The following is a 118,648-nucleotide window of genomic DNA, read 5'->3' as shown; positions in this document are numbered from 1 at the left end:
CACATTACAACATGGTATCCCAGCCTGGTGGGGTATGTGCTCCGCAGAGCAGCCCTTCATGGTGTTTGCGGTTTGTGGTTTGCAGGAAGACTTGCTGCCACCTGACTGGAATTTTAATAAACTTGAACTTTAGCTACAACAGCCCGTTATGAGCGGTGCCTCCGCTCCATTACGCAGCTATGTATGTGCATGTGTGTGTGTGTGTGTGTGTGTGTGTGTGTGTGTCTGCCCAGTCTGCCCTGTAGCCCAAATGACTGGTTATCAAAGTAAAATGAGCAGTTGCTTGCTTTGCTGTTATTAATATTAAGGATCGCATAATCGCATTCCTGTCAGTCAAAAAGTTTGTGTGGTCGAAAATTACCTACTGTATGAAAAACCCAGAGCAGGTCGCGAGAGAGAGAGAGAGAGAGAGAGAGAGAGAGAGAGAGAGAGGTGACACTTACACATGACGATGAATGAATCTCATGTGCGGCGGTACCACACACCCAAAATAGCCTCTCTACAAGTCTCAGGTTCAGAGCCTCAGAACGGAGAGGGCACTTTTCTCCAATGGTCAAAAAGGCAGGGGCTAAAGCGCCCTTTCATAAGCAACACATTGATGAACAATCTGATGGTTTCAGCAGGAGGAGTAGACAGTAGACACATGGAGAGCAGGTACCGGAATGCTTTTTTGGGAGGCCCCGCCGGCGAACGATAATTGCGCTGAAAACCGTCTGCCCCGTCCGCCCGCCCCAGCAGCCCCACGGGTCAACCCGCGGGACCTGCGGGCATCACTAGTATGCATGCATGTGTATGTAGTGTACGCGTCCCAGCACGGAAAGCTGCAACACGGTAACTCTGTAATTTCTCAAACATTAAGGACGCGGGCGGCTCACCGGAACAGGGCCCGCCCCCTGGGCGTGTTCCTGGGGGTCTGGGATGTTCTGGGGACCCACCGCGGACCCCACCGCGGTAACTATGTCATTTTTCAACCCTTTCGGATGCGGGAAGGCTCACCGGAATCGGGCCGGCCCCCTGGGCGAGTTCCCGGGGGTCTGGATGTTCCGGGGACCCCCTGGGGACCCCCACACTGTAACTCTGTCATTTCTCAAAGATTTCTTCCAAAAATAATCACAGTACAGTACAGAGCGCAGTACACTACGGTACAGCACAGTACAGTACTAACTATAACAATAAATGTATAGTTGCACCGCTGAGTTCACACAGGTGTCATTCTTATTTTTTTGTGGTGCTGTGGTGGTTTGGATTTGGATATCAATGCAGGCATTACATTACCTTGTTAAAGTGGTTGTGGTGGTGTGTGTGAGGAGCAAGAGGAGGATTATCATGACCACTTGTGTTCAAATGATGTTGAAAGAACATGAGTTATCTTATAAACACAAATACTCAAATGACACGTGGTAACTGACGTCTTGTTGTTCATAGTCCTAACTTAATTTTGTAGTATTGAAAAAAATGTCTGCAGAAGATGCAATTACAAACTAAATACCACAAAGTTGAATCTGTACACCCCTCCTCCAGTAGCCTACGGTGTGTTTGCTGTGATGCTGCAAGGCGTGCCGAGGCGCACTAGCTGGCGGTCTGTGTGTGATATTGTACAGAGTGAGAGGAGGGGGTCCTGAAAGACTTTGCCAGCAAGCAATCGCGGTTTATCACTTCGGACAGAGCCACCCTAACCCGGAGCGGCCATTGGGTGCATTTTCGACGCTGGGATAGTTGCCGTTTTTGAACGACTTCACACTTGTTCACAGTTATTTACCTCGGGTGTATTTTTGCCTTGTTGTTCCCCCCCTCCCTCCCGTCCTTAAGATAAGGAGCCCTGGCCCTGCCAAAGAGAAGATTTTTCGCAATGGGAGCAGAGACCTCTACGCAGCTAGACGAGAAGAGCCAGGGGGATGCCTCGTCCAAAGAGCTGAGTGCGGAGGTGAATGCGACGGAGGGAGGCAACGTTGACCCAGTCAAGGTAACGCTAATGGATGCCCTTTAATGTCTCCGTTTTTACCGGAATCTTTTTTTTTCTTCCCACACCGGCCAGTGGACATTAAGTCATTCAGTCTTTAATGTGTTGTGCACTTCACCTGTATGCAGCTTTGCATTCATATAAACAGCGAGGTAAAGGTTCCCTCTGTTTCGTCCACATCTGACATAGATCTAGGTTTCTCTCTTTTATTAATGTTATTTTTTCTTCCGCTCGACTCAACTATTATTTTGACGCGGGACCGTGCGCATTGCCGATGGGATGTGCGGTTTCTGTACGTCACTTTCGGTGTTATTTTTGCTGACTAATAACAGGACGTTGGTCGGTTGGTGCATGTCTGCACTCTGCAGCCATGCAGGCTGCAGCCAAGCTGCTCCAATCAGTCCCGCAGTCATAAAACGCTTACACCAGCTGTCCACTTTGGTCCAGATTGTTCCTAATAGTTTACCTCGACTGTGTGATTCAGCAGTGTGTCAGACTCAGACAGGTTTTGTGTTTAATAATGTGCCCCATTGTGTTAGGAAGAAAAAAAAATGTTTCACAAGGGCAGGAGGAACCTGAACCTAGACCAACAATTATTTTCAAATTGATTGTTTTTGTCATGGTGTGAAATTAATGCACATGAAGCAGAATTATTTTTGTATGCAATTTGGATGCTGTGTTTTGATAATGTGTGCGTTGTATTTATTTGTGACAGACACTTGCATATGGGATCGAATTAAGATATCTTACTGCCATTTAAATTAACCCAAACACATTGTTTATGTCCACATCACATTCACCTGCTGTGGTGGTGAAGGTTTTCACAAGTAAAGAAGCCTGCTGAGTGCCAATGTTTGCCCATACATAGCCTACAATACCACAAACATTGTCCACACAATCTCACCTTCAACTAAAATTATTATACAATGTATATTTCTGACTTCATACTCATATTGCTTTAGACAGGGGTTACATCAGCTACCTTGAGCTTATGCTTTGGATGTTTGAGAGAGGAATGGATAGGCTACCAGCTAGTGTACATCCTCGCTAGATGCACTTATTCTACATTTTACACAGTTTCAAATGGGAAATACAGTATATGAAACCTCTTGAATGTGGAACAGTTTAAAAGCCTTTATCATCGATATGGCTAGCCTGTTTTCTAGGCAAAGCTGCCTTTGTCAGAGCAGTGTCAGACTTTGGATCATTATTGCCTCTGTTGAATAGCTTGGAAGTGTGAATGAATATTTGCTCTAATGAGCATGTGCAGCCACTGCAAAATCCAATTTAACTCTGAGAGTGTAATATGGAACATTGAGAGGGTCCATGATCTCACCACATGCTGTTTTCATCCTTACGGATTGGATTTATTGATGTTTTTTTATTGGTTGATTGATGTTCAAGAGGTCAAATTTTGTGGGCCTTTGCACTTTTTGAAAGGTCATCAGAGAGGTCACATGAAATTAGTCTTTCACTGCAGTAGCATAGCAAACAGCATTATAATAATATATATAATATATAATATATATTATTATATATATATATATATATAATTATAACAAAACAACAAGAATTAACGAATGCTCTTTTGACCAAATGTTAATTAACATTTGCTCAAAAGCGCATTTGTTAATAAGTAGACGAATAACAGTTTATGTCCAAATGTTATTCTGACCCCTCCATGAAAAGGCCTAGTTGTCCTGACCCCATATCCATCATTTATACATTATTGATAATTAGTGTGGACTTAAACTGTTATTCGTCTATAGTACTATTCTTGTTTTGTTTTTCTCAGTACGTTGTTTGCTCATGTCGTCACCTGCTGGCTTGGCATGAGTGTAGTTGTTTTCATGTGGGCTGACACCCTCAGGGCTTTAGGATGTTTTTGTAGGCCATGCATGCTTAAGCTGCATGTATTACTGTAGCAACACTTTCTGACAGAGTTTGACGAAACATTGGAATGCTCAATATGAAACGCTTCAAGCTGCCAGTCCACCTGTAGACCTATTCTGTGGTGTGTCCTATTACTAGCCTCACGTAGCCAGCCTTCAATCGGCCTTTGCAATGCATATTGCCCCATGTAGCAGGTTGTTTGTCACAATGCCTCCACTAGCCTCAGTTTTCTGTTTATTAGTAGTCATATCTAGGATTTCAGAAACATATTGTTTCATTTGCCTCATGCCACTACACAAAATCCTTGTTTTTAATACGTTCATCTTGCTTTTATGCTAAGACAAATTAGAAACCTAGTCACAAATTCAACAATCTCCTTAAAAATATAATTTTGAATGATTTGGCGAAGTTCTGTACTCTCCTTGGAGCTTAAAGGTGCTGTAAACTGGTATTAGTTTTTAGGTTAAGACATTGTTTTTGTTAAAGCTCTATAGTTTGATAGTAATCAATGAGTTTTTGTTCTTTAATGAACAGAAAATAAAACTTTAAGGGGGGTTTAATTCATCAGCTTCAGTTTTATATCCTGAGATCTCTCTCCTGATTGGATGATATCGGTTAGTCGTAAACGTTGTAAACATAGACGTTTTTGAGATAGTGTACACATTGACAGATCAGTATTGTGCTGTTGTCTCTGGCAATTTGCCTGAAGCCAAGCATGTCCTAGTGAAACAGGGACTTCTCAGCCATTCAAAGCGATGGGGGCTGGTCATTCACTAAACAAATCAGGCAGTGCCGACTAGAGGTGCTTGACATCATTTTGTTCCCAATCTGGCGATGTAATCTGTCATGTTGATTGACAGGAAGTAATTAAGGTCTGAACTTTGGACTTTTGATAAAATAATACAAAAAAGAAAGATTTTAAGAATGTATTTGTGCCATAAAAGCGTGAGAAATTTAGACCTTTAAAGGAAAATCATTCAACATGCACAGTAGGCTATTTTATAGTTTCAAGTTTTTGTTAAAGCTCTATAGCTTCAGTTTTATATCCTGAGATCTCTCTCCTGATTGGATGATATCGGTATCCCCAATTGAATGTATATTTGTGCGTATGCGAGACTTCGCACATTCTGTACATGTGTGCCGGGGGTTAGTCGTAAAGGTTGGACGTTTTTTTGAGATACACATTGACAGATCAGTATTGTGCTGTTGTCTCTGGCAATTTGCCTGAAGCCAAGCATGTCCCAAATGCAAATCCAGATCCTTGTAAATGTTTGCTGCAAAGTTCACTAATTATAGCCTAATACCTGGGATGCTATCCTATGTTTACTTGGATTGCATCATCTCATCTGTCATCTGACTGTCGTGTTAATGTGAGAGTAGAAGGAATAAAATCACATATGATGCATTCCTAGTGAAACAGGGACTTCTAAGCCGTTCAAAGTGATGGGGGCTGGTCATTCACTAAACAAATCACTGTCAGGCAGTGCCGACTAGAGGTGCTTAACATCATTTTGTTCCCAATCTGGCGATGTAATCGCATATCAGTCACGTTGATTGACAGGAAGTAATTAAGGTCTGAACTTTCGACTTTTGATAAAATAATACAAAAAAGAAAGATTTTAAGAATGTATTTGTGCTATAAAGGTGTGACAAATATTGTTTTAATTTTTAATTTTTTTTTCATTCTTAGCTCATTTTTAGATCTTTAAAGAAAAAGCATTTAACATGCACAGTAGGCTATTATATAGTTTCAAGATGTTAGCTGGCGAGTACAATAACCATTTGGGAATTAGGTCTAGGCCTGAACCACAAACTCCTACAGAGATTGTCTATCGAGAATGTCTATCGAGATTAGAATGTGTTATTTTTTATTCACATGAAGGTAGAAGATCAAAGTGATTTGAAATGGGTGAACATTAAGTGTACAAGCATTCTGTTCTTGTCCATGTTTAATGGGATAGCCTACAGCTTCCTGACTTTGTATTCCACACAATCCATGTGTCAGCTGTCTCAAGGCTTCTCTCCCTCTCTCAGTGATTGATGTGGATATAAAATTTGGAATAATCAACAATGTATTGCATTCTATCTTTCACGTGATCTGCTTTGTTTAGAAATTATAGAAAGAGCAGGTGTAGGATGGCAATGAGAGTGGCTGCATCCGCCCTGCTTAATATGCGTTCAATAAAACACCCTCTCCTCCTGTTTTATGGAGGAATATTTTGCTCTCTCCACCCCTTTCTAGGTTCAAGGTTCAAGGTTGTACTTTACTAGAATTTCGTGCGCGCTACGCGCGCACTCATCCCAGAGCGACTTTGCCACGCACTATGGGAAGAAATAAATGGCGGGAGTTGACTCCACATGTAGTAACGAATGGGTTATTGGAAATGTACCATTGTTTTGTCCTGAATATTTCCACAGCCTAAGTACTAAAGGATTGTGACTGTGGGACAGACATACAGTCTGACATACAATAGGCTACACGTGTGCACAGTGAATAAACAATGACCTATATGCCCAGAGTTCTTAAATTAACATAGTTGGATTTTAACAGAAAGACAATGCCATAAATCAGTCAAAGTAAGTGACAGACTCAACAGTAGCACACAGCATGCAAGGCAGCGATGCATGCATGCAAACATGTTTGTCCAGCTGAGATTTAGTGTCTCCATCTCTCTGTGGAAGAGGTTGCACATGACCTGTACGGCCACACTGAGGCGCTCCAACACAAACACAGACACAAAACAACACCACGCTGTTTGTCCAGTTGACCCAAATCAACACCAATACCTAGCCTGTTTGTCCAAAACACAGTATCTGCTGGCCACGTGTCTACTTCGCCACAACCTAATGTTAGTAACAAATGTAGGGGAGAGCCGCCAAGGTTGTAACGCTTCACGGTTGTAACATGGACGTTATATCTTGATTGGTCAACGCCACCATGACGCCATCGCGTCAGTATGTGTACAGCAACGTACTCTACGTGGCCAGGAGTTTGAAGTTTGAAGTGTTTACCTTCAAAATGCGTCTAATTTTACACCTGGAGTATATGTGTGGTACAATTTTTGTCTTTGGTGTTGGTGAATAAAAATCCACATGGATGTGTTCATGCTTATGTTCTTCATTAGTTTGCATCGTGTTTAGACGGAATTCACGTTCATTCTGGTCTGTAAGCAACTGCAAAGAAAACTTGCAAAAGCGGGTCATTTGTAACATGTGTTACAAATGGTCCGCTTCCATTCAATGCCATTATATGTAATATTTACATATTTGACATATTGGCCAATATTATATGTTCTGAAATGGTATTGTATCGTGTAGTGTATTCTGAAATTAGTTTAGGGTTGTATAACGTTGTACAACTCAATCAATCAAACGTTTGTTTAATCAATGTATTGCCCCATTGAAAAAAAAGAAATGGCCAAACTGGTACTGGTACACCCGATACTATTTAATATTTCCCTTATGTTTGATACATTTTCTTATCACATCCATGGTATAAAAACAATGCTAAGGAGTTGCTTCAATGAAATGTAATTGCTTTAAGCTGAGAACGATATGTTTAATGGTGTTTTTTAGCGTTGTTACATTTATCATGCATGCCGTTACAATTGATCCGATATGCGCAGCAAATGTAACACTGAAACAGCGTCCACGTTCGGTTGAATAACTCCCGACCTGTTTTATCAAAAAAATAACTTGAAGTGGTTTATGGTAGCTGACATGTGTAGGTCCGTTGCCTGAAAATATTACATGTGTAGCTAAACGGATCTCTGAGTAAAAGAATGAAACGTGCAAAATGTTACATCCTTGGCGGCTCTCCCCTATTAGTTTACTCGCAGCACAGCACCGTCACTCCTGTCAGTTATTTCGTCCTAATAACTTGAAGTGGTTTATGGTAGCTGACATGTGTAGGTCCGTTGCCTGGAAATATTACATGTGTAGCTAAAGGGATCTCTGAGTAAAAAAATGGAACGTGCAAAATATGTTCTAAAATTGTATTGTATTGTGTAGTGTATTCTAAAATTAGTTTAGGGTTGTATAACGTTGTACAACTCAATCAATCAAACGTTTGTTTAATCAATGTATTGCCCCATTGAAAAAAAAGAAATGGCCAAACTGGTACACCCGATCCTATTTAATATTTCCCTTATGTTTGATACATTATCTTATCACATCCATGGTATGAAAACAATGCTAAGGAGTTGCTTCAATGAAATGTAATAGCTTTAAGGTGAAAACGATATGTTTAATGGTGTTTTTTAGCGTTGTTACATTTATCATGCATGCCGTTACAATTATTCCGATATGCGCAGCAAATGTAACACTGAAACAGCGTCCACGTTCGGTTTAATAACTCCCGAGCTGTTGTGTGTATTGCGTGGTGAAAAGGCCGTGTGTTTGTGTTGTAAACAACTCATGTTATGTCTGCGCACACTGTATGTTGCTATGGCTGCTGACGTTAGCATGTGTGCTATCAGGCAAAAGCTGAGATAGATATGCAACTACTACTGGGGAAAATGCCATACAAAACACAACACCTAATTTCGGAATGTTATTGTGACCTATTGAGCACAATCAGACCATCATGATTTGCTTGCTGGACCTATAATTAATTTATTAGCATTAAATGTCCACTCGCCCATCCAAAAGAAAAGCAAGATGGCTGCGACAGATTGTGAGCGCGACGGACTACGGAGGCCAGGAGGAGCAGAGCTGGTGACGTAAGAGGCAGGCAGTGTTGCCAGGTTTGCGAATTGTAAGCGAGTTGCAGTGTATGCAAGTAGCGTGGTTAAATTCCTTGTTTCTCGGCGTGTTGTGGCACCCGTTTATCTGCTGGCTCGATCGTGATTTTCATAAAAGTAATATTTGCAGAGTAAATAAGAAACTTGAACGGCTAAAAAATAGGCTATGTCAGTTCGGGGAGGGTGGCGAATTTATTTTGCATATAGAGATGTGTGGTAAAAGTGTGGTTCGGTCGGAGATAGAGCATGAAGAATGAGTATGGGTACACCTTTTCACTTGTATATAAGATTGTTACATCTTGTGCACAGGTACAGAGTAAAATCTATTTTGGTTTGGCCTCCTTCCTCCAGCAGCATCCATCTTGGAATATTGTATACACAAACACCATTTTCCCTCCCAGTAGCCACCTATCCACACCTCCTTAATGCTCCCCACATCTCCCTCTTTCCCCCACATTGTGCTCAGAAGTAGGTCAGAACGTAAGCGCTGAGTGTACCTATGTGCCTCCTCCAGACAATTCCCACAGCCAAAAACACTGTCTCGCCTGCAGTGCTCTCTCCCACGCACGTGCATGTGCGTGTGTAATGTGTATGTGTACCAGTCGATCCCCCAGACACATCAGTTCTGAATATCTTAAATTCTCTCTCTCTCTCTCTCTCACCATGTCTCCCTCTCTCCACTCTCTCTCTCCCACCATTCCACCATCGTTTCCCCGACCACTTCCGTTTCTCGTGCTCTGATTGGGTGGGAGCCTATACATTGTTTTTGCTATGCACCCACAAAGGCAGTTGTTTAAATCAGGAAACTGCACATTCTACAAACTCTTGACAGACACACCCGTACTGACTCGGAAACAAACAATCGCAATCAAACGCAGATGCAGCAATCTCGACCCTAACCCATTCTGGGCCGGAACCTTTTAGTGTTTAAAGCATTATGTTATACTTTAGCTATTGAAAAATAGCATATCTACAAGCTCATAGCGCGGCACTCGAGCTTGTAGATCTCTCTTCGTGAAAATGTGGCACAAATCATTGAATATATATTCTTTCAGAGCAAACGTTTTTAACTAAAATCTTTGCTTCTGGGGGTCCCTGGAACTACATATTTTCAGATGGGGGTCGGCGGCCAATCACATGGAATAGTTTGAGAACGACTGACATAGAAACATAGGGTTTTTCAGAAAACTGTCAGGATTTAGAAGACATTGTAGAATCGTCCTCAGGTCGGACCTGCGTCACACATTGGGCTCCATACCAGAAGCAGCAGCAGTGGCACCAGGTGACTCCCTTGCTCTAACACCATGTTATGTAATGTAATGGGGCACGGGATGAAGGGCTCTTACGTTCCTAAATAATGAGCCACGGCTGATCAGACACCGCTATGACACTGATTATCCTGTTTAGCTGTGATGGGGGCCTGGTAGAAGGGGCTGGGAGGAGGGAGGTGTGTGTGTGTGTTGTGTGTGTGTGCGTGTGTTTAAGGGTCAAACAGTGGAACCATTGAGGATGGGCCCGAGACGGGGGACAGGCTTGGGGCCCCTCGTGTGCGCCAGCCCAAAACAGGAAGGAACCAATGGTGCCCCCAGATGGGGCTGAGGCGTTTTGGGTGGGCAGGGGAAGAGTGTACAGGTGAGGAGCCTAGAGGGGGAAGACGGCAGCAAGTGAGAGAGAGCGAGGGACCTGCCAGGGTGACATAAAAACGGATGAATCAGCCGATTGTTCCCTTACTCCCGCCTCCTACCCGATGTTAAGAGGACACCGATGACAGAGGAGGCCCACATTTGAGAGAGTGTGTGTGTGTGTGCGTGTGCGTGTGCGTGTGCGTGTGTGTGTGCGTGTGTGTGCGTGTGTGCGCGTGTGTGCGCGTGCGTGCGTGCGTGCGTGCGCGCGTGCGTGCGCGCGTGTACTGTAGTATGTGAAAATGGGTGTTTTAATACCTCTTTCTCTCTGTCAACCTCAGAGAGATTGAATAACAGTCAGCTGTTGTTTTTTAATAATAATTGTAACAGAATGAACACCTGAAAACTGATATAAACTTTTGTTAGTTGTTGTGTGACAATGACAATAATGTTGTTTTGGTAAGCAGTGGAAGTATTGTTCAGTGTTTAATCGGGTTTGTTTAGATGGTGTAAAGTAAATGACTTAATTATGTTGGCAAAAAAGCCAGGCAACAAAGGTAATTTGTTTAGAGGGATGGAAGTCTGTGGTATAGGAATAGGGATTGTAGGGTTCAAGTAGTTATTAACTCAAAAATGTTGCCTTTGACCATTAATTCATGGCCAACATCCCCCCCAAAGATAATCAAATAAGCATCATAATTGAATTTTCTCTTCTCTGGTCGGAGGTGAAAGGGGAAGTACCTGGCAGCTGGCACTGCTAGTCTGCTAATTGGTTTTCCATCTTCTGCTCGTCTGTCACCCATCTCTCAGATCACCTTCCAATTCCTTTACCAATAAAATAATGGATGTGTTTGGGCATCTGAAGAAGAACAAAAGCTTGTTTACCCATCTCTACCCCTTTCCATCGCTTCCAATTACACTTCACTTAATTAAATTGATGATACATTAGAATTTGAATAACTAGTCTATACTCACACCCAGGGGGTGCAGTGGCCGGTGTCGAGTTGGTCGGACCCACGGTTGTCCAGAACCGCCCCAAAAAGGCCTCTGCCCGGGCTCTGGACAGGGCCCCTTCCCAGGGTCCATATATGGATCTGGCCTGTTCTGACATCATTCTGACGTCTGCATAGACTCCATATTAGGGCATGCCTGACAAAGAGCTCCATATATGGGCCTAAAATGGACACAGACATAATATCTGGGTGGGGCATGCATTTTTAACTTGCATCGTTCCAACTTCCAAGTAGGCCAACGGGCACTGCTGTAGAGCCGCCACAGGCACCGCTCTAGTATTAGGAAAAGTTAAAAATAAGCTTCAATATTGTTCAGATCAATATACCAACCACTGAGGACAAAATTGCACGAGTACCGACCATGTAATTGAATAAAAGTCCCCATCCTTGATTGTCCATTATGTCAATGTATCACACTGTGACACTGAGTGCTACTGGTTGTTGCTGAAACAATTGTTGAGTGTTTGTTAAAGCTTTTGCACTGTATTGATCTCTCACAGAGAGAGAGAGAGAGAGAGAGAGAGGGAGTGTGTGTGTGTGTGTGTGTGTGTGTGTGTGTGTGTGTGTGTGTGTGTGTGTAGTTAAGCATGGCACTGCTCCCATGAGTCACTCCCCCAGTCTCCACCCACCACGTTCTTAAATCAGCACTTATTGGTCCTCACTAAAGATGGTACCATTTCTGTCTACTCAGAAACCTGCCTAGTGGCCCGGGCCGGCGTAGTGGTCCGGGCACCTAGGCAGCCAGCCTGACAGAGTGTCGTGGGTTCGAGTCCCAATCCCGACGAGTCGACGACCTTTGCTGCGTGTCATCACCCCATCTCTCTCTCCCCATTTCCTGTCACACTACTGTCTACCAATAGCTACCAAGCTTAAAGCAGCTGCAGCTTTCTAAAAATATATATAATAATAATATATAAACAGATTTCTCTTATTGGAACTTTAGAATGCTGAAATAGAAGCCTTTGGTCTTGTATCAATGGCATTTAAAAAACGTTTACGGCCTGGGCCATAGCTCAGTGGTCCAGGCACCTTGGCTGGTAATCCAGTCTGGCAGTGTGCCGCGGGCTCGACTCCCGATCCCGACGGCCTTTACTGCATGTCTTCCCCTCATCTCTCTCCCCATTACCTGTAAGCCTACTGTCTGTCCCTCAATAAAATATATAAAATAAAGGCGAAAGCCACAAAAAAACTTTTTACAATTTACATCTTGTTTTAAATGACCAAACTTGCCTACAGACTATGTCACTAGTAGTCAGGTAGTCAGTAGTCAGTCAGAGTGACTAGACATAAATGGTGCCATCTATAATGAGCATCAGTGGAGACCAATTATATTCGATATTAGGTTGAAAATGTCCAAAGCGGTCCCTTGATTGAGTGCTAGTTCACAGAAATGCTTCTTGCAGAAATATTTTCATAATTATGTTAGGTAATCAGTGCTATTATTATGTATCTGCAACTGCCAAAATTCACCCTTTGTCAATACATCTTTGACCCGCTTTTCCTCTCTTGTTAGGGTTCCACAAATGGGCTCGTTTGTGTTTACAGTTTCTTTGAGAGTCTTCCAACTTGTGTTCAGTTTATTATCGAGGCAGCAGAGGAATCATAAATGCACAAATACGAAGAACCTCAATTAACCCCAATTGTGTGTTACTGTTTGCTATTACATTTACAGCAATAGAAATAAGAGCACAAAACAACAACACAGGGGTCTAACTTAAACAGTGCCGTATCCATTTGTCCAATGAACAACATGTTCATCATGACCATATGCTTTCTATTTCATATGTCAGTATCTATTGCCATTGTTTTGCAGTAAACAGGCTTTCATTGCTCTTTGTACTGTAAGTGGTGACCTGCCCGAAAAGGCCCATTGGAACCAGAATCCCTTCAATTCCAATCCTGTGATAAACAAACATACCGTCTCTAAACCTTCATCCATGGGGAATGAAGAGCTACAGTATAGACTTTTAAAAGACTAGGGTAGATTACTCAAGAGATCATCCTTACATTGTTGTCTCTGTGGTTTGAGGCACTTGTGGTTGAACCTCTGTTGTTCATCTGCTTGAGATTCTAGACATTCCATGGAGTTTTGGTGTTGAGAAACGCGTAACATGAGGAAAATGTAACGCACGCACGCACGCACGCACGCACGTACGCACGCACACACACACACACACACACACACACACACACACACACACACACACACACACACACACACACACACACACACACACACACACACACACACACACACACACACACACACACACACTCCCATGTGTCTTTCCTCGCACACAATTTGCATGCCGGTAATCAGGAACATCGATTTCCTCCAATCTTCTGAGCTCAAACGTGGAGGAGTCACGGAGCCCCGGGCCGAGGGCCCGTGAGAGGCGTTGGTCTTGTGGTGATGATGCAGTATTGAGTAGCCCTGGTCTAGCCAACAGGGTTTGCCATATTCACAGTTCCCTGGGGAAGGTTAACAGCCACTCTGTCCAAATCAATCATCATGATTGGAAAATCTGTTGCCACATCAGCGTCCCTATCTGGTAGATAATGCCTCGTTTTTCTCTTTTCTGTGTTTTTGTGTAGCAGGGTTAGGGGTATACATTACTGTATGCAGTTATAAAGATGCCATGAAATCCTATAGGCTAAATCTGCACAATCCTCTTATGAGTATCAACATTGCGTATGTGAAAAACTGTTACTTCTCAGGAAATGAAAAGAAATAAGAAAAATAAACGTTCAGTGGCTCCAATGCACTGTTAGTTATTATGTAACTATGTAACTACACTTGTTAGTACTTTCCATTGGTTAAATATTTATAAAATCCACAGCCAGACCACTTTCTACCTGATGGTCCTATTTTGGGCATGTTCAAATTAGCTGTTCCCGGAGTGAGTTCCACAGCAGAGGGGCAGCTGAGCAAATGGCTCGGTCGCCCATGGTGCAGAGCTTGGTGGGGTGGACTTGGAGGCAGTTAGTGTTTCCAGAGTGGAGGCTGCAAGTGGAGGTCTGTGGTTTGAGCAGTCCCTGAAGGTAGGGGGGGCATTACCGTAGACATATAGCTGCATTGGTGGGTAACAGGGAGATTTTGTATTCTGTGCCGGAGGAGATGGGAAGCCAGTTCAGTGAGTGGAGAATGGGTATGGGTGTGATATGCTCTCATCAGGATCCTAGCAGCGCTCTGATCTGGATGTATTGGAGCCTTTGAAGGCTCTTGCTTGGTATCCCGGTGAGAAGTGCATTACAGTGCATTGGCATTAAAGTGTCATAGTGATATGAGTGACACTATCGTGTGGAGGTCTAATCATTCTGTCAGTGTTTATCTCTCAATAATGACCTGCTAGGCTGCTCCCCATTGATTATCCCTTGCGTGTGTGTGTGTGTGTGTGTGTGTGTGTGTGTGTGTGTGTGTGTGTGTGTGTGTGTGTGTGTGTGTGTGTGTGTGTGTGTGTGTGTGCGCGTGTGCGTGTGTGCGCGCGCTTGTAGAACTGAAACATGTCTGCCAGCTCTGCCAACTTATTTGTATTTCAGCGTACTGAGCGTAGTGGGTTGTTGTTGCTGAAGTGAACTCATTGCTTCCATGGGAAATACCTTCTTTTGTCTAGACACTTACACACCACAGATACTAATCACTGAGCTCATCACTTCTGATACAAAAACATTGTCATTGCATACCAAGAAAAAAACGGTGTGTTTGCAAATTGCAACTTCAACAGGTTAGCAGCTTGGACCCACGCACTATTTCTATTTATAGCACACCTTGTATGCTCTCAGCTCTTTTTCTGCACCCTCTACCGTTTTCCCACATCCATTTTTCATCAATTTTGGTCCTGATGCAGCACTTGCTGTACTGTGCACAGAAGATGATGTCAGTGGAATAATTGTGTGTGTGCGTGCGTGCGGTGATGGGTGCATGTGTTTGTCTTTTGTTCATTCATGCGTACATCCATGCCTGTGCGCGACGTGTGCGTACGCGCATGTGCGTGTGTGATGTGAGTGCGTGTATGTTTGTGTGCGTGGGTCTTAAGTGCCTGCGGGGGGGGGGGGGGTGGAGAACTGGGTATGTGAAGGACAAATCATTGAAACATAGCATCTGCACCGTCTGTGATGCTGCTCCTTGGCATGTGATACTGATAAAGGGGCGGGGTGGCTTTCCTATGCAGTAAAGTCGCTAAGATTTACTGTATTGATCGAACACCCGCCTCGTACATCACCATCCCCTTCACTAGAGCTCTCCTGGGGGGAGTATTGTAGTGCAGTGGTTCCCAAACTAGGATCCGGGACCCCCAGGGTTCCTTGAGGGGTTTCATGGGGGGTCCTCAGCTACATTTTTAAATATCAAAATCATTTTAAGTGTACGGTAAGGCATTAAGGCTAAATTGTGGTCCTATGGAAGGCAAGCAGGGTGTTTGTTTTGTGTGAGGTTGTAATAATGTGATATCTGATGTCTTGTATAGTTGTGGGGATTAGAGGAAAGCAGTGTGTTTTGTTCCTAAATTAGAAATGTTTACCCTGAGAAAACAGGATTGCTATTGTAATACTAGAAATAGAACTTGTAATGGGATAATGTTGAATTTAGTTACAAGGTTAGGTTACCCATACATAGACTTTAGTAAGTACATCTAAACTCCTCTTTCCTACAAAGCCACACCGTGCTGGATGATGCATTTGTGTTTGTTTTGTAATATTAAGTAATAAAATACCAGATAACTTTTTATTATACAATCTGATGGTATTTTGAAAAGGCACATTATTCCATTTGCTCTATTGAGTTACATTGTAAGTGGTTTCTCATGATGCATAGTGCTCCCTCAGGATAATCAGGGACATACTGTATATGGAGTCAGGTGCTTATTCCTGAGCAAAAATAGAAAAAAGTCAGTTTTTTCCTTTACACAGGTAAGATAGACCACTGCAAATGTTTATGATTTAATTTCTAATGATTACATTATACTTATATGTCGTTTGAGAGTGTCGTGTGCCGTAAATTGCCGACGTACGAGATCACACCGTTGCGAGCTTGTAGGTCGGCTATTTTTGCTGAGAGGCACATTATGACAAAGTATAAATCAGGCTTAAACGGTTTTGTCTTGTCTTGTATCTAGATCTGAATTAGGCTTTAGACTCGTCATTGAGTTATTATTTGTGCTGTGTGCAAAAGTATTGTTCTGTCTGTGTCTGTGTTTGTCTGTGTCTGTCACATGACAAGCCCAGTGCAATAGCTCTGGTCCATAGCCGTTGCATTTAGAGCTATGTTACCGATGACTTCCGGGGCTCACATAAATGCAGACCAGCCTCTTGTCTTTAGCGTAAATAAAAATAACGTTTTTGCTACTCACCAATTCAAAGGCGTGTTGTGTCCTTAGTGGAAGCACTCCGAGACCCCCACCACACGTATAGGTACTTTTTGGCCAAAAAGGGACCAGAGCTAGGAGTGCAACAAAATACAGACAGTAAACACATTTATAAGCGGACAATCAAACGCTTGGGAGTAAAACAGGGTTTTGGGCCTGGATTAAAAAACTGGGGAGGTTCTAATAGAGTAGGGGATAGTGTTCCATAGCCTAGGCCTGCGACAGGTATGTATACTGTATGTCGCTGTTTCTGCAGATGTGTCCTCTAGAGGGTGCTGAAAACACCAAAATGAACTTCAGCTGTTACACAACTATGTGCATATTATTTCTGAACTCCAGCACGCAACCTTCTTGACCATGGCTCACTTGCCATTTAGAAAGTGTAGGAATTATAACCCTGAGGCCGCGTGCACGCATCCGTCTGGGTGACGGCAGACTGTCTGGTCATATATGGAGCATGTCTTGAGTGTACAGGGTTTGATGAGGTCTCTGGTCATATATGGAGCATGTCTTGAGTGTACAGGCTTTGATGAGGTCTCTGGTCATATATGGAGCATGTCTTGAGTGTACAGGGTTTGATGAGGTCTCTGGTCATATATGGAGCATGTCTTGAGTGTACAGGCTTTGATGAGGTTAGATCAACATAATGTCAGAACAGGTCAGCTCCATATATGGAGATCTAAGGGTGGCAGCGGGGGCAGTGTACAGGGTTTGATGAGGGCCCAGGTAGGGCCGGGCCTTCATTTTCGGGACCAAAGAACAATAAAGAACACCTTGATTATAGAAAGCATCATCTGTTGTCATTAGGGTTATTGTTGCGTTCTGCGTGCATACAAGTCTCCTAACTGTCTTTGAAATTGATGCTCCTGTACAGTTTTGACAGCTTACTTCTGAATTTACAAATGAGGTTCATCTACCATGCTGTAATATTGTGGTGTGTGTGTGTGTGTGTGTGTGTGTGTGTGTGTGTGTGTGTGTGTGTGTGTGTGTGTGTGTGTGTGTGTGTGTGTGTGTGTGTGTGTGTGTGTGTGTGTGTGTGTGTGTGTGTGTGTGTGTGTGTGTGTGTGTGTGTGTGTGTGTGTGTGTCAGGGTAAGAATGGTGGTCCCTTATTGGCTGTTGATGGTGACGTAACTAAGGTACATTTCAAGGTTGGTATAAGGTCAATAACGGGTCTAAAGGATTTAGAACAGCAGTTGTAACAGCAGTTTACGAAAACTGAATACGTAAATATATGCAAATCCAACAATAACTACATTATAAAAACACTAAACAACACTCCTTTGAAACAGGTTGATGACTGCAAGTATTTGGGTTCATATATATCTTCTTCCAAAAAGGACTTTCAAACTAGGAAGGGTATGGCCTGGTCAGCCTGCAATGACATGCATAACATTTGGTCATCCCAGCTTAGTAAGATGTTAAAAGTAAAAATATTTAGGACGACCGTTGAGCCGATTCTACTCTATGGCTCCGAGACATGGACACTTTCAAAGAAATTAGAGAAACGGCACTTACACCGCCTTCTAATGAGAACGCAAAATCTGTCTTGGAAGAGCCACCCATCGACTAATCTAATATAAGGCAACCTTACCCGTGTTTCTTCACTAGTCCGATCCAGAAGAACACAGTTTGCCACTGCTACAGAGCTGACAAAGAAGTTATATCTTCCCTTCTTCTCTGGAATCCTGCCTCAAAGCAGACCAGAGGTAAAAAACTGTCGTTCCCTGATGTCATCGCTAGGGACACATGCATCAGTAAGCAGGAACTGGGGATGGCAATGAAGGACCGGAAAGTCTGGCGTGGCATTGTGCAATCCATGATCTCGACCGCGGTCGAAAAATGATGATGATGATGACATTAGTTAGTAGCAGTACTTGCGTGCTCTACTTGCGCACGAGTAGGCAATGTATGGCCTACTTGGCCGCAAGTTGGCACCTCGACAGAGTGAATTTCTAGTTATGATTATTTTCTACACATTGGCAGATTTTGGCAAACTCTCTTCTCATATTGTTCGGGAATGTAATATAGTTTCAATAGGGAACCCAATTTGTGAGACTACCAACTTCTCTAGCGGGATAATCTTTAATTTCTTATTTAAAGATGGAGTGCCATGATTTTTTCCACCCTAAAACATGATCTTCAGTCTTATTGTTATATAAGGAAGAAGACGTTTTTCTAAAAAGTTTACAGTATTTGTTAAAATGTCGTTTTTATGTGGGCACCCCCACCAGGAAGAAGACGTTTTTCTAAAAAGTGTACAGTATTTGTTAAAATGTCGTTTTTATGTGGGCACCCCCACCAGTTCATTAAGTATGCCTGGTTGGTGGTGATCCACCTGAACTTAAGCTGCACCCACAGCTGTAATTGTATGATACAGGGGGAGGGGCTGATAATGTGATTTCACTATATTACTGTTTTTTTCTTTGGCACGTTTGACTGTCAAGGGTTCATTCTCCAGGAAGAAACCCTAAATACAAAGGGAATACATCATTTCACATAAAAACGTCTCCAGGGTGTCTAATGAAGTAGTCACCTCATAGACACAAAAATTGTGGCACTCCATCTTTAAGGTGCCATTCATTGTTTATTTGTTCTTTATTTTATATTTTTCTTCTTTTTTTTGCCAAACCATGCTGCTGCCACTTTGTTAAGCAGAATAGTGAGACTGCAGATAGGAGGAGAATAACATTGGTGCGGTGGGTGGAGTTTGGGGAAATGAGATCTTCTCTCACAGCTGATTTCTTTCACATGCCTCCTGTAAGTGTATTAAGGAGAGCACCTCAAGCCAAATGGCAACATGTGAGGAAAAGGTCTGTTAGCGTGGCATGACTAACCATTTGTCTGGTACGCTGCATCCCTTTCCCTCCTTGTTTGTTGGGACCCAAATTGAATCACAACAAACTGGCAGGTAAACGTCTGCCCCTAATTTATCCAATGTCTTCTGGTGATGTGTTGTGCAAGGCCTGGTGTGCAAAACCGTTGAACAGAGAGCCATTCCAACTAGCATATCCATGTCTGTGTGGATTGTTTTTTGTTTCCTTATAAGGAAAATATCAAACTGACATATTATCTTTATTGTGTTTATATATTACACAGCTGTCTGTTACTGAAGGCAGATGAAAGGTACAATAATAGAGTGTATTGCCACTGTGTGACACAGATGATCAGAGCACCCATGTTTGTTATATCTGTAGATTAACCAGACATTCTGTTTGGTTCTGTAGCTAAATGGCAACACCAGAGGTGTCAGGAGATTCATGACAAAAGGACTAGCAATTGGATGGGGGATGGTGGTTTATTATTTCAACCCAGTGTAGAGGTCAAGCTCTGACCAGCATGACCCAAATTATGATGATCCAGGCCTGTTGGGGGTGTGTGGGGTGGGGATGGGGGGTCTTCCTATAACCAAGCTGTTGTTGTTGTTTGTCTTTGTTTGGCTGTTCAACATGGGGGGCCTGTAGTGTAGCAGCCGTTCAGATGAAGGGACAAGGGATTGAAAAATAGACAAATCGTGTGAGGTATATAGACATGAGGTTAAAAGGTGAGGGTTAGGGAATGATGGATTAATTTAGGGTTCAACAAATCCTGGTATACGACCCGTTGTCCTAAAATAGCTCCAAGCAGGTGTGTACACACTTGCATACCTGTAGGTCTCTCTCCCTCTCTTCCACAGTCCACACATGCACGTTAGCTTGATTCTTGGTTTATTTCTACCCTGTTAATGTTTTAGTTATCTAATTCGTTTTTGATGTCACTGGCTCTCTTGTGGACCAGTCACCAGAAGGAAATCTCTAATTATTGTAGAGATAGACTTTAATTGTTCCCACCGGGGTATAACAGTTGTCATGGGAGTGCCGCTGTTATGAAACACAGGACAGATAAGGATATAAGATACAGTATATTAACAATATTATTAACGGATAAACAGATGCATACATTAAAATGTACATAAACAATCTCTACCCAGTAGTGAGTGTAACAATGAACAGTCAAACAAGAGTGCATAATGAGAAATATACAATCTATACACTGTAGTATATGGCCATAGCCTAGTGGTGTATGGCCTGTGTGTGTATGTGTGAGTTCATGCAATGCATGTGCGTGTGTGTTTGTACATATGCATGAGTGTGTAAGGTACCGGTATATATTTCCGTATTATAACAGTCGGTCATGGGTCTGGCAGTTCAACCGGCTACTTTTGGTACATTGAGTTTGGTCCCATATTACGTTGAGTTTTGCCCCATATTTTGACCACTAGGGAGCCCAGAGTCATTGAGAAAGTTGTGCCATTTCCTTTCTCCATCGGCCCCCAAACGTAGCGTTTCTGATGCCAACTCTGCTATCTCAATGGCCCTGGAATTGTATACCGCTTGCCTGGATCCAGACATTTCTGGCTTGGACAAACTGTGCTCTTTCTGGTTGTGTATGCAGCTTTTATATAATTATGTGTAATCAATGACACAGACGACACGATATGTAGACAGTTGTTTATTTTCTGAACATGATGCCGCTGTAAAACAGCAATGACAGTCAATACAGACTGCATATACGGAGTACCTTTCTTCAAAGCGGTACATTGATGAGAGATGTGCAATAAGTGTCAAGCACACACAACATTCCGTCAGATGTCGGTTGGACTAGTATGTAGTTCAGCATTTTTATTGGGGGACGAGGGAATAACTGAATAGTGACTACATCTAGGCCTGGCTATGTTTGGGGGTACAGGTTGCCTTTCATGTAGCGTAGGAAAAGGCAAATGTCCAAAGAGCCCTTTTATTAGTATTGTAGTAGTAGTAGGTGTGTGTGTGTGTGTGTGTGAGAGCGAGCGAGCGAGTGTGTGCGTGCATGTGTGTGTGCGTGCGTGCGCACGTGCGTGCGTGTCGGGCTGTCACAGATAAGGACCACAATCTAACCACAGTAAAATGGTTTTAACAGTAGTTGCCTTAGCAAGCCTCTGAAGAGACGCCAATGTGAACCCAGCAGTCCAAGTAAAGAGCAAAAGGCAAAGGAGTCATGAACATGACCATGAGTTAAAGACAGAGGCCTGGGCCACGGCTGAGTGGTCCAGGCACCTAGGTAATCCAGCCTGGCGGCGTGCCGTGGGTTCGAGTCCCGAGCCTGATGGCCCTTGCCGCATGCCTTCCTCCCATCTCTCTCCCCCTTTCCTATCACATTACTGCATCAAATAAAGGCAAAAAAGCCAGAAAAACTATCTTTAAAAAATAAATAAATGTTAGACAATGCCTGGCATACAGAGATAAACAAGGTGGGATAAATACAATGAAATAAAGTAAGTTGGTGACGACTAGAGATTATTTTTTTTCACCAGGATAATTTCACAGAATAATTGTCAATAGCTAATTTAACATATTGCAGATTAGAATAAATTGTCCATCCTAATGAAATATTGAGGGCTGAGGTAATGTTTGGTGAGGTTAATTGAGTAACCTCAAATAGGTTGCTGATTCTAACCTTTGCAACAGCAGACCAACAGCATGGCATATTACCAACCTCCTCTGGAGGGCCACAAAGATGTAATGTTCATTTATTATCAGATCTCTCTGTCTCCCTCCCTCCCTCTCTCTCTCTCTCTCTCTCTCTCTCTCTCCCTCTCTCTCTCGCTCTCTCATATTATCTTTGTAGTCCTCCCTTAGTATTCTTATTCTTAAAGCCTCACTATAAACTTCTTCTTTATGAATACATTTAAATTTTGTCCAATCGGTATGGTAGAGTATATATATATACTGTATATATTTTTTTCATAAGATATCTTTGGGGATTTCTTTTAATTGATAATTGTACAATAGCTAGACAGGAAATGGGGAGAGAGATGGGGGGAAGACACACAGCAAAGTTATTTCGGGATCGGGACTCGAACCCATGACACACTGTCATGCTGGATTACCAGCCAAGGCGCCTGGACCGCTACGCCGGCCCAGTCCAATGGTAGAGTATATTAAATACAAAGAATACAAAAACGTACTGTATACAATTGGGGTGGTTGTATTTACAGCTCGGGCTGTTAGCCGCGCAAGTTTGTAAACGATGTAAAACTTTCCTTCGTCCATATTGCAGTTATGTTAATTATGCATGTAGTCCAGACGAGCGGTAGAGCTCCGGACACCCAGAGAAAGCTGCGTGTATTGTAGGCTAAATGCATATGTGGCATTGGGGCATAATCATTCAGTAGGCAGGCATGGGCATAATCAACTGTAGCTGATGTTTTTCTTTCTTTTCATTTACAAATCATTACAATTTTAATGATTTTACATAGGCCTACTAATATTCTCATATCCTCTTCTGCCAGAAGTAGGCTACAAAGAATACATAAGCATGAGATTAATAGTTTGCCGATCTTAAAACTCACAACGAGGGGCGGCATGATGCATTGTGAATTTATGAGTTTGACTTTGGAGATTGAATATATATTCGCTGGTGCGCAACACCTCTGAATGTCAGATAATTGCTCGTTTAGATTGATTCCACCTGCTGCACAGCACAGCGCTAAACATTGCACAGCTATACAAAAGTATAAAAAAAGAGCAATTGGAAACAGTGAAAACAGGCCGTTTATAGAGGATTATGGACAGTAAACAATGTGTTTATCCTACCTGGGAGCTCTCAATGCAAAGCCGTTTTGAAGTTACACAAAGAATGTTTAATTTCCACCCAAGAAGAGAATCACTTTGATGATCGAGTTCCATGCGTGCAGTGTGCACTGTGCAGTGTGCAGTGTGCACTGTGCAGTGTGCAGTGTGCAGTGTGCACTGTGCACTGTGCAGTGTGCAGTGTGCACTGTGCAGTGTGCAGTGTGCAGTGTGCACTGTGCACTGTGCACTGCAGTCAGACCTGCCTGAGAGGAATGGACGGACAGACAGTGCGGTGGCTGTGCTGCTTATCTTGTATAGCCTATATACTAATCTATTCTACACTACACCATTTAATAGTAACAATAATGTAGAAGATCATCCGTTTTTTTTTTGTCTTTCCAGATTGGTAATGACCATAATTTAGGCTATATCTGTTCTCCGAAAACAGCTCATTTACAAGCTCACTGCATGGCTGCAGATCGGCTATTTTTGGAGAAGAGATTTATAGACATTAGGCCTATTTTTAAATATAAAATAGCTGTGAGTGATACTGGAGGTGGAAAGCCTGGTGACGTGAGGTTAGTTTGGAGGGGGCGAGCGGACTATTGCGTCACCGTTTCAGCAAATAGGCGGCATTCTCTGTACACACGGAGATGACAAAGTCCAAAACTCCAAACTTTCCCACTCTGGAAGGTGGTTTCAAAATTAGCCGGTTAAGTCCCCCAAAACGCTGTCTCTGTGTGACAAAATGGGCAGATCGGCTAAATACTTGCCCGAGTAACACAGAATACGTCCTCATCTGGACAGCACCTTAGTCTCCCTGCTTTGACATTTAGATTGTGTCAAAGGTCATGTCTCACCTAGACACAGGATCTGACGAATTTTGACCTGATGGCGTAGATTAAATGTATCCCCCAAGCAAGCAAGCAAGTGCAACAGTAAAATCACACCTGTGTGAAGTGAGTGGTGCAACTCCGTGTGGGAGTCCCTGGAGGGCCCCCGGAACATCCAGATCCCCAGAAACGCGGACAGGGTGCTGGCCCGGTTCTGGCGAGCCACCCCGTGTCCGAAACGGTTGAGAAATGATAGTTACTGTGTGGGGGTCCCCAGGTGGGAACTGTACTGTACTGTCACTGTACTGTACTGTAACACCCCAAATCATCATATATACAGTTAATACGTATGTGTGTGTGTGTGTTAGGCTGCGCAACAGTGACACTTGGTTGTGAAAACAAACCAAAAGCTATTTTCGTGCTCGGACGGACACAGTGGGCCAGCCAGCCCCAGGGACGGCCATAGCCTGAGACACACATACCGGTATCTATCACAGCCGGATACCAGGTTCAAATCCAGGGTAGAAGAGGAAAGTTCCATAGTGCTGCGTTAAGTGTCTGATACTTTCTCTTTCTCTTACACACTCCCATTTTCTCTCTGTTACCTTTGCTGCTCTGACGTTTTGCTGGTCAGTTAGGAGAATTAGAGAGAGTTCAGTGGCTATGTTCTCAGGGAGCTTAATATTCAGGCACTAATCTTATAATGCTTTGATTGGAATACCTAATCTTCATGTAAACACCGAGATCGGCGTAGAGTTACCCAATTGAGCTCTATCTGATAACATCTTCCTTCTTTTTTTTTTTTTTTTTTTTTTTGCTGGGCACTCTAGCACCTTTTATTTTATTTTTTTAATACTGTTTTTATTAGGCATTTTTGTTCGACAATTTCAGATTAGACAGTTTTAAGTAATTCAGTTAAAATAAAAATGAAAAAAATAACAGGCAATGTAAATGTTCCACATACAGTATAATAAAAAGACATAAGTGTGATAATCATGAAAAAACAAAAAACAGTTAAACAATAACAAGTGTGAACAGACAAACAAAACAGACAACAGGACAGACACTCTTGCTCTCAAACTTCCAACATTGAATTAAGTAAATTAGACATTCTTTTTTTTAAATAATACAAAATAAAATAAAGAAAAAACACTCAGTTCCTTTTCCTTCAGTTCCTTTTCTTTCTTTCCAATTTTCTATTGTGCTATCTATTGTGTAGGAGGGGTTAGCGTGCACCTATTAAAATATTCGATGAAGGGTTGCCATGTCTGGTAGAACCTATCTTCACTCCCTCTCAATTCAAACTTAATCTTTTCCAATTGTAAGTAATGCATAACATCTTTCATCAGTGAAGTGTGAGTTGGAACGTGTGCTTGTTTCCAATTCAACAGTATCAGTCTGCGAGCCAGTAGAGTCACATATTTTACCATGTTATATTGGAAAGTAGACAATTTGACCCCGGGCCCTGTGACTCCCATAATTGCTGTCAGTGGATCCGGGTCAAAAGGTCTTTCAACAATGTCTGACAGTGATTTAAATATACTTTGCCAATAAGATCTTAGTTTTGTGCAATGCCAGAACATATGAGCTAGAGTGGCCGGCGATTGGCCACATCTGTCGCAGGCTGGATTCACATTTGGATACATTCTGTTGAGTTTTTCCTTTGACAAATGTAATCTGTGTAATATTTTAAACTGTATAAGACCGTGCCTGGCGCATACTGAAGAAGAGTGCACAAACTTTTGAGATGTAGACCATTGCTCGTCAGTGATAGATATTCCTAAGTCGTTTTCCCAAGCAGTTTTTAAATGCTCCAAGGAGGCATTATTATCCAAACATGAGAGAGAGTTATAAATAATAGAAACACCTCCTTTGAGCAGTGGGTCAGGTAGAAATATAGATTCCATTGATGAGTTGGGAGGTATGTTTGGAAATGAATCAGTGTGTTGTGTTAAAAAATGTCGTATCTGTAGAAATCTAAAGAAATGTGATTGGGGTAAATTGAATTTGCGTCGTATTTGTTCAAAGGTCGGAAATAACCCATCAATATAAAGATCTTTGAAGGAGTGAATACCATTTCTATGCCATACTTTAAATAACGAGTCAGAGAGGGACGGTAAAAAAGCATGGTTAGCGACCAGTGGTGCGCGCACAGAGCCCGGGTGCCAACCGAAATGCCTTCGTATTGAGAGCCAAATTTTGAGAGAATGCGAGACTATGGAGTTCTTTGGCAACTTAGTATATCTTGAGGCCACTGGGGAAAAGATTAAAGCTGACAACGATGTTGGGGGACAACATTGACCTTCAATAAATGCCCATGTAGGCAATTGATCTTGGAGCCAAAATGAGAGTGCACGTAAATTACACGCCCAGTAATAGAGTTTGAAGTTAGGTAATGCCATTCCGCCATCTGATTTAGGCCTCTGCAAAAAATCCTTCTTTATTCGAGGGTGTTTCTTATCCCAAATGAACTTGGAGATAATTTTATCCAGATTCTTAAAAAAAGTGTTGTTAACAAAAATTGGAATACATTGGAATAGAAACAGATATTTAGGGAGGACATTCATTTTAATTATATTAATTCGGCCGGCAAGTGAGATAGGAAGGTTCGACCATTTCGTTAAGTCTTGTTCAGTACGTTCAAAAAGTTTTGTATGGTTTTGCTTGAGCAAGTCATTAAGTGCTTTGGTTACTATGATTCCTAAATATCGAAAGCTGGTTGTAACATTAAATGGGTGGGAGCCAAAAGTTTGATTGCCTTGTGTATTGATAGGAAATAAAACGCTTTTGGAAACGTTGACTTTATACCCCGAAACCCTGCCAAAACTCTCCAAGGTGGACATGATACTAGGAATTGATGTGGACGGTTTGGATATGTATAATAATAAATCGTCAGCGTAAAGTGAAACTTTATGCTCTCTATCTCCTCTGAAGATACCAGTGTAGGTGTCTGAAGCACGCAACGCAATTGCAAGCGGCTCAATAGATAAGGCAAAGAGCAGTGGTGAGAGAGGGCAGCCTTGTCTGGTCGAGCGATTCAAAGGGAAGTTTTCAGACCTGTATCCGTTTGTTTGTACAGAAGCTAATGGAGAAGCATAAAGTAGTTTAACCCAGGAAGTGAAGGTTGGACCAAACCCAAATTTTGACAGGGTCGAGAGGAGGAAGTCCCACTCTACCCTATCAAAGGCCTTCTCGGCGTCAAGTGATAACAGTATTTCCGTATCTTGGGGGGTGCTACTGGGAGAATATATAATGTTGAATAGGCGTCTAAGATTAAAAAATAGATGTCTATCTTTTATAAACCCCGTTTGATCAGTATGTATCACAGTTGGGAGCACTTTTTCCAAGCGTGTAGCCACAACTTTTGCTAAAATTTTAGCATCAACATTCAAAAGACTCAGAGGCCTGTATGAACCTGGATTAAGCGGGTCTTTATCCTTTTTAAGTAGAACAGAGATGCTAGCTTGGTAGAAAGTTGGTGGGAGGTGGCCGGCGTTGAGAGATTCATTAAACACTTTAAGTAAAAGGGGAGATATGAGTTCAGTAAATGTCTTGTAAAATTCAGAGGTATAGCCATCGGGTCCTGGGGCTTTTGAGCACTGCATTTGTGAGATTGCCTGATGTATTTCATCTAAAGTAATAGCTCTTTCAAGTTGAACCTTATGTTGTTGACTAATGGAAGGTATGTTTAAATTTTCTGAAAAAGTATCAATCAAATTAGAATCTCCTAGTGATTCCGAAGTATACAAATCTGAATAAAAGCGTTTAAATACATCATTAATTTCCTGCTGATTAATAGTAGTTTGACCAGTGTTTGTATGGATCTCTGTAATTAATCTAGAAGCAGCTGATTCCCTAATTTGAAGTGCAAGTATTTTGCCCGCCTTATCCCCATGTTCATAAAACCTATGGCGTGACCGTGTCATCAAATTAGTTGTCTCATTTGTGGATAGGAGATTGAATTCGGCTTGAGTCGAGACCCTTTCTCTGTATAATTCAGGAGAAGGAGATTCTGCATACTGTAGGTCTACTTCAAGTAATCGATCAGTCAGAGCTTTGCCTTGTTCCTTACGTAGACGGGAGATTAAAGCCTGTCGTGAAATAAGCTGCCCCCGTATATACGCTTTAAGTGCTTCCCATAGTGTACTTCTTGATACATCGGGTGTGTCGTTTGTAGAGAGATAGAACTGTATTTGGGTTTTAATATCATCCACACACCCTTGCCTAGTTATTAGTGTGTTATCAAATCTCCAAGTCCTGGCCATATGTCTGTTCTGAAATGCTAGTTTGAGGACTAGGGGACTATGATCGGATATTACAATTGCTTCATACTCACAGTGTCTTATTGAGGGAAGAAGTTTTGAATCTATAAGGAAGTAATCTAATCTTGTGAAAGTGTGATGTACAGAAGAAAAAAACGAATATTTACGTTGAGCTGGATTTAAGAATCTCCATGGATCTGATAATTTAAATGTGTCCATGAATGTATTCACTATTTTAGCTGATTTAGTCAGAGTATAGGGTCTATGTGAAGATCTATCAAGCGTAGGATGAAGAATAAAATTCAGATCTCCACCTAAGATCAATTGGTGAGTGTCAAGGTCAGGCAAAGTAGCCAAAAAAGAAGATATGAATCGTTCATCGTCATGATTAGGGGCGTAGATATTAGCCAGAACAATAGGACAATTATAAAGCTTTCCAGTAACTATAATATATCTGCCGTGTAGGTCTTGGATAGTTTTATTTAGTATAAAAGGAATGTTCTTGTTTATAAGTATTGCTGTGCCCCTGGATTTGAAATTGAAATGGGAGTGAAATATTTGGCCTACCCAATTTCTTCGTAGGCGGTTATGATCCTGATTCCGTAAGTGAGTCTCCTGTAAAAAAGCAATTTCTGTCCCCAGCTTCTTTAAATGAGCCAATACATTGCCACGTTTCACCGCTCCATTCAGACCTCTACAGTTCCAAGTAGTGTATTGAACCAAGCTTTCCCCTCTTACAATATTAGAATTTGGAATAGAATTAGCCATTGTATAAATCAGGAATTAATATAAAAAAAGGACTGAGTGTAAATGCCGACATCAATCTGAATTCGGAATAGAAGTGCAAGAGAACAAAAACAAAAACAGAGAAACACAAAAACACATTAAAACAACAAACGGGAGAAACCCCAAAACCCTCCATGCCTGCTCTCAAATAGCAGTCACAGAAGAAAAAGCCTAAGCTAACCAGCTTTCTATGTCTAAGACACAAGCAGCTATAGTGAAAATAGAGAAACAAAAAAAAAACTACAATGGGAAGACCTTAGCTAACCGTCCATTGTTATGTATTAAATAAAATGAAAAGATACAATCTTATTTTGAACCAAAACAACCAGATGATCATTACTCTCACTCACATACACACACACACACACACACACACACACACACACACACACACACACACACACACACACACACACACACACACACACACACATCCCCGCATAAACATATCCCTGCACTTATATACATGTATTAATATATAAATACAATTTAACGTTCAAATAAAGAGGGGTATACAAACAAAGACAGACACAAAAAACACACAATCCACATTCAAACAGACAGACACAAACCACAGTCAGTGCAACTTAGTTCACAAAAACCAAGGAAAAACAAACCAATTTGTATATATATATGCATACACACATACGCATGAACACATACTTTCACAAGAAAATAAATGAAAAAATGAAAAATCCCTCATCCTAATTATAAAGTAACAACTTTTCCCACTTTTGTTTGCTCAAAAGTATTTTTTAGCAAATGATATCTTTTAAAACCATAATGTTGGCAATAAAATGGATCTAAAGAGGAATGTAAAGAACTCAAGGCAACCTCCTCATATCCAAAACGGCAGAAGTGGAGGCGAATCTCACTCATATAACCATAGTTACGTTCGTAACTTAACGTCTCTCCCTCCCCTCCCTCACTACATTACAAACGACGTCCTTTTTGTCCCTCGAGGCGCACCGTAGGTTGCTAGCGTCATAGTACACAAAATGGCGGCCTCCATGGAGGCTACATGACAACAACAGCAATAGCAAGGATGCTAGCACTTGTACTAAACAAGATAACAAATGCACCGCAGGTCGCGAACGCAGTGCTACAGTGGACAAAAATAAATAAAACAGAAATGGCGGCCTCCATGGTGACTCCATAATAGCATCATTAGCAAAGCTGCTATATACTGACACTAGTAATGTAAACTATAACCCCGTCTTTTAGACTGATAATACGAATGATCAAATACAATAACCATAAAAAAATAAAATAAAAAATAAATTCAATAGATAAACAAAGTAGAATTATTACGGTGTTTATGTGCATTCCAAGCATTAAAGGGATAAAGTTAGTCTTAGTAGTAGCTTTCGCCAGATCCCTTTCACACAAACATTACCTTCTTTTTAAAGTTGAGCGTGAATTTGTCATCGTTGTATCCATGTAGTAATGATAGTGGAGGGTGTGCAGACAGAGTAATGACCACGGGGAGAAAGCAAGTCTGTGATCATTGTTCAGGGTGTATGTCCCGGCCAGCTAGTCTTCTGCAGGCTCCCCATCGGCTGTAACAGTCGGTGCTGCCGCGGATGCTATTTTCTTTTGATAGAATTCTTCGGCTGCTTCAGGAGAGTTGAGAGAGTACCGGATCCCGTCCAATGTTATTGTGAATCTGGCCGGGTGATATAGACTGTAATCGAGGCCCGGGAGACGGCGTTTAGCTTCGCGCAACTTGGTCTTAATCGGGCCATACGTTGCGCGAAGTTTTGTAATCACTTGGGGCACGTCTGGATGAATAAACACTGGAGAGCCGTTGTAGCGTAGGCTGCCTTGTCTTCTGGACAGCTGCAGGATCTTTTCCTTGTCAGAGAAATAGTGTAGACGTAGTATCATGATGCGAGGTCTGTCCTTCTTATCATTTGACTTTGCCCCTAGTCTGTGACAGCGGTCAACAACGATGGGGTTCTGGAAGTTCTCAGCACCGAGCACCGTAGGGAAGAAGTTGGCTGCGAACCCAACCGGGTCACCTGCTTCAGAATTTTCAGCTATGTTGAATAAAATTAGGTTCTGTCTACGGCTTCTGCATTCTAAATCTAAACATTTCTCCTGTAAGACTTTGTTCTCCTTTGCCATCGAGCCCAGTGAATGTTCCAGTACAGCAACACGGTCCATAGTATCACTCAGAGATCTCCCCATGTCTGACTGCTCCGAAGCTAACTCTGTGTGCTTGGAAGACAGCGAGGTGAGGTCTTGTGCTATTTCCGAGCGAATGGAGGCATATTCTGCTTTTGCCTCTTCACGGAGTGCTGTGATATCGTTTTTGATTTCTTGCCGTATGGTTGCTATTTCAGTTTTTATCTCACGGAGCCCTGCCTCCCGAGACGATTGCAGCTCCGCTCTCAGCATGGCGAGGGAGAGAGGTTGCTTGTCGGGGTCCATTGCGCCGGGAGGGTTTGTCTCGGTTGTAGTTTTAGGAAGCTGCGATTTAGTTGACCTCAGTTCCATATACTTATTTGTACTTTAACTAGTTGCACGTGTAGTTTGACATAAAAGTGGCAGTTTTGGTCAAATCAAACTTGAATAAATGATAAAACTTAGACGGAGCACTTAATCATGCGACTACTCCATCTGGGCGGAAGCGGAAGTCTAACATCTTCCTTCTGATCGAAAGAGATAGTGTGGTGGGCTACACTTTCTGACAATCTGTTACTGAGCCACAACCACAAGTCTGACTGATATTACATGTGTGTATACTTTGTGCCCATGTAAATTTGAGTCAGGCTTTGATTATGGCGATTACGTCTCGCCTTCTACCTACATAAAGTAGCCATTAGTAGAAGCAGCACAAACGTAATGTCAAAACAAAAGGATTTAATCTGGATTGATGAAATGATCTATTTACTATATGTATATATGTATGGGTAATTTACACTTTGTACTCTGTCTCCCTCGCCAAAAACAACTGATTCCGTTAATTTTGGCCATCAGCATGGTCGTATCTAGTCTAAATTGGGCCTAAATGAGTTAAATAATGTTTGGTGTGAGTGAGGCTCCAGTGACTATCTGTGAATGCATCTTAAAATACAGATACTGGATTTCAAACTAGGGTAGAGTGAAACTCATTTGTCTTCCACTGATACTTCAAAACGGCTTTGATCTGCTGTACTGTCTCATAGTGTTGGTCTGTTTACTGGGAGTATACATGCATGTTTCATGTGTTGAGGGTGCACTTCTCTTTCTTTATTGAGGGCTACATACTAAAGATTATTTATGGAACAAAATCAGAAAGCTACTTATTGTTCAGTATTATCGGGTTAAAAACACGACTGTTGTTTTTGCCAGATTTAGCTAAAGCTCCAAATGTTCCCACATTGAGACAGTTAAGGTCAGCTAGAAACAACAAGCTCAGCCTAACATGGTTTATGGTAGAGTTGTATTAGATTAGGTTCATGGTTTCGAAGAAGGTTTCCAGTAATTAAGCCCATCCAAAGTTAACCCCTTAAGTGCTGGCTGACCGTGTTCTAACTCACTGTTTCCTAAACAATGGGTTCAGACTCAGAGACTGGAGTAAAAATCCAAACTCATGAGTAGATATCCCCTCTTCATATTTCCAACATCAACAACAAAATAATGAAGAAATAAGAACTTAACTAATTTACAGCCAAAATTGCCATAAAGTGGCTGCAAAGGAATTCACGGATCGCCATCTGTTCACTTCAATGTTAAACCGTCTTAGCTTGAAATCCATTTTACCCTCAATCTGCGAGTCAGGAAGTGAAAAGGCAATGTAACATGTCCCGTGAATGTTATTTAATTCACCCAAAACATACATTTTGTAACCGAGGATCATATCGTTTAGAGAAATGAGCCGCAAATCAAGCTTGTTTTGGTCCAAAAAGAAGAATCCAAGATAAAAAACTGCATTCACATAGAATTTTCATTTCATTTTTTGTTTTGTCGTACCTCACCCGTAGTGTTACGAGTGCATACAGAACACAGTTGTGAACCGTAATCAATTAATATTAAATAAGACGTGAAAAGGTGATCTCGGCAAGGTGGGCATTTGGACCAGAAGGCGTCAAAAGGCGATCCATACACTTGCTCCTATGGACACACATCCCAGCACCTGAGTGGAGGTATCAGCTTCTGTAGACAGTGAGAGTGTTCTCCGGGGGTCTTGTTATGCTTTGATCTTTGGTATGTAGTGAATGTAGGGGTCAGGGATAATAGACTGGCAGGGGTGAAGAGACATGACGAGAGACAGAGGGAGCAGGAGACAGATATGGCAACTGAAGCTTGTTTCTCACTTGATGCTAAATTCCCCCGATTTTAAGCCCGATCTCAGATGATGTGCACAACTTGTCCTCTTTTGTAAAATGGCTCATGTCCCTCGATTTTGCTGACTAATCAAACATGCTTGATTTCAATGACTGAAACGCTATCGAGACACTCGTCAATTCTACCTTTGTAACCCTAAGTTCACTAACTATATATATGTGTATAGGCTATATGACTTGGAACAGTTACCAAATCTGCAAGCATGAGCCCTGAAATTGTTCTTTACTTCTCCTTAGATTTTATTTTTTTAAGTTATTGTCTGTACATGAAAATTGGTCTTGCATCATATGCTCCATCATCAACAACATAAAGAACATAATAATGACATAAAGTAACAGCTGATATAATACATCTGACAAAATGACATCTGCCACGGAGGACCATCTGACATCTGGCATGAAAGAACATCTGACATAAAATAACATCATCTGACATGCAAGGAACATAAATGCCCTTTTATGCCTCATGTAAAGCACTTTGAATTGCCTTGTGCAAAATGTGCTATAAAAATGAATTTGCCTTGCCTTGCCGTGAAAACCCACGACAGACTGTTATGGATTCTATAACTTTCGCATCTTCTTGCTCTTTGCTCTGTGTTTTAGTTTACACCCTATCTTTCCTCTCTATCTCCACAAATCTTCTTTCACCTCCTCTCACTCCTTCTCACCTTTCCATCTTTATGTCTTCTCCTCCCTCCCTTGTGTCTCCCCCTGTCGTATTTTTCCCCACTCTGGGACTCTATCCACACCTTGGAGGTCGAAGGGCGGGAGGTTAACTGTCGTGAACAAACTACGACCCCACAGGGAGTTTTTAAACCTGTGTGTGTGTGTGTGGACGCGCACGTGTGGCCAAATGTCTGCTTCTTTTTTCCAAACAAGAAAAAAGAAGCAGAAGACATTATGAATTAATAACCAGCTTCTGCCGTACATCTCCAGAATTGTGCTCTGAACTGTAAATATCTGTGTCTATCTGTATTTAATGTGTGTGGAATCAACAACAGGATGTGTCCAGGTGACTCTAGTGTAGCCTTAGCCTACTACAAATGGACCCTTTTATAACAATAAACTCTGAGACTGTACAAATGGACAGTTATGGGTCCATTTGGTTGTACCCTCGCCGACCACCACGCAGAATACCCCGGACCCCCACGGAGGTCGATGCGGATGTCTGTGATAGTCTGCCTGGGGGTCCGCGGATAAGGGGAGTCCCCGCAGTCCACGGAGGTCGGCGCGGTAGTCTACGATGTGTGACGTCATGACGTTCACGTTGATGCGTGTGGTTTATTTTCCACATGCCTGGTTGCTGCCGTCAATTTCCACATGGCTAGAATGTACCGCACGTCCGTTCTATAAACCGTAGATCTGATAGGCTGCAGCAGAGCAGCCCCCAAACGGTAGCAGATCTACCGTTTATGTCATGAACGTACCGATATGCTGTGAGCTTAGCTTGTTTTATAGCCCAATTCTTTCCCACGGAGGTCGGCGTGGGGGTCCCCGCGGAGGTCGGTGCGGGGGTCCCTGCGGAGGTCGGTGCGGGGGTCCGTGATAGTCTGCGTTGGGGTCTGCGGATAAGGGGGGTTCCCACGGAGGTCGGCGTGGGGGTCCGCGGTAGTCTGCGATGCGTGTCGTCATGCCGTTCATGTTGATGCGTGTAACTGAGAATGCCTATGTTTGTAGGGGTTGTCAGTAGGATGTGTTGAGAAGGCCTTGTGGCCTTATGATTTAGGGGACTTGTAGTTGTATGTTGCTGCCTTAGGCGTTGGGGGAGGGAGCTGGTGAACTAGTCAATAGCAGTCCGCTTGAGCCCAATGATTTAGGTACCTCCTTGATATATGATTTTGAATACTTACTTACAACATGAGATACTTAGTAGTATAAGATATTTACCTTTGTCATATATATTTCAGTGCTTCTGAGCACCACACTTTATAGGGAGACATGACGTCATGCCATCCACCGTTTCCATGACAACAATGCACATTGTTTATTTTCCACATGGCTAGTATATGTTGTGACTCTTCTTTATGGCGTGCAGGCTATGGGATGTTATAGGTTGTTGCTGGAGACAAGGCAGCCAATCAGCAATCAGAAGTACTCGTCAGTATGGTTGCCAGTGTTGGCAACTGTCGTGACAGAAATAAGCTCAGCCAAGCAACTGTGAGGAAAAAAACAATTCAAGTTTGGCTGGAAATAAGCGGACTTGGCAACCACTACTACCCACAGACTACCGGTGTCGGTCTGGTCGTGCAAGTTTCATAGCCATTCTATGACCAGCTTTGCAGCTGGTAAAAATGTTTAGTCAAGCCAAATGGTGCCAACCATTACTGCATTGAAGGTGCAGTAACCTGACGGTGACGCTTCACTGTTGCCATGCAAGGTTTCCATATAAAAACGTGTCATTTTTTTATTTTGGCTGTCATATATGCTCAGATACACTGACTATTTTAAGCAGCATCTCACTGATCAGTATTGTTAAAGCTGACCCCCCCCCCCCCCCCCTCTGCATGTGCCTGTCCCCATGAACAGAGCACACGTGTCCGTGTCGGCGATCGACCAGGCCAGGGGAGTGATTAAAAAAAGAATGCTAAAAGAAAAAAACGCTGAATTTGCTGATATACAAAAAGCCTCATGAATTTGGCACTGACAGACTGCCGAAATATCAAATCTACAAGCTCAAAGCGCTTTCATCATGACACCTGAGCTTGTAGATCAGCTAGTATCTCTACTTTTGCGTGACAAATTGGGCATTCATTGGGCATTCATTTGTGATTCTTTGCCAAGAATCACACAGATGAACGCTTGAATATATTCAGACACTGGGCCTGATATCACACCTATGTGAAAGGTCTGACCAAACTCTCTCTGACTCTGTCTAGCTTTGAAGTTCATTCCGGGACAGTGTTCAACTTATCTCACCCTGTTATATATAATCGTTGGAATGCTGTAAGGAGGAATAAAGAATTGACATATGTACATAAATGAAAATAATGACACACCAATGCGCTCAAATTTGCTAGAATCAAATACGATTAGATGACAAACAGATGACAAGTAGGCACATTGTTTTTTTCTGCAGCTGAATATATGTGGCTCCGTCTTTGCACACTTATAGCATTCCTGTTCTGTCTTTCAAGGTCAACTCGGCTGTATAATTTCAAACCTTTTTTGTGTCCGAAGTAGAGTAAAAATGCACATTTGGCAGTGGTACTTTGACGTACTCTGGAAATTTGCGAATGGAATGTTGAGCACAGTGCAGTCAAGGCTGAGAGCTGATGACAAATCACTGGATGATTTACATTCAAAATGTAGTCAGTTACAGATTACAAACTATCTGCATGTAATTGCAATCAGAGTAATGTAGTCTGTTTGCTTTGAGTAACCTTTGGATTACTTAATTCTATTCTATTGATTTTTGAGTACCGGTAATCCAAAATGCTTGAAGTAATAAGATTAATAGTATTTATGCTGCTGATTACTGAATGTAACCTTCCCAACTGTACAGTTTATATGACGATGGAGCCCTCATTTCAATAGTTTTATTGACAAGGACCTTTTTTCCCAAGGAAAATGTATTTTATGAATTGAGCATCCAATCTGTCTATCTAATGGAGAAATGTCTAGTGTTAAACATGGAATGATGTTATGCGATGCTGCTCCACCAGTAGCAGTGCAGTGTTGCTGCTGTCACACCGCAGTGTGTCTATGTAGGTGGTGCTTCCCCTCCTAGATGTACCTGAGTTTGGTTCCCAGTGTCAGTTCACTCTCCATCAGGTGGAGTGCCTGGCGCAGTGCAGCCAGCTTTGTGCTTCTCTCCCTGACCTTGTCGTATGGAAGAAATCACACCCGTGTGAACTGAGTGGTGCAACTCTCCTCCTCTCTCTCTCATTAGCAGGCAACAGTGTAGCACTATCTCTCTCTCTCTGTTTCTGGCACAACAGCGCCCCTACTGGTACTCATTAAAGTCACAAACATACATAGTCACATAGGTTAACACGGACATTGCTGTTCCTTGGAGTGGTTGCACCACTCAAAAACATTGAACATAGTGTACAAACATCTAATTGTCAACCTGCTCAATCAAGAGCCACAGAATGTTTCCACATAGTTTTCACCTTAGTGTCTGACCGTGCTTGCATACTGTATATGTTGGCTATTCTTGTGCTATTTCAGTGTATTTGTGTGTGTGTACAGTTTCTGAGACCCAAGTTCTTGTGAGAATGTTTCAGTTCTCTTTTGGAGAACTACACTATACTATATTATGTTGGGTGATTTGTTAAAGGCAAGAGATCAGAATCCTTGTGCGTGTGCATGCATGCACGCCTGTGCACGCATCTGCGAGGGAGAGGGTGTTTTTTTTTTTACCAGTGGCTTGAAAAGCACTGGTTTATGAATACCCATGAAAAGTTTGACATGCTAATTGACAGTTTTTTCTTTTTTAATTTTTCATTACAACAAAATAATTTAAATTTCAGTAATTATTTACATATATTTTCCCCCCACATCCCCATGGCAGCACAAATACAAACACAATCTTTGAACAAACATCAGGCAATGTTCATAAATACCGAACAAAAATGTCCCTTTTTTATTATATATTATATAATAAATTATATATTATATATTATAATAACAAAAATAACTAAAGAAAACAAAACACATACATTACATACAGTTAAATCAAACAAATGCACAATTTTCTCACACTTTGGGACACCCAGTTCTGATTGGCTGCCTTTTCTACGCAACCCATAGAGGAGGGGACGCAACCAGACACTTTTAATGCCATCGGCGAAACGGTTGCGTGCGCGGCCATGATGCCTTAGCAAAGCAAAGCAGAGCACACCGGAGCACACCCGCTGATTTAACAGTAACACATTCGGACCCCCACGCAGACTACCGCAGACCCCCGCGGGGACCCCCTTTGGACCCGCCGATCTGCGGACCCCTGCGATTTTGACACATGACAGATGTTCTTTGTACCTGCCAAGCCAACGTCAACACTACAGCCGACAGCTGTGCGTTGAGGCGTGACATATAATGGCTTGGAGAATGTGCTATACCTGAGAGTGGTACAAATACAACCAAATGGACCCATAACAGTCCATTTGTATTTACATCAGAGTTTATTGGTATATAAAAGGGTCCTTTGGTTCCATTTGTAGTAGGCTAAGGCTACACTGTCAGTTACAGAGTCACCTCGACGGATCCTGTTGTTGTTAATGCTACTCATCTAAGCTTAATGGCAAAGGAAATGCATCTCATTTCCATTTGTATACGGATGTGCATGTGGTAGTCTTCATATCTGATGTACATACAGCTCATTTCATCTCCCATCCCCAGAGGCATCTCTCAGAAAGAAAGTTATGCTCAGGATTTGACTGTGCACTGTTGTTCCAATTCATTTCTCCCATCCTTCTAAGTAACACAATGGATGATACAGAGTAAAAACTTTAAATGGTAAATGGTGCCATTTATGTAGCGCCTTTATCCAAGGCACTTTACATTTGGTTCCATTTGTGCTCTATTCAGAGTTAAATGAATGCTGAGGATTGTACTGTGTACATGTGGTGTATCACTCTGAGGAAGAGAGAAGCCATCAGGCCATGCGTAGCACCCGGGTGAGAATCTAGCAACAGCATTTTTAGCACCCATCGGACGGTGTGATATTTTGATGTGGCGAAGGGGTTCAATAGAGGGCGTGAAAGAAACCCTGGCCTGGGGTGAGGGGATGGCAGGCCAGGGTTTGGGGTGTGTGTGTGTGTGTGTGTGGGGGTGAGGGGGGTGGGTCAGTTTCCCCGATCTGTGGAATTTAGTGGAGAGGGCAAGGAATGCTGGGAATGCTAGTCATGAGGTAGGCCAGAGGAGGGTGGGGTCACTGGAGGTTGTTAGGTCAGCTGCTGGCTCACACCCAAAGCTGATCAGGGCTGAGGGTCTTTACGGAACATAATATGACACTACCATCTCACACTGGGTGAAGCAAGCTAAACGCCTAATGGTACAAAACCAGTAGCAGGGAATTGCTATGCTAATCATTACTCAATTTCAGTCACTACTCCATGCTCACCAATAGGATGCATGTAGCCTTTCCAAACGACGGCGGTGTTTGGACGTACATGACACGCAAACACTTTGCAGTCATGCACGCACGCACGCACGCACGCACGCACGCACGCACGCACGCACGCACACACACACACACACACACACACACACACACACACACACACACACACACACACACACACACAATCCTCTCGTCTTTGTTCATTGCTGTATTCCTACCAAACAGTTACATCAACACGCTGGCAAGCACTGATAAATAGTGGCCAGTGTCCTCCCACCTCTCTCTCTCTCTCTCTCTCTCTCTCTGTCTCACTGTGTCTCTCATCCTCCACGACTCTCCCCTGTGGTATCATTTTTCAGGGCTTTCCTGGAGAAGCCTCAGCCTCTGGGAATGGTGCCTGAGAGTCGTCCATTAGTTAGATTAGCCACTCCACGGGGAGGCTCTGTTTCGCTCTCCCCCCGGCCCAGACGGACAAAGCCCTGGCCTGGCCCACATTGTAATATTGTCAGGACGAGCTGGGCTTTGCCAAAAGAGCTCCTGTCAGTTTGGCTGATAAGGACACAGACAGAGGGATGGGCTGTGTCTGCTAGGCTTGTTTGAAGGCTGTTAGGATGTGTTGTGAAAGTGTGGAACCATTTTCAACGTTAAACGTTTGTTATGCTCTCTCCATGTTCACAATGGTTTCCGAGTGCTCTGGTTTCCTCTCACACCAAAAAAGACATGTATTAGACACATACTCTTGCCTTCATCATATGGAAAAACGCCTATTGCGACATGTTGCTTGTAGATCTGCTATTTTCACTCATTTAAGTGGTTGAATATAAAGGACGAACTCTCCCACATAAAGTCAATAAAGTATAGCTTAACAAGTTACACTCGACTGAAAAAGCTAAACATTTAATATGTGCAATATTTAGTATGTAATTATCACTCTGTGTAGCCTCGGAGACTACATGCATTTTCTGTCTGTGTGATTGCTAGTGTTTTGTCGCACTTTTCAAAACAAAGTTGCAGCAAGAAATCTGTCTTAAGGGCAGATGCATTATACGTACTACAGTGAGTGACTGTATTAGACACATACTCTTGCCTTCATCATATGGAAAAACGCCTATTGCGACATGTTGCTTGTAGATCTGCTATTTTCACTCATTTAAGTGGTTGAATATAAAGGACGAACTCTCCCACATAAAGTCAATAAAGTATAGCTTAACAAGTTACACTCGACTGAAAAAGCTAAACATTTAATATGTGCAATATTTAGTATGTAATTATCACTGTCTGTGTAGCCTCGGAGACTACATGCATTTTCTGTCTGTGTGATTGCTAGTGTTTTGTCGCACTTTTCAAAACAAAGTTGCAGCAAGAAATCTGTCTTAAGGGCAGATGCATTATACGTACTACAGTGAGTGACTGTATTAGACACATACTCTTGCCTTCATCATATGGAAAAACGCCTATTGCGACATGTTGCTTGTAGATCTGCTATTTTCACTCATTTAAGTGGTTGAATATAAAGGACGAACTCTCCCACATAAAGTCAATAAAGTATAGCTTAACAAGTTACACTCGACTGAAAAAGCTAAACATTTAATATGTGCAATATTTAGTATGTAATTATCACTGTCTGTGTAGCCTCGGAGACTACATGCATTTTCTGTCTGTGTGATTGCTAGTGTTTTGTCGCACTTTTCAAAACAAAGTTGCAGCAAGAAATCTGTCTTAAGGGCAGATGCATTATACGTACTACAGTGAGTGACTGTTGTAAAAAAATAAAATTCTTGACTGAAATTGTCATGTTTCCATCTGTCCTGCAGCCTCTGCAGAAGAACGGCCAGATTTCCAGTATGAGCAGCTTGAATGACCACGCGGAAGACAACACTCTGACAGAAGGTATTTGGTGTGTGTGTGTGTGTGTGTGTGTGTGTGTGTGTGTGTACTTGTATTACTATACTTGTGACACAGCCAAATGTCCTCACAAGTATAGTAGAATTTGAGAAATAGACCATTTTCCTGGTCCTCACAAGATGACCAAGATTATTGTTGTTGTCGTTTTGTTAGGTTTACCTTTTAGGAAATGATTCAGGTTAGAATTATCCATGTAGAGGATATAGGCTTAGAGATGATATTTCTGAGTTATTAGTTGTGCAATGTCCCAGCTTTAGGCTTAGGGGTAAAAATACAAACCTGTGTGCGTGCGTGCGTGTGTGTATTACTGTGTACATGGGTGTTCTTTAAGACTCTGGCCTGCAGACCCCTGTGGCTATGGCTCCCTGAGATCAGCTTGATCCCAAACTAATCCTCCTGTCAACACAGGAGGGACACCTACATAGAGTTTTATTTGACAGTTTTAGAAATCTCTCTCTCACTCTCTCTCTGTCTCTCTCTCTCTCTCTCTCTCTCTCTCTGTCTCTCTCTCTCTCTCTCTCTCTGGTACCACCAGCTTAACCGGGCGGCCACTACAACAAACACAATTGTCAACAACAGATCTCTGTTGTTGCATTAGGAGTGGAACTGGGAGGAATATCGTGTTCCTTCGCATCGCGCCACGCCCTCCCAGTGAAACTCAGGTCAGGTGAAAAGAAAAGGCTGGAGACTGTGTCGGACGAGACATGGTTGTCTCTACACCGTCCCCAAGACCAAGCACTAGGGTTAGCATTGAAGCAGTGCCACCGACTACACACATTGGGGGGTTTACTGGAATAATGGCAAGATTTTTGGGGGGGGAAGTAAATGGGAAAAGAGATAAAGTGACAAAATACGCTTTAGCGATACACAAAAGTGAAAAACATAAGCATTAGCCAACCCAACATAGTATCAAATACATTTTCACCATAAAGTATGTCGCAGTTATAACCTGTAACAGCCATCTGATGACCTCCTATCACCATGTCCGTGTGTGTGTGTGTGTGTGTGTGTGTGGTTTTTTTTGTTTTCTTTCTTTTTTTGTTTCTAAAAAGGGTCTCCCTCAATTTGGGAGGGCTATAGGGGTGTGTATTCCCTCCATAAATATTTAGCAGGCCATGACCTGAGCCCAGCACAAAGCGACCTGCGCTACACTTCATAAGACGGCATGGCCCATGGGAGGGAGTAACCCTATACTACATTAAACACAGCGATATGTCACATACCGCCCCGTCAAATAACCTATTTAATAAGCTATTTAATGAAGCGATTCTGTACGTTTATAGAGTAACTCTATACCCTCTTTAGAGGAGACAGTGATAGATAGAGAGCATGGATGGATGTGGTATGTAGACTAGTGTGGAATAATTTACTTGTTGAAACACTTTTATGGAGATGCACTGCATGGGAGTTCATTAGTTTTGTAGAGAGATATGTATGACTGAGGAGGGGGAAACCAACCATACATGGATATTTTGAGTACTATAGTATTCACCTATGAAAAACATTTATGTTTATAAAATCATGTCCTTTAGCATGCAATTTGTTTTTGGGGGGACGGGGGTGTTGGGAAATTGTTATTGTGCATGTTGAAAGCAAAAAGAGACACAATTCACAGATTTCCCATTTATGTTGTGGCTGAAATGCCACAGAAAAATGTCTGCAGATTCCATTTGGGCCTGCATGCTCATAAATCTAGGCTACTGTAGAGCATTATTGAAAAATAAATACATTTTGAAGCCTAAGTGGAAGAATGCCTTGGAATGTATCTCATATTGCTCCAGATGTACAACTCTAGGAAAAATTCCCTACTCAGTCATACATTATGTACTGTAGCAGTATATTATTTGTTGGCTTGGCAGGGATGGCTTGCTACAGAGTTATCACATTACCACTACTCCCATACATACCCAGAAGTATTTGAACATTGATCTTCATAGAACCTTGCGTTGTAAAGCTACCTAGTCATGATGATACCAGTAAGACGCCCTGAGGGCGAGAAGGGAGAAGAAACAATGCACGTTTTAATAGTAAATGCAACGTACGGTCGCAATTAATACAAGACATTGTCAATCAACTTCATCTTTGTTTCGCTGTGATTGAGGAACAGGAAGGATTGATTCCATGTTATTGCAAATAGTTAGTTACTGCGAGAGTGAGATCAAGCCAACACCAACTCAGGACTCCTGGATCGCTGCCCTCCACACTTTCCTATCTAACATCAGGTTCTTGAGCTCTACAGTGTTGTTAGCTAAGCTGTCACGCCGCAGTGCGTCTACCTACGTGCGTCTACGTAGGTAGACGCACTGTGGCTTTGCCCTGGGTTGGCTCCCAATTTTGGAAAATATGTTATCAAAATAATACTTTTAGCAAGTTAACATTACCTTGGAAATGCCTTCCTGTGATATCATTGGTTGGCAGGTTTCTGAACTGTCCACCAGCCCACTTCTGCGACAGTTAGCAGACAGAAATGGTGCCATTTTATAATGAGCATTAGAGAGGACCGATTATATGAAGATGAGGTTGAAAAAGTGTTCCTTTAAAACCAAAGCTTTTGGGTTTGTGTTGTAAGTTAGAGCTGCAGGACTGTTTAGGGAGCCAGTTTACGGTTTGTATCTATGTCTGTCTGTGTGTTTATTCTATTCTACAAATCTGTGGCTGGCTGTTTATCTATGTGTCAGAGTTATGTCTCACTGCACGGTGCAACGCGTTTGCATGTCCAAGCAGGTGTGGCACTGTGTGCATTTGCAAGCCTCAAAAGTCATTTGTGTAGGTTGTGTGCACCTAATGAAAGCACAGTCAACCCACAGATATGCATTGTGGCTTGTGGAAAGGAAACCAAGTGGGCACTAAAGTTCACCATAAAGATTTCTTTTTTCTATCACCCCATGGAGACTTGAATTCATTCATGGTTAGATTTTAGTTTTTGTCGCATTCTTAAGCCAATTATTTGATGACCAATAGGTTCCCTATGGAGACACAAAGGAGACTCCTCTTGTCTCCTCGCATAGCTGAGGCAGCCATCACATTTTAACTGGTTGTTGATAATGCCAGTAGCACAAACCATACATGAGTATTAACAAGGAGACAACATAGTCAGAGTAAAGTGGACCAAACAGGCTGTTGTGCTCGATATTTTTTATTAATTTCCAATCAGGTTTAATTTCTAGGTCACACTGAAGATGGAAATATCCATAGTTTAACCTTAAATACTTGAGTTTGGATATAGAAAACAATCAAAGGTGAAGGACATTCGAGGCTCTAGGGAGTCGAGGATGGAGGTATAAAGTGGGAGAGAGCGAAGATAGCAGAGCAGAAGGTATGGAGGAGTACATACTATCCCAGCACTGTTTTGCCTCTGCCAGCCAGATAAAGACAGCAAGGAATTGTGGGAGAACTGAGGAAACATTTCACTGATAACAACAAAACAACAACAGGCTGCACATCAAAGACACATGCACGCAGGTGCCATACGGTAATTTGTAAAGTTACAAACCTCACCTCATATCATAAAAAACTCACCTCATAACATATTTCTCTCTTTCTCCCATTCGCTAGAACAGTGGTTCCCAGACTCCCAAAAAGAGAAATTATCCCGGGACCCAAGCTCACATCACGTCACTTCGTGCCACGTTGTGAGCTTGTAGATTGGCTATTTTCACTACTTCTTAAACATTTGTTTTCTATTTTATTGAACACACACACACACACACACACACACACACACACGATGCCCCTGCCTCCTGAAGTTGGTGTGCCTCTCCTTTGCACCATTTGCAAGCTTAGGACACCATTGTTGTTGCCAGTTTCCACTTGATTCTCCCCCAATTTCCCCAAAGAGAGAGAGAGAGAGAGAGAGAGAGAATTGAGAGTATAATGCTTTCCTTAAAACACACTTAATGAAGTGAAACATTTTATAGTTATCGCAAAGACTGAGACACATGAGAGCAGGTAGGGGTGTGTGCGCATGCATGTGCATGCATGTTTGCGCATGCACAACTGGTCTGGCCCGCATGAAGTGGCATTTTACCTAGTCCTAGTGTGTTACCTACCTATTATGGACTCCACACCCCTGACATAAACCCTACATACTTTGTTGACTGGGGAGCCCCTGGGGTCTATTTGGCCCTCTTCCTTTTTCCTCTACACACCAAATGCCTTTGCCGAAAACACCCGATCTACAATAAGCTCACATATTGTGGCATTACAATGTTTGTGAGTTTGTAAATAGGCTATTTCCGCCGGATGTTCACCCATTATTACATGCACATACACACCATGTTTCATGTGCTTAAACAACATTATCCAAATAACTAACTATCTATCTTAATAGTCAACTAGTACAGAAGGTCCCTATCATGTGAATGCTTGTATTTGTTCCATCGTTCCACGGTTTTTAGATTGGTCTATCAGTCCCTTCTGCCACTCAGTCCCACAGGAAGCTATGAGGGAGGAAGAGAGGAAGGAAAAAAGGATATGTGTGTCGAGGCTTCAACGTCTTGTCTTCCTGCATGCAGGCTGACCTCACAGCTCATGGGGGGGCGGGAGCAATCTTTGAAAGTCCTCGGATAACCCAGTGAGATAAACTGTTTTGTGTCTTGGGCTGTTGTCTGTAAGAGCACTTTATCCACCCTATATACTTCATTGGCCGGAAGTAGCTGCATTCTCAACATGCTCACGATACATCTGTGAGCCTGTGTACATCCGCTTTTTTCACTGAATGTTTGCCCCAGAATAGAAACATAGGAATAGTAGGTCCATGGGGTTAAAGTAGAGCCGCACCCCAAACAATATAATGTTCTGGTCAATATATATTTGCCTTTTTGTGATGAAAATTGGTATCAGTATCAGCAATTATACAGCTGATGTGTCTCTATTTCTAGCCACTTTCAACTTGGCATCCCAATTTTGAGCATGTCATTATAGGTGAATTGTAGGCACACTGCAAGGCAGAGAGAAGAGAAGCCAAATTCCATTACCTTAATTTTTGCCGATTGGCCTCCTACACTCGCGTCCTCCAGCGTGACTCGGAAATCGCTCTTGTCCCTAATTAACTTTGGGACGAGAACGAATACATATACTGTGTGTGTGTGTGTGTGTGTGTGTGTGTGTGTGTGTGTGTGTGTGTGTGTGTGTGTGTGTGTGTGTGTGTGTGTGTGTGTGTGTGTGTGTGTGTGTGTGTGTGTGTGTGTGTGTGTGTGTGTGTGTGTGTGTGTGTGTGTGTGTATATATGTGTATATATGTATGTATGTATGTATAATTAACATTGATTAAACTACCAAAGCAGCAAATTAACTACCAAAGCAGCAAATTAAATAATAGTTTCATTGATCTTTATTTACACAATCGCTGTTTGTTTGCATGGCTGTGGAAGAATGTATGTCAAACAGCACAATTCCTAAGCATATTGGAAATACAGCGTCCAATAGAACATGGCATATGGAGGACAGAGGAAATTGAGTATTGGAATTTGGCTATTCAATCCAACTTGGTTCCTCTGAACTCTCAAAATCCTCACCTCCTCGCTCGAAGGCGGACTCTAGCATACATTGATGCATGCTAGATGTATGAGACTTGTTTACTGATGCCACCACTTTCCAATGTTTTAGAGGCAGCGGTGGCCGAACGGTATGCGGAGCGGTCTTGCTATCGGAAGGTCGCTAGTTCGTATCCCCGGACCGGCACGTTAGAATTACCACAGCTGAAGTGCCCTTGGACAAGGCATTGAACCTCTACCATGAAATGTTCTATGAGCAGGGCCTGGCTGTAAACAAGTTCTTGAGCTTAGTCCAGTTACCCTGGGTAAACATAGTACCTTTCCTTTCCTTTGCAAGCTCCCAATGCATTTCCAATGGGAGTCACATGGTTTGACACAACCTTTTTGTTGTACGGCTTTCAGCTGTGTTTCGACTGCCCCCCTCCCCCTCATACAACAAAAATGTTGTGTCAAACCATTGGAAATGAATTGCGAGCTTGCATCAGTCAATAAGTCTCATGTATCAGCTATACATCAATCTGTTGTGCACGTGTGAGTCAGGCCTAATGCTGCGAGAGTCGGTCCTTTGAGAAGCCACAGAAACAAGACCCTGGTTTTGGCAACACGCACAATTGATTTTATGCCTGGGCCTTTTAACAGAAAGGAAACTAAATATGTAAATATTACATGAGGAAATAAATAACCAAAGCCCTTGAAATGAAGCTTGCTGGTATTATAAATTAATTCCTTTAGAAACAGCTGGATTGGAGGTTAGGGCTGTGCTTTTGTGTGTGTGTGTGTGTGTGTGTGTGTGTGTGTGTGTGTGTGTGTGTGTGTGTGTGTGTGTGCGTGTGCGTGTGTGCGTGTGCACGTGTGTGTGTGCACGTGTGTGTGTTTAGGTTCCAGGGGTGGGAGTGGTGGGCTACAGTGAGGGGTTCAGAGCATGACATCATAGCTGATCTAATTCACTGGCCGGAGCCTAGCCTGTCCCTCCCAGATGGCTGGCAGTCCCGCTTCAGAGGACTGATGAAGTCTTTAATGGAAGGCTGCACAGAGAGAGAGAGAGAGAGAGTTTACCATTGTGTGCTCAACACACAGTTTATATTTATTGGCTTGAACTTCAAACCTCAGTCAAATATTGTTGGCCAAAATAGTGAACCCATGTGGACTACCACGTTGGTGGGGTTTTACCCCCATAAGGCGTTTGTCAAATAGGTTCTACCAAACTAAACATTCCTTACTTGGTGGTACTTCAAACAGGTTAAAGCCAACTTTATTATTTGTAAACCATTTGACCTTAGTCTTCTTACTGACATACTGAAAGTGAATCTGCAACTTTTGCAGATTCCAGTACCTGTGCTGCATGCGTGTGGTTCTTAGGCGAGGTGCCATGGGACAGACATTTACTCATGGCCAAAATGTTTCATCATGCCTCTGAAAGAGACCCCTCCCTCTGTTGTAGCACTCTAGTTATTTCAAATCTCTGCCAATATGGCTTCCCTCTGTACTGCCTCATAAGTCATAATGCAGTCCAGCCGCTGGCTCTTTTTCTGTTGTTATTTTGCCCATAACTTTGTTTTATATTCCAAATGATGCAAGCGGTTGCAGTCAACATTTCCATTTGAAGAAGGTGGTCTCTTTCTTTGCATCTAGTATTAGGAAGAATCGTCTTGCGTTCTTACAGAAAGAAAATGCCTTGCTGTCGGTTTGCTCACATTCAAACACTGCATCTATCTCCCATCTTACTACATGCTTAGGCTAGCATAATGATGCATTAACCCTCTATGGAAAGGATGGGATCCCACATCCCAGATTAAACTATTTAGGCAAGGCACAGTTCAAATGTGCTTTAAGTAGGGCTGTCATGGATCACATTTAAGTGGTGATTAACGTTTTTTTGTGTTTTTGGTACTGAACATTAGAATAAAACGTACATTTCTGTTTGGCCTTTTAGGCTTTGTAATAAAAAATGGTAAGGGTATATATGACAAATAACTTGAATATACAAAGACAATCCTGATATACAGTATTTAATAATTACTTTAAAAAAAAAATCCCGGCAATAGCTGATCTACAAGCTCGTAGATCTGCTATTTCAACTTTTTTTTTTAATATTTGAAAAATGTTGAAATGGAAATGTTTCAACTTTGAAACGATTATGCAAAATGAATTGCGATCATCTCAAATAATTGCGATCAGACGATTATTTAATCATTTTGACATGCCTACTTGCACGGTGATGTAATGCACCGATAAACAGAACATCTACAAGCTCACAACGTGACGCACTGCGATGGGCTACCCTACCTACACCTATTAATGTGGCTTTACAGCCGGGACTGTGACGCTCTATACAGTCAGGCACTATGCAGTCGATGTTTAAATTAAGTCCCATCTAGGAAACAATGTTTGCATCGTCATTTGTTATGAAGTGGGCTCACTATACTGGAGGGTACTTTAGGGCATGTAAGGAAAGAGCATTTCATCAGTAGTAGTATACTAGCATGTTAAAAGTCTTTAGAGGAGACACGTCGGACATTACTGTATAATGGCAGACAGGGCAGCCTCCCACCATGCTCCTAGACCCCCGAGGACCTCTTCGTCTCCCCACGCCTGCCTTTTCCATTTTTCCCGACATCAGGGAACCCGATCTTCCTCTGAAACATACAACAGTGTCTGCACACTAGATAATGCTCCCATGATCATTAATGACTCATGAGTATACTATACCACAAGTTCCATTCTGCACGTAAAGCTCTGCATGTGAGCCTCTGCTCACCTAAAAAGGTGGTCATATAGTTTAATGGCAATGAGCAATACCACAGCAATAGAGAGACAGAGGAATCAAGTTATACAATATAAGAGCATTCAAAAAGACACAAACCAGCCGATCTACAAGTGCACAATGTGTCGCTTCGCGCAGCATTGCAGGCTTGTAGATTGGCTGTAGACATATAAATATATACAGTATATATATATATAAATAATGTACATTAGGAAAAGAAAATGGGATTTTTACTCGTCGTGACCCATAACAATTGGCCTGTGACCCACAAATGGGTCCTGACCCACTGTTTGGGAAACAGTGATCTATTGTTTGGACTCTACTATAATGTTTGTCCAGCACCTAGTATTTATAGTTTGGATGTGTAAACCTTTTTGCAAGCCTAATCTTCCTCCCCAACCCCGCCCTAACCTCCCCCAAACACAAGGAGGATCGAGAGAATAGGCCAGGAATGTGGCCGTACCCCCCCTTTTCCCCCTTGTACTTTAATAGCATTATGGCCACTGTTACCCCGGTTGCGACTTAATGGAACACATTATTAACGTAAAGCAGGCCCAATATGTGAAATCGAATCTCAAGACCGAGGTTAGCCAAACTGATGTGCAGGGAGAAAGACCATGGAAAGAGCAGCCGTGGAGAAAGCTCTTGGCACATTCCCATGAAATACAGATGGTCTGGGAGTGGGTCTCATCTCTAAACCAGAGGGGGCTTGGAGGGGATGCCATCTCTGGCTTCTAGGCAGGGTGAGCCGCTTCAAGGGTGTGTGAAAGTGATTTGTACTAGTGGGCATTCAATCCCCCATTCTTCACATTTATAATAATAGTAATAATAACTGGACTGTTGACAAACTAAAGCTTCCATAAAGCTGCTACATTTACTATGCCATAATACTACTACTACTGAATCTGATACTGCTATCGATCATCATCATTATCATGTTTTATATACAGTAGCACAGCACTTTCCAGTTTACAAAGTGCTTTATAGAATAAAAGGCACAATGAAACAAATCATATAGCATGAAAATGAGTTGAAACAAGATTCTGATCAAGCAATCTGATCGGCCAAGAGCCGTGAGCTATTTGCTCTATCATAAAGGCTAGGAGTTGCTTAGCAACACATATAAACAGAGCAGAATGAGCTCTTCTTCAAACCTTGATATCATACCATAATTCGTCATAGTAAATCAGATATGTATGAAATCTGTGATCGGCTTGTGTCTGCGATCAGGCCTGTGACGTTACATAACACATTCCCTCTCGTCTTCTATTGCTTAATTAGTTAGAGATAAGTAATATATTAGATAATAAAGGGTCATGATGAAGGAAAAGGAAAGTAACTAAAGGGCAACACTATATATATATATATAATAATATAATACAATAAACTTTATTTGTATAGCACCTTTCATGACATGAACAACAATAATAGCAAAAAAGGCAGTGAATTTGGCAAAACAGTGATGACATGAATAACAACACAAATAATTAAAAATCAACTAAAAGCGAGAGTGAAGAAATAGGTCTGAAACTGGCTTTTATATAAAAGCCAGTCTTTCAGGAATGATCTGAAAGAGGATACTGATGTAGTTTCATTCCAAATCTTGCATGGGTCCTGATGGAAAAGGCACAGCCACATGTATTATTCATCCTAGAGTGAGCTTTGTCTGAGTAAATTAAAATATATTCTAAAACTCGCAGGGATGGGGGAATTGCTCTCATTTACCAGTTAAAACATGAGTAGCAACATTTTGATCTATCGGCCAATCTTAATTTCTATAGTTCAAACTGCATAATGTGCATATCAACTGTAGAGCCTTGCTTAACACATTATCTTTACAGTTGTGTCTAGTGGCTGAGCTGGCATTTCCTGCTCATTTGGATCTTATTCGTTTGTAAATGTGGGGCCAATTCTAAAAGTGTTATGAGTTAGCTGTTTCACCCTCAGCTCCCTGGTTTCACAGTGAAATCTGGATACAAAGAATGGGTGACCAATACCAAGACACCCACCCCAACATTTTGGGAATGCAGAAAAAAAACATTAAAGAAGAAATGGCGAAGGCCACACTAAAAAAGGATCTGTTTACTTGTTTTTAATCATAAGACCCCAAACCTTTTATGGCCATTCAGCCTTCATCAATGTGTGGTTCGATGTTCTTAGTGTTTTGTGGGTTGTAAAGGCATGAAAACTGAGTTTAGCCACCCTCCTTTTCTTCTTTTAATGCTAACAATTTAATAGGACGGCAACGGCAACACACCAGACTGTCATATAGCACGGCGGTGGTAATACAGACATATGAACATGCATCCCTAATGCATGCCACCTAAAATGCTATAACTGTTTAAGTTGAAACCAAGTTAAATTATTTAGAATTGTATGTAGGATAATAATATAATAATATATACTGTATAATACTTTTATTCAAATTGCTTTATGGAACTGACACTGATAACCAACATTAATTTGTGTGTGATGATGACTACATCTCACATAATCATCACAGTGTCACGCAACTTGCTCAAGAAACACTTCCCTAATAACCGTAAACTACAGTCATTCTTAATTGTCAACCAGGATGAAAAGGCGGAAGGGTTGTAGGACAAAGTGCATGTAATGTAACTCTAGGAAACCGGCACGTAGGACAGGAAGCAGTGATGTCAAGGATTGACGGAGTTTCCTGTCCGACATTCTTATCCGCCCCCCTGGTCCACACGCATACAGGAGGTGGGGAAGGATGGGGGGTTCAAGAGAGAGAGAAAAGAGGGAGAGCGATTCGACATTTGGGGTGTGGATTTGAGAGAAAGAATGAGAAGGTTGAAGAAGAAAGGCAACAAAATGCAAATTATTTGATCTGGTGCACATACACACACCTAATACATGGCCCTCATTTCCTTTTCCTCCAATTATTTCAACATCATCCTACACGGTTCTTGGAATTCGGTCGATGGTGTCCAGTGATGTCATACACTTCTTTACAGGCTACAAAGCCCACCCCACCCCACCCAAGACCCTAACCCCCCCCACCCTAGTATTTAAGCCCCCCCTCCCCTCCACATACACACACATTCCTGCATGGAGGCATGTTTTCAGATTCTGGAGATATGCAAGGCGTCACCGCCAGTGTCTGTCTTGGCTCTGCGTTATCATAACTTAACATAATGACAATTTAATTACACAATACGCTCACGAATCATTGAGGTCTGTGATGGCAGCGTGTTTTAATCATCGGGAACTACAAGGAAGTGGGGGTGGCCTATGGGGGGGTTAACCAAAATCTCAGTCTGAGCAATGTGTCAACCACGTGAACCACAAGACGAGGAACTATAAGTTGAAATGTAGCCCAAGGCTGTGTGTTTATTCAAATTTTAAACCCTGTATACACCATTGACCCTAGTCCAACCTGGGGTCTATAATAGACCCCACCCCAGGTTGGAATTGCCTTTTCCCTTTAAACAAAAATATTTTAGCTGAAAATAGCCGTTCTACAAGCCCACATTGTGTCATATTTTGAGTTAGTTGCCAATGTTTGCAGCTGAATAGAGACACTTTGGGGTGGGTTTATGTGGTTAAATGCCTCAGTATTCGAGTCCAGGAACATGGAGTGTTGATGACTCATGCCATGTGTAGAGGAAGCAGTGTGACTCGCTGGCCACTCAGCATAAAATACTGTAGTAGTAATAGTAAGTGAAGGTGTGTGTGGCATAGCATGGTGAATGTGCTGTTGAGAGAGAGAAATATCCACCCACTTAGTCACATCAATAATAGCGGGCTTTGCTGGTGTGTCATAACTCATAACCACATTCCTGGTGAATGACTGTTAAAATGAATGGGGGCAGGAGGAAGGGTGTCTGTCTCACAATATCTCCAGATTCCACTGTGTCTTTGTTGATGGAACAATATCAAAACTTTGTTTCTCATTCAGAATCATTGTCTGATTCAGGCTAGGAATCACCAGTCAAATGTTATTGGTTGTTTTGTCCCACCACTGGCAAAATAGATAATAAGCATGACCTTTTATTGTCATTTACTAATTCTCGTAAATGTAAAGAAAAATATGCTTTCAGTAGATTAATTTAGATTTTAAGTCAGTGGAATGGGGTTATTTTGACCAGACAGTGGTGTCCATGAGTACACTCTGGTGAAGCAGCTTGCAAAACAGACATAACTCAATTTTCTACTTTGGCTGAACAAAGCAGGCCTTTATGTTTATCTTATTTCTATAAAGGTTATTTTGACAACCCTATTTTTGCATGAAATGAATATCCATCAGCCTCTCCTAAAGAGGTACAGCACGAAAGAGAGAGATTTGACGTGAGAGTGTCTTCTTCCCTTCCCCCACATGTATTCTCCTCTCCTCTTTTTAAAGCCTTGGTGAGACCATGAAGACTTCCATTCATGGCTGTAGACCTTGGTATTCATGACTCCCTCAGTTCACTGATTCTGAAGAAACACACAACAGGAAGCATAGCGGAGTAATGAGAAAATACAATCATTTGTTTTTAATTAAGTTCAAAACTTTGTAGCACCCTTCCCAAATCAACTCTGTCCCCCCCATAGCAACCCTGCTGTCACTTTGATACTTGTTTTTGTCACTTAGTTTGAATTACAGTTTTTAGTTGCATTATTTATTTATTTTTTACTTGCCGTGGAAATAGCTTGTAACCTCCATCATAAACGTTCCATGTAATCTTAGAAGTTCTAATTAAATTGTGTAGAAATGATGTTGTGCTGACAGATTTATTGTTTATACAGTTACGGAGAAATTAATATGTCTCTTTGTTGTTTGTCATTGATGTAATTGCTGTGACTTACTTAGAACTCACACACAGTGGGACACAGGTACACCCAAAAAAAAAGTCTCCCAGACAGCACTTAATTACTAGTGCTATCAGCCATTTGGGGGCATTCCAGGTGGAATTCACACATTCCAGTGTGGACAGTGTCGAAGTGTGTGAGCGACTGATTGTTCAGGTATTTACCTGAGGACTTATTCGCATTCCTCTCTAGTGTCTATTTTTTCGCAGACAAAAGCTGAATTAAATGTGTCTCACTTCATTGAGAATGGTCTATTAGCATTCACAGCTGGGGGACACAGACAGGCAGCAGCGTGTGGGCACTCATGGTGTTGTAGATTGTAAACTGTCCTCTAGGTCAGTTGGAAAATTGTTGCAATGTAATTGTTTATATATAATTTCTTTTTTATTTCTAACCGTTGATGTTTTTGCATATTACTGTATATTTGTATGTCATTAAAAGTGCATATGTGCATATTCACTCACCCCAATGGAAATAAGCCATATAGGCTTTCTTGGATTTTAAATCCTCTTAGCAGACCTTGTATTGAACTGTACTTTCCAGTGTTTTTTTCTGCAAACTGTAAAGTGTTAAGAGTTAATGGTTAAGCACCATTTCTGTCTACTCACTCTCAGAAGAGGGCTGTGGACAGTTCAGAAACCTAGCAGTGACACCATCGATATTATTGTTGTGATTCCAATACAGCCTTTCGCTTCGTCGACAATGTCAGCATGCTGAAATAGAAGCCAATGTTCTAGCATTCATATTAAATTAATTAAATTTGCCAAACCTGCCTACCGATGATGTCACTGGTAGGTAGATTTGTTACCATCTTATAATGAGAATTGGTGAGTGACCGACTATTTGAACATAGGTTGAAAATGGGTGACGTGATGTTTTTTTAAGCCCTATATCAAAACTAGTGTTCATGCACACACGTTCATGTATTTTCCATCCATGTATGCGCACACATACAGAACATGGTAAACATTCAAAACGAATTATTGTAAATGTGGTGAAAACTTGAAATACTTCATACTTGGTTCGTGAGTGTTGCATGGACTCAGGACACCCAGCCTGAAAAAACATGCTGAAACCCTGAAGAAAGAAAGAAAGAAAGAAATGAAAAACATAAAGTCCCTTAGGCTTCCTATAGCCAGTGCATTCCCTCTGTGGTCGGCCTCTGTCAACATTCCACTGTATGAGCGGTGACATGAGCCATGAGATACGGGGGAGAGTCCTGCTGTGTCTCCCGAGACAGGGAGTGGGTGAAAAGAGAACTGGGCCTCCAGGACCAGCGTTTTTCCATTCACTTTTCTAAACTGTGTTTTTTTTTTAAGGACACATGGGTATTAGGGTGGACAAACCCAACCCCCCACCACAATGAGATCTGTCTTTAATAAGGCATCACCTAGACACTGGCCACCACCCAGCATTCCTACACCCCCAGCCTCAGTGCGTTTATGTTTGTGCATTATTGTGCGCGTGTGTGTTCGTGAACTTCGTGCGTGCGTGCATGTGTATGTCAGAGAGAGAAAGAGTGAGAGCTGCTGTGAAAGGAGAAGGATATCAAATGGAACACAACCACCCTAAAGACAAATCATTGTGTGTATTCCTGCACAATATCTGCATCGAGTGATCTTGGTACATAGAAATTGATTTATTGGAGATTCTGACATTCAATAATGTACATACATTTTGTTTTGACTGTATTGTTCCACTTTTTGCTTTGGCAATGTAAACGTATGTTTTCTCATGCCAATATAGCCCTTTGAATTGAATTGAGAGAGATGGGGTCATCTAGCTTGCATGGGGTTGGTACACACACACACACACACACACACAGTGTATTCCCCATACATTGTGTGTGTACAAACCCCATGCAAGCAAGTGATAGTTTGGGGGTGGCGAAGGGGAGCTAGAGAGTCATTTCCCTGAAAGATCACATGATGAGCCATCCCCGGACGGGAGCTGAGGGAGAGAGGAGAGAAGAGAGAGGAATGGGGGAGGTTGAATACGGGCGGGGAGGGAGGGGGGAGGGGGGAGATAAAGCAAAACTCATTCAGAACAGCTGAAAGAAAAGGGGAGGAGGTGGGAGGGCGAGGGGTGGAGGGGGTGGTCTTAACATGACATGCGTGTCAGTGTGTTGAAATGTGCACGTAGCCCACTATTTCTCCTCATACCAACTGAAGCAAGCGCTGACTGCCTGAAAGAGAGAGGGAGAAAGAACCTGAGACATAGACGGACGTTAAGAGGGAACCAACTCTTGGACAAGCACACTCTCTAGGTTTCACTAAGCGTAAAGGCAGAGAACTGAAACAATATATAGTGACTGGAGAGTGGAGACTTTATTTTTTTGAAACTTTTTGGTTGGTTTTCACCCTCAAAATTATAGGATCTATTTTTGATACTTTATTTTTGTATATATATATATAATTCTTTTTTTGGAGGAAAGTATTTGGGAGTTTTACCAATGCTTGGAACAATTACATTAACAGGTAAGCGCTGCAATTTTGAGTGGATTTCTCTGAAGTAGATGGTTCTAGCCTGAATGATTTGACTTTAGACATCAGTGCAGTAATTAATCAATTAATGAATTAGTTAATTAGATGTTATACACATACACTGTATATGCTTTATTTATTTACCAGATGTAGGGCGGAAAAGTGCTTTATTTGGTGTATGACTGTATGTTTGCAGTAAATGTGTACTAGATGAACTTGCATCTTGCATCAAACTTGTGGTTTCTCCCTAGACAGTGGAGTGTAACCAAAGGCATTGTTGTCTTGAGGGTGTGGTTAGCTTGAAGTTGTCCTGGCTGGCAAGGACAAGTGATGGCCACTATTTACATATTGTAGAACTTCAGGATTTACACTGTAATAATATTGCTCTCTTTTCTACAAATTCGTTTAGTTTTGTTTGTTTTTTCATCGTGTATTTCCTAGACAACTTCCCATAGTTATTAAGTAAAGAGATGTTCATTTTAAGATCAAGACATTGGTGGTGATTGTACCAAAACTATTAGGATTACACCCAGTCCAATTTCCTCAAAACTCCCATCACCATCCCATAGCACCATGCACATATCTCCTTGGTGGGAAAAGAATTTCACACATGACATGACAACTGGTAGACGTAAATACACAGAAACGTATTTGGGGACATATTTTCAAAGCCTGTTTTAGCCCACCCCACCATCTGGGGCTGATGTGCATGTCTCTTCTTCATGTGAAGTATTTCAATTAGATGAAGTGGGATCTGAACTCCCAATGGGGTTATTCAGCTTAGCCACAGAGGATGGGGAGGGAGGAGGAAGGGGCCTATATGGAATTAATTACATGCCAGGGCTGATTCCTCTGTGGGACATATAACTAAAGAGTGATGGTTTTTAACAAAGCAGGGCTGGAATGTTTCGCTTTACACATGAATTCATAGGTTTGCATTCGATATTTGATAGCATGCCAAGCAATTATGTTGACATTGTGCAGTGCAGTGTTCTCTAGTCTAGCATCTTGTACTAAAACAATATGCAGTTACAGACTATGCCTACTGATACGTGAAGAAGGCAAATGGTGGGACAATAGATGTTGGGTGACCTGGTCTGATTGGTGACATCTAGGGGCTCTCAGAGACAGAGGGGCCACACCTATAGATGGGAGAGAGGTGGGGGGTTGGGAGGGGCTGTTGGCCTCAATCTAGCCTTCACGGGGTGCTCTGTAACCCTAGACTCTCTTAACTGACTTCTTTTGTTTATTCGGTTTCTGCCGCAGACAATAGTAATTGGAGCAAGGATTTGCATATATTTGACCGATTAAGTTTGTTGTAGTGTCTCTGAAGAATAGCATCCATTCTGTGGTCATCTACTACTCTGCCCCTGCCCCCATCCTTTCTCGTCCGGATACATCTCCCTCACACACACACACACACACACACACACACACACACACACACACACACACACGCACGCACGCACGCACGCACGCACACACACACACACACACACACACACAGTACTCATCGCTGTAACAGCCACAACAGAAAGCCTATCAGATTCCCCATCTCACTAGAGACACTGGGGAATAATGATAGATTTACAACAAGTGGTTGGTGGCTACAGAGATGCTTTTTAATATGAGCTCGCAGTCTTACAGTGTGCACGCGCGCACACACACACACACACACACACAAGCAAGCAAAGCCTGTCTCCAGCAGAGAGAAGCATTTAAAGAATGAGTGAGTGTCAGAGACTGAGTTAGACATTCAGCCTTGGGGCAGGCATCAATTCCCCTCAACTCTGCCCTCACAACGCTTGCCCCTTCATCTCTTCAGTGTCCCCTCCTCAGCCCCTTTAGCCTCACCCCTCACATTCCACCCTGTACAGTCATTACTCAAGACCCCCCCCCCCCCCCCCATTTACACTCAAGCCTTGAGAGCCCTACCCCCGTCCCCACAATCCCTCAACCCCTAACCCGCCCGAACCAAGTTAAAAGTTGTGTGTGCCTATTAAGAAAAAAGAACAGTCCGGAAAACAAGGATCAAAAAGAGTCGGCAGACGCCTGCACTCTGTTAAATCAACATGGTTCCTGTTTTATTATCTGTATAGATACTCAGGGCCTAGTCTGGCCCACTTGCATCCCACACCCCCTGCTTATACAGTCCTGATGAGCTTCACTGGAAACAGCCCCGTTTAACTGTATGGGGAGATAGTGTAATTGCATACATTTGCAATGATTTGCTGCTAAGGTGCCGCTGAGCTTGTACTCTGTCAAACAAATTTAGAGGTTAGGTTTCATATTAGATGGCCCGGCGTGGTTTTTATGTGAGCTTCGCAGTGGCTGTCTTGACTTGTTTGCTTAACAATAGTGTGGCTCACCAATGTAACGACTACCCTAACAATAACAACTATGTGAGAGTAACACCCACCCCTACACACAATACAGCTGTGACCCCGTTAAATAACCCCTTCCCCAATGCCAAGGATATGGAGAATGACTAGGTCTACCCCTTGTTGTAGTCATTTTAAATGTTGTTATCGACTTTAGCAGTTGGTGGGAGACTGGGAGTACAGAAAATGCTACTCCATTCATTCTACATAGTATTGTACATATATTTGGCACTATGATGCTTCTAGACAATAAGAAATTTGACCCCCCACCCCCACATCCTTATTTTCTAAGACCAGAGAGGTTTAGAGATCTATTGTGTTTGCCTTCAGGGAAGGGGGTGGGTTCTCGTCCATCCTGCTGTGGTGGAATTTGGGTCAAGGGGATTGGGAAGAAGAACTTGTATTGAAAAGGGTCAGAGGCCCATATTTGATTCGTAGTCAGAATGTTGCTGTAACGACAGAGAGACAAATAAACACCTCTGTCTGTTTTTTCTTCCTGTCAAGTTGCATGCTGTTGGATTCCACATTGTGTTTACTGTTTAGAGCATCCTAAAATAATTCACCCAAACTAGGAGTGCGCAACATAGCTGACATTCCTTGAGTAAAATCCATACATAGAAAATGGGTGTATTGAGTCCTACCAACAATAGACACTTAGCACTTTGTTGTACTGCAGCACAGATTTAGCATGAGACACGGCTGTGTTTTGTTTTGTTTTTTCTTTGGTCAAGCATGTTATTTTAACCCATGAATGAGACAGGGTTTTGCTTCTTTTCAAAACCACAATATCCTAAGAATGCTGGGCCACCGTGCATAGTTCTGCAATCTGTAATTTAGAGAAGGGATGTGGACAAGCTGTGAGGATAAACTCTCGGTGGCACTGCACAGTATTGTATTTTTGTGTATGAACTATGAAGCAGGAACATTATTTTCCAAGGGTGGGATTGAGTGAGTGTTAGGAATAGAGCATGTGTGCATTCTTTGCTTGTGATTGACAGGGGCAGGGCGGGGGGGGGGGGTCCCTTAGTAGTGCATTGAGGATATGAGCATATGTCTATGGTTAAGTGTGTGTGTGTGTGTGTGTGTGTGTGTGTGTGTGTGTGTGTGTGTGTGTGTGTGTGTGTGTGTGTGTGTGTGTGTGTGTGTGTGTGTGTGTGTGTGTGTGTGTGTGTGTGTGTGTGTGTGTGTGTGTGTGTGTGTGTGTGTGTGTGTGTTACCTTGTCTGGCTGTGTAGGTAAGCTGATATCCATGCCTTAAAAAGCTGGGAATTTGTTTTGAGAGTCGAAGGGTTGGTTGAAGATCCTGAGAGAAAAAGCTTTCGCCACCAGATGTGAGCTTTGCCTTGCTACAGTAAGATGTCAATAAAGATGGAAATATGAAGAACAGAGAGAGAGAGAGGGGAGGAAAAGGAAAGAGATGAGTCAAGATGATGCTTGTGAAATCGTAGCCCCCCTACTATGCCTTCCTGTCAAATCACAGACTGACATTGCAGGAATTGTGGGTGGCATGTAGGTGTGATGTGTGGTGTGTGGTGTGGCAGTGCCTGTGTGTAGCAGGGCCTGTGTTTTTTCTCATCCCAGGTGTCAGTATTACATTTGATCTTATTTTCCACCAACAGGGAATGGTTCACACAACTTCACAGCAATATAGCCAAGCAGAATTAGCTAGAATATTAAGTGTTTCACAGGGCACCCTGGTCTAAATCTCTGCTCACACTCCATTTTTATCCATATACTGGCAATAGGTTTTGTGCAAAAGAGCATTGTGCAACATTTTGTGCAAAGCCAACCCTTCGGGGGTTTCTGCCTGCTGTTTATTCGTGTCAATGTCTATGCTATTATTTTCTGGCATTGTTACACAGAATAGGATTGGCTGGAACAAATTTCAATCTGATTGCAATTATATAGTCATATGCTTGTTTAAATCAACTTAAAGGGTCAGGATCTCTCAGCTGTTCTCGTGTGTGTGTGTGTGTGTGTGTGTGTGTGTGTGTGTGTGTGTGTGTGTGTGTGTGTGTGTGTGTGTGTGTGTGTGTGTGTGTGTGTGTGTGTGTGTGTGTGTGTGTGTGTGTGTGTGTGTGTGTGTGTGTGTGTGTGTGTGTGTGTGTGTGTGTGTGTGTGCGTGCGCACGTGCGCACAGAGTTGTTTGTTTTCTATGTGCCAGAGTTGGTCCTTTCCTTTCTAAGGTTATATTCTTGCATCAGTTTGCTGGATGGATATACTTAACCAAGATATACAAGCTCATAACATGTCACTTCGTGCCACGCTATGAGCTTGTAGATCTGCTATTTTACAAAAATTTGAATAGGTTTTAAAGCAAAAAAAAAAAACTCAAACTTTGCTTCTGGGGGTCGTCGGAACAAAATATCTTTAGATGGGGTTCTGCGGCCAAATAATATAATACTTGATATAGTCCTTGATATGAAAAAGTTTGAGTACCACTGATATAGGTTTTTCAGAAAACAGGTTTAGAAGGCATTTGTAGAATGTGTAATGTATTCTTCATATATTCTTAGTAATTTTTCAGTTGAAGTATATAAACTGACTGTGGCATTCTTTCATTCTCTCTCATTTCAGTTGGCCAGACAGAAAGCGTGTCAGCTGCTCCAAAGGAGGAGGCTGCAGAGACCATGGGCACCATCCAGAATGAAGTGGCTCCTCACGTGAACGGAGAGAAGGAGCAGAAAGAGTGTCCCAATGGCAGCGAGATCACAGCTGTTGAGGAGAAGGCGGCCGAGGAGAAGCCGAGCGAGACAAATGAGTTGGGCTTCAAGAAGATATTCCGTTTCGCCGGTTTCAAGTTCACACTGAAGAAAGACAAGAACGAGGAGAAGAACCCTGTGACCCTGCTGACAGTCAAAGATAAGGAGGAAAAGCAGGTCACCCCTGCAGGAGAGGAGGTCACGGCCAAAGAGATGGAGGTTAAAGAAGCTACTGAGGAAGCTGCAGCTACTGATGCTGAAGCCAAGGACGAAGGAGATCAGGAGAGCAGCCCCCCACCCCCGGAGGTTAAGAAGAGCCCCCCACCCCCGGAGGTTAAGAAGAGCCCCCCACCCCTGGAGGTTAAGAAGAGCCCCCCACCCCCGGAGGTTAAGAGCAGCCCCCCACCCCCGGAGGTTAAGAGCAGCCCCCCACCCCCAGAGGCAGAGAGCACTCCAGCACCCCCAGAGGCCGAGAGCAGTCCAGCACCCCCAGAGGCCGAGAGTAGTCCAGCACCCCCAGAGGCCGAGAGCAGTCCAGCATCCCCAGAGGCCGAGAGCAGTCCAGCATCCCCAGAGGCCGAGAGCAGTCCAGCATCTGAAGAGGCAGAGAGCAGTCCAGCATCTGAAGAGGTCAAGAGCAGTCCATCACTTACTGAGGGCATACTGTCCCCCTTCAGGAAGCTTTTCACAGGAGGACTCTTCTCTAATCTGCGAAAGAAGAACAGCATCAAGGAACAGAAGGAAAAAGAGGCTGAAGGAGAAACGGTAGAGGCCGGGGAGACTGCTCAGGCTGAGACGGTCGGTGAGGAAGAGAAGGCTGGGGCACAACAAGAGGAGGCTAAAGAGGAGCCACCAGCAACCACACCAGAGGCTGAGGTCGTTGAGGTGACCCCGCCCCCTGCACTAGATACCACTGATGAGCCCAAACCAGCAGAGGAGGCAAAAGCTGCACCAGAGGAAGAGATGGCCACCGAAGCTGAGATACTGTCATCGCAGGAGAAGACCAAGGCGCACGGAAGCCCCCTAAAGAAACTCTTCACTGGAGCTGGCTTGAAGAAGCTTTCTACCAAGAAATCCAAGCCGAAGAAAGATGCTGAGTCCAAGCTTACCGAGTCTGGGGAACAAACTGCTGAGCAGCTTCAATCCTCCACTGAGTCAGCAGAGGTCAAAAAGCCAGACAGCGGAGCCTCATCTCCAGAAGATTCAGGGGAGCATGTCATCGCGGAGGATGCCCTCCAGGTGGAGCAAAACCAAGAAGCTGAGGGAGAAGTCACTTCTGACAGTGAAAAGAAAAAAGAAGGCATCATTCCCTGGTCCTCCTTCAAAAAAATGGTTACGCCCAAGAGGCGCGTAAAGAAATCTTCTGACAGTGAAGATGAGGCTACAACCGAGAAGGTGGAGAAGCCAGTGAAATCAGCCACCCTATCCTCTACAGAGAGTGCTGAGGGCAACGAGGAAGAGGTTAAGGAGGAAAAGGAAGATAAGCCCACTGAGGAGGAGCCGCAGACAGAAACCACAGAGAAACTGGAGGGCAGCACCGAGGAGTCCAAAAGGAAAATGGACACCTCTGTCTCCTGGGAGGCTCTAATGTGCATGGGCGGAGCCAAGAAACGGACCAGGAAGACCTCTGACTCTGACGATGATGAGACCAAGATTGAAGAGGAGACACCGGCAGCAGAAGGAGGAGAGGAACCAGAGAGTAAACCTACAGAGACTGCTGTAGTTACCACCCAAGAGACTGAAACTGAAGGTGCTGAAGGCGAGGTAGTTTCTGAACCTGAAGCTGTGAGCACCCTCCCTGAAAGGGAAACTACTTGGACCCTACTGAAACGTTTCGTCATGCCAAAGATGAAGGCTAAAACCGACGAGAAGGCAGAGGAAAACACAGAACAAGCTGTCTCAGAAACTGAAATGCCAAAAGAGGAGTCCTCATTCTCCTTCAGAAAATTCCTCCCTGGCCGCAGGAAGAAGAAGATTGAGTCCTCCACAGAAGTGGAGGAGGATTCTGACACCCCAGCTGTGGTTCCCCTCTCTGAGTATGATGCTGAGCCAGCCAAGAATGAAGCAGTAGAAGCAGCAATAACCCAGACTAAAGCGTCGGCCGAGGACAGGTCCCCTTCATGGATCCCAGCCACTGTAGAGGATGATGATAAGCAGCTTAGTGACATCCCAGAAGAGGCAGAAAACGCTGCCACACCCAAGTCTGCTGACACCACCATTGCAGAGGATGTCATTGAGAGACTATCCACTGCAGAAGTGAAGTCCCAGCCCGAGGTCCAAGATGATACCACACCTATTCCTGACATACCCAAGTCAGAAACTGCTGAGATGGTTCTTGAAGGGTTAGCAGATCAAGTCAGTGTAATCCCTTGCCAGACTTCTGTGACTGTTGAAGACACACCCATGGATGTGGCTACTGCTGAAACAGAGTATGAACCACCCATTGAGCAGGCTGAATCAAACAAAGAAACAAAGACAATCCTGGTGCTACATGATCTGACGGAGGCCGTAGCCATTTGTACTGGCCTGGGGACCAAGGAGATTGCCAAACTGACTATAGAGAAGCCTGTGGTTGCCACAATAGAGTGTTTCCCTGAGACCAGTGATGCCATTTGTACATTGCCTTTAGTGGAAGACATGCCACCAAAAAGAGAAGAGCTTCTTGCTACAGACCTTCCAGTGTTTTTGGCTCAAGTGCATCAAGTGGACCCCGCCGAGCACATCCCTGCTGTTGAAAAAACACAGAGTGAAATTCCTGTCATGGAAACTGCCACTGAAAGCGAAGAACCTGACATTGAGCTTGTCGCAGTTGTCAGCTCCCTGCTTCAGCAGTCCGAAGTTGTGCAGCCCTCAGAATTGATTGAGAACTCTCCCAAAGCCATTGTGAATCCCATCACACCAACTGTTGAAGCCATTATCTGCACTGAGAGTGTAGTAGTTACTGAACCAGACGTGGAAACCAAGGAAATAGAAGTGGGTGTGGAGCCAGTTGAAGCCGCCATTGAAGAAAACGCTCCATTGAAAGAGATGGCTCAGGCTATTTCCCAAGAGATCCTTTTAGCCATACCAGACACCTTGAAAAACATCACAACTGAGGTCTCTGAGCCAGTCATTCCTTTAGCGGTCCCTGTTGAGGAGGTTGCTGTTATCCAGGAGACAGTAGCCCTAGTCACCCCTCTCATTGAAAATGTGGAACAACTGGAGACCACGGTTGAGACAGCAATAGAACACATCCCAATCTTAAAGACTGTTGGCGATGAACCAATCCAAGTGCAGGAAATCATGACAGTGTGTACAACTGTGGTTGAGAGTGTGGTGAATGATAGCATTAGTGCAGCCACGTATGAAGTCAGTACCTCTGTTATTGAACACAGTGAAAGTGTGGTGGATGCCGAGCCAGAGCAGGCGAATGCCATTGAGGAACAAAGCATGGTTATTGCCCAGGCTGTCATCAAGAATGCCATGGATGAGGTGAAGGAAGCTGAGCCTGAACACAAGGATCCTACTACCTCCACAGCCAATGTCCAATCACCAGTCCAGGCTTTGTCAACAGAAGAAACTGTTGAGCTAGAAACAGAGATGGCTGTTATCACTGACACCCCTGTTCCTGTCACCCATGAAACCCCAGCACCCGTTGAAACACCAAAGTCACCCGAACCACTTCATGCTGCCATAGAAGCCATTGGTTCAGTTGTGGTTGAGGTCACAGAGAGCATTGATGCTTCAACAGACGAGGAGATTAAACCAGCAGAAGGATTAGAGGAAGCCGTGGAAGTAGAAGAAAGTGAAGCGATTGTTTTGGCAGAAGAAGTAGTAGAACTGAATACAGAAAGTCAGCCAAGTGGAAATCTTGAAGAGGAACAGAGCAAAGTTGTACCAGAAGATTTCAAGGAAACAAGTGAGGAAGTGATTCCCGAACCAGAGGAAACTAAGGCAGAGGAAACTAAGGCAGAAGAAACCATGGCAGAGGAAACTAAGGCAGAGGAAACTAAGGCAGAGGAAAGTAAGGCAGAGGAAACTACGGAAGAGGAAATTAAGACAGAGGAAACTAAGGCAGAGGAAACTAAGGCAGAGGATACTAAGGCAGAGGAAAGTAAGGCAGAGGAAAGTAAGGCAGAGGAAAGTAAGGCAGAGGAAACTAAGGCAGAGACCCCAGAAAAGGAAAAGAAAGAAGAAATTCCTGAGATCCATATTCCAAACCAGGTTGTCCTGCAGGCAGCGCACATGGTGGAAGATCCTAAGGCTGAGGAAGAAGCTGTGGTGGAGTTTGACAGCAATGGCCCTGTGAATGACACGGCACCAGCCAAAGAAACTGAAGTGAACGCAGACAGCTCCTGTGATCAGAAACCAGTGTCAGACAAACTTCCAACACTGCTGGAGGAGATCCAAACGAATGCTTCAACAGAGCTGGCCACTTCCAGTCAAGAGGCCCCAGTTGCAGCGACAGCCACCAGCCTAACAGAGACGGAGATGGTATCGTCATCGGGGAAATGTGCAGAGGTGATGGCGCAGGTGATCGAAGTCATTGAGGAGGCAGTGAAGGAGATTGAACCTGTCTCCACAGAGCTTACAGCAGCATCATGAGCAGGTAAGACTACTGGACTGATAATAACACGTTGATTGGAGAGGTTAACACAATTATGTCATTAATGATCTCACTCATTAGTTTAACTGGAAATATTTGTATGCCGTATTATTTTTAACCAATGTAATATTGATAATATAATAAAAGGGTAAGATAAAACAAGGAACATTTGGGGAAATTCTTTTCCAAATTCCTTCTATCATCCAATCTTCTCATGGTGGCTTTTTTAAAACATCAATGGGCCCTACTTTTATTAGGGGGGAGAGGATTTGCCCGCTAGCCAGATGAAAAAGCTTTTGTTCGGGCTACGAGTAACCGGGGGACCTTTGATATCAAAGCAGGAATGCCGCCGTTGACCCCTGCTTTGTAGGCTGGGGTCTTGAAGGGAAGCAGTGTGTGAGGGGCAGATGAACTTGTGCTGACAGACTGATTATGATTCCGCCTCTCCCTCCTCTTCGCCTTCCACAAGGGACTCGATATGGAGTCAAGGAAGCATGTCAGAGCACACATTTGGCAGATTTAATTACAGTGACTCAAAGAATTGTATTTTGTTGCTCTACTGAATTATATTTTCATGTATAGTCATGCTCATTACCCTATTACACTACATTACCCTACACACTGCATTTAAAAAAGAAGTAATGTGTCTGAAGATGTTATCATACTGTTTAATATATATATATATCTCATACGGTTATTTGAGCCGCACAATGGAGTGGAGTGTGCAGAGTATTGGGTGTGGTTCAGCTTAATGTGTAATAAGCAGCACTGGTGCTCTGCAGCAGAGGGATGAAGAGAGAAGGGGAAGCTGAGGGACGTACAGCAGCAGTGTTGCAGCAGCCTTCTCCTAGACTTGGTCTATTGCTGAGTCATGTAAATTAACCTGGAAGGATGAAGAAAAACTAGAGGTTAAAATAAAATATAAAAGGTTGTAGGAGATGGGTATGGTTAAATATCCTCCTTTTAAAAGATACTGTATATAGTTTTCTTTTAATTATCCTTTGTTTTTTAAAGAAACATAAAATGTCTATGCTTTACCTTTAACTGTTTACATCTCTGAGAAATACAACAAAACATAATGTATCAAACATTTGTTCACCTATGCTAAACATGTCTGTTTTGTGAATATTTACTGAATTTCCCCTGTATTTCTGTCTCCACAGTTTCCCAAGAAGCAAGACTGCCTGGGAGACAAAATGTCTGGACCAGGAAGCAACTGATGAGAGAGAGAGAAAGAGAGAGCGAGAGCGAGAGAGGTTGTTCTGTGGAAACACACTGAGACTGGGCTTCGCCCCACCCTGCTCAGAGGGACTGATTGAGTGACAACTCCACCCCTCTCTCCTACACCACCATCCCCTCCCTTCTTCGTCCAGCCCCGTCCCACAAAAGTGACATCCCTTCTCCAGAGTCCACCCGTGAGGGGCAAAGCTAGACCAACCGTACCTCCCAATCCCTACCGTCCCAAACCCTGCGCATGCGCGCACGCAGCCACACACACACACACACACACACACACACACACACACACACACACACACACACACACACACACACACACGCATCATGCTTCACTGTTCTATTCCTCAGAGGCATCCCATCTGGCTTGTAATCAATGTGATGCACGTCTGCTGTCTTAATGACCTTCCATTGCCGGTGTTACTGTGGCAGGAGTCTGTATACAGGGGGAGAGAGAGAGAGAGAGAAACAAGAGATTGAGAGAGAGAGAGTGTGTGTGTGTGTGTGTGTGTGTGTGTGTGTGTGTGTGTGTGTGTGTGTGTGTGTGTGTGTGTGTGTGTGTGTGTGTGTGTGTGTGTGTGTGTGTGTGTGTGTGTGTGTGTGTGTGTGTGTGTGTGTGTGTGTGTGTGCGTCCGCGTGCGTGTGTGCGTGCGTGCGTGCGTGTGTGCGTGCATATGAGAGAGAGAGTGAGAGAGAAGAGAGACTGTGAGCATGAGACTGTATGTGTACAGCTGAAGAGTTGGAGGATTATTATCTTGTATATTGTATTTATATCTTAAGTATTCTCTTGTCCGCCCCATACCTCCAATATTTCTTTTTTGTTTGTTTTTTTCTCTATTCCTGATTGTAAGGAATTTGATGTCATTTTTTATACTTGAGTAAAAGGCTGTGACTCACCAGGCAAAATTGACCATGGAATTTGTCTGGGCGAGAGGAACAATTAATGCCTGAAATGTGGCCCAGTGTATAGCAAACCAACCCCCAAGACTGAGATTTAAACATTTATCGCAGAGATTCTAAAAACGAAATCACGGTACAGATGTGATTCCAACGAGCGCATGATAACACAGCTTAAACAGTAAAACCCTCAGTGTTATTTGAACTCAGGCTCTCGGAGTTAAATTTAAAAGGAGGATTTTACTGTGGGCAAGGACAGGGACTATGGTGAATGTGATATGTACAGTATAGACGTGCACCACTTTTATTTGTTTGACTGTCTAACCACAACTGTATTTCGCCTCGTTCTCCACCCAAGCAAAAGACTTTCCACTCAATGCACAGTAAAAAATAAAACCAGTGTTAATGTCACTGAGAGTATACAAATGTTACATTTATACACTCTGAGTTTCAAATGGTTACATTAACACTGTGTAGATGTGTGTGTGTGTGTGTGGGGGGGGGGGGGGGGGGGTCACTGCCTGTTGTACTGTGAAAAAGTATTGTTACTCAAGTATGAGTTTCATGTAGAGATACAATAAAATACTATTCTTTCATCCTGATTTGATGTGGGAGAACTAGTTGGTCAGAATCAGTTGAATGAGTAGTTATGTGTATTTATGAGTTCTATAGGTAAGATCATACATGTGATAGAAACCTACATGTCATGTTCTCAATGTTAGAGGACCAATTTTCTTTGATGGTTTCACTTGCATAGTGACGGTGTACAGCACTTCAATGAGATCAAACAGCTTGGCAATATGTATGCACCTCTGGTTGCAAAGAACCCTGGCACCCTCTGTTGTCTGGTATGAAAAGTACACCATTCAGTCAGTATTTCACTGTTGTTTTTTTTTGTTTTTTACAAACACTGAAAATTTGCTTGCATAGATATCTGGAACATTTTATGGTATTGGAAGCTAAGTGTGTTTCCCCACTCAGAAATTATCGCCAAACTGACACCAGGGAGGATTGAGATAGCACAAACACCGACATTGCATGGTGCCAGACAAAAATACCATCACCCTTTTTGTCTTATTCTAGAAAATATAGCAAGTTAGGCAGTTATGGTTTCTGTGGCTCATAGGATGAGATTCCAGTTAACCGTAAAAAATAAAAACAGACTCAGGTCGCTTTGACTGACTTATACAATTTTACCAGTTCATGAGGTTGGAGTGTTTTATTTAGGAGTAGTCCACTTTACAAATCTTACACGTTTACTGGGAGATTTTGAAAAAATAAAATAAAACTGCAGGTATCAATTTTGTGTTAAGTTTGAACAGACAAATAAAATAGTTATCTGATTATAGGCTACTGGTATATTTTGTTGTTTCTCACAACATTTGGCTAATGTACACTGTAAATTGAGGTAAAATCACGCGAATACCATACATGAAATGCAGCACGTACATTTTTGGCTAAGCTGTATGACAAAACCACAAAGCTCAAGGAAGTATATGCCATGTTTGGCCAACTTCACTAAATGTTGACTGTATATGGGTGTGTCACATCCAAAATATTAGCTTATTGTAAAATAAAATGGCAAAAAAATGCAGAATTAAATTAAGAAGGCTATTGCTTATGCTGCTTAGTCTAGTAGTGCATTTGGTTGGGACACATGCCCGTCTTCAGTCTTCCAGCATTCTTTTTGTAACAGTTGACTGTGAGCCTGGTAACATTTGTACAGATTGTATACCTATGTACTTAAAAATCATATTGTTGTAATAATAACAAATAACATATACGCATATTTAACACATTATATGTGTAGCATGGACTAAATTCTGTCTTTTATATTGTCCGAGCTGTTAATAGTAAGAAAACGTACAAAAACTTGTCTATATTTCGTTCAAAATAAAGCTAGCAAAATGAACACTTGTGTTTACCATTATTCATTCATCAATTTGTTTTCACAACAAACTAGACATTGAGTACAATTAAATGTTACTTTATTTTATTTACTGGGGCCCCAGTAAGCTATGCTATCAGAAGCTATCCAGAAGTATATTTTAATTTTAATAAAGTATATTTTAATAGGCCCCTGCAAGGGGGAGGGGGGGGGGGGGGGGGGGTGGGATTCCGTTCCTAGGTTGACCGGAAGCGGGAAGTCTAGCGTAACGTGTTGTTGTTGTTAGCATGCTAGATGCCCATTCCCATTGCCTAGAAGCTCGCTAGCAATAAGTTCGCTCGAGAGAATTTAGCCAGGGAGTTCAGTTCACTGTGCCTTATTTTGTTTCTACACTGTTATTGTTCAATAGTTCATTCAAGAAAAAGTATTTCTGAGACGGTTGTCATGTCTTCTGGGGAAGCGAACCCTACCAGTCATTACAATAGGTTTAGTAAGATTGAATAATATAAATAAGATTGGTCTAAACTTAGTTCAGTCATCACTCATCACGGCATGCTATTTTCATTTGGGATGGAAGTAACTCTAGCAGTGGCAGAGCAAGGATGGAAGAAGGGTAAATGCCACTGTTTTATTTTTCATCCAGAATCCAAAATGATCATTTTTTAAGCATTCACGATGTGCCCACAATTGCAAATTTGCAAGCTTTTTGTTTGGTGTAAACAATATTAGTTTTGCCAGCCCATAGATTCCGATAGACCGTATCCACACTGCGGCCATATTGCCATTAGTGCGCGTTCGGAAATAGCGCACTGAGCAATGCAAACTAATAGGCGAGTGCGCTCCCGGTGCGCATTTCCGAACGCACCCGTTTGCCACCTTGCTTATTTAATGCAAAATACCAGCATGGCTGCCGTGTGAATGTATGTATAATAATAACGTATGTTAGAAATGCATGTAGAAATTGCCGGATGCTAACTTGCATATGTTGAGCAATTTTCATAATTCTCATAATATGTGACCATACCATTAACAACCTAAAGAATGCAAAAATAATGCTGAATCCATTCCAAGCATTAGTTTTGAAAAGAAAAACAAATGTGCTGACATCATCACATTTGTGACGATGGCTGCCTATGGCCGTTTTAGCCCAAGGAGTGTTTTTTGTGCAAAACGAATGCTTGGAATGAATCCAGCATCATGAAAACCCTAGTTTGACACATCACATGCTATACTTAAAGTATGATGAAATTTAGATTTCATTCGCCTATGCGAATTATGAAAATTGCTCAACATATGCAAGTTAGTATTCGGCAGTTTCTACATGCTGGGGACCCATACTCAACATTTCTATCATAAAACTTTGGTGTACTCAACATGTCCAGGTTCACATTCTGGCAAGTGTATATATGGGAGATTGAGAATTTGAGATCAGGTGCAGATGTTTCAGGTCGACGAGGAAGGATAAGTGTGCCCCACACATTACAGGTACGAGATTACGGGTTTGATGAACGACTTTGCACATACATAGTCAAGAAAGTTACATTCATATGTTTGAGAATCAATGTAAGGTCCGGGGTAATACTTTGAAGGCCTATATGTATCCGTCATGTGCATTATGTGTGGTTAGACTGTACTAGCCTATAAGTTCATGTAGGCCTAATATGATTCAAAACTTGGTTAAACTGTTAAACACGGATGACAAAATAGTATTTCGTATTTCTATCAGAAATAGTCAGTGATGGAAAAAGTACTCAAATGTTTTACTTAACTTAAGTGAAAGTATCAATACAGAAATATAGAAATAGTAAAAGTCCAGAATTCAAAATTGACTTGAGTAAAAATACAAAATCATCATACTAAAAGAATAAAAATACTCATTATGCAGACTGTCCCCAAAATAGCAGATCTATAAGCTCACAATATGTCACACTGTAGATCCATTTCTAAATGGCTGAAATGAAATGTTTTGTAATAATCAAAATCTACAAAGTAACTAGTAAGTTCATATAATTGTAGTGTAGGAGTAGAAGTAAAAGTATTGGAAAATGGAAATACTCAAGTACAAATACCAAAAGATTGACTTAAGTAATCCCAGGACAAGCCTGAAAAAATAGCAAGATTTTCAACAAGGTGCATGATTGATTTAAAACCAGTATACAATTTTAGGAATCATTACTTTTAAAAATAAAAAAAATAAAAGAATAACGGACATAAGACAAAGTCAGGACACAACAATGTAGAATTATGTAAAACATTATTTATTCTTTGTTCTTCATTGTAAAAATGTAAAATGGTTTACACAGAAAACTACATATGTTCCTGAGAACACAAATATATCACAGTAGACATCTAACTACAGTTTTGGGGTGGGGAGGTATTGTGCTATCAGGTTTTGGGGTGTGTGGGTTCTGTTCCCCATCTTAAATAAACGGGTAACAATGCTAATGAATCATTAAAAATGACAATAGTTCACTTTCACTTAGGACTGGTGTGGTTGAAGAACATAGACTTTCAATGATTTCAGACTGCATGTATGTAGCTGGGTGTAATTATGCATCCATTAATTTCTGAGAAATGAATGTCAGTAGTAATAGTAGCGTTTCACAATGCCTAAATAAAACAAGCATGAGCAAAGAGACAATCTCCACATTTTGCCATCACACATGCTCTGTAGACAAGTTATATCAAGTAGACGTTTGCATTTTTCTAGTCACCTGAAATATTACATTTCGTTAAAATGGTCATATTACTGGCAAAAGACAGCACTAGTAGACATCAAGGATGAGTTCAATGTTGCCACCCTTCCCTTATTCCAGACCTGAGTAAAGAAGAATGGGCAATATACCCAAGAAAATAGCTCCATCTAGCCCACAAATGGCAAATAGCAAGTAAACAGCTAGCCACCTGTCTTGCCAGTCATTCCAGTCATTGGAGATCAGAGCACCAAAGCAGTAGCTTATTGGATCGGCTCTTCTGCGTCACACTTGATATACGTATAGACAAAATAAAACTTGCCTGCAAAGTATTTTTACAGCAGTCTGAATGAAAATAAACAACCAATAATAGATTTTCAATGAAAAAAAAATAAGGAAAAAACAAAACAATACAACTTATATACATATCACATACTACACCTAGTAATGATGGGTATTTCTTCACAAATTAATGTTAGATTTAATTGATTGAGGCTACTAATTCACAAGACAAGCTATTATTAGTCCATTAAATGGCACAAATCACACAATGATTGGTAGCATATGTGCTCCAATTGTTGTCAAAATAGTGGCATACCGGTATGTAAATACATTTTCTCATTTTATGTGCTTGTTGATCTCCAGGATGACTAAATGCAGGATAACTAGCTGTCTGCTAATGGGGAATATTATAAAAAGTAAAAACAATTGGCTAATCCTTCAGGAAAAAAATAATCAAAGAAGCCAATGGTGAAAGCTTTTATAACAACAGGTTGTTATTGTGCATCACATGAGCAGCGTTGTAGAACATTTTTAAAAGGGCCTTAAGCTAAAAAAAACTAATTATTTGACACATCTGGGTTTTTTTTGTGATAAATATGTTATAAATGTCCCTTTAATATTGTCTAATCTACTCTTTACACTGTGTTAGCCTACACGATTATGCATGTAAAGTTTGTTTCTTATGACTAATTGGCCCCAACAGAATTTTCCTTTGTTCAGAATTCATGAAAAGGATATTTCACAATTTACCCCACCATCTGACAACGTACGATTTCCTCGGCTTTCACAGTTCACAAAAATCTAACTAAAGCTTAATTTATACTCTTGTCGCATTGTTAGCTTGTAGATCAGTTCTTGTTGATAAGCCACACCATTTGAGTATAAATTAGGCTTATTTTCAAAAGCATTGCAGACATTTACAGATAATAGGACAATATCATGGTTCATAATTGAAAACTTGTTTTGCCAATACTTTAAAATTATTATTGGATATCCTGACAGTCATCATTTGCAAATGGAGCCATGACTATGTACTAATTGCACAATGAAGGCTAAGTTAATACTGTTAACCACTTTCAACCTTGCACACCTATTTTGGGCTTGCCATAGATGACAGGTTTACAAAACATCCCAAAATAGCTGATCTACAAGCTCACAAAACATCACATCATGACATGCAAGCTTGTAGATTGGCTAGTTTTGGCAAAAGCATAATTGTTGGCTCTACTCTACTACTATTACATCCCTCTGCATCACAACATTCCACCACATTTGAGTGAATAAAGCATTTATTTTAGAACAGCATTCCGACATGTTTGTGTGATACTAAGACCTAACACAATAAATGCCAAAAAAAAAAAAACTGTTAACAGCAACAAGGACACAAATTATTGGGGGGAAAAAATTAAGAATGTAAGGCAGAATTTAATAGCCCAAATAATCCCATAAATTATACAGCAGTAAACTAGGATATTAAAATAGCTAAAAAAAGGATAAAAAAACTAAATCTTAACCTCCATTTTGATTCATAGAAAGACCAATTTGTTATATCCATCCCACATAAATTTGCACTATACCTTATAAGTTCTTGTCTACAAAGATATTAGCCTACTAATATACAAATTTGCAATATATATTTTTTTGTAAATAGAGCACTGTATATAAAATTTGAAAATTACATGGAAATTAAGGACTTTTTGGGACTGATTCAAGCAAATGATCAGATGTAAAGTTGCAGTTACATTTTGTACAGGATGGAATGCACCCTTCAAGGTATGGGCACCAGTTTGATGCACTTATAGTAAACAACTGAAAACATTGCCAGATAAAAGTGATTGTTCTGTGTTTGTTGTATCCAGCTGAATAAAAGATGACTATTCAATTGTTTTAAATCACATCATACTTGCCCCTGGCATAAGTAAAGCCAAAGAACTAAAAGGCTGCTCACAAGATGCACTGATACAATAAGGCAATATGGCCATGGAGTAACATTTTAATTCACTTAGCAATCTGGCAACTCTGGCAAATGGAAGACTCTGTGTCCTACATAATATAGGCTGAGGCTACTAACTCAAAAGGAGTGATTATATGGATGAACAAATAGGCTTGAAAATGTGCTGTGCCCATAGATGGAAGGCTAAAAATAACTTTGATCATGAACTAAAACAAAAAAGTTTGAAGACTGGCCAACACAAGCACTAAGCCCACAGCTACAGTCACCACCTCTTGCTCTGGAATCTGGAGAACCATCTACCTCTAGCACACTACACCCGCCGGAACTGTTTGAGCTTCCCCTTCCTTTTTGAGTTGACAATCATGCGTGCACAGCTTGACCAGTTAATGGTAACTTAGAATAGAGACACCAGTATGTTACGGTCTAATACAGTGCAAAACACCCATGTGGAAATTATGAGATGAAAATAAACCCTATTGTTTTCCACTCCCTCACTGGTTTGTAACTTAACCTTCAGCTAAATTGTATTTCATTCTTTGGGTTAAGTCGGTCTATCCCTCATAACATAACCTTATTAAGCTTTTATGCTGTGCTTCCCATAACCTTAACTTAACAGCTGATAACTGTTGTACCAATTTATTCTTTTAAGCAGGTCGAAAGAAATTTCCACATACATTCCAGGCGCAACATTCATACCCAGGTTAACTTCCTCTTTAGCTCATCTAATAACCATAATTTAAAAAAATAAACATTTACCCTAAAAAAAAAGAAATATAATTTTGGCACTATTCTACAAGGATCTCCTCAGTCTTTATGGCTGTTAGTACTGTGCCAGCAGAGGACAAATCAGAACCTTCATCTTTGGGAAACTCTTCCTGCTGGGTCAGCCCCGCTGCCACCTGCCCCTGCAGCCCCGCTAATGCACCTTGGCTGAAGCAGAGGTGTTTAATCACCTCGTTAGGACTAGAGAAAGTGGTCTCACAAATGTTACACTTGTAGGGCCTTGCAGAACCCAGGAAAAGTGAATCCATCTGGCTGCTGTCATCTCCTGCAGCGCACAGCTCCATGCTCTGCCGGTCCACCATGGTGTAGGCATCAGCCCCCTGGTTCAGGCACACATGGCGTGCTGCCTGGTTGGCACGGCAGAAGCTCTTGCCACAAGCACTGCATTTGAAAGGCTTGCCTGTGTGGATGTACATGTGTTCACGCCAGTGGCTCTTCTGGATAAACTTACGTCCACAGGTGGAGCACTCGTACTTCCGCCGCTTCACCTCCCGGTCCAAGTCTGCGCTCTCAAGGTTGTCGATGTCGGCGATGTCTGATGGGGGAGGGGTGTCTGCTTGAGACTGAGACCCACTCAGCCCCCAGTTGGAAGTGGTCACCTCTGCTCGGGGTGAGTCCAAGTTGGCAAACTGTTTATTTTGTTCACTGTCACTGATGACCTCCACTAGCATGGCTGACCCACTCCTGCTCCCCTTCATCATATCATCTAATGTAGTGTGCTCCCCCTGCATAACATTGTTGGTCTCAGATAGGGTATGCTGCAGGGCCCGGGTGTGTTGGAGGAGGTGCTCTCTTAGCACACTCCTCTGGTTGAAGCGGCTCCTACACAGATGACAGGAGTAATGCTTCCTGAAAGAGGCATTCCTCTTCATGATACTGGGTTTGACGTGGAGAATAGCATTGATTGAGGGACTCTCCCCAGTCAGCAAGTCTGTTCTCAGCTCCTCAGTCATTGGCTGATGATGACTGGTTGAAGCCTCCATCTCTGGGGGTGAAGAAGCATGCTTGGACGCAGATGAGTTGGTGTAGGCTGGTGTGACTGCTGGCGTTGGCCTATACTTCCCCTCTGAGCCGAGCTGGTCCACGTCAAAGGGCGAAGTCAGCTGGCGACGCCCAGGCACTCTAGGTGACAGCGCTACCTGCTGGTCAGAGATCTGGATGCCATACAGTGATGTGGAGAGGTTCAGACTGTGCTCGGGGTGGGAATAGACTGACTGGCTGGCCTCCTGTATGAGAGGGTAGGCATGCAGGAATTTGACCCCTTGCTCCAAACGTGCTGGGTCTATCAACTGAGGTGCAAGTTTGCCTGTGTACATCAGGTTCAGGAGGTAGCTGAAGATATCTGGCTGTATGTCGGCAGCCTTCAGTCGAACACAGTCACTGAAAAAGAAACAATGTGTCCATTTATGGTGTATTGATTAAGACGGCTGGACATTTTGCCGTTCCTTGGTCTTGCAGTGAAATAGAAGATAATTGAGTGATAAGTCGGTTGGATCAGAGTTTGTCTGGAACTATCTATAAATCTCCATATCTGGTTGTTGCGTTTATGCCCATATATGGAGGTCCCTGATGAGATCAAAATTATGTCATAATACTGTCCTCATAGACAGTACTATGATAATTGTGGCGTTGTTCAAAACGGGACTATAGTTAACAGCAGCTTATAACTTTTCATCTTCAAATTCATGCATGGTTCACATGATTGTTAAAGGGAATCCAAATGGCAATTAACACATTTACATTTAAAGTATCCCAAGATCAATACATAAAAACTTGGGTACTCAAAAAAGGGAACAGTGTGACACTTATGGGGGATTCTAGTGTTGATCCCCCTCTGTAGCTTGCCACTGTGTTCCCTTGGTTTGAGTACCTGATTTTAAATGTAAATGTTTATTGCTATTTGGATTCAGGGATGGGAGCACACTGGCCTCACTTGCCATAGGGTTAACATATCAGTTTGTGGATCGTGTAATAATGTATGTATGTACACCCATTCTCATGTATATGTCGAAGATTGTGGTTGCATCATATGTCATTTTACACATTTTCTATACCTGTCCTGGTGGATGAAGAGCATTCTGAAGTAGTTGGAGAAGGCAGCTAGGACTGCTTTATGGGCTTTGAAGAAGACATCTCCTATGGCCACAGTGCAGTCGCACAGGAAGCCAAACTCCCTCTGAGCGTTAAGCTGCTGCAGAAGGATAAGACCATGGTTGGCCAACTCCATTCTTCAACCTGCACAAAGGCATACACACCCATAGAAGTTACACAACACACAAACACACACACACGTGCACACGCACACACAACAGTCAGTTTCCTGTCTGGAAGGAGACCAGAGCTTATTGTGACCACAGAGAGGCAGGCAGACGGGGGTGATCTAACGACTTTGTGAAGCACAGCCTAATAGCCCCTACAGACTGTAGGAGTTTTAAAGTTGTCGGGGAGTCATCAGATCGTTAAGTATTTCACACTACAGGAGTCTTTTATTTTAAATCGACTGTCATATTTTTGTGGCTTTCACACTAAACGATTGATTGCCGACTAGGGATCACACAATGCAAGAGGACTAAGATGCAATCCAGACCCGATACATGTACTATTATAGGCTACATTCGTTTTTTATTTCATTTTGACGGCTCTCGTAGGTGCAGGATCGCGCAATACATGCACAGGACCGCCAGGACGTCTCTCTCTGCGCGCGCGCACACACGAACACACAGGGCGAAATAGAGTGAGGCAGGAGCTTGGATGCAATCTTGATTTTCATTAAATAATTCTCTGTCTCTGCGGCTCTCACCATAATGTGGCGCACACACAGTGCACATTATCTAAAAATGTATCAACATTATTCAAGTGAGATGGGTTGGTTTGGACTATTTAACAGAAATATTAGGCTGATATAGCTACCAATATGTATGACACCTGGATTTACCAAAGGAATAAGAATGACACCTGAATTTACCCACAGAATAAAGGTTTTATGGTATTATCTACCGATGCAGACAGACTTTCTGCGCTTTTATCGCCGCTGGATCTTTTCGCAGAGCCTTTCACACGCAGTGAGAAAAACCTCTGAGATCAAAGCCTGATCTTGCGTCAGATCAGGGGTTTTGCAGGGAGTGCCAAAAAAAGCTCCCCGACAGCATAATCGGAGCAAATATCGTGCAGTGTGTAGGGGCCATAACACAACAGTAGAGTTTTTGTGTCAAATGGAGACAATTTGTGTTGTTTAAATTTATGTAACAAAGGCACTTAACGCTTAGCTGATTTGAGTGGTTAGAGTGAAAGCGAGAGAGGACTAAAAGTTGCTCATCTCAAATGTATTCAGGAAGAGGAACATGGTTAATATTGCTGCTTTAAGTAGCCTTCAGAACTTGAAAAAATAATCAATGACAACCAGAAGAGTCATGGGGTTTCCTGTAACAGTTTCCTTTAGCCTATTAAGCAGTTGGTTAGTTAGTGCATAGGAAAAGAGACTGGCATTCTCATTGACCTCATGACAACTTCCTTTAGGCCAATCTCACGCAAAATTGTTGCGCAAAGACCCGCCCCCGCCTGCCTCTGAGTGGCCTACCCGTCTTTGCTCCGTGGTTACCGGTCCTCCGAGGTGGAAAGTTTGGTGACACTGACGCAAGGTTACTACGAGTCCGTAGTGGGGGGGTAATAATTTACTAGGCTACTCTGTCCATATTGGGTTGCAACTCGATGGAGCTGAGTAGGCTCTAGCTTTCGTCGTAGTCACACACAAAAAATTGTCTGCGGTTGTTGCTAAAATAGTGGCGGCGGGAGGATTTGAACCGGGGAGGTGTGGATTCAGAGTCGAACGATTAGACTAGCGAGTTAGCTGGCAGAATTGGTTTCGGACTTCGGAGGCTTATTAGTGGGCGAAGCCCCTCCCTACTACTAGTAGGGGGGTCAATCAGGGCCAATCAGAGGCAGGCGGGCGGGTTTTTGCACAACCATACTGCCGTGCCGTTGTGAATTATGCATCTCACACAGCCCCTGTTGCCTATCCCTATGGATCCCTAATATGCCTATAGGGACCTGGGATATGTTGATGAAAACATGCAGACAAGAGCTCATTCTCATTTTTTACAGAAGTTCACAATGATGAATACTTGTCAGGTCTGGATTTTGGATGTGCATCCAAGAAAGCTTTATCGCTGAAGCCTAATGTGACATTTATATAATACATAGACACACATGGCTAATACCCAATTATTGAGCACTTAGAACAAACAACTTATGTCAGACAGAGAAACCCCCAGAACAAAAATGTGTGTATATATATCAACACTTAACTTTGCACTTTGTTGTAACTGGTGTGAATTGACGCTAATGGAAACTGGTCTTAACTCAACGTGTATTTTGGTGCTGGCTGAAGTGTATGATGACTGCTGTTGACCCAAAGGTCTGCACAGGACTGACTGTGAGGGCTCCAGGCCATCACATGACCAGGGCTACGGGTGTCGACACACATTCCTAAGGCAGTACTAGTTCCACCCCCTCCACCAGGGACTGGAAAGAGCCTGTGGGGCGGGCTGGGTGAATCTCCTTTCTCAGACAGAAGAACACTTTCTTCCCCCTCTAAACATAGCCCATAGCCAGCAAAGACAATGGAACAAGATAGTTTTATTATCGTAAGTTTACACAAGATTATCTGATCTTAATGTGTATATCTGCATGGGCCTCCTACAGTGACACACACACACACACACAGAGTACTGTCACCCATTGAGCTTGAAGGTAGCAGTTTCAAGTGCCTGCACAATAGTCCAAAGAATTTGAACAAATCCTCTTCAGTGCTCATGATTGAACAAGCTAGCTTTCAATTATTGATCTGCCCCTTAAGACAATCCTGCTCAGTAGCCTACGTCTGCTCTAAAGTAGTGTATAATCAAATCATAGTGGTAGTGACAACATAATTCAACTAGAAACAAATGATTTGCAATTGACTGCATGCATTGTGGTTAATAGATTAGAAACACAACTGCAATGTCTCCATCTCTGTTCTTAAGAAATCATCCAATGAGATATTAGAATGAATGAATGAATCTCTGATCCACAAGTGTGTGATGAACCTAGTGGACAACCGGGACATCCTTGTAAGGCAACAAACAATGATTGATCAAAGATAATAACAACAGTTACTACATTGGCTATCGTAATCAGTAGTTACTTGCCATGTGTTCTTCATAGTAACATGTTTGTAACATTAAAGCGCCGCCCCTAATACAGACACGTGGAACAGTCAGTACCCCACACAGACTCGAGACACTTCCGTAGTGCGTTTTTCTTCTAAAAACTGAAAATGTCCCCAACGATCGTAGTAAATACCCATGCAGTCAGATGACATGCGTATTTTCGGCATTAAAGCAAGTTGTACAAGATAAGCAAAAGATTCTACACGTTAATCAACACCGCTCCCGAGATAGAAAAACAAGCGCGCCACGGGACCTCTGCATCGCTTCGAAACGGACACACACGCGCGCGACACACACACGCACGCACAAGGGGGATGGGGTGGTCACGAATACGTTTCTTTTAACTTCAGCGTGACAATTACAGGCGGCGAACCCCCGTTTGTAAATAACGTTGCATACAAGCGGTAAAATGAACGTTAACAAGTATAAAAGCAGACGTACCGTGTTCCACCGCGGTCTTATTTCGTGGAGTTTGACGTGTTGTTGTTTGTTACCGGGGACTTGTCCGTTGGGCTCGCGCGCAGGCAGCTGCTGCTCTCTCTGTTCCTTGCAAACGCAGCATTGGCGGCGGCGATGGTCGCCGTCGGTGTTTTCCGGTCGGGTTACGTTACAATCACATGACTTGACTGTGTAAAAAGCACCAAAAAAGAGCAGTTGTAAAATTCGTTGGGAGAGCGTCTGGTAATCCCCCCCGAGCGTAACCGCCGCGAGTGTCAACTATGAAATCTAGGTGACAAGCAACGGGTCACATACGTTCAGTGTGAACGGGCTCCCACAGTAGAAGAATAATTCATTCCGTGTCCCCCGGTAATGGCACGTTAAGCGTAAACCGATTTAAAGGAAGGGGGTCGTTCTCCCTGCCCCCCACCCACCCATGCATGCACATTGACAAATAACGTTGCCTTGCCCCCACAGTCGTTGTATTTGCATTTTCGGTTGCTGCATCTCCAGTGTTTCTCAACTGGTGAAGCGAGACCCACAAGTGAGACAGTTATATTGCCGAAGTGAGCAAACATGTGCCCCTCATGTGGACACATATTTCCATGTGAAAATTGATGAATGAAATGCTATTTTGGAACAAAGATTATATGTGTCTTAATACTTGTATCATGCGCTGTTTTTCTTTCCAATTAGCCTCTGAACAACAAAAGTAAACACATTAAACTAACATTATTTTAATGATACATCTTTTTTTAAAGTGATTTAGAAGACAAATATCCTACCTTAGGTGGTGTAAAAATAAATCCAGTAGCAGATATGGGCTATTAGCCTACTACCAATATATATTTTGTGGATTTTTATTTTAAACTAGTCTATGGGCATTAATGAATATCTCAATGTTTGGCAGTCTTTGCAACTTGCAATTAACTGTGTGGAACTTTATAATTTTCTGTCGTGCATTACTTTTATTTTCTCCTGTTTAAGGTCTATCTTTCAATAAGTGTGACATCCCCTCACTGCAGCAGAGTCGGCTAAGGATAACAGGATGTGAAATAGAGGAAGAGAACACACATGCTACATCCCATTTCAGAGTGTTGTTCCAGACATTCTGGCCATAGGTTTAGGTTTTGACTGGATACACAACTTGTAGCTAGTAGTCGACTCGTACTACATATCAAGGCTTCTTTTTAGACTACAATGTAGCTACAATGTTAGACCTAGAATGATCACAGGCATTCTAGGTCTAACATTGTAGCTACATTGTAGTCTAAAAAGAAGAATGATACTGTATGTAACAACAAGAGCCATTCTATGGCTACTACAATGTAGCCTATGAAGCCCAGTAACTGGGCTCTTCATAGTTGCTTTGCAAAAAAAGATCATGTTAATAAAATGGGCTTTCCTAAACTGCCTATTAAACAGACTAAGGAGTCTAAAAAAACCCACAAAAAAAACTATTTAAGAGTAGGTGTATCTAAACTAAAAGTGAAATCATCACCCTTTACTGAACGTAAAGTAGGCCTATATAATGTGAAATCGTCTTTGCGTGTTTTTAAGTTGGGGTCATTGATCTGCAAAAAAAGAATAAGAACACATTTGCCAATGTTTTTTTTTTTTTTTGGGAAACATTATGCAAGAAAGAATAAATATACAGAGCCTTAAGTGGGAAGGGACAGCAGTCTGTAGAAAGGATTGCACCCATACATACTGCCCCATTATCTGTCATGACAAGAAGAGTAGGAGGTACCTTTGATACTGACACGTTCTGGAGGCACGGTATGTTGTCATTAGACTGTTCAGAGGACAATATCCACCCGTTTGCAGGGTGGATATTTTCCCAGTGCAAACAGCGTCTTTGGCAGACCTGTCTTTCATGGTTGCATTTCAGGTTTAGAGCATACAGGCAAGAGAGTATGAAGCTGTAGAACGTCATTGACTGAGGGAGCACAAGACTTTTGATTGATTGATTGAAGTATTTATTAACAGTTTGCAGAACTTTCACAACTCAATACAAAAACTGTTAACTGAGAGTGGACGACACCATAAAGCATTTCACTTGTTTACAAGAAGGTCCAATGTTTTCAATTCATCATAACATTTAGAGACTTACAAATATACACATATATTCTATATAGCCAAAAACAGGAAATCATCATAAAGGAGGTAAAAAGTGGGGGGAAAACATATACAGTGAGGGGGGAAAAGGGGTGGGGGGGGGGCATCAGTAGGTGCCCTTTGAGAGCGGTTTTGAAGGAGTCAAGGGATTCACATATCTTAATGACAGTTGGTAGGGCGTCCACCTTTGTGTGGCATAGGAGCGAAATGAAATTTGTCCCTTGTTTGTGCCGAATCTGGGTTGCACATGGTTTGTTGAACTCCCTCTGGTGTTGTGGGTGTGTACTTCATTGACATTAAGGCAGTATTTATTTAGACAGGTACATGGATATCTTGGTGGTGTATCTAATCTTGTGGACCAGACCCATTGCAAGATGCTGTACTCTGTCGTCAACCCTAAGCCATTCCAGCCTGTCAAAGTGGGCAGGGGTGAGGTGGGTAAAGCCCAGTAGTAGCCTGACGAGTTTGTTTTGGGTAAGTCCGGAGCCTTGTTTTAAGGGCCTTTGAGGTGCTGTGGTACCAAGAGGTGCATGCATAGTCGAAGAAACCTTGTACGAGGGCTCCTGTTAGGGTCCTTAAGGTGTTTTGACCAGTGAGGAGATCCTGTATAGGAATCTTGTTCTTTGGTTGACTTTTTTGATTACGTTGGTGGCCATTTTATCAACGGAAAGATTCGCCTCCAGGATGGAACCTATGTAATTTCATCTTTTCGTGTGATAATATTGTCACCCACTCAATCTTAAGACCCACTCTGTCTTTTACTGAAAATTGTTTGCTGAATGGTAGGAGCAAGAGAATGGGAAGAGAAGAGACAGAAAAGGGGTCCCTTTAAAGTCTTGAAGCCTTTAACAAACAACCTATACCTCATGTGATCCTCCTGTCCTTGTCTATCTGTTTAGCCAAGGCATGCCAATGGATGCAACTTGTCCAATATTATTTCACAACAGACTAGAAGAGACTAGACTTAGAGGCTAGCATACAGTGATTGAGATCACTGGCACTGTAGGAGAGGTGATCATTATGATAGTGGAACAAAAGCATGTTTACAATGCTGATTGTCCCACAGTAGAAGGCTTATTGGAAGTAGCAGAGTAGATAAACACTGATTAGTGGCTCACTCTCATTCACACTTGAGATCAATTTAATCAATATAATCTTTTACCAGACCATAAAACTGTAACACACACACACACACGCACACACACACACACACACACACACACACGCACGCACGCACGCACGCACGCACGCACGCACACACACACACACACACACGCGCACGCACAGATAGTCAGAACAGTGCTTCCAAAAGAGACATACATTGGACTTTCACATGACTGCCCCAACACCAAATTGATTTTTACAGAGGTAATAAAGATTTAGCTTCAATGCCAATAACATACAGTAGGCTGCATACATTCTCTTAAACCCAAGCCCTTTTTGTCTTTCAAAAACATAGTCAGATGTAAGTGTATATCGACACTGTTGGTGTCGATGTTCTATTCTAAACAACTTGTACACGATATCCCCTTTAATTTGTTCAAATAATGAATTAAGCAGGCCTTGATAAGCTCTATTACTTTACTCAAATTGTGTAATTAGAGAGGTTGTGGTGAGCAGAAGCACCTGTTTAAACATGGCCCTTGATGTTAAACCCTCTGGCCATGGCCTGTTTTGAAACCGGAGTGGTGAGTCACTTCACAACCACCCCCCTTCAACTGAGCCCTCTCGGTTAAGGAAAACAGATCCGGCCAGGCTTGCTGGGGGGAGGGGATGTAGAAGAACACCGGAGATTGACACAGCTGGACACCGCTCCCAAGGACACTACGGGACTCCACATCCTGCCAATGGGCTTCAAGGTTCCCATGGTGACCTCTTTCTCAGCAATTGATTTGAGAGGCAAAGGGTGGGAGTGGGGGGGTACTATCAGAATTAAAGGAATATGCTTATCTCTCCGCCCTCGTAATTGTAAGTGTATCAAATCAATTTGTCATGTTCTTTAAAAGCGGGAATTGAAGTTCAGAAAAGAACTCCTCAGAATACCCATTCCTTTCCCAACATGAGAGAGAGAGGAGTGGGCTGTAAACATGCAAGGGTGGATCACAGTCACAGATCACAGTCTGTGCATAGCAACTTCACTCAAAATAGACTGTTCAACGTTCAGGGTTTTCCCCCCCTTATAACTAATGAAGTGAATTGGATTGAAGTGCATGAAAACAGCTCATGGGAATAAAGGCTGTGCTTAGTTTGCATGAATAATAAAAGCTGTACAGATGTGGTGAACACACCCACCCAAGTCACAGAAATGTACTTAAAATTCTTTCAACAACAAATGTACCCTCTACCCAACCCCTCCTCCTATTCTCGCCAAGGGCCTTTAGGGTTGGCGTTATGCAGTTTCCTGAAAGACTGCCTACCATCGCCATGACAACCATTGCCCTCGACACCAAAGGATGCCCAAGGATGCTGACACAAGGGGCTACGTCCAAATGTCTGATGAAGAGCCGAGAGGATCGAAACATCACGTCCATGGTGTAAAAAGGAACCATTTAATAAAATGTTTAAGTTTTGAGCATCATCAATTGTGCAGACCTTATCTTTCTTTTCTATTATTCTAAACTCGGCACCTGGTTTTCAGTGAGTGGATGTGCTTGCTTTTTTGTGCTTCTTCGCTACCTCCAAATGTGGCATCTAACTTAAAAGCAGGTTTCTTGGATTTTAATTGGAAATGTAATATTATTTACATTATTTTGCAGTTTTCAAGACTCATGGTTATAAGGCTGTATCGTTGTAAGGCTAACATGGTTATGATGGTTATAATAGTAATTGCTATATAATGCAGCATGTCAAATTATGAGGAACCAGTCACAGTATGTAATTGCAGTTTGCATTCTAAACATTTACCACTAGATGGAAGTGTTGGTTGATAAATGCTAACAGTTAACAGGAAACAAGACCAGAAAAAAAACAAATATACCGGTATGCGCAGCGAATTTATATTTAGCCGATAGCCATAGTTTATAATATATATGATCTTAGAAAATATCATAAGAAAACTGATGCATTTCTAGCAGACTGCGTGCGAACTTTTGCTCTGAATAGGACATTAATAAAGTTTTAACTTGAATTTTGGTTCCCAGTCTTCCCACCTGTGCAATGATGATGGCGACTGATCAAGCTGTGCAGGCAGTTCCTCCTTCCCTGTCTGCTAAAGTGGTTGGGTAATGACAGCTTATTTATAAAGATTTTCATAGAATATTATTTCTCATATTGCGGTTAACAAGCAACAACGCTATGTACCCGTCCGGGAGGCTTATCTGACAACTGAACTGTGATTATAGTGTCCTAGCAGCAGTAGCATTAGCTTACTTGCTAGCAGTGTTATGAATCAATTGGCCTGCGGAGAATTACAGTTTCTGATCATTACGCCTTCTTAACAAGCCATTTATTATAAAGCATCGTGATTATAATGATGTGCCCGGTTTAAGTTTGATATACTCAGGTCTGTCATTGTGGCTCTGATGTCTTCACAGGTCATTTGCTTATTTGACTGTGAGAGACAGATTGCCGACCATCTTGACTAAAGTTATCGACACCATCCATCGCAACAAAAACAAGTTTTTTGAAGAGTATGGAGAGGTAAGGACTATGGTGGCCCAGGGTGACGTGGGTCCACAGTCTGGCTGCTGGCACATAATTGGACATTTTTAAGTTGCCCATGATGCGGATACAGGAAGAGTGGGCACTGGGCACCAAGGAAGAAGGAACACCTAGATGTTTGGCAATTTCCCCCCAAATGTAAAATAAATAAATATATAAGTAGCTAATGTAAAGTACAGTAATACAGTAGGCCTACATGTTTTGAACATATGGGGTACATCATTATCAGAACGAAATGTAGTGTACCCTATTGTTTATTGTTTAAATAACTGGTTAGGAGTCTACAGGTTTCATAGCATTTGTAGAAGTTGTTCTAATCATACAATACTTCATTATTAGCCAATTTAACATTGAGGTGGCCATTCCTCCTGTTACCGTCTGTCCATGCTACTTAAACCCCATTGGCTTCCACAGAAGATAAACTTTATCGAAAGCCATATTTAATCTGACATATACATTTCCCACAGGAGGGTGTCCAGTCAGAGAAGGCAACGATTGGTCTGCTGTCAAAGCTAAGGAATGAACTGCAAACCGACAAGCCAGTCCTGCCCTTGGTTGATGGTCTAAAAGACACAGACTCATGGAACCTTTACTTGCAGAGACATCAGGTTTTGCAAGGGGAACCAGACTCTGTCAGCTGGTTTAAATCTCCATGGCTCTACGTCGAGTGCTATATGTACCGCAGAATACAGGAGGCCCTTTGGCTCAAGTGAGGATGATGATAATGACATTACATTTAAATTTAACTTAGATTAAAGTTCAGAATCATCTTTATTGTCACATCAGTTTTACAAGTAAAAAAGTGGGTGAAATTCGTTTTTGTGCATAGTTTGTGCAAGTAATTATATTATTTATTGTCCTGGAGTGTGTGCCACGGTGTGTGCATTGTCTCATGCAAATGCAGCATACTGTACATATACAGTATACACCCACACATAACAAATATGAGCTAATATCCTATGGCAATTGATTTATTCATAGGAGCACATGGATATTAGCTAATCCAGTTTTGGGGTCTGTTAAGTTGCCCTGTAACAGCTCATCAGGCTTTTAGTACAATTGATTGATAACAGAAGACTTATCATATATGTGGTACTCTTGATTAATAGCATAGTGACCTTTGTGCACATAAAGGAATGCAAACGTTATGCTGTTGCCTATATCTGTACACTGGACTGGACACTTATGTGTGTGTTTGTGAGGCACGTATGTAATTTATCTCAAATGACCATTAATCCTAACTCTTATCCAGAATGAGCAGACTTACTCAAATTTATGTTGTTCAGACATAACTTGTTTTTTTATTTCTTTCTTTACAGTCCACCCATTAGTGACTTTGATCCGTTCAATGAAGGAAAGACTCAGGGTTTCTTTGAGTCTCAGCAGGCGGTGATGGGTTTGTGTACATATCTGCAAGGCCTCTACAGTAACTTGGAAGTACTCTCAGAGACACAGCTGATGGAGCAGTTCTACAAATTGTTACAGGTGAAAACCTCAAATGTAATAGTTCAGTGGCAGACTGGTGTAGACTTGTGTGGCCAGACTCGAATCTGTCAGTGCGCAAATATTATAGTTATAGTCTGGCCACGCAAGGGTAAAACTGGTGTTCAGAAGCATGTTCTATAAAACCCTAATTGCCTTAGATATTTCATAAAGGTCATGTAAAACCTCAATCTGCAATTTCTTCAACTGGCTGTCAATATGTAGATTCTAGAACAGCAATAACATAGATTTAGAGTTCTAATCCCTAAACATAATTCTACATAATATTGTGCTAATCCTTCAGGAAAAGGCACTAGTGTGGAGCACTAAAATTATATTTATTGCAAAATAATATTTGTTCAATTTTTGATGACAGTCTTATATTACCCTTGAATAGTTCAATTTTCAAGATTGTGATATGGAGCATGGGCTGACTGTGCGTCCTTCCTTAGTTCCTTGTACACTGCCATACTGCCAGAGGTATCGGCACAAAAGCAACTAAATAGTACACCAGAGAACGTCACAGTAAAGCCCATTTCTCCTTCCAGGTGTCTCTGTGGGGAAACAAGTGTGACCTGTCTATCTCTGCTGGGCAAGAGAACTCCCAGAAGGCAAGTCCCATTGAATCCCTTTCTAAACTCCAACCCTTCATCCTGGTAGATGATTCCAACAAGGTATGGTCGGCACTTATATCTGCTAAGAGGCCAGGAGAGTCCAGTAAATCTACCCCATGCCGAGTAGACATTGTCCTAGACAACGCTGGGTTCGAGCTGGTCACTGATCTGATCCTAGCAGACTTCCTACTCTCCGCCGGTCTCGCATGTGAGGTCCACTTTCATGGCAAATCCATCCCCTGGTTTGTCTCTGATGTCACAGCCAGTGATTTCCAGTGGACCATCCGGCAGACCATGGCAGCCAATCACAAGTGGATGTCCAAAAGGGGTGTCCAGTGGCAGAGCTATGTACGGGAGGGTGTCTGGTCCTATCATGACCACCCGTTCTGGACACAGCCCCACGAGTTCTGCGACATGGCAGCCGATGCACCTGACCTGTACACCACTCTGCAGGGAGCAGACCTGATACTGTTCAAAGGAGACCTCAACTACAGGAAGCTGACGGGGGACCGCGATTGGGACCATGCGGTGGCGTTTGAGACGGCGCTGAGGGGTTTCGGACCTGCTCCACTGTGTAGCCTGAGGACTCTGAAGGCCAATTTACAGGTTGGTCTGCAGCCAGGTCAAGGTGAGAAGCTAAGCTCCCAAGACCCAGACTGGATGACCAGTGGCAAGTATGCAGTGATTCAGTTCTACAGCCCACACAGAGAACAATAGACAGGTCATGGGAAGGCACTGGAGAAGCAGGCATTCAACAAAGTTACACTGAGCATGCAATGACAGTTAGTCTGTGTAAACCATAAGATGTGGTGGTTATGGGAATATGGTTCTTGCCTCATCAGGCCTAGAAATGTCATGTTTTTTGTTAAGGCAGTGCCAGCCAGGTTCACTAATGATTTTCCCCTCATACATCTCACTTACAATCTCATCACTTTAAGACCGACAGGACCTATTCTTTACAGTGGCATTTTATACAGAGAAAAAAAGAGTTGTCAATGTCATGGGCATGGAAATAGTTAAATGTAAATGACTGCACTACTATATTGAATTGTAATGTTTACATATTTCTGCTTGTGTGGGCAGGAAGTGGCTTCTTATACATTCTTTTTCCAGTTCTGTTTTAAAACATTTAGCTCACTGTCATTGAAAAGGCGTGTGCTGCGTACCACCAGGCACCACTAATATCACAACCCCACTCATGAGCTAAATGGATAGGTTTCCTAATGTGAAAGATGGTAGACTCACACTGTGGCAGATATATATTTTGGTGCATGATGGTGTCACTTCCGAAAAGTTGCACATTTACAAATTAAAAACGCTTGGCATCTTTTGCTTGTTGGCTAACAGTGTTTAATATTTTTAAAAATCACACCCGTGTGAAGTGAGGGGCACTAATATATTAAAGTCTAACTCATGTTGATTAGGTGATGCAATGGTGATGTAAAACAAACGGTGCAAACACAAACAAACAAACATTGAATGATTGAACTAAAGACAAACCTGTGTATCAAAAATAGCAACCCAGCCTACAGTATATCTCAATAGATAAATAAAGAGTAAATTATAATCATTCCAAAATTGGCTTAATTTAATAGTTTTGATTGGTCTTCATTTATCTCCACAGCAATCCTTTCAATAAAGTATATGCCGGTGAGAGGAGTAGAATTAATGGGTTCCATTAAGAAAATTAAATGAACCATAATACTTAACCCATTTAAATCATTTGGGTTATCATCATCAGCGTGCCAAACGTTTGGCACAGGAAAATGTAAAAAAGGAAATAGTTCTGTCAGTAAGGCTACTTGTTTGTGCATGACATGACATGTCCAGAAATTGTGGTGTTTACTGAAGAGACGTAGCAATGAAATGGGAGAAAACCAAAGTCTTGGTGCAAATATTACATCTCCCTCTGATTTGGCAGTTGATTTGTTGCTTATTATGCTGCACAATTTTCCAAATAAGTTTACAAGCTATTTATTTTGTGATGCATATCGGGGAGGTATTTAAATGAAAGGTAACGTGATATGTTTGGGTTGAAAATTAAATCTATTCTGAATTCTGATCATTAATCATGGCTATAGACTAGTCTTTGTTCAGTTAGTGTTACAGGTCTCATTGTCTCTCTAGCTCACTAATAAACAGAAAAGACATTTTCAGGTGGATTGCCAATTTTATCCAATCAGGCGAGTACCCATATCGGCTTCAATTTTAGGGTTTCAGTTTCAAATTTGTTTGTGCTTCCTGTATGAGTTCTCTCTGCTGATAGGATATAATTGGCATCCTGGTGTTGAAATGTATTTTTTACTAAAGAGCTGGCGAGGCAGCTGAGCCCTGTTACTGAAGAAAAGCACTAGCAATGACTACCCTCCCAGAATCATAGAGCTACAAGTTGAACAAAAACGACATTAAATCAATTAAATTCATTATTTTGTCAATGTTTTTTTTTCTTTAAGTAAATTGTCCACATAATTACCTCTATTGGTAACGTGTCATTGTTCCGACCGCTCATTAGTCTGACCCATTACTACCCTAACCATAACCGCACATGGAAGCCATGGGGTGAGTCTTAACCGGCCACGTAGTCGGATTAACGGGTTGTCGGACTAATCCGCAGTCGCACCTCTATTAGCCTTAACTGATCGATAATACAATGCACTTTTGATTGAAAATGCAACTTTTGATTGGATGCAGTACAGTACTTCCTTCCTTGTTCTTGCTATTTTGTTCTTGTGGTTCATCTTGCAAGGTCAACATTTGACCTTGACTTATGGTCTAAAAACGTGCACTCATGCAGAAGGAATTCCTGAAAACCACTCACTTGGAACTTTAGTCCTGTCAACATGACAATGCATTGCATTAAAACCATACGTACAAACTGTTTTTCCACTCTGTTTATGTACCTAGTGTTCTGTTAGATATGTGTTCAAGTAATGATTGACTGACTTGATATACATTTCCCATAAAGGTTTTGAATTGCATGTGTGACCTGCTGTTCATGCAATGCTAGGAATCTATTCTTTACTTCTGGTCTCTTGTATTAATATTTTTGCTAGAAGAAATGAAATATGAGTAATTTAATGTCTGATTAATGTGTCTTTTCTAAAATTGCCATTGTGTAACGTTGGCTGCTGGAGTGAGAGCTGACCTGATGTTCTGTTTGCTGTGTTGTGGTGACCTGGCACTGAAATACACCATCACTATCGATTTGGCAGCATCTTTAATTTGTTTATCCTTTTTTCTTTTTTTTCTCCAAACCTATCGTTCCCATTGTGTTCAACTAGCCAAGCTAGATGCCTGTGAGTCAGAAGCAGAAGGCAGTGAGACGGGTAAGCAGAGAACCTAGAGAGATTTATCTCATCCGATATCATCTAGCGACGGCGACGCTCAAAAGACTTAACACAAAATGAAGATGATTGATCTGTAATAGGTGAGTGTGGAATCACTTGGGCTTCCAGTAGGATTTGTCTTATTTTGCAAGGCCCCTTTGTAGTTTGAAAACAGTCTTAATCTATCTAATTTCCACAGTGATTTGATTTGTGTGAAAGTCTCAGGTGTATTCGATAAGTCTGGCTACCGGGACTTAGGCTGGTCATTAATTATTCCTGTAGTGTGCCAACTATCCGCTAAATGAATGATACGTATTCAGAGAGGGGCTTTCAACCTTGCCGTCTGCACTAACTGTGTTTTTGTGGAAAATAAAAAACAAAAAGCTACTATGTTTACAGAAGACAGGAATGAAAGGATAGGATATGTATCTTGCTCTCCTTTTTGGACTCTATGCCTTGCTTTCCTCCCACACCAGTTAGTATGTGATAGATAGAGCAAAACAAAAAATAGAGTAAAGGCTCTGCGCCTAAAAAAGAAAAGAAAAAAAAAGTCTATATGCAAGCTGGGAGGAGTCTAGATTTGTCTTTTCCCCCAAGCAGTGGAAATTTAGGAAAATAACTTGTCATTAAGGCATAGATGGCAAAGACTGAGTGAAGGTGAGGTCCAGAGCTCACCTTCAACTATACAGCCCAACAGGCTGCTATGGGGTGACAAACACAAGGGAAGGTGAGAATAAAGCAGTGAGATAGTGAGAAATAGACGGGGAGAGCAACACTCCTCTCTCATTTTCCCCCTCCCACGATTGGGTGAGCCAGTGTAAAGCATGCAGCTTATCAGAGCTGTCGTGCTGTGATGTTACCCAGCCAGAGCCCGGTGCAGCGCAGGCAGCCTCGCGGACCAGTGCTCCGTCTCAGGACCAACCCAGCTGCTTCAGCGCTGGAGACCCCTTCCCCCCCGAGACTCTCACCGCAGCCACGCGCCCCCCTCAGCGACATGTACCCCGAGGAGAGCCGGGGACCGGGAGGGGCTGCTGCCGTGGACTTCCTGGAAGGGGCGTATGATTACGCCACCACGGCTCCTCTCTATAGCCACTCCACCACTGGCTACTTCTCTGCCCCCTCGGATGCCCACGGACCGCCCTCAGATGGCAGCCTTCAGTCCCTGGGAAGTGGGCCTACCAGTCCACTTGTGTTTGTACCCTCCAGCCCCCAGCTCAGCCCCTTTCTGCATCCACCTGGCAACCCGGGGCTGATTAGCCAGCCCTACTATCTGGAGACCACCTCAACACCCATCTATAGGTAAGTTTGTACATTCCTCTTCTGTTACCTTGAGTCAACAGCAGAAGACACACACACACACACACACACACACACACACACACACACACACACACACACACACACATCATTTCAAATAGAAAATGAACTAAATTTAGAAATGATGTAGGAGTAGAAGGGAAAGTTATTCTGACCCCATTCATTTGTCTCTGCTGAATGGTAATGGATGCCACTGCCAGAAATGAACTGAGTTGTTTAATCAGTGTTTTGTTGATATATAAATGCGACAGACAATGAAATCAAGACAAAATATTTCTGGTTCATGATGTCATGTCGTCAATGATATGGTACCTCACAAAGGGTAGATCTGTTTCCCCCCCAATTTTTTGTATTGAGTTGTGCTTGAAATGTACTGTAATTCTGCAAACTGTTAATAAATACTTCAATCAATCAATATGTAAGTATACATCTAAAATGATATTCATTGTAATATGATTATACAATTCATAGACTAATACACAAACAATAATGTATTATAATGCAAAATCTTTCCACTAATTTAAACTACCTAGTACTTATTTTGTAAACTCCTATTCCCCATAAAAACTATTGTATATTATACATTGTATATACTGTATGTATATAACATTCCTTTTTTGTAATTCATCTCCGGCTACAAAATATTATCATTATCTTAATGAAAGGATCAACCCTGGCCAGGTCCTAATGCCAGTGATTAAGGACTTTGATAAGGATCTTGAGAAAAGAACAACAGAAGCACAAACAGCTTGTTTTCTGGCTTGGGTGGAAAATATTACTCTTCTCTCTGCCACTCTCAAAAAACACACTAATTTGTGCGTGCGTGTGTGTGGTCGCCTGTCATAATTGACGGTTTTCAAGTGAAAACTATTTGCATCAAATGTTCACATCTCATGATCTCCCGTCACTAATGGAGGATGAAGGAATTTTTGGGTTGCTCATAGATTATTTACTTGCATTCACTCTTAATTAATGATGAATTAATTCAATGTAGATAAACTTTGCATAATTATTCATTCATTTTTCACTGTTAGTATCCAGATAATAACAGTGAATACCAGTTCATTCAGACATTTAAAGACATATAATAATATATACAAGAAAGAATACTCAGCCAGACCCAGTGCAGATGACTAATGTCAAAAGTATTTTATTATATCTTTATTTATCTCAAAGGGGTGTCAAAATCGCAGAGTTCCAAGACATGATTAAACTAGAAAAAGGTCTCCACCAGGGCAGGTCAGGTTGTGGCCTCCTGGTGGCGCTATAATATGCCAATGTGAAAAGGGTGACATTTCTTCTTATGCCTTGGATGGCAATTGGATGATTTGAGGCATTTTGTTCCAAAAATGTGTTTTTAAAAATCCACCTGTTGGTGACGCTATAACAGGCCAATGTGAAAAGGGTGGTATATTCCTCAGCCTAGTAGGAAAGTCAGTGAAAGATTTCATGTAAATTGCATGCTCCGTTTGAGGCTTTTTGTTCAAAACGGGCCAATCCTGCAAGGATTGGCCTGAGAGGGAGTGTGTGTGCAAATCTAGGGAGTGTGTGTGCAAAATGTGGCATCGACCGGGTTAACGGTGCCAGAGATTGGCTAGTAACAGACGGATGGACGGACGGACGGACGGACACACACACACACACACACATACTTTCCCCATGCCTTCGGCTTGGTGGAGACAGAGATAAATCTGTGTGAATTGAGAGGCGCTTTTATCATCGTACATCATCATACATCATTCCGACCAATCACAATTTGCGTCCTCACCTTCGTCATCAATGTTTGTGTTACACAATGTTTGTGTGTGTGTGTGTGTGTGTGTGTGTGTGTGTGTGTGTGTGTGTGTGTTTGTGCACACACACTAAAAGCTGGACATAGGAGGGGCTAGTGACGCTCAAAAAAAGATTCTACAATCATTTGTACAATCATTCTATGTCTGAGCATTCTATGGATAAATACTTGCGCACATCTCTGGGTAAAATAAATAATTTGAAATATTTCATGATATAAGGTATGTCTATGCATTGCAAATTATATTAAAGTTTACTAGTCTTAGATACAATTCAGAGTTAAAACCTACTATTATCCTTACACCAATGGAAAAAGATGTGTTTCAGTAGGAGTTTTGTCCCCTCAGCCATCGCGGCATTAAACAAACTGCCCCGCCGATAGGATGGTTCTGTATACATCGTACATGTATGATCGGATGTTTCTGTATGCAGTGGGATCCTCATGTTTTTGTATCGTCTTGGTGTTATGTGCTATGTGTTGTTCTTGATGTGGGTGTTGAACAGACTGTAAAGACAACTGTCTCACGATAGAGTACTGTATCTGGATTTAGATCAAAGAATGTAACTGAAGGGAAATTACAGACACATGACCATTGACATTGTATTATTATTATTATAATAATTATTCTTATTCTTACTAGAAGCTTGACCGGACTGTGGTCGGTTCCATCTTTGCAGCTGGGTGTTGAAAATGATGACAGAGAAAAAGCATGCACACACACACACACACACACGCACGCACGCATGTTTATTGTAAATGGCCGATCTACAAGCTCACCCTCATCGTTGACCAGCTCCCTAACCTTCTAACATGACGCATCTTCTGTTCTCCCTCAGGATAGAACTGCACATGATTCCAATCAAATGTAAGGGCTCTTTCTTCACACTGAAGAATTACAGGTGGCCCAGCACTAGGCAACAACACCATGATAGTACAAAGTCACAACAAGGATGAGCAAGCTAACTGTATCTGTACATGTCTGTATTGTCTATTGTGTAACTGCACTGTACTGTATGTAATGTTTTTCCCTGTGTATGGGACCCCCTCTAAAATGAGATGCTGCATCTCAAGGGGTTCAATACAATTCTGAGCAAAAATTCTGGGCTTGAAGCAGCTGTGGAAAAAACAACAATCCGTGTTCAGCCATACTCTGTTTACTCATGATGAAGCTGTCACAACCAGTTACCATAATTGCCCAAAAAACTGTTGCCACATCAAAGCCGTATTCTGAAGGGGAAGTAGTCAGAGAATGACCCCTTTCTTTTAAGAATGCATTTTTTCCCACCATTTTTGGCAGTTCTTTTTGATTGTGTGAAATGATGAAATGATTTACAATGTGATCCACTGTGTCAGGCCCATCGTCCCAGGGTCCAGTCTTCAACCTGCATCAAGGGAGGACGTCTGTGGCTCCACGGACAGCCCAGAGTCGTACAGTGCTGTGGGATCAGTGCCAGGGCCAGGAGCAGGCTCAGGGTCGGGGGCAGTGGCGTTTGAGATGGTCAAAGAGACACGCTACTGTGCTGTCTGCAGTGACTATGCCTCTGGATACCACTATGGTGTGTGGTCCTGTGAGGGCTGTAAGGCCTTCTTCAAGAGGAGCATCCAAGGTAGGCCGAGATTTATAACTACTTCTTTATCATCTCTGATGAATGGTTTTCCATTCTGAAACCATTTCATCATTCATCTTTCAGAAGCTTTTGTAAATGACTTATATTTTATTGAAAATATCCAATGACGTTTCTGCAGTGATTTTACTAGAGGCCAAGAGCACATAAACTCACGCACGCACAACATACTATTGGTCCGACTGTCATTAGAACGTCAACCTACCTCAAACCCTAACCTAACCATTACCATGTTCGCCAACCTTAATCCGATCGTTGTTTCCACATGTCGGTCCCATGGTGTCGGATAAGCGACACCCCCACCCCACACAGACACACACACAGTCTGCCTGTCTGTTAGTGTCTGCTGTGTGTGTGTGTGTGTGTGTGTGTGTGTGTGTGTGTTGGGGGGGGGGGGGGTGAGATGGGAAGGGGTCATAGTGACACTGATTGTGAACTCTCCCTCTCACTGGTTCCAAGCCAGCTTCTAAAGCCAGTATTTCAGTTTTTCTTTTTTTATCCCATGATTTTGTAACCCATCTTTCACCCGGTGCCAGTATTTTGTTGATTGTCTTCAGAAGCAGGTGATTTAAATAGGGTCTGGGTACTCTGGGAAGAAGCATACAGGAATGCAATGCAAAGGGATGTAGAATAAGGAAAAATCACTACCTGAATGTCTGCAGCCTGTGTGCACTGTTACAGCATACTTTTTTTTTAACCTGTACTTGTAATGTCATTGTTATAGTGTGTTATATAACCTTTCAAAGAACATGGTGTGGAACCACAATGTAACATTCTTTTGCTTCATGTGCATCATCTTGCAATGCTCTGAAATGTAAATAATAATATATACATTTGGGATTTATCCATCAAAAGACTAGTCACAGTCACAACGGTCTCTGGTAATGATTGTGCACAGATACATGTTTTTTTTGTAAAGGTTTTGGACTACTGTTCCTGCATACTAATGACATATTATTACATTACATGAATCTACTCTGAGTGCTGGAGTGGCACACTTGTAATTATGCTATTATTTCTTTTTTTAGGTCACAATGACTATATGTGCCCAGCGACCAATCAGTGCACTATTGACAGAAACCGAAGGAAGAGCTGTCAGGCATGTCGTCTTAGGAAGTGCTGTGAAGTGGGCATGATGAAAGGAGGTGGGTAGTAGGGCTGCAACTATCGATTATGTTGTTAGCGATTATTGTATTGTTTTTGTTATTGTTTATTCCAAATAATTGAGAAGTAAATGTTTTCTTTATAATTTCTTATTTTTTTTATATGTCGAGTCAACGTAAATGATGGACAATGATGGACATTCAAACACTTGGTCTAAAAGGATAACACCCCAAAAAGTCCTTGCTCACATCGCTCACAATCATTATCTCTATTATCTATAGAATAGTTGGATTGGATGATGACAAATGTCCTCATTTGCTTGTGTTCAATTGCCATCTATGGAGCATGCTGCCATTATTGCAGTCCTGCTTACCGGTTGCTGAATTCAGAAGAGCTTCAGATTGAGACTAACTTTAATGTGGCCTTGATTGAAGTGGGTTTCCTGGAGTTCAACGACCTATTAGCCCACACCCAGACTTTTGTTTTTCATACCTCTTGAATCACACAGCAATCTAAATACACTTTTGATACCACGGCAAGGACAGGATGCAAAGTTATGTGTGGGCCGTGGGGGTGTTACAGTGGAGGCCTGATAAGTAGTTGTATTCATTTAGCCTGGGCAGCATTCCTTTTTGGGTTTATGATCCGGTCGAGAGCAGATGATATCTTACGTCATGTTGTACTTGTTTTGTAGTCCTCAGGAAGAATAATACATTCCAAATAAAAGCGTGACTCGGGCTCTCGTAGCCTGCGATGAGAATTGAATGTCCCCGTGGGATGAGAAAGGTATACAGACACTAAATAGTCTCTGGAAAGCACACTCACATTTATATTTATTTTGTATTTTAGAAATCAGTGAAACTACGCTTTTATTGTGAAGGTATTGTTCTTCCGATTTGAGGGAAAGTAAGTTCTGGTTTGAGGGTTCCGGCCTGATGACTATAAAACAATGACTACAACATGACGTAAGATATCATCCGCTCACACGACAAAGTAACACAGACCAAGCTTTCCTCCACTCCAAGGTGGAAAGCCTGGTGACACGAGGTTAGTATTCATGTAGTGGTTCATGTGCATTTGTACTATGCCTGTGTGCTCACACGTATGTTACTTCTTGTCTCTAATATGCGTAGGCCTATCATTGCTGTCGGACGGAAACTAATCTCCGTATTTCAACATTTTATTGTCTCCACCAGGCCGAAGGCATGGGGAGAGAGTATGTTTTGCACTCCGTCCGTCCGTGAGTGCGTGTCGGTCCGTGTGTCCGTCCGTCTGTGTACAGCTAATCTCTGGCACTGTTAACCCGGTCGATGCCACATTTTACACACACACACACACTCCCTAGATGCCAACGATGAACCTCTACCCCACATTTTCCAGAACGTCTTTTATAGCGCCACCAGGAGTGGCGTATCTCTATGTGCTCAAGATGGATCTGTCTGATATTTCATATTCCATCCTAATTGGCTAACATTGGCTTTCAAAGTTTGCAGGATTGGCCCGTTTTGAACAAAAAGCCTCAAATCATGAAGGCGACTTTCCTACTAGGCTGAGGAATATATCCTACCCTTTTCACATTGGCCTGTTATGGTGCCACCATCAGGTGGATTTTTGCAAAACACATTTTTGGAACAAAATGCCTCAAATCATCCAATCATCAAAGGCGTAAGAAGAAATGGCACCCTTTTCACATTGGCTTATTATAGCGCCACCAGGAGGCCACAACCTGACCTGGCCTGGTGGAGACCTGTGGGGGGAGGGGGGGGGGGCACTTTTTCTAGTTTGTATTTATTTTTAATGTTTTCGTAAATCAATGCCCTACTTTACCATACAAGACTCCAAGAGTGTCACCCAAAGATAGTAAAATTAGCCAATCTACAAGCTCATAACGCGTGTTGTGAGCTTGTAGATCGGCTATTTTCACCATGTTTTTAAGTTTGACTATGAAACTGAACATGGTTAAGTGTGTCTGGCCTTTCATTTTCTGAAAAGTAACAGTTTTGGACATACAAGGTTTCCACCTGAAAGGGACAATATATTTATATTATAATATATAATATAATATATTTACTTTTGGTGAATGTCTTATCACCACATTGCAGGTATGCGAAAAGACCGTGGGAGTCGAATGCGACGTGACAAGCGGCGGAGTGGCACTGTTGAGAGAGAAAAGCCCTCTAGAGAGGTAGAGAACAGAGCCTCAGGGCCCCTTCTGGACGAGAGGAGATACAACAGCCCAAGAGGAAGAGCGGAGGGAGAAGGAAGAGGGGGAAGAGCTTCAGAAATCCTCATGGCCCCTGACCAGGTGCCACCGCAAACACACTGAAGCTCCTTTCAGATGGGCAGTGATTAACGTGACTAGTAATTCATTTTCAATGAGACCTGCGCTTTTTTTATGAGCGGAGGAGTCGAGGGGCGACAACACAAGTGTATTTACGCGGGCGTGTTTCTGTGAAATTGTCACGCGCATGCTCATTTCGTGCACATGCCCGTGACTGATTGTGTTGAGCTTTTTTTTCCGGCTTGCGCTGTTGCGGCCCCTCATGAGCAGACATGTAACAGATCTGTCGTTCATGTCTGTCGGCTCCCAAACGATGCACTTTGGATGTCATTATTTTAGTTTGTTTTTAGCTATTTATTATTAATTCAGCTTTCACATTTTCCCCTCAATGAACTGGGCAGTGTATGTCTGTGATCTGTGTTGGGTCTCTAAAGTTGCTTTAAAATATTGGGGATCATTGACATGAAAATGTTTGAGAACCACTGCTCTAAAACAACATTTGATAATAAAGTGTGGCCCCTAGTTGCTTATTTTAGACTTATTTTCATAGACCTGATTGCTTGTTTCTCTCTCAGCACAGAATCTGGCAACCCTGGCCAAAGACGCACATGCCATGCCATCCCTGTTTGTTTTGGTGATTAGTTTACCACAAAAGCAAGCAGGCAGTATACTGATGCTACCATCATGAATAAATACAGTATTTAGCACAATTTGCTGTTCAACAATGTATGTATGTTTGGCTGGCTGGCTACCATGTCATATAAAGCAGGTAGGGAAACATCAGGACAGCACTGTTGACCAAGGAAAGTAATGAAAGGAAGAGACGTGAAGTCACTAACTGGATGCCGGGGATGCGCTGTGACACTCATCGGTGGCAGATTTGGTTGCCAGACAGGAAACCTCTATAAAATCACAGTGTTCACATCAAATCACAAAGCAACACAGCAGACAATAATGTGTTATGCCTTATTTTATTTTATAAATGTCTCAGATATTCAGATATAGTATTTGTTCATATGCTTGTCCACTTGACGCCAATGTATTCCACTAGAACTAAATCATATAGTTTGGAACCAAATGGACCATTACGGGTCTGTAACTCAGAGAGTGTACAAAATAAATGGACACTCTCAGAGTTAAATTAACATAGATTTTACAATACAATTGTAAATTGCAATTAAATGGGGGTCCGTAGACTAATGCATGTCAAACCGGGGGGTCCTTGAAATTGAGCAGGTTGAGAAACACTGCTAGAGCCAAGTCTTCTCTTATGGGAGTTCCTGGCATAATATTTTCAAATGGGGGTCCGTGGGGTAATTAGTGTCAATTTGGGGGTCCTTGACATGAAAAGGTTTGGGAACCACTGAACTAGACAGACGCAATCAATCGGTTGTTCATATCGGACCGATGTCGATTAAAAAGGTATATCGATATCGATGTGATTGCCGATATATCCCCCAACCCTAGTTAAGACACTTTTGATTGCTTTGATTCTCTGCCTTTAACCACTTAAACCCTGCAGGGTGTGTGCTCCAAGGCTCTGTACCTGGTGGTTCGCCTCTTTTTTTCCCTCAACCCGAAATATCTTTGACGATCAACAACACGTCACATTGCAACGCATTGTTAGCTTGTATAGCTGCTATTTTTGCCGAATGTTCGCCCAGTATGACATAGCCAGACGCTAGGTTTCAGGTGGTTTCTTTCAACTCCTTTTTGCCCCCGTCCCACTAGGTTCTGCTTCTGCTCCAGGGTGCAGAGCCCCCGGTGTTGTGCTCCCGTCAGAAGGTGAGCCGACCCTACACAGAAGTCACCATGATGACGCTGCTCACCAGCATGGCTGACAAGGAGCTGGTTCACATGATCGCCTGGGCCAAGAAGGTGCCAGGTGGGAGCAGATGTAGCACACAACAGTATAACAGTAATGGGGGTGCATACGTTGGTTAGACATACTTACAGTCCGACAGGCATTCCGAAAGCACTATCGCTCCCGACATCACACGCATGGCCGGTTACAACTAACCCGTGGCCGTTAAAACTCACCTGTGGCTCCCGACATGCGTGGCAGGTTAAAACTAATATGTGGCCCCTGACATGCGTGGCAGGTTAAAACTAATATGTGCCCCCCGACATGCGTGGCAGGTTAAAACTAACCTGTGGCTTCCTGTGAGGTTAGGTTTAGGGTTTTGGGTAGTAATGTAACTCTAACTCTGTTGTATCAAAACCATCAGAGCCTTGCTTTTGACCTGTCACGCATCTCGGGAGCCACAGATTAGTTTTAACCTGCCACGCGTGTTGGGAGCCACAGGTGAGTTTTAACCCGGCCACGGGTTAGTTGAGTGAAGTCAAAACTAGTGTGCACACGCGCGTAAACACACTGTTGCATTCTGGGGTGGTAATTGCAGTCATCACCTTTGAAAGGTTTGTTTGTCCAATTTGCAGGCACCCCATAGAGCCTAAATGTAGGATAATCTGCCTGTACAAGCACCTTCACTCACAAATATACGCTAAGTGAGTAATTTCTCATTTAGGACCATGTGTCAATAAAACCCCAAAGGCACACCGTTTTAATTGCGAGAGGTCCAATGTGGAGATGGCAACAATGAGAGAGAAATGATGGTAATTAGAGGTGAATTGAGACAGCTGAGTGCTAGCGATAAGGCACTCTATGCTAGCAACAAGGTTTGCAGAACGTTTGCAGCTACGGTACCAAAGGTACAATGACTACAGCATGCATCAGTTTGAACTTTTTATAAATAATTTTGCCTAGGCACTTAGTGTGTGTGTGTGTGTGTGTGTGTGTGTGTGTGTGTGTGGGCGTGTGTGTGTGTGTGGGCGTGTGTGTGGGCGCTCGCTCGTGTGCGTGCATGCGCACGCCTTTCAGGTTTCCTGGACCTCTCACTCCATGACCAGGTGCAGCTGCTTGAGAGCTCCTGGCTGGAGGTTCTGATGATCGGCCTCGTCTGGAGGTCCATCCAGTCACCTGGCAAGCTCATCTTCGCACAGGACCTCATCCTGGACAGGTAGCATAATATGGACAATATCTATTCATTCAGAATTAATTCATTCCAAACAGAGATTCATACCCAACTGTTTTCATGGAACCTGAACCTGTTCCTCGTTCCTCGTGCGTTTACAATGACCAAAGCTTTCATTCAGAATATAACTTTAGACATGGGCAGACATGTGTAAAATAATGCATGTATTCCAAACTCTCAGGAGCGTTTGGAATAAAGTGTTTATATCCCGATTCAAACGGTTTATACCACCCCTCCAAACCCGGATAAAAATTAATTTGGGTCAGACCGGCATTGAGTATTCTATTCTTATTGAGGTGTTCAAATGAGCATTTTTTATTTTGAATGAGCAGCCTGAATAAGTGGAATATACTGTATCTGTCTTTGATTAATTGAACAAGGTGGACCCTCTTGTAAGCATGTGTAATGCTTTATTGGGTCGTCCAGTCACAGTTAACAGTCTTTGTATTGAGTTGTGCTTGAATTGTACTGTAATTCTGCAAACTGTTAATAAATATTTCAATCAATCAATCCATATAAACGTAGCTACTGTAGATTCTCCATTTTGCACCGTGCGAGTAGGGATGGAGCTCGAAACCCGATACCTGAACAAACTCGATAACAAATTTACCCAGTATCAAATAAGCTTCGGGCCTATCGAGCCTGTTAGACCATAGCATGTTTAAACAATCAAGATAATAGGTGATCAAGAAATAAATCTAATCACCCATGCTGGCACAAACATGTCGGTATAATAAAATTGTATTGATGTATACCTGCCAACCAGCGCTGCCCAGGTAAACAAGGAACATGGAGATTTTAATCGTAATTATTACAGTACTATTGATAACGTAAAGCCATTTAAAACCTCTTAAGCCCCAATCCCCCGCCGGCGGGGGCAGCGGCTGTCCACCTCATGAACAGCTCTCAGCGGGAAAATGGGGCTGGTCAAGGTCTCAGGTTCCAACTCCGATATTTTAGATTTTCCCTCCTGGGAACACTTATTGCACAAATGGTTAATTAATTAATTCAATTCAACAATCAATTAATGGTTGCTTTAATGATTGACAAAAATATTTGTAAGTTTTGTCATCTTCATTTATTTTTAGATGTTGGTCAGCCACAACTGGCCAATACAAAAAGATACTGGTTCAGTTCATAATTTGTCGCCTCACGTATAATTTGTGAAAAGACTCAATAGTGGGCTTGAGGGGGCACAGTGGCACAGTCAGTAGTGCTGTCGCCTCACAGCTAGAAGGTCCTGGGTTCGATTCCCGCTGGGGACGCTGTGGGTGCTGGGGGCGTGTTCTCTCCTCCGTGTCATCAGTGCCCATACCTGAGGCGGTGTTGGCGAAAGGGCCTCTCTGTGTGGAGTTAGCATGTTCTCCCTGTGTCCCCTAGGGTAGGTAGTACCCTCACAAAAACATGCAGTAATCCTGGTCTCTAAACTACCTCCCCCTGGCCAGCCGGGGCGCCTGATAGAGGGGAAAGGAACTTGTCAGAATAACGTGTTCTTTCCATGCGCTACGTCCGGCCGGGGAAATCCCCCCCCCCATGAAAAGAAGCAGCTTGAACTACTCATGCATAGAAAAAAGAACTCCGCTGCCCCCCCCCCCCCCCCCCCCCAGTAGCGCCCAGGAATACATTAAATAATTGACACTGGGTGAAAAAATGCGTTGCAAAATCGTGGGATAAAAATTATAAAGAAATTAATAGTGGGTTTGATAAAAGCCTGGCTTGATAAGGTGCTCATTATCAATAAAAATCACAGTGAAGTGATGTGCCCCACTGTATTAATATCGGCCAAATGATGTCTTACATCATCATAAGTGCCCTAAACAAACATGACAGTCCATAGACTTGGCTGATTCTAAAGTTCTCTAAACAAACATTAGTCCATAGACTTGGCTGGTTCTAAAGTGCTCTAAACATACATTAAAGTCCATAGACTTGGCTGGCTCTAAAGTTCTCTCTAAAGTGCTCTAAACAAACATTGTAATATCCTCAAACATTAAAAATCCCATAGACTTGGCTGACATATCACGTAATCTTCAAAAGCCATGCATTGGAGGGGTTAATGTGCCTTTTGTAATGGGGGTCTTTCATAGAGTAATGATGTGTTCCACATGGAGATGAGAGAGCCACTCTAACCTGGAATATCACCTCAGCTTTATACTTCTGAGCTGGCAACCAATGCAGAGATTTTAATCAAAATCTCAATGCGCAATTATGGAAATGTTGGAGAGACAGCGGGAAGGGAGGCAAGCCGAGAAAGAGAGACAGAGTGTGGGGAGATATAGTTGTTTTGCAGGCACAGCCTGTTCTTCCCCCAGTTCAAAGTAAACACACCAAAACTAGAGAAAGAGAGGATGTGAGAGACAGACGAGGCAGAGGGTGCTTTTACTCTCTGATGTGCGTGATGGACCCATTTGATCCAGAGACGTAAGAGAATATTATCTGTAAAAATGTGCTCCATATGAGTGTCCTCCCGAATTGGACATGATGATGGCTAAAATGCTGAGGGTGAGCGTTGACGACTTTTCTGTGCTCTGTGCCGTCTGGCTTCATCTGGAGCCTCACGCAGCGGATATTATCCATCTCCTCCCATCATGTTTAAATCACAGTGACATCCAGGGCCATTATTTCTTTCTGGTAAAAGATTTTCAGCTTTCTTCAAGGCCTCCCGCGCCGGAAAATCGGGCGTCCCCCCCGTTCCGTTTTTTCTCACATGACTGTGCTACCCAGACCCTCTGGACTTCATGTGATTTAAACCTATATACTTTGTTGACCGGGGTCCGACAGTGGTATATACTTGGTCCCCTGCTGTTCCCCTGTACACCAAATCTCTTCACCGACAGTAGCTGATCGTTGTGAGCAAGTAAATATATCGTTGTGAGCTGTTTTCACAGAATCTTTGCCTATTATGACATACCCATAAATTGCAATAGAGGTAGGGATCATGTGGCTAAGTGTTTTTTACACAGATTTTCTTATGTTCATTTGTTACAGGAGCGAAGGGGACTGTGTGGAGGGCATGGCTGAAATATTTGACATGCTATTGGCCACAGTTTCACGCTTTCGTATGCTCAAATTAAAGGCTGAGGAGTTTGTCTGTCTCAAAGCCATCATCCTGCTCAATGCTGGTGAGTTAAAATGTGTGTGTGACTGTGTGTGTGTGTGTGTGTGTGTGACTATTGTACAAACATTTGTGGCTATTTAAACACTTTCGACCTGGCATCTCTATTTTGGGCATACCTACATTTTTCTATTTGAGGCTATGGCAAAAACAATTGGAGATACAGTATGAAACTCTGTCACTGTCATATTGCCAGCTTTTAAACCAGGGGTTCCCATGCCATATTTCACAGACAGCTGATGCTGACAATATGACAGTGGAGAGTGGATCCACATACCTAATTCTAAACAATTTCTCTTTAAGTTTAATATCTGCTGTATGCATAGTCACGTTGCTTGTGTTCCTGTATAACAATAATGCACACTGTGTCAAACTACGCCCACAGGAGTGTAGTTCCGAATGCCACAGAAGTACATTAGTCGAACAGAGTGTTCTCAAATGGCCTGTATCGCCAGTAAACCCAATAACTGTTCCCTTGGCAACATGAGACAACGGAGACGGTCATAGTTAATCTTGGAGATTAAAGGCATTCTGCATGAGTAATGGAAAAAGACAGAAATGCCTCCAGGATGACAGTGACACAACTGATGTGGCCTGTTGTGCACTTCATTACTGTGTGGGCAACACTAACTACATCAATATGGACTCTACTCACTTACATGTACTTTCATTCATGTCTGCCGTGCAGTGCATGAGTGCACAGTCAAATCCTCAGTGTTGATTTCACTCTCAAAGTGTACAAAATGTAACCGAATGGATCAGACCTGACTCAACGAACCTAATGCTTGATTCAACATGCTTGTTAACTTGTGCTACATACTATTTCTATCATATCAGACAATAGGTCTACAGTGCCATTCAGAGAACGAGGAATTATCTTTCAGATGATCGCCTAAAATGTATATCTGTAGTTAATAGTTATAATCATTTGAGATGAACCCATCATGTCTGGAAGCATAAAAACCCAGAGAGTATTGCAGGTGATACTTGTCTCTGGATCTGATGTGTATGTGTGTCTGAAGGGGGAGTGTGTGCGCTCGGGGATCATTTACGCGCTGCTGTAGCCATAATGACAAAATTGTGCTGCGCGGGACAGAAGTTTCCCCAGCTGCTCTTCTTCAGAACAGAGGGACATAAGGATGTTGGATACTGTTATGAGTTCTCTCTCTCTCTCTCGCTCTCTTTCTCTCCCTCTCTCAGGTGCCTTCTCCTTCTGCACAGGCACAATGGAGCCCCTCCATAACAGCTCAGTTGTGCAAAGCATGTTGGACACCATCACCGATGCTCTGATATATCACATTGGCCAGTCAGGATACTCGGTTCAGCAGCAGTCAAGACGACAGGCTCAGCTGCTTCTCTTGCTCTCCCACATAAGGCACATGAGGTGAGGAAGAACTGGGCACCCTCTTATCCAGAATAGTCCATGGGCCTTCCCAAGCCGGATGCACCACGGTGGATACAAACCCACAAGCTCCATGGTGGTGGGCAGGCACTTTTCCACGGCGACACCCGAGCGGCACGCCTAGTCAATATCATATCTCTGCTGTCGGGCAGAAACGGGGCACCTAACTCCAAAATGTCATTTTTCAGGAAATAAATATTTCAATTTCTGCACCTTGGCGGAGCTTTGGGTAGTATCTAATTCAGTGTGATATGCCTTATATTTCTGATTTATAATCTGGGTGTGGAGGTTGTACCCGGCGTAAACCAGATATCAGGTATCGCAGATTGTTTAAATTGATGGCATAATAGTCTGCCGGGCGTTCTCTTCATGTTCATAGTATTGTTTAGTTTTTAATAGTAGTCGTTCTGTCTGTTTTATAGATAATTTGTCAAACTCGTCTTGTAATTTAATTCAATGATTAAAAATAAGAAAGCATAAGAAACACCCCTCTCCTGCATAGCACTTGGCCCCTTCCTACTCAAGGGAACTGCCACCAGCAGTGCAGGAGAGCAAATTAGCAAACTATCAGTGAACATTTAAATCCCAACACACAAGTTTAAAACATTAGTCCTTTCATGTTATAGGGAGCAGTTTTATGTGTATATATATATATATATATAGGGCTAATAACCATGGCTCTATTCTTAGTTTGTTTCAGTGGTTTGCGGTATGGTGGGGAATAAAGAGTGTGAGTTAAAGCTGGCATGCTAGGTCATTGACTTAATCCAAAAGCAGGATGTTTAGTCTGCATCGACAGACTGAAAAGCAACTCTGGAAATTGACATTGGCCTGTTAGTTAAGTGGAAAAAGCAATATAATAATAATTATTATTAATAATAATTATTCATTAATAATAATATGCTTCCCAGATATAAATGGCATTAAATTGGGGTCAGTAGCCTCTGCATGTCAAACTGAGGGTCCTTTTCAAATGGGGTCTTGCCCTGAACATTAATTTCAGGGCAAGACCTCGACCTCGCGCGTGCCGACTCGGCCCCCAGCCTGGTACCGTAGTCAAAATATGGCCCTTGAGGAAATTTAATTGGGGAACCCTGTACTAGAGCATGTCTGAAATAAGTGTCAGAGCTGAAATCGACATGTAAATATGAAATAAATGCTTAAACATGTAGCAAGGTGTAATGTTAGAGACCACAGAAGTGAACCTTTCAAGCCTGTTTTCTCAACTCGCTGTTTTCTGCAAGACATTACCGGTACTCTATAAGCCATATCTCCAAAACTTGTGGGTCAAACTGAACAACCAATATGTCAATTTGAAGCTATGATTCCCTGCTTTCATATGACGTGAGAAAATAAATAAATCCAATGGCAGTCTCTCCGTCAAATCTGGTCACATATGATTTATATATGAGTGTATGAGTCAATAAATCCTTGTCTTCTTTACGGCAGTAACAAAGGCATGGAGCACCTATACAGCATGAAGTGCAAGAACAAAGTGCCTCTGTATGACCTGCTCCTTGAGATGCTGGATGCTCATCGTCTCCACCACCCAATCAGAGTGGTCCATCCCTGGGAACAGCCTGAGAGAGAGTCCCCTCCCGGTACCAGCAGCAGTTCCAGTACCGTATCCACCCGAGGCAGCCCTGAAACCCAGAGCAGAGCCTCTGGCCCAGGCGTACTCCACTATGGTGTTCCCCGTCCCGACTGCACCCCCATTCAGTGAGACTGGAACAAACCAAGATGTGTACACAGTGTAAACCTGACTGTGTATTCATTTTACTCAGTCTACAAATACCGCTCAGAGTGTTACAAATTGATAAATTAACACAGAGGTATTGCACAAGGCCCAAGGGTGTTGAAATACTATAGTTGTACACAAATTCATTTCATATTTGATGACTAATTTAAGTGAGTTTCACAGTTTTGGCTACTGAGACAATTTGGTCTATTAAACAATGGCATTCTCTTAGACAGCCTTAGTTCACTACAGTCTAAGCTCCATCGCAGCCTATCTTTAATCCTGAATTTCCTAACCTTTGTGACTTATGTGTTGGTCTTTAAATTATGTTCACACACAGTACAGCTTATTGTTCCCAAAACAGCAGGTGTTATATATATTGTTTCATGTCAGCTTCAGTGTTTCTAAATTGAGAGCAGCTAATTTAACTTTTGTGAGTCTTTATGTAGTGTCTGTTTGTTTCTGGAATTATAAGTGGTGCCTTCACTAAATTGCACTTCTTGGGTCAAGGGGCTATATGGGCATTGTTTTCACTACATGGCAAATTAGGCTAACCAGTGTTAACTATGACTGTATACATTTATTTTTGTTTAAACTGCCAATGCCATCAAATGTCAGGTGCCTTACTGTAAATGTGCACAGAATTTCAAGTTAATTATACAGATATCGGAAAACGTACAATAGCTGTTATCTTCTGTACAAGTGAATTCTGACTCCCTAAATTAGTTACAGAGCCAAAGGTTGGAGCATATTAAGTAATAAAATAATTGCAGGTTTGCAGGTAATTTAACCCAATCTACATGTTTTTTGTTTTTCCGCCTGTAGCAGATGTCTTTTCTATATTTACTTGTTCAAGTACAGTGTGTGGTTGGTGTGAACAAGAGTGAGTGAGTGAGCAGTGAGTGTGATATTAGATGTGGTTAAGTTAAGAACTACAACTGGCTCCAAGTTTGACTGATACTGCTGCTTTGTTTTACTATTAGCTATCTCTGAGAGTAGGAGAGCAAGTGTGTGCTCGTGCGTGCGTGCGTGCGTGCGTGCGCGCGCGCGCGCGCGCGCGCAAACACGTCTCTGTCTGAAAATACGAATGCAAACTACTAGGCCAATATGCATCATATTTCTTGTGCATGCTGCCATAGTGATTATTATTAAACAATTTTATATAGTGGACTCATCCAGACCCACAATGCATCACTCATACCCAGATCACACAATGCATCATGAAACTTATGGTACAACCGATGGTATAAACTAGTGGTGAGGCATGGGATTGGATATCTTTGTATATTACAGATCTTTGGTAAGTTTAATTTGCCAAAAGACTGTGACCTGGTTGTACCAGAGGTTGCATGACATCTCATCGACATTAGTAGTAGGGGCGGCAGTGGCTCAGGGGTGACGTGCTGAATACTATACACCACCTCCGCTCCCTCCATTGGCTCCCGGTCGCTACCTGCACAGTCGGGGAACCCATGCAGTACCTACCTGTCAGTTGCTGCGATCCGGGGACCCCCAGTAGGCCTATCAATCAAAATGTACTGTAATTCTGCAAACTGTTAATAATTATGCTGGGGTCTGGGGACCCCCTGCAGTACCTACCTGTTTGTTGCTGGGGGTCCCAGAGATAGAAATGCCACTAAATGGGGGTCCGCAGTCTAATGCATGTCAAACTTAACCTGACGCTGCCAGATCCAAATAGCTTGCTACACAAATTTAGCCCTACCTCACAAAAACATGTAGTCTGTGTTGTTGGAAATTTACCAATGGGGTTTGAACAGGCAAAGTTACGAAGTTAGGACTCTAAGTTAGATGACTAGTCCAGTATAACCCATCGTTTTTGTCAAATTGCGGAAATTGCGGAAATGGAAATTGCGCAAATGGAAATTGTGGAAATTGCATCATTTTTTTCAAATCCTCAAAAATGATGAAAAACGGCGCGCTATAGTATGCCGTACGATATGGGCTATAGCCCATGGTCCAAAATGATGAGAAACGAGGATAACTTTTTTTTTCAACATTTCAAAAAACATGGGCTATAACCCATCGTTTTTGTCATTTCGTCATTTTTTTCAAATCTTCAAAAATGATGTAAAACGGCGCGCTATAGTATGCCGTACGATATGGGCTATAGCCCACGGTCCAAAATGATGAGAAACGAGGCTAACTTTTTTTTTCAAAATTTAAAAAAACATGGGCTATAACCCATCGTTTTTGTAATTTCGTAATTTTTTTCAAATCCTCAAAAATGATGAAAAACAGCGCGCTATAGTATGCCGTACGATATGGGCTATAGCCCATGGTCCAAAATGATGAGAAACGAGGCTAACTTATTTTTTCAAAATTTCAAAAAACATGGGCTATAACCCATCGTTTTTGTAATTTCGTAATTTTTTTCAAATCCTCAAAAATGATGAAAAACAGCGCGCTATAGTATGCCGTACGATATGGGCTATAGCCCATGGTCCAAAATGATGAGAAACGAGGCTAACTTTTTTTTTCAAAATTTCAAAAAACATGGGCTATAACCCATCGTTTTTGTAAAATTGCGGAATTGTGGAAATTGCGGAAATTGCGGAAATGGTAATTGTGGAAATGGAAATTGCGCAAATGGAAATTGTGGAAATTGCGGATTTTTTTTCATTTTTTTCGAATTCTCAAAAATGTTAAAAAACGGCGCGCTATAGTATGCCGTACGACATGGGCTATAGCCCATGGTCCAAAATGATGAGAAACGAGGCTAACTTTTTTTTTCAAAAATTCAAAAAACATGGGCTATAACCCATCGTTTTTGTCATTTCGTCATTTTTTTCAAATCCTCAAAAATGATGAAAAACGGCGCGCTATAGTATGCCGTACCATATGGGCTATAGCCCATGGTCCAAAATGATGAGAAACGAGGCTAACTTTTTTTTTCAAAAATTCAAAAAACATGGGCTATAACCCATCGTTTTTGTCATTTCGTCATTTTTTTCAAATCCTCAAAAATGATGAAAAACGGCGCGCTATAGTATGCCGTACGATATGGGCTATAGCCCATGGTCCAAAATGATGAGAAACGAGGATAACTTTTTTTTTCAAAATTTCAAAAAACATGGGCTATATATAACCCATCGTTTTTGTCATTTCGTCATTTTTTTCAAATCTTCAAAAATGATGAAAAACGGCGCGCTATAGTATGCCGTACGATATGGGCTATAGCCCATGGTCCAAAATGATGAGAAACGAGGCTAACTTTTTTTTTCAAAAATTCAAAAAACATGGGCTATAACCCATCGTTTTTGTCATTTCGTCATTTTTTTTAAATCCTCAAAAATGATGAAAAACGGCGCGCTATAGTATGCCGTACGATATGGGCTATAGCCCATGGTCCAAAATGATGAGAAACGAGGATAACTTTTTTTTTCAAAATTTAAAAAAACATGGGATATAACCCATCGTTTTTGTCATTTCGTCATTTTTTTCAAATCTTCAAAAATGATGAAAAACGGCGCGCTATAGTATGCCGTACGATATGGGCTATAGCCCACGGTCCAAAATGATGAGAAATGAGGCTAACTTTTTTTTTCAAAATTTAAAAAAACATGGGATATAACCCATCGTTTTTGTAATTTCGTCATGTTTTTCAAATCCTCAAAAATGATGAAAAATGGCGCGCTATAGTATGCCGTACGATATGGGCTATAGCCCATGGTCCAAAATGATGAGAAACGAGGCTAACTTTTTTTTTCAAAAATTCAAAAAACATGGGCTATAACCCATCGTTTTTGTCATTTCGTCATTTTTTTCAAATCTTCAAAAATGATGAAAAACGGCGCGCTATAGTATGCCGTACGATATGGGCTATAGCCCACGGTCCAAAATGATGAGAAATGAGGCTAACTTTTTTTTTCAAAATTTAAAAAAACATGGGATATAACCCATCGTTTTTGTAATTTCGTCATGTTTTTCAAATCCTCAAAAATGATGAAAAATGGCGCGCTATAGTATGCCGTACGATATGGGCTATAGCCCATGGTCCAAAATGATGAGAAACGAGGCTAACTTTTTTTTTCAAAAATTCAAAAAACATGGGCTATAACCCATCGTTTTTGTCATTTCGTCATTTTTTTCAAATCCTCAAAAATGATGAAAAACGGCGCTCTATAGTATGCCGTACGATATGGGCTATAGCCCATGGTCCAAAATGATGAGAAACGAGGCTAACTTTTTTTTTCAAAAATTCAAAAAACATGGGCTATAACCCATCGTTTTTGTCATTTCGTCATTTTTTTCAAATCCTCAAAAATGATGAAAAACGGCGCGCTATAGTATGCCGTACGATATGGGCTATAGCCCATGGTCCAAAATGATGAGAAACGAGGATAACTTTTTTTTTCAAAATTTCAAAAAACATGGGCTATAACCCATCGTTTTTGTAATTTCGTCATTTTTTTCAAATTCTCAAAAATGATGAAAAATGGCGCGCTATAGTATGCCGTACGATATGGGCTATAGCCCATGGTCCAAAATGATGAGAAACGAGGCTAACTTTTTTTTTCAAAAATTCAAAAAACATGGGCTATAACCCATCGTTTTTGTCATTTCGTCATTTTTTTCAAATCCTCAAAAATGATGAAAAACGGCGCGCTATAGTATGCCGTACGATATGGGCTATAGCCCATGGTCCAAAATGATGAGAAACGAGGATAACTTTTTTTTTCAAAAATTCAAAAAACATGGGCTATAACCCATCGTTTTTGTCATTTCGTCATTTTTTTCAAATCCTCAAAAATGATGAAAAACGGCGCGCTATAGTATGCCGTACGATATGGGCTATAGCCCATGGTCCAAAATGATGAGAAACGAGGCTAACTTTTTTTTTCAAAATTTCAAAAAACATGGGCTATAACCCATCGTTTTTGTCATTTCGTCATTTTTTTCAAATCCTCAAAAATGATGAAAAACGGCGCGCTATAGTATGCCGTACGATATGGGCTATAGCCCATGGTCCAAAATGATGAGAAACGAGGCTAACTTTTTTTTTCAAAATTTCAAAAAACATGGGCTGTAACCTTTCGTTTTTGTCATTTCGTCATTTTTTTCAAATCTTCAAAAATGATGAAAAACGGCGCGCTATAGTATGCCGTACGATATGGGCTATAGCCCATGGTCCAAAATGATGAGAAACGAGGCTAACTTTTTTTTTCAAAATTTCAAAAAACATGGGCTATAACCTTTCGTTTTTGTCATTTCGTCATTTTTTTTAAATCTTCAAAAATGATGAAAAACGGCGCGCTATAGTATGCCGTACGATATGGGCTATAGCCCATGGTCCAAAATGATGAGAAACGAGGCTAACTCTTTTTTTTCAAAATTTCAAAAAACATGGGCTATAACCTTTCGTTTTTGTCATTTCGTCATTTTTTTTTAATCTTCAAAAATGATGAAAAACGGCGCGCTATAGTATGCCGTACGATATGGGCTATAGCCCATGGTCCAAAATGATGAGAAACGAGGCTAACTTTTTTTTTCAAAATTTCAAAAAACATGGGCTATAACCTTTCGTTTTTGTCATTTCGTCATTTTTTTCAAATCTTCAAAAATTATGAAAAACGGCGCGCTATAGTATGCCGTACGATATGGGCTATAGCCCATGGTCCAAAATGATGAGAAACGAGGCTAACTTTTTTTTTTCAAAATTTCAAAAAACATGGGCTATAACCTTTCGTTTTTGTCATTTCGTCATTTTTTTTAAATCTTCAAAAATGATGAAAAACGGCGCGCTATAGTATGCCGTACGATATGGGCTATAGCCCATGGTCCAAAATGATGAGAAACGAGGCTAACTTTTTTTTTCAAAATTTCAAAAAACATGGGCTATAACCTTTCGTTTTTGTCATTTCGTCATTTTTTTTAAATCTTCAAAAATGATGAAAAACGGCGCGCTATAGTATGCCGTACGATATGGGCTATAGCCCATGGTCCAAAATGATGAGAAATGAGGCTAACTTTTTTTTTCAAAATTTCAAAAAACATGGGCTATAACCTTTCGTTTTTGTCATTTCGTCATTTTTTTAAAATCTTCAAAAATGATGAAAAACGGCGCGCTATAGTATGCCGTACGATATGGGCTATAGCCCATGGTCCAAAATGATGAGAAACGAGGCTAACTTTTTTTTTCAAAATTTCAAAAAACATGGGCTATAACCTTTCGTTTTTGTCATTTCGTCATTTTTTTTAAATCTTCAAAAATGATGAAAAACGGCGCGCTATAGTATGCCGTACGATATGGGCTATAGCCCATGGTCCAAAATGATGAGAAACGAGGCTAACTTTTTTTTTCAAAATTTCAAAAAACATGGGCTATAACCTTTCGTTTTTGTCATTTCGTCATTTTTTTTAAATCTTCAAAAATGATGAAAAACGGCGCGCTATAGTATGCCGTTCGATATGGGCTATAGCCCATGGTCCAAAATGATGAGAAACGAGGCTAACTTTTTTTTTCAAAATTTCAAAAAACATGGGCTATAACCTTTCGTTTTTGTCATTTCGTCATTTTTTTTAAATCTTCAAAAATGATGAAAAACGGCGCGCTATAGTATGCCGTACGATATGGGCTATAGCCCATGGTCCAAAATGATGAGAAACGAGGCTAACTTTTTTTTTCAAAATTTTAAAAAACATGGGCTATAACCTTTCGTTTTTGTCATTTCGTCATTTTTTTTAAATCTTCAAAAATGATGAAAAACGGCGCGCTATAGTATGCCGTACGATATGGGCTATAGCCCATGGTCCAAAATGATGAGAAACGAGGCTAACTTTTTTTTTCAAAATTTCAAAAAACATGGGCTATAACCTTCCGTTTTTGTCATTTCGTCATTTTTTTTAAATCTTCAAAAATGATGAAAAACGGCGCGCTATAGTATGCCGTACGATATGGGCTATAGCCCATGGTCCAAAATGATGAGAAACGAGGCTAACTTTTTTTTTCAAAATTTCAAAAAACATGGGCTATAACCTTTCGTTTTTGTCATTTCGTCATTTTTTTTAAATCTTCAAAAATGATGAAAAACGGCGCGCTATAGTATGCCGTACGATATGGGCTATAGCCCATGGTCCAAAATGATGAGAAACGAGGCTAACTTTTTTTTTCAAAATTTCAAAAAACATGGGCTATAACCTTTCGTTTTTGTCATTTTGTCATTTTTTTAAAATCTTCAAAAATGATGAAAAACGGCGCGCTATAGTATGCCGTACGATATGGGCTATAGCCCATGGTCCAAAATGATGAGAAACGAGGCTAACTTTTTTTTCCAAAATTTCAAAAAACATGGGCTATAACCTTTAGTTTTTGTCATTTCGTCATTTTTTTTAAATCTTCAAAAATGATGAAAAACGGCGCGCTATAGTATGCCGTACGATATGGGCTATAGCCCATGGTCCAAAATGATGAGAAATGAGGCTAACTTTTTTTTTCAAAATTTCAAAAAACATGGGCTATAACCTTTCGTTTTTGTCATTTCGTCATTTTTTTTTAAATCTTCAAAAATGATGAAAAACGGCGCGCTATAGTATGCCGTACGATATGGGCTATAGCCCATGGTCCAAAATGATGAGAAACGAGGCTAACTTTTTTTTTCAAAATTTCAAAAAACATGGGCTATAACCTTTCGTTTTTGTCATTTCGTCATTTTTTTTAAATCTTCAAAAATGATGAAAAACGGCGCGCTATAGTATGCCGTACGATATGGGCTATAGCCCATGGTCCAAAATGATGAGAAACGAGGCTAACTTTTTTTTTCAAAATTTCAAAAAACATGGGCTATAACCTTTCGTTTTTGTCATTTCGTCATTTTTTTAAAATCTTCAAAAATGATGAAAAACGGCGCGCTATAGTATGCCGTACGATATGGGCTATAGCCCATGGTCCAAAATGATGAGAAACGAGGCTAACTTTTTTTTCCAAAATTTCAAAAAACATGGGCTATAACCTTTAGTTTTTGTCATTTCGTCATTTTTTTTAAATCTTCAAAAATGATGAAAAACGGCGCGCTATAGTATGCCGTACGATATGGGCTATAGCCCATGGTCCAA

At 42.0% G+C, this 118,648-nt stretch overlaps 4 protein-coding genes across 8 annotated transcripts; 3 read left to right on the top strand and 1 right to left on the bottom strand.

Annotated features, from left to right (window-relative positions):
- Positions 1–1,685: 1,685 nt before the first annotated feature.
- akap12b (A kinase (PRKA) anchor protein 12b) lies at positions 1,686–70,739 on the top strand. Of its 2 annotated transcripts, XM_080790222.1 has the most exons (4): positions 1,686–1,963; positions 41,275–41,350; positions 61,879–66,591; positions 67,752–70,739. In XM_080790222.1, exons 1-3 carry the CDS (start codon positions 1,850–1,852, stop codon positions 66,585–66,587), a joined length of 4,899 nt encoding a protein of 1,632 aa, XP_080646348.1. In that variant the 5' UTR covers positions 1,686–1,849; the 3' UTR covers positions 66,588–66,591; positions 67,752–70,739. The 2 variants fall into 2 exon arrangements, with proteins under 2 accessions (XP_080646348.1, XP_080646349.1); XM_080790223.1 differs by lacking the exons at positions 1,686–1,963; positions 41,275–41,350 and adding an exon at positions 56,628–56,915 and having other exon boundaries at positions 67,752–70,738.
- A 4,250-nt stretch (positions 70,740–74,989) lies between these two features.
- zbtb2b (zinc finger and BTB domain containing 2b) lies at positions 74,990–82,347 on the bottom strand. The gene is made up of 3 exons (XM_080791666.1): positions 81,970–82,347; positions 78,376–78,556; positions 74,990–77,701 (listed from the first exon to the last, which is right to left on the bottom strand). Exons 2-3 carry the CDS (start codon positions 78,546–78,548, stop codon positions 76,324–76,326), a joined length of 1,551 nt encoding a protein of 516 aa, XP_080647792.1. The 5' UTR covers positions 78,549–78,556; positions 81,970–82,347; the 3' UTR covers positions 74,990–76,323.
- Positions 76,797–92,718, top strand: armt1 (acidic residue methyltransferase 1). Of its 4 annotated transcripts, none has more exons than XM_080791668.1 (7): positions 76,797–76,931; positions 86,466–86,618; positions 87,225–87,305; positions 87,618–87,723; positions 88,212–88,453; positions 89,064–89,229; positions 89,775–92,718. In XM_080791668.1, exons 2-7 carry the CDS (start codon positions 86,476–86,478, stop codon positions 90,555–90,557), a joined length of 1,521 nt encoding a protein of 506 aa, XP_080647794.1. In that variant the 5' UTR covers positions 76,797–76,931; positions 86,466–86,475; the 3' UTR covers positions 90,558–92,718. The 4 variants fall into 4 exon arrangements, with proteins under 4 accessions (XP_080647794.1, XP_080647793.1, XP_080647796.1 ...); XM_080791667.1 differs by having other exon boundaries at positions 76,803–76,931; positions 86,457–86,618; XM_080791670.1 differs by lacking the exon at positions 76,797–76,931 and having other exon boundaries at positions 86,503–86,616.
- Positions 92,719–94,019: 1,301 nt separating this feature from the next.
- esr1 (estrogen receptor 1) lies at positions 94,020–111,066 on the top strand (the record flags this gene model as incomplete). Its single annotated transcript, XM_080790238.1, has 9 exons — positions 94,020–94,465; positions 97,629–97,882; positions 98,929–99,045; positions 101,107–101,309; positions 103,017–103,170; positions 104,167–104,305; positions 107,309–107,442; positions 108,636–108,819; positions 110,287–111,066. 9 exons carry the CDS (start codon positions 94,020–94,022, stop codon positions 110,558–110,560), a joined length of 1,905 nt encoding a protein of 634 aa, XP_080646364.1. The 3' UTR covers positions 110,561–111,066.
- Positions 111,067–118,648: the final 7,582 nt, after the last annotated feature.

This window comes from Protomyctophum bolini (genome assembly GCF_963924005.1).
Source record: "Protomyctophum bolini genome assembly, chromosome: 19".
In the NCBI taxonomy this organism is placed as follows: Eukaryota; Metazoa; Chordata; class Actinopteri; order Myctophiformes; family Myctophidae; genus Protomyctophum; species Protomyctophum bolini.
Note: the sequence above shows the minus strand (reverse complement) of the source record. Positions and strands in the feature narration are given on the sequence as shown.

What these genes read in the sequence shown, in the direction of transcription:
- akap12b (XM_080790222.1), top strand. Translation starts at nt 1,850, where the DNA reads ATGGGAGCAGAGACCTCTACGCAGCTAGACGAGAAGAGCCAGGGGGAT. An exon ending in GCAACGTTGACCCAGTCAAG is followed by an intron (nt 1,964 to 41,274) that starts GTAACGCTAATG and finishes TCTGTCCTGCAG; the next exon opens with CCTCTGCAGAAGAACGGCCA. An exon ending in AGACAACACTCTGACAGAAG is followed by an intron (nt 41,351 to 61,878) that starts GTATTTGGTGTG and finishes CTCTCATTTCAG; the next exon opens with TTGGCCAGACAGAAAGCGTG.
- zbtb2b (XM_080791666.1), bottom strand. Translation starts at nt 78,548, where the DNA reads ATGGAGTTGGCCAACCATGGTCTTATCCTTCTGCAGCAGCTTAACGCT. An exon ending in CTCTTCATCCACCAGGACAG is followed by an intron (nt 77,702 to 78,375) that starts GTATAGAAAATG and finishes TTTCTTTTTCAG; the next exon opens with TGACTGTGTTCGACTGAAGG.
- armt1 (XM_080791668.1), top strand. Translation starts at nt 86,476, where the DNA reads ATGCAGTTTCCTGAAAGACTGCCTACCATCGCCATGACAACCATTGCC. An exon ending in CAGGAGGCCCTTTGGCTCAA is followed by an intron (nt 88,454 to 89,063) that starts GTGAGGATGATG and finishes CTTTCTTTACAG; the next exon opens with TCCACCCATTAGTGACTTTG. An exon ending in AGTTCTACAAATTGTTACAG is followed by an intron (nt 89,230 to 89,774) that starts GTGAAAACCTCA and finishes TTCTCCTTCCAG; the next exon opens with GTGTCTCTGTGGGGAAACAA.